The following is a 144,179-nucleotide window of genomic DNA, read 5'->3' as shown; positions in this document are numbered from 1 at the left end:
AGAACAAGTGCAGTAAAACAATGACCAATGGTCAAAAATGGGAGAGATGGGGAGAACCATTTGTCCAATCACCCTAAAATTTGCTGTAGGAGAAGTAGAGCCTCACAAATATTGAGAAAGCAATTGAGATACACAGAATACATGGATGTCTAATCTAATGATTTAACTTACTTCACTTATTTGTCATTTACTTTTTTAATTTAATTTTTTTAATTTTGAAAATTTCTTTCAAAGTTTATAAGAAGCAGGAAAAACCACTCCTGTGCATACATAATAAAAAGATGAAGTTAACTGAGCACCCTAAAATGATAAATGAAGTGCAATTAAATGTTTACCCCAATATCAGTAATAAGAATCCTCTCGTATTAGCATATTGGGGTAAGCATTTAGTTGCACATCATTTATCATTTTAGGGTGCTCATTAGTATATGAGCATTTGTAAATTAGTATATATATTAGTATATATACACACTAATTGGGTATATAAAAGTATATATATACTAATATATACTAACCCTTGCCAATTGGGTAAGAGGCACTTTTTCAAGTGGGTGCTCCCCCTGCTAAATAAAAATTTAGCAGGAGGAGAGTAAATGGCCCTCCTCACCCCAGCAGTGTCTTTTCTAGTGGCTGTCTGCTGATGTTCCTTTGCATCTTTTAGATTGTGAGCCCTTTTGGGACAGGGAGCCATTAGTTATTTGATTTTTCTCTGTAAACAGCTTTGTGAACTTTTGTTGAAAATCGGTATATAAATACTACTACTACTACTACTACTACTACTACTACTACTACTAATAATAATAATAATAATATATGCATGTGTGTATGTTTCTACAGTAATATAATCTTATAATATTAGTTTTTAAATTGAATTACTAATATTAGTAATTATATAATATTAGAAACTTATAATATTAGTTTCTAAATAATATACTATAACAAAATAAACATTTTAAATATCCCAAAAATTAAAATAACAAAACACTTTTGGTTTAAGATCTGACAAAGTGCTGACAAAGCCTAGGAATCTGGAAATTAAGTTGATCACTTTAATTTCCACACTATGTAAGCAGTCAACACTTAGGAACAGACTTGTATATTTTTCTGGCTTTCAAAATTGGACTCCAGGCACTTACTCTTTGCTATCATCTTTAAGCTCAACATTGGACAGTGGGGAAGGATGCACCCTAGCAGAAATTCAGGAGGCAGGGCTCCCCATCACTTATGAAAGTTACACCTGATGAATGCCTGCCTGATGCAATTTGCTTTCCTGTTGAATGTAATCAAAAGATACAACATTTCTGTATGCAGTGCCATTGATCCACGGGTCAACTGACAAAAGAAATTGTGACAGCTAAGAATCGCTTCCATTTGCAGACATGCTATTATAATATGATTTCTTGGGTTTGAAGAATTTTCTGTGTCATGCTTTAGCTAAATCAAAGAACTGATTCAGCTCTGGAACTTCTGGTACCACTTTCGGCTGAAGTGTGAGCAACTGGTGTCCACTGGGCAAATTTCCAGGGCTGAAAGTGCCTCAGTGTTGCTTCTTTGAGGACCATAACTGGAAGTCATAAGAAAGTACCTATGAAGCATGGGATTGATGGCACATTTTCTAGTGAATTTATGGCAAATGATTGTGGATGCTGCTCCTGTAGAATTTCTGCCCAAAAGTCATACCCAGACTGAGATCTGTTTAATAGAGATGAGAGTGACACATGAGCTAGCCAAAGCCACACTGGGCTCAGGAATCCCCTTGTTAAATGTGTTGTGTGTCCCCCAACAAATTTACTGAGAAATAAATTATCTTTGTTGTTCAGTTTTGCATTTTGTCCAGTCAATTGCCACTGTGGTTTCTAGCATTGCTATAAAGGGGGGAGGGGTTCTCTTTGAACTCCCTAAATATTTGAAGTGGCCAATAGCATGGCATAGGATCAAAGATTTTACATTGTCTCAGTTGTGCATTTTTGAAGATTACTGATTACAAGTCATTATAACCAAAGTGATTTTAATTTGTTGTCATATTTTTGAGGGTATGTGACCAGGCCAAGAACAAAATTAATGTCCTAGGATGTCTTCAGGTTTACAGTCAGAGGGGCTAGACCAGCCATTTTCAACCATTGTGCCGACCATGGCACACTGGTGTGCCACGAGTGGTCCACAGGTGTGCCACAGGAATTTGGGGGAAGGTCATTTGTTAATAGGGACTATGGGAGATGTGAGCCCCCACTGGCAGCATGGCATGCCTTGTCAGTTGTCAAAAACCTGGTGGTGTGCCTTGACCATTTTAGTGCCTTGTCGGTGTGCCATGAGATGAAAAAGGTTGAAAATCACTGGGCTAGACACTCAAGGAAAGGGGAAAGAAGGTAAAAGACAGAAGAAGTCAATCAGCTGGAAAATTCCAGAATGAAGAGACCAGAATAACAGCCACAGTTTGCTTCTTCTCACATTAAAGTAGATTATAATCTCCACATCCAGAACTTTGTAATAAAAGTGTGAAAAAATGACATGTATGATATTCCAGCAACTAACTACTGTTAACATACTGCGTAACATAAGCCTGAATTTCTGAATAAAACAACAAATGAACAATGAAATACTAAGCAGGCTAGGCATAACCTTACAAATTCATAGAGTGTGCTGCCATCTTGAAGTACAAGATTTTCCCCTTTAAAGGGAAATTTGCATTCTAATTCGTATGATGAATATTTGTGAAGTTTATCAGACTAATCTCTAGTCAATGTTAATTAAAACATCTCCTCTTACTTGTCTTACTGAAAGGGAATGAGAAAAGAAAGGATAAAGAGAACTGTAGGGGGTGAAAAAAACCTGTGAAAAGAACAGAATGATGGAACCAGTGATGGACAAACAAAGCATAAGATCAGGACAACCTATTAAAGTTCTCAGACTTGCAGCTGGCAGGCAGGACATTCAGATAGTGATTCCTCCACAACAGTTTTTGCAATCATTAGATCATGTAATAAAATCAGTCACAGTATCCAGTGATCCATTACTCAGATCTCTCCAGATGATCCAGTTGCACAGTCATTGCAAGATTTACAGTACAATAAATGTGCTAACCATGTCTACTCAAAAGTAAGTCCTGTTTTGCTTAGTGGGGCTTACTCCCAAGAAAGTGTGTGTATAGGATTGCAGCCTTAATTGCATTAATTCATCTACTGCAGTGTTTCTCAACCAGTGGAAGGGGGACCACCAATGGTATTTGAGGTGGTTTCTGGTGGTAGTCAGAGGACATCTGGTACCCAGCAGCAAGACCACAAACACGACGCAACACACAGAGGTAGGATGCTCGGCTTGGAGGGCAGAGCTCAAGTTTTTCTATGATCAAAAAGAACTCTCCCATCCACCCTGAGCCTCTTACTGGTGTTTGTTGCATCTCATCTGGTCTCCCAACCCAGAAGTAATTGCCAATGACATGATCACCAGTTATTTTCTGTGGTACTTCAAATAGGTGGACCATGCAAAGCGGTAGGACAAACTTTGAGAAACACTAATAGAGGGTGCCTTGTGGATCTAGTGTGCCATTTTCTGTTTAGTTCTGTTATGAGCCCCCTTTGACATTTGTCATAGTTACAACTCCCATGTGATTCATATTAGGAAAAGAAGTCTGTGGGTGTAAAGTAAGCAGAGCCATAAAGCGGAAGATATTTTTCCAATTGTGCCCACCAGCCCCTGCTAGTTTGCTGCCAACAATAAAACAGGAGCAAAGAGAGTAAAACGCATTCAAAGAGAAACACTTTACTTACAGTTTAAAGCATGTGTGATAGTACAGGTCCTCAACTTTGGAACAAGGAATTGTTCCAGAGATCAGAGAGAGAGAGAGAGAGAGAGAGAGAGAGAGAGAGAGAGAGAGAGAGAGAGAGAGAGAGAGATTTCTCCAGAGATCAAGAGGACAAGAATAAAACATCTCCCTCCTTCTTAGTTTTTGCCTCCTGGACAATACATAGTCCCCTAGTGTTCTGCAGATGGAATTGTACTTGCTTTCCTTTCAGCATCTCTTAAAGAATTGTGAGTACATGGAACCATTTGATAAATGGCCACTAAAGTTACATATAATTGTACAAGTGGAATGAAACAGCAACGGCTCTCCTATTCTCATGGGCAACACTCCAGACAGTAGCAAATATATGAAGAAACAATCCTTGAGAGCTCCAGTTGGGAATAGCCCATCTATTAGGCTGACTGAGGGCCCAGTCCTGAACAGTGTGCACTGGCTTAACACCTGCATGCAGTGTTGCAAACATGCTGTAAGGCATGCTTGCAACACTTACCATCCAGCCAGTGTGGGCGCTGGCTTGGCATGAGCCTGCACTGAGCTAGCTGCATTGCTAGGTAGAGGATGGGCTACCACCACCCGGAGCTCTGGGCAAGCACTAGGTAGTGGAGAGTTGAGTGGGGGTATGGGGAGAGGCATTTCAGGACAGGGGGAAGGTAGGGTGAGGGAGGAACCAGACAGGAGGGGATGGGACTTGAGACTTGTCCCTCTAGGCCCAACATGGGACTACTTTACACTGCGCTGGATAAATAGCTGGTGCAGAGTCAAGTAGTTCCATTGTGGGGCCGCTTCCCCTACTCAGGGGAAGCTGATGAATGTCCCCTTCCCCCAGGGAGGTGTTGGGAGCCGCCCGCTGATTCTCGACATCCATAGGTTGCAGAGGCAGCCATTTTGGCACTGCTGCAGTTTTGGGCATCGGGAAGCTCAGGATTGGGCTGTGACAAGGCACACCATGCTGTTGGCAGGTGGCTCACATCCCCCAATGGCCCTACTAACAAATGACCCTTCACACAGCACATTAATGTGCCATGACACAGTAGTTGAAAATCACTGCCCTGATGAGTGTGTTATAGGACTGCAGTCTTAATGCAATCTTATCAATCAGAAAACTACATTTTACTCCAGTCTCAGTATCTCAATTGCTGGTAAGGCCTTCCAAGCCAACCTATCTTGGGGGGACCTGGGAAACTATAGGCCGGTCACCCGGGAAACTATAGGCCGGTCAGCCTAACATCCATACCGGGTAAGATGGTGGAATGCCTCATCAAAGATAGGATCTCAAAACACATAGATGAACAGGCCTTGCTGAGGGAGAGTCAGCATGGCTTCTGTAAGGGTAAGTCTTGCCTCACAAACCTTATAGAATTCTTTGAAAAGGTCAATAGGCATGTGGATTTGGGAGAACCCGTGGACATTATATATCTGGACTTTCAGAAGGCGTTTGACACGGTCCCTCACCAAAGGCTACTGAAAAAACTCCACAGTCAGGGAATTAGATGACAGGTCCTCTCATGGATTGAGAACTGGTTGGAGGCCAGGAAGCAGAGAGTGGGTGTCAATGGGCAATTTTCACAATGGAGAGAGGTGAAAAGCGGTGTGCCCCAAGGATCTGTCCTGGGACCGGTGCTTTTCATCCTCTTCATAAATGACCTGGAGACAGGGTTGAGCAGTGAAGTGGCTAAGTTTGCAGATGACACCAAACTTTTCCGAGGGGTGAAGACCAGAAGTGATTGTGAGGATCAGAAGATCTCCAGAAGGATCTCTCCAGACTGGCAGAATGGGCAGCAAAATGGCAGATGCGCTTCAATGTCACTAAGTGTAAAGTCATGCACATTGGGGCAAAAAATCAAAACTTTAGATATAGGCTGATGGGTTCTGAGCTGTCTGTGACAGAACAGGAGAGAGATCTTGGGGTGGTGGTGGACAGGTCGATGAAAGTGTCGACCCAATGTGTGGCGGCAGTGAAGAAGGCCAATTCTATGCTTGGGATAATTAGGAAGGGTATTGAGAACAAAACGGCTAGTATTATAATGCCGTTGTACAAATCTATGGTAAGGCCACACCTGGAGTATTGTGTCCAGTTCTGGTCGCCGCATCTCAAAAAAGACATAGTGGAAATGGAAAAGATGCAAAAGAGAGCGACTAAGATGATTACGGGGCTGGGGCACCTTCCTTATGAGGAAAGGCTATGACGTTTGGGCCTCTTCAGCCTAGAAAAGAGACGCCTGAGGGGGGACATGATTGAGACATACAAAATTATGCAGGGGATGGACAGAGTGGATAGGGAGATGCTCTTTACACTCTCACATAATACCAGAACCAGGGGACATCCACTAAAATTGAGTGTTGGACGGGTTAGGACAGACAAAAGAAAATATTTCTTTACTCAGCGTGTGGTCGGTCTGTGGAACTCCTTGCCACAGGATGTGGTGCTGGCGTCTAGCCTAGACGCCTTTAAAAGGGGATTGGACAAGTTTCTGGAGGAAAAATCCATTATGGGGTACAAGCCATGATGTGTATGCGCAACCTCCTGATTTTAGAAGTGGGTTATGTCAGAATGCCAGATGCAAGGGAGGGCACCAGGATGAGGTCTCTTGTTATCTGGTGTGCTCCCTGGGGCATTTGGTGGGCCGCTGTGAGATACAGGAAGCTGGACTAGATGGGCCTATGGCCTGATCCAGTGGGGCTGTTCTTATGTTCTTATCGCAACAATTCCTACTCTTGTTGGAAATCTAAGCTGCCACTTAACACCTCCAGACAGAGAGGAGAACTAGGGGTGAGTGGAGCATCCATGCTGCTGGAACAGGTGTCTGTTCTCAGGTAGCAGCTGTCTGGCAGGCATATCTGCCACAGAACTGCCACCCCTCCTCCATGTTCCAGTAGCCAATCGAGCTCCAGGACAAGCTCCAGTACTCATAGCACAGTGCTGCTGGCCATCACTCCCACACTACAGATTCCAAGCAGCATGCAAGAACGTGTATATGCCAAAGCCCATTTAGAAAAAGAAAAAAAGGGGGGGAAGTCTGTTTTTGATCATTTGCAGAGGAAGCTCGTAATCAGCAGCACAAATATAATTTGAGGGAGGGAGTTCACCCCTTATGAGTTTCACGTAGGAGACAAAGCCAATCAATGCGTCTTGTGTGTGTACATTTTGTGAACACCCCAGCAAGATTCATAACATTGTGGGAAATTTGCTGGCTTATTTTTTTTAACAAGGAGCCAAACTCTATAGACTTTTGCAGGGTGTTTGTGTATTTAAATGAGTGTTTCAAGAAGTCAAGCCAAATTGGTGTGCCTTCTTTGTTAGTCTAGTTTGGAGATTAGGATTCATCAATATGCTGTGCAATTTCAGATTCACAAATGTTTTCCTGTCATATGTTCACAGAACAATTTATTTTGAAGCAGCTTAGGGGAAAGCAAGTGAGCATAAACTCGGCAGTGCAGGACGCATCCGTTGCTTGTTTTTTTCACACTCATACTTGAATAAATAACCCCAAAACAAAATAATTTTATAGAAAAAATATTGCCATTTTCTGATGAGTTCATTGATGTTAAACTCATCTGCATCATCTGTGAGCTGCGGTTCAGGGAAGACTGAGGCCTGCTTAAACCCCTGTAAAAATCCATAAATTATGCCTGTGGTTTATACTCTGAGCCAAACTATGTATAACATTCAGCCTTTCGTTAACTGATAGGTTTAATACAGAAAGCATTCCTTTGTTTTAAAACAGCAGCTGCAGGGGGGCAGTGGTGTATTTAGAGTATGGCAGGCAATGAAAATGCTCTGGGCACCACTTGAAGGGGGGCACCACTGAAAACAATAGTAGAAAAACAATTCAGGCAGGCAGGGTAAGCTCCCTCCCTATATACAATGATCCCAGGCCACACTGTGCTCTCTGAGGCTACATTTGTACATCAGTGGTTTAACTTCCAGCTGGCTTCCAGTGTTGTCCATCCATTAATGCTCAACAGAATGTATCATTTGGCCCTATGTTCTTTGATGGCTACTCCGAGTTTCAAATCGCTGAAAGCCTCAATGCTGTACTTTTGAATGTAGCCTTGTTTCTAAAACCCAAGAACACCATCAGCCCTCAATTTTTCCTTCTTCTGTGCCTCTGCACTGTGCCTCCCATACTGTGAGCAATAACGTGAAGCATTAGTAGTAGTAACAGTGGATCAACTGTGAAGTAGCAGAGTGTGTGATAATGGAGAGCAAACTCTTTTCCTGGAAAAAAATGGTGGGTGTCATTTTTAAGAAGCCAGTGTGGTTTAACCGTGCATGCTAACAGCTTGATCCATAACCCTGTTGAACAAGCCCTTGGATTTAAACTGCATTCACCAAGAAGTGTCTTGGTATATGTTGAGGGGCATGGTGAGTATGTTTTCAGATAATGACATATTGCATCTCTTACACAGATGGAAGAAATGACCAGGCAATAAGGCCTGTAAAATACAGAAATATAAGAAGTACCTCCATGTATGCTACACTCATTTAAATATTATTTTTATCCCACCGCTTCTACACTCGCGATGGCTTGCAAACCATTAAAATACACTAAAATACCATGACAATAAAATCCAATTAAAATAAGTCATTAATCTGGGAGAGTACATACTTGCCTGGGGGAAAATGTATCATGATCTGGATAATTCTTTTTTTCCCCTTTTATTTTCAATTTCATGTTTTTCTCTTTCTGATATATTTAATGAGGGCTCTTATTTGTCTCCTGTTTATGTGTTTATGTTGTAATTTATTTGAGATCTGGGATTTCTCTGAAATGAAAATGGGGGGAAAACAAAATGTTTTTTAAAAGAAAACATATTGCATCTGTCTCATTCTACAGTTGGGGCAGTTTGTGAACTTCTTGTATCTCTAGGTTCAAAAACAGAAAGAGTGTACTGTATAGAAGAGAGTTGGGTGAGCCAGAAATGTAATTACTGATAAAGAGAAGTGGGTAAAGTCTTTCTAAACCAAGATTAAGGCTAAAGATGGCAGTGGAGGAAAAAAAAATGTACAGGTGATGCCTTGTTCCAGAACCCCTAGTGCTGCAGTTTTCAAATTCTCAGGGAGTTTGAAAGCTGCAGTAAGTCTTTGCAGGGGTGGGGAGAGAGGCAGCAGGGGCAGGGAGGAGGCAGCGGTGCGATCCCCAGGATCACACTGCTTAGGGGGGTTGCGCTGGCTTGGGTACATTTGCCCAAGCCTCCTGCAAGCTCCTGGGGGTGCGGGGAGCCCTGCATGACCTTCAGTAGGGTTCCCCAAGTCAGGGAAGCAGAGTGCAATCGCTCCACTCTCATTTTCCCTGACCTGGGAAGCCCTGCAGGTGCTCACACAGGGCTCCCCACAGCCAGGGACGGCACCCCAGTCCCTGTAGCCCCATCAGAAGGGAAAGTGGAGCAATTGCGCTCCACTTCCGGTTTAGCGGAGTGGGGTGCAATCGCTCTGCTTTCACTTTCCCTGACATGGGGAGCCCTGCCGAAGGTCGTGAAGGGCTTGCCACACCCCCGGGAGGCTGCAAGTGTACCCAAGACCCTGTAGCCTCCCTGAGCAGCACAATCCTGGGGATCGCGCCGCTACCTCCTCCCTGCCTCCTGGCTGCCCCTGCCCCTTAAGGGGAAAGGGACTGGGACCTTCAGGCTGTGATGTCGTGACACCCCAGTTTGAATACCACTGCCCTGGTGGATTAAAAAAAACAACCAGTGGATACCAAATCAGTGGAAAAATAACTTTAAAGTCCCACTTCCACTTTTCTTGCTCCTCCATTGTCACCCCAGAGTGCATCAGTATAGATACTATACTATACTCAGCCACTAGATGGGGTGAATAATGGAATGAAATTATAATTATTTAACAGCGTGAAGGTAGGAAATCCGATTTTGGGTCTTTTTTTCCTTATTACAAGGCATTTAAAGGTGGACAAGGTGGACCTTGGTATCAATGGTAAGTCAAATCAGTGGATACTGAGATTCCACCTGTATATGGAATCAGAGGTTTCCATCTTATCTCCTTCCACATCCCTACTGAACTGGTACAAACTTTTCCCCTCCATAATGTGAACTAATTACACTTGTATGTTGAATATGCCTCAAAATCTAGAACACAACTTATTTCCCAAATAGTAACTATTTGGTTGGTAAACTGGCAGCTTTGGTACCAATCTTCAATACAATCCTATGCACGTCTGCTGAGAAGTGAGTCTCACTGTATTTAGTGGGGCTTGTTCCCAGAAGGGTATGCAGAGGGTTGTAGTCTTAACTCATTTTTAAGCATTTTTAAGTCACTTGCCTAGGAGTAAGCCTCATTGAACATCCTGCCTTTTATTCCCAAGTAGACATACAGTGCCTAGGATTGCACTTTAACATATTTTTTAAATTCTGGAAATTACAGGATTTGGTAACTCCTGTTGCATGATATATAGAAAAGATGGCACTAAAAATAAAAATGTGTTCTAAGCTGCAAAGGAATGTCTGTAGTTAGCCATCCATAGACTTCTGGCAACGTTAATCCAAAGCAGTGGTTGGCTGGCTTGTGCCACTTGCTCCTATTCCACGATGACTGATTCATTAACGTCTCCATGCCTTCATAATTTTTGACAGTTTGCCTGTTTCCACCTGAAGAATGGTAATGCAGATATCATGCCAGCCTGATGAGGGGTCCAATTTGGAACCTGTTTTCAGTGCCCGGAGAAGCCAGTGGGACATTTTGATGTGCTCCATTGGCCCATCGCCTTTGAACTGACACCTGCACACTGAACAGTTGTTTATGGGACTGGAGGGGTATAAACACCAGGCCTGACTCAACTCCTGTCAGCAGGCAGCAGAAGTTCACAATAGTAAGGAGAAGAGGAGAGCAGGAGAGATGTTCTGCTCTGCCATCAAGAAGAGGATCCAACAGACGGTGTTGCTTTGGTGCTGATCTCATTTAATTTCATTGTTCCAACTGTAAGTTCCCCTGGACAACTTTCTGAATAGAAATGCCTTCATAAATACCTTACAAATACTGTATGATAAGAAGAGGGCCTCTAACATGCAGAGTGTTTTCCTGCCATGCTGAGAAGCCACAACTAGCTCTTGTGCTTCCAGACTGTTAGCTTTAGCTTGAAACTTCTAGGAATGTTTAAAGCCTACCACCTTTAAAAAAAAAAAAATAAATTATGATTCACATTAGAATCTTGCCCCCCTCTAACAAGGGTTTCTGGTCAGCATTTTCCTTTAGTTCCAGGGACATGAAAGACATTCATTGTGAGGTTTGTGGACAACTTGACTATGAACATGTAGGTTTGCCTCCATCACTGGCCCTGTTTCTGTGCCTTTGAACAGCATCTTGATCCATAGAAGTGTAGGGCTGAAGGTCTTCCAAGCCTGGAGAAAGACACTCTATCCTGCTTCATTTCTGTGCATGGAGCAAGCCAAGAGTAAAAGCTGGCAATCTTGCTGATGAAAAGCTTGATGGTGAGTCCAGGCCTGCCTCTTGCACTCTGTGCTGGGACAGTAGTCTGGGTCCACAAGCAAGAGGGAAGGTGAAAAGCAAATATAATGAAGACAAGAAATGACCATTGACATCCTAGTAGTTCCACCAGCTTAGGTGAAACTGACAAAGCTATTGGTTGGTTGGCTGGCAACCTTCAGTCTTGAAAGACTATGGTATAAGCCTACAGCACCCGGTATTCCCAGGTGGTCTCCCATCCAAGTACTAAATTGATCTGCTCAGAAGTTCACATACATTGTACAATTGGTGATGGTGGTAGAAGTGACAGTAGTAGTAATAATAATAATAACAAACCAGTTTCCTTAGAAATCATCTGTGAGACGGAGGGTCTGTAAGCACTTTATGGGAGCATTTTTACAACAAGAAGATCAAGAGTGAACCTCCTGGGTTTTTTTCTTCTTCTTTATTTCAAAGACAAAGCTCAGCTAATGGAGACTCATATGCTTTCTGGGAATCCAGCATGCCTGGAACTGCCTCTATCCTAGCAAACTCGGCAGGGCAACAAAGATCTGTGTGTGTGTGTGTGTGTGTGTGTGTGTGAGAGAGAGAGAGAGAGAGAGAGAGAGAGAAGGTGTGGAGAGGACAGGAAAAAAAACCCTCTCCAGTGGCTCATTAATTCTGCACCATTCTGATCAGAGCTTTCCCTTGCTCTGTTAAGGTTATTCATGTTCAGGTAGCTCTTCTCTTCCCTCTCCCTTTGGAAAAAAAAAAAATTAAATCTCTCTCCCCCCCACCTCAGAATGTTATATTATTAATTGCCAATTTGCATATGTGTGCAGCTGCTGTTTTGGCATCCGATTAGCTTGCTGGAGGTATCGTGGAGCATTTGGCAGCTTTCCTCTTTGGAGGAAAAAAGAAAAAAAGAAAAAGAAAAAGCAAGAGAACGAAGAAGGCGGCCTCCCCTAACTACAGAACAGCTGATAGTCTATCAGCCATAGACCCTGATGGCGTGAATTACAATTACACTACTTTTCACACTAAATCTGGGTGATAGCTACTTGGAAAGAAGTTTCATCTTTTTTTTTTTTTGTACCACAAACTGGAGAGGGAAAAAAGAGAGAATTACATGGTCATGCTGTGCTTTTAAAGGCAGTTTGGGTCACTTTTGTCTATTTAACACCTAATTCCGAGGAGTCTATAGGCATCTGGGAGATGTGAATGGCGCCTAACGATGATTTAGCTGTTGAGGGGGGATTTTTTTTTTCTTATATCTACTGTAGATAATCTACCTCAAATTACATTTATTAACAAGGCGACCGGAAAGTGTTAGTATTGTGAGATATTTCATTGATTCAGTAATTTGTGGGGATGTTTAGTTGTCTCCAGAATCATTGGAAGAGGTAGCTTATTTATTTTATTATCATCATCATCATCATCATCACTATTAATTAGCCATTTTCAAAATCCATTGAATGCAAGAGACTATAAGCCAGCAGCTAATGACAGGGCATTGGAGACCTGAGGTTCAATCCTTTCCATGTTTACACAGAAGTAGGTCTCAGGGTGTGTCATAGGAGTGACTGCTAAGTATCCATAGGACTGCAGACCTAGAAAAAGCCATTTGAGGCCGTAATTAAAAATTGGGTATGTCAGCCCCAGTCCTGACCTTATTTAACTGAAAGTAACAACTGAGTCCTATGTATGTTTACTAGGCAGTAAGCCCTGCAAGCTTTATAGCCATAGGACTGCAGCTTAAATTTCACTAGCCCATTTTGTCCAGCTAAAGTTATACACTACAGCAGTGTTTCTCAAACTGTGGGTTGGGACCCACTAGGTGGGCTGCAAGCTAATTTCAGGTGGGTCCCCATTAATTTCAATATTTTATTTTTAATATAGTAGACTTGGTACTACCATAGTATATGACTACATTTGGAGAAATGTTACAGATCAGTACTTTTTAACAGGCCACTATGTACAGTATATACTTTTAACAATGATGGGACTTACTCCTGAGTACATGTGGGTAGGATTGCAGCCTAGGATTGTGAAAATTTTTGTTGCTTGATGATGTCACTTCCAGTCATGACATCACTTCCAGTGGGTCCTGATTCTCCTTCTAAAAAGTGCCAGTGCTAAAAGTTTGAGAACCACTGTACTACTGAGCCTCACTGATGTCACTGGGAAACTTCAGAGAATGTTCATCTCTTCCATTGAAATTAATGGGACCTTAAGGTGCTGCTGCTGTGACAGATTGTATCCATTTATCTGAATTCCCATTGCAGTCTTGAAATGTCTGACTGGATGGTCTTAGCCCATTTAAGAGCCCTCAGCCTGATCTAGCTCACAATGTTCTTGTGCAAATAAGTCCTCATCTGCCCTGAACCGCTTGTAGAAAACCCAGGAATGCAATTGATGCTAGATCAGTTTTGCTCAGTACTTGCTTGGCTGCAACCCCATTGCAGTGATTGGAAGGGAATAGATTCCAGTGAAGTTAGTGAGCCTGCCTTTTGAGTAAATTTGTCCAGGGTCGCAATTTTAGGCTAGAGAACCAGAATGCAACCTGTAGGTATCCACGACAGGTATCCTGTCTACCTGGAGTGACTGGAAACTTCACTCCTCTTGTGAGAGGATTTCAGAACAGTGGGGGGGGGGATTAGAGGTGTGAAACTAGCTGTAGCTGTAAGGCAGGCAGCCCAGTCCACAACTCCCTGGCAACCCCATCCGTGCACACTGAATCCGGATAACAGGTGCTTTCAGTTCAATCAGGCTGACTTCCTAAACATCACCAGTTAGTACATTGAAAATCTCAGCCTCCATTTGAAGTACTGGACTGGGAATGTCATTCCAGAGCTTTCAGTTGTGACCTCAGGAGCAGATACGTCACACAGACTGTATGTGGTTAGGATAATATACAGCCAGATCCTATGGCTGAGTACTCGGAAGTAAGTCCCATTATAGTCAATGGGGATTACTCCTGGGTAAGTGTGGATGGGATGGCAGCCACAATGGATTTGTCAGTATTAAATATTTCATATGCAGAGAAGTTGTGTGTGCGCGTGTGTGTGTGATCTCCTTCTCACACCCACCTCTTTATGTGTCTCTCACGCTTTCAATGCTGTCTAGGACAGAGCCCAATCCTATGCCTGACTACTCAGAATAAGTTCCATTCTAGTCAGTGGCTCTTACTCCTGGGTAAGTGTGGCTAGGATGGCTTTGTCAGTATTAAATATTTCATGTGTGTGCGTGAGAGAGAGAGCGCGCGCAGGCACCCCTCCCTTTGTGCGCCTCTCTGCTGCTCCAGGCTGGGTCCTGGCGCAGCCACTGGGAGCAGCCTCCTCTCCTCTCCTCTCCTCGCCTCGCGAGCTTCCTCCCCCCCCCCCCCCCGGCCTTGATTGATCGCCCGTCGAGCTGCATTTGGTGTAAAGAGAAACTTCACAGCTTTATTGGCTCCCGGAAGACAAAACAAACAGAGGCCGCCACGCGCGCGGCGCGCCAACACCCAGCCGTCCCGGGGCTGCCGCTGCTCGCTCAGCCCTGCCCGGCGGTCCGCGCGCCAGCCCAGCCGAGCAGCAGCGCCCCGGGAGCGGGCCCCGGCCCTGCTGCCTGCAGCTGGCTGGCTCCCTCCCTCGGGGCTCAGGGATCCCGCTTCGCGCCACCCAGGCAAGCGCGCTGGGCTGCCCCTTCGCCGGCGCTCCCGCTCCTGGGTGGGCGGCAGGCAGAAGGAGCCCCCCGGACGGGTCGCTTCGGGCGGCTTCCCACCTCGAATAATCGCGAATCGGGCTGCAACCCTACCCACACTCTCCTGGGAGTAAGTCCCACTGACTATAATGGGACTTACTTCTGAGTAGACTTGGGTTCTCAGGCTGCAATCCTATCCACACTTACCTGGGAGTAAGCACTATTGCCCATAATGGGACTTAATTCTAAGGAGACGTGCATACAGGGGGGCTTAGTCATGGTGCCCAAGCTTACAACACAAGCCTGGCTGAGTCCGTCTACTCAGAAGTCAGTCCCGTTGTGTTCAGTGAGGCTTACTCCCAGGAAAGCGTGCACAGGATGGAAGCCTTAACTAGCTCTGGAAGAGCTGCTCCTTCAAGTCATTCAGGTGGCAGCCTCAGAAACAAAAAGGACTGGCATGGAAGGATCCCATCCCAGTTCCGCCTTCCTTCCAGGTCACACTCAGGACCACCAAGGTGGATAAGTGCTCTCTGGGAGACCGAAGGGGGCGAGTACTGAGCACAGCCTAGTGAAGCACTTCTCAAACTTTTAGCCCAGGGGCCCTCTTTTTAGAATGTGAATCTGTCAGGACGCACCAGAAGTGATGTCATGACCTGAAGTGACATCATCAAGCAGGAAATTTTTTTTTTTAACAACCCTAGGCTCCAATCCTAACCACACTTACCCAGGAGTAAATCCCATTTACTATCATTGTTAAAAGCATATATATATATATAAAGTACATATCCTATAGATAGATAGATAGATTTGTACTTGTATATACAAGTACAAATCTATAATGTTTTCCCAAATGTAATCACATACCATGGCAGCATCAAACCTGGCATATTAAAAAAAATACTGAAGTGAATGGGAACCCACCTGAAATTGGCTCGCGACCCTCCCAGTGGATCCAGACCCACAGTTTGAGAAACACTAATGGTTAGAGAGTGTTGAACAGGTCTGGTGGTGGGAGGGAAGGAGGGGGATCCTGGTAGGAGGCCTGGACTCCAGCCCTGGAGCTCCTGTGAGCAGGCCCATAGCCAGGATTCTAGAGGTGGGTGGGCGGGCAACTATTTTTTCAGGGTGGGCAGATATCTATACTGGTGTGCAAAATGAAAGGATAAGTATGGAGAAACATCAAAGACCCGTAACTCACCCAAATTTCATGAAGAGGAAATATTTGGGGGGGGGGGTGTTGAAAGAGGAATTCATTATCTGTAAAGCTATGCAACAATAATTTGCATACAATAAATTCATCTCTGTATGCAACATAAAATGTATTTGTCTACATAGAAATAACATGCAACATATTTCATTTTGCACTCCAGCACAATACACAGGCTCGCATCCCTGCAAAAGTAAAACACGCCACTGTGATACAGGTAGTATTTATTTGTACTGAAAGCCTTTCATTTGCCGATGACACATTGCTGATGCATTGATACTAAAATAAAATTTATTTACGTAAAAGCAAGAGGAATGATATGCAAGTCAAATACAGTAACACCATTAAAATATTAATTAATTAAACATTAAAATATTAGTTTTTTACAATATTCATTACTTTTAAAAAGCAAAGTACAGAAGATTTCAATTTATTGAATCTGCCTAGTAGAGCTGAATTCTCCTATCTTTCTGAGAGTTGAAACTCCTTAGAACCAGGGAGTGAAGCCATTGTGTGTATTTGGGAGGGAGGGCATGAGTACTACCTTCAGAGCCTAGGTCAACCAGACAGGTAGACCTGGGCTCCTGATTGAGCTTACTGCCTTTGTGGCTGTTTGCTGGGTGGGTAGACCCGGGCTCCTGCCTGAACTTGGAGCCCAGGTCTACCTGCTTGGGTAGACCTGGGGTCCTGATTGAGCTTATAGCCTAGCTATTTGCTGGGCAGGTAGACCTAGGCTCCCATTTTAGCCAACTCCTTGGCGCCCATGCAGTGGGCATTTCCCTGGCACCCAATTTTGCTCTCCATCCCAGTGGGTGCCATTCCCTACTGACAGGACAGTTTGGAGGATGGGCATGCACCCATGGTCCCCCAGGACCCTGTTTTACTCACTCTACACACCTGCTGTCTCTCTCCCCCCCCCCAGCCCTGCCAGAAGCACCAAGCCCTCTTCCCTCCTGTGCATGAGAAAAATGTTTCAAAAAGGGCTTCAACTCACCCCCAATTGACACCAAACCAGAGCACAGCAGGCAGCAGCCTCCAGGACCCTACACTAGGCATGCTTGCTCCCATGCAAAAAATGGAGAGCACTAGAATGAACATTTTTCAGCAGGTTCCTTCCTTCCTGCCTCTCCCATGTCATGTAACTATCAGGGGATCACTATGGTTGGCCCCTAAGCAGGGTTATTGACAGCAGCCTGAGTTGATTGGAGGAGGCTGTCTGTGGGGAGGGACTGAGCTCTCAGGGAACACAAGCTACAATGGAGGACATTCAATCATGTTTGGAGGACAACGGGCTGAAAAAGAGGACAGGTTTGGGAAAAATGCTAGGGGAGGCTGCAGAGACTGGGATGCACTCACCAGTCCCTGCAGCAGCCATCCTGGGGTGCGGGGAGCCCTGCTTGAGCGTCTGCAGGGCTCCCCAGCCTTCCAAAAGTGAAAGCAGAGTGATCACACTCCACTTCCGGTTTTGTGGAGGTGGCGTGCGATCGCTCCACTTTCACTTCTGACAAAATGGGGAGCCCTGCAGATGCTTGGGCAGGGCTCCCTGCACCCCAGGATGGCTGCTGCAGGGACTGGTGAGTGCATCCCAGTCCCTGCAGCCCCCCTGAGCGGTGCAATCCTGGGGATCACAATCCTGCCTCCTCCCTGCCTCCCCCTGCCCCCACCTCTTAAGGGGAAAGAGGCCAGGGCCTTCAGGTTGGGGCGTCATGATGCCCCAGTTTGAAAACCACTGATGTAAGGGGTTTCCTTAGCTCAGGGCTGCACTGTAGCTGCATGTATGCTAGAAAGTTGGATAGGATTGGCTCTTAGGTTGCATTCCTATCCTTACTCCCTGGGATTAAGCCAGATAAGTAGACATGCATAGGATTGGGCTCTTGCAGCCCACCAATGCTGCAATCCTAGCCACGCTTACTTGGGAGTAAGACCCATTGACTATAAATGGGACTTACCTCTGAGTAGACAGGCATAGGATTGGACTATAAGTGGGACTAGTGTTGCAGCAGCCTTAATATAGCTTCTTTCCACTGGTGAAGGGTAGCTGCTCCTTCTCTTCCCCTCCCCCTCACATCCAGTCAATCTGCAGCACAGCATGAAGAAAGAAAGTCTAATTCAGCTCAGTGGTGGGACTTACTTGGGATTGGGCAGCCTGGGCATGTCAAGTGGGTTTGTGTTTTGGCTAACAAAGAAAACCCTCCAAAGCATGGCATTGCCCTCCAAAGAGTAGGCAGCAGGCCTTAGAATAAAAGTGCTTCATTAAAAATCTGCACCATCTGAAAGTATCATAGGTGTTTTATTTTTAATTGAAAGCCCTATTTCCTGAAGTCAATTGACCTCTAGGAGGTCAATCTACAAGTGATATAATAGCAGCCTAATGCCATTCCAATGGAGGTCCACTGGTGGGCAGGAATCTAGAGTGCCTACTGAAGAAGGGCCCAATCCTATCCAACTTTCCAGTAGTGATGCAGTTGCACCAACAGAGCACCTGCTGCATTCTGGGGGAGGGGGCAATCCTAAAGGTAGAGGAAGGAAGATTCCCTTACATCAGGGCAGCATCAACACTGGAAAGTTGGATAGGATTGGGCCCTAAGTCATACAAAAAGAAAGCTCTGCCCCCATAAATGACTGGGGTTTGATCCCAGTTTTCGTCAGTGAAACCAGACAGAGTGGCCAGGCTGACCCTTAGCATTCTTGCTCTTGGAGGGTGTATTGGAATTGCAGAAGACATTGCTGAGGAGATAGGGTGTGGTGTCCACAGTGCCCCTTGCTCTAAGTAAATGCAGGGTTAAAGCCCAGGTGGTAGCTGGAGGTGTGCTGCACAGCTGCAGCCACTAGAGGCTAAAGTGAACCTGGGAGCATATAAACAGAACCTGGAGGAACTAGTGGTGTGGGTTGTAGAAGGAGTGCAGGTTGGAGAGGAGACTGACTTGGCTTATTGACTTTGGAGTTGGACTGTGACTTGGAGTATTGACTTTTCATCCTTCCAAATGAAATACAACTTCCAAGGTCTCTCTGACTGGCCTGCCTGCCTGCCTGCCCCCTGGAGTCAGCAGGGCCTTGCCCTCCTCAGTATTGTGGATGAGAAGAAACTCAGCCTTAGAAGAACCCTTTGACTGAAAGCTTGGAAAAAGAAATGATGGCCGATGAAGGGGGGGGGAGGATGGACTGACCTTCCCCTTCTTCTGCTGAGTTTCAGGCGCGCCAGGAGGTTCATAGAGCAGAATCTGAGCATCTCTGGGTTCCCAAGATGCCAACTGAGTTTTGCAGAGGTGTCGATAGGAATGAAACAGTGTTGTCGCCTCCTCATCTCCTCTCCCCCCCCCCCCAGCATCGATGAGTGGAGAAAGGATGAAGGGACACATTGCCTTCTGTAGGATTTCCTCGCCTGGTCCTGAAAGTGCTTCTCTCTCCTGGAGGGCCACCTGAATGTCTGGACTAGTCATGCAGTGGGAATTCTTCCTAGAGACAGATAGCAGGCCCAGGCACTACATGCCTTCCAGGGAACAGGCCCCATGGGACTTACTTCTGAGTAGGCACCCCTGGGATTGCACCATTACTCCACTCAAGACAGTGATCTGAAGGGAGGGGACGGTCTTCTGCTCACATCCTTGGAGGGAGATCTCATTGGGAACAGACAATTGGCTTGCTTCCGACTGGACAGGGTGAGGCTTGGGCTTTGTGCAGTCCTTCCTCTGCAGCTCAGTGAGACTTCCTTGCCGTGTAAACAACACTGGTGGGGCATCCACTCGTGGGTCTTCAGATTCCTTTTCCCTCTGTGTGTGTGGCCAAGAGCCTCTCCTGATGCCTCTCGCCCAGCGCAGGCACGAATGCAGAGGGCTGAGGAAAACCAAGCGGAAAGATTTCCGAGCCATGCCTTGTGTCTGGGCTGGCTGAAGAGAAGGCAGACCGTGCCCCAGAGATGGGCCCCTGCACTGCTCCCTGACAAGCTTGCAGAGAAAATATCCTGCAAAGCAACAAACCCGAATTATTTCATCGTGAACATCATCCAGTCGGGGGGCAGGGCAGGGAAAGGGAGGATGAGTCCCCCAGGGGTTTTAGAGTGTGTGTGTGTGTGTGTGTGTGTGTGTGTGTGTGTGTGTGTGTGTGTGTGTTTCAGTCCTGGGACAACTTGCCCCGAAATCTAGTCTCATTCGATCCGTGTCTCCACCTGTGCTTGTAGTGCTATTGGTGACTTTGGCTTGGTGTGTCAAAAGGTGGGGTGGGGTGGTGGTACCCTGGATCTACTTGAGGGTGACCAGCTACAACGGAGGGCAGAGTGCCTATACCTATACCTATACACTATACTAGTTGTAGTGTATAGAAGAGAGAATTTGGGCAGGTGCCCAAATATGGAAGGGTTTGAAAATGGGAGAATTAGAACAGACAAAAGAAAATATTTCTTTACTCAGCGTATGGTTGGTCTGTGGAACTCCTTGCCACAGGATATGGTGACGGCATCTGGCCTGGATGCCTTTAAAAGGGGATTGGACAAGTTTCTGGAGGAAAAATCCATTACAGGTTACAAGCTATGATGTGTATGTGCAACCTCCTGATTTTAGAAATGGGCCATGTCAGATGCAAGGGAGGGCACCAGGATGAGGTCTCTTGTTATCAGGTGTGCTCCCTGGGGCATTTGGTGGGCTGCTGTGAGATACAGGAAGCTGGACTAGATGGGCCTATGGCCTGATCCAGTGGGGCTGTTCTTATGTTCTTATGAAAAGCTGCACCAGCCAAAACTTCCTCTTCTGTACAGTGGTTTAATGTATAAGCACTCTGCCCCCATCTGGTAACCCTAAATAAAGGGCCATTGAGCAGAACAGCAACACGCTTGTTATCGTTGATCTGAATTCAGTAGGGTGGCCAGAAACAAAGCAGGAGGGCAGAAGGTCTGGTCTAGAGGGCAGAACCTCTGTTAGCCCGAAGATAATAGCAGAAGTTCGCCAGTTCGAGGACACCGGCAGCTCCCTGAACGGAGCTTGTTGGTTCTTGAAAGAGAGAACCTCTATGATTGTAGAAATCCCCTTCAGGGATTTAGAAACGCCTGCTTAAGTCAGGTGACCAGAAAGGTGGTATATAAATACCTAGTTATTGTTATTATTATGCCTTTAACGATGGTGTTGCAGAAGGAATTTGGGCAGGTGCAGCTTTTTAAACCCTTCCATGTTGAGCTGCATGTTGAGCGAGCCCAAACTCGCTCTGCTACACCATCGTTAAAGGCATAGGCACTCCATGTATCCAGTCACCCTCTCTACATGAGAATAATGCATTGACTAGGTATTTCACATAGATGGTGACTGTGCGTTAGATGTATGGCAATCTGCTTCTAACATTAGTTAAATAAGGGGGGGGGGAGAGAAGCAGGCCTGTTGCCTTGGTGGTCAATTTGGTGGTGACCTTCTTAAAAAATAACTCCTTGGGGGAATACTGTGCACACTTACCTGGAAGTAAGTAGTTCCACTGAACACATGGGGCCTTACTTCCGAGTAAACGTACCTAGGCTTGAGGATCGGGACATCTTCACAGGACGGGAGCGGCAGCCTGTGTAGGTGATTGAAAGGTTCCCCACGTGCTTGCAGATCCGTGTGCCTGAGACCCCTTTAGAAAAGCCACGAATTGGGGCTCGAGGGAAAAGATGCAGAGAGATGCAGGATGCACTCAAGTCAACCCTGAAGCGCTGGACGTCGAGACTGGCTGTGATCCTATCCACACTTACCTAGGAGTGAGTCTCATTGACTACAATGGAACTTACTTATGAGTAGACATGCATAGGTTTGGGCTCTCTGGGCTCCGCTTCCGTCCTCCTGGAGCTGCCTCTTCGCAGCAGTTGCAGGCTGGGGACCCGCGAGTGGAAGCCGAGGCTCCGCGCCGCGTGGGCACAGGGCTGGCTGCTGATTCCCCCCGCCCTTGCACTTTGACATGTCGTGGGTGGCACGCGCCCAGCGTTCCCGGGGAACTTGGACCTGGCTTCCGACGCCCTCACCCTACTGTCCAGAGTTATGTGTGGGGGGCAGAGTCTTCCCACCAGCACTGCAGCCACTTGAAATGGGCAAGGGCTGGCAGACGCAGGCGCTCGGCTCCACCTGGGAACCTCTTCCCTTCGGAAAGGAGCGTTCTCACCCTCCCCCCCCCCGCCGGCTCAACCAGTTGCAGGTCAGATCTGTCCCCTCCCCAGGATGCCTCCAGGAAGGAGAAATTCAGAGCAAAACGTGGCTGTCGTGCTGCTGCCTTCCTGCAGAGACCCCAGCGCAGACTGAATGTGTGTGTGGGTGAGAGAACAGGACCTAAGGCCGGTTTCCAGGAAGTGGTCTGTCTGGGTGATCTACGCTCTCTACTACAGTGCAGTGTGACTGTGACAATACTGAGGACAGCTTCGCTCCACAGTAAATCGCCTACTTAAGCCATTTCTGCTCAACGTTGCATATACGCAACACGGATCAAATGTGGGCCGGACAGCAATGGGTTAACCCATTGTGTATATATTTGGTCCCTGTTGCATATATGCAACGCTGGGTAGAAACTTAAGAGGAAAGCAGTTCGAGAGGCAGGGGAGATCCTGCGCTCTTGTGACTTGGAAAATGTTTGGTCCACCGGGGAAACGCTGACCAGGGTTGGATCGAGGCTGCAGTCTGATGCACACTTACCAGGGAGCAAACACCCCCCCCCCACACACACACACATACAGGCACACACACTTCAACAGGTCGGCGTAAGCGTGGACTGGGTTGCGCTGCTGAAACCCTTAGATCAGACCAAGAGGTGACAGAGGTGTGAGTAGACTGGCAGCATCCCGGCCAATGAACTGCCCAGGATAGAGGCCTTCCCTTTCTGTCTCACGGGATAAACTGTGATGCCTTTCTATGCCTAACCGTGAAGGAAGTTCCCCAGGATGTGGTGATGGCACCTGGCCTGGATGCCTTTAAAAGGGAATTGGACCGATTTCTGGAGGAAAAGTCCATCACAGATTGCAGGCGTGTTGGCTGTGTGCAACCTCCTGATTGTAGAGGCAGGCTGTCTCTGAATGCCGGCTGCGAGGGAGGGCACCAGGACGCAGGTCTCCTGTTGTCCTGTGTGCTTCCTGAGCCACCTGGCGGGCCACTGTGGGATGCGGGCTCTTGGCCTGAGCCAGCCGGGCCCTTCTTATGTTCTTAAATGTAGGCTCACCGCTTGACGGGGGAACGAACAGCCTCCCTGCTTTGCCAGGCCCAGAGAGCAGGACCAAGAAGCGACCTTACGTTTAGAGCCAGGCCATTTTGGGGGTGGCCCAACAAAGTCTGATTTGATGGGACTTCTCGCGTTTGGTCAGTTTCTTCCGGGGAGAAAAGGAGCTGCATGGAGGCCTTTGGGGCGGAGGCCTATTTGCAGGCGCTCCACGATCCGCCCGAACTTTCCTCCTGGGGCTCCATGCACTGGTGAGCTGTCCGGCGGCTCCGCGGCAACTGCCTGGGCTCCAGACAGGGCGAGCGGCTTCTCCCCACACCCGTTGTCCGCACAGCCTCGGGGTCCACCATCTCGCTATAGCCCCGCGCTGCTCCTTGCCCGTCCAATTACGGTCTGGGTGCCTAATTAGCGAGCGTGTTCTCCACCACTGAGACTGTTTATCAATTAGGCGCCGCCTAAATACCTTCCTGGAGGTCCAAAGGTGAGGAAGGGAGCAGCTGGGCGAGATCCTTCAGCAGGGAAACTCCTCCGGCCCCATCCAACAACTGGCCCCGCTAGGAGGCTCTGGTGCTGGGCTCCCTTGCAACAGCAGCTCCCCACACGTGAATCCCCACCCACCTCGTCAAGATTCCCCTTTTTGGGTGCACTCGGAATGCATCCGCATCAAAGTTTGGACCTCCTTGGCCCACCACCAAGTAGTCACTGACGGGCCGCAATTTCTCTGGGACCAACAGGACAACTCATACACGTGTTCCTGTGGGGAGGGGGTGGACTGGTGTGATTCCACCAATTATGGATGCAATTTATGGTAGGCAACAGTCGTGTTCGTTTTGTGGTAGTCGTCACATTCCCGTGGCTTTCAGTGGGGCAGGATTACACCGAGGGTAGACACCTTCCTCTGCTTTACACACCTTCCTCTGCTTTACGCATGGCAAGCCAACAGATGAAGCTTTTCCTGGATCACTTGGAGCCCAATCCTATGCATGCCTACTTAGAAGTAAATCCCATGGGGCTTACTCCTTGGTAAGTGTGTATAGGATTGCAGCCTTAGTCAGTGACGGGAAAAGGGTTCACCTGTTGGATTTCGCACGTGACAGGAAAGGAGAGATGGCTTTACTAGCAACGGACTGAACGTGTTGACGATCCGAGTTAAAGATCCTCAACCAGCTTGTGAAATTGCATGGGCACCTCGCAGGACGGCGGCGCTTTTCGAAGGACTCCAGTGGGGAGGCACTGCTTCACCTGCCTCCCCACCCACCGCACGTCCCCCCACTCCCAGCTTTCACAAGGTGGTTGTGTCAATTTCACAAGGTGGTAGAGACTGCCAACAGAATATAACTTTGGAGGAGGGGCGCAGTCCAGTAAAATGAGGCTGGTCTGGATCGTAGAGACTTGGAAGACCACAGGCGCTGCTGGGGGGGCAGGAGGCACGTCAGTAGTGGAGCATTTGGCCACGCTTCCTTTCCTGCGGCAGCCGAATCCTGTTGTCCCCGAAGGGGCTCCTGGGGCATCCGCTTTTCAGAGCTAGCGAGGAGGGAGCGCTTCGAGGGGAAGCCGCACTTCCTTGACCTCTCTGGATTTCAGGGGGAGCGACTGGAACACGCGTTTAAAAGCCATTTCTGCCCAACGTTGCGTATACGCAACAGGGATCAAATGAGTACACCTGTGGGCTGGGCAAAAATGGGTTAAGTCTGCAATCTTCTCTCCCCCGGAACTCTCTGGGGCTTGCTTCTGAGTAAAAAACCCTTGACTGGCTGAATCGTGTTTGGCTGACGGGTATCCTTGGGACCAGGGTTTAATTTCCAGGCAATTATTTGCAGAAAGCCGCCTGGGGGTGTCCACCTACCAGCTCCGCCTTGGGGCAGGCCTGGGAGAACAGGCCTTCCCGATGCTCGCCTTTTTGCCACCGCTGCGCTTGTGACTTCTCCACCATCAGTCACCCCAGGCCGCGGTGGAGTCAGGACTTCGTTTCTCTTCTTGGGCTGCTTTCTTCGTCTCGCACCTGGGAAGGGAAACCAGCCAGAACGGAACAAGAGAGCTGATTAAGGAAAACTTGGGTCTGGAAGGGCAAAAGCAGGTCTCGTGAGGAGTCAGTCTTTGCCAGTGGCCCAGCTGGCAACCAGAAAGTGGGGGATCTTTTGGTCATGCTGAGCTTTCCAGCTCCCCCTTCCCTCCCTGCCCTTTGAAGGACAGATCTATGTTGGACAGAGCCAGCCTGCTATTTTGGGAAATCCCACTGTAGCCCCAGACAGCTTTCGCCACACAAATCAGAGCCACTTGGCGATCCACTGCCCGGACAGGCTTTAGGAACATCTTGGCCTCTCCAGCTACAGCTATCGTTGGATGTTCAAGAGGCCCCGCTATGTACGTGCAGATTCTTCCACCAGGGCGGAAAAAGGGACCTGTCAGCTAGCAGGGATGAGGGGATCGATATATGTGGCAGGGACAGGTGGAGGCAGGGGAGACAGTGCCTCCCCACCAGAGTCCTTCGAAAAGCACCGCTGTCGTGTGAGGAGCCCAAGCACCCACAACCCACGCGCTCCGTGTTTGGGCATCTCACACGACGGCAGCGTTTTTCAAAGGACTCCCGTGGGAGGCACTGCCTCTCCGGCATCCGGCATCCGGTGGATGGCACGTATCAGGGACGTGCCATCCACCGCACGTCCCTGATACGTGGAGCCACTGGAGCCACTCTCACAGCCCAAGCCTGCGCATATCTACTCAGAAGTAAGTCCCATTAGAATCAATGGGGCTCACTTCCAGGAAAGTATGGATAGGATTGGGCTGTCGGGTCCTCCAGCGGCATCATCGCAAAAACAGTGCGAGCAAAAAGAGGCGGGGTGTCTGGTCAGTCAGTTGGTCAGGGACCGTCTCTCCTTCCACTAAGGAGCAGCGCCGAATGAGGCTGCAATCCTATCCACACTTACCTGGGGATAAGCCCCATTGACTATAAGGGGACTTACTTGTGAGTAGCTATGCCTAGGCTTGGGTCTGAGGCATCTTTCCAACCCGGATGCCCAAAGCCCAGCCAATCTCCATAGCCCAGGACGAGCCCCGGATCCTTTCGAGGCTCTTCCCCCTCCCCACGGCTCGATCCAGACCGCGCACCGACGTGAACGAGCCGCCTCCTGTTCGCAACCGGAGAGCGCGCAGGTTACCTCTCCCCGCCACACCACGCGTGATAGCACCACGGCGACCAGGGGAGGCAGCTGAAACTGACACGTAGCACTGAAACACCCACATACGCGCACGCTCGCTTATTTTGGGATTCTGCTGGGTCAGAAAGCTGCAGTCTCCCGAAACCCCTCACCATCTGCAGCAGAAAGAACTCTTAGGAGAGCTCCTAAAATATCCTCGCACGTAGAAGGCTGAGGACCACAATGAACCGTCCCTCTCGGGAAGCGAGCTGGTCGAAGAAAGCGAAGTGGAAGCCCAAGCCCATGCCTGACTGCTCGGAAGTGAGTCCCATTATGTCAGTGGCAGTGACACTTACTCCCAGGAAAGTGTGCGTAGGATTGCAGTCTGAGAGCCCAATCCTATACCTGTCTACTCAGGAAGTAAGTCCCATTATATCAATAGCATTTACTCCCAGGAAAGTGTGCATAGGATTGCAGTCTGAGAGCCCAATCCTATGCCTGACTACTCCGAAGTAAGTTCCATTAAATCAATGGCACTTACTCCCAAGAAAGTGAGCATAGGGATTGCAGCCTGAGAGCCCAATCCTATGCATGTCTACTCAGAAGTAAGTCCCATTATAGCCAATGGGGCTTACTCCCAGGTAAGTGTGGATTGGATGGTAGCCTGAACTGGCGACGAAGGTGACATTGACATGAAGCGCCATGGGCATGGAGGTGATCTTTGGGGGGAGTGGTGGTTCCTTCTGGCTCGGGGTATCTCCTGCCCTTTGGCAGCCCAGAGTCAACCCGGGGGCTGGGAGCCCGTCGGAAGGCTCCTCGATATCATCGTTCAGCAGCACAGGCGACTCCTTCATGAGGCATCTTCACCCAACATCAATATGTTGTTCTCTTCTCGTTACAAAAAACATGCAGTTTGTGTAAATCTGTAATAAATAATATTTTAATGTTCCAGGGAAGTGTATAGTAATCAAAATCTTTAGGGGCAGGATGGAATGGAAACTGAGAAGGATTTGACAGTAAACAAGCCAGCGCTCATTCCTCTGCCTCGCACTGCTCATCAGAGGCGGCACCGGGGCTTCAAGATGCTACGTGTGCTGCTAAAGACTCCATCCTGGAGGAGATGCGGCCGGGGCCCAGAGCCAAGCTGGGTCCGGGATGATGAGGGACCCATCGAGAGGGGGAGAGGGAGTGCCACTGCTTTGGTTATTTTCTTTTGTGCTGGGGTGTAACCTGAGCACACTTACAAGCAAGTCCGACTGAGCTCAATGGGAATTGCTTCTGAGTCAACGAAGCTCTTACTGCGCTCATGTTAGTCTTGGGAGGGCTTAGGGGTCTAGGGAGCGCCAGAAAACCCTACCCCTTGCTTGGTCCTCCCTGTTCTGCTTGAGGCTTCTTCAAGGAACTTCTACGATTTCCATAGAGTTGGACTGAGTGGACTCGGAGTCTGAGCTTCGGTTGTACATTGAATATGGACCATGACTGGCCGCCAAGTGATGTCGGTTTTTAGGCCTCGGCATCTCTATGGGGAAAGCTGTGAGCTTTCCCTTTCCCAGAATGCTACCCTGGAAAGGTCCTCTTGGCTAGTTTTTGATCTGGGAATAGGATCCACTGCTTAATCCATCAGGGCTCTCAAGAAAGTCAGGGCCACGATGCTTTTGAAACTCTGATCTCATTTCCAGAATGTGAAGGAGATGGGGTGGGTTAGGCTTATTCATAGAGAGAGCACTTTATCTGATGCGCCAGGTTTCGGCCCTGACATTGGAAAATGGTTCCAAGTCTCAAATAAGAAGGGGGGGAATAAACCACCACCAATCCCATCATCAATAGAAAGAACCAAATGACCTGGAGCTCTAGTCAGTGTGGTTCTCAAACGTTTAACAACGGGACCCAGTTTTTAGAATGAGAATCTGTCAGGACCCACCAGAAGTGATGTCATGACCAGAAGTGACATCATCAAGCAAGAAAATTTTCAACAATCCCAGGTTGCAAACCTACCCACACTTACCCCGGAGTAAGTTCGATTGAATATCATCGTTAAAAGCATATACATAGTAGCCTGCTAAAAGCACAGATCTGTAACATGTCCCCAAGTGCAGTCACATGCCATGATCGCATCAAGTCTAATACACTAAAAATAAAATATTGAAATGTATGAAGTCCCACCTGAAATTGGCTCGTTACCCACCTAGTGGGTCCCGACCCACAGTTTGAGAAACACTGTCTAGATGAAAAAGCCTGCAGCCCACAAAACATCCCTCTTGATAGCAGTCACTTACGACGTGTGGTTGGAGGAGGAGAACTTACAAGGGATCTCTGATGCGTTGGAACATCATACATTCCTTCTTGTAGTAAAAAGTTTATCGGGGAACACTCCCCAGAAATGTACATGATCTACAACCCTGCTTTGTTCCATATTTTTCTGAAAACGAATCCGGAGCAACATCTTGACACGTAGGCTGCAATCTTAAACATACTTACTACTAGGGTGTAAGCCTTATGGAACTCAATGGGACTCAGATCTGATTGACAGTGCAATTCTATACATATTTACTTAGAAGTAAGTCCTATTATGTTCAGTGGGGCTGACTCACAGGAAGCGAGTATAGGATTGTAACCTAGACGTGCTTGGATGGCACCGCATGCATTCATTAAAGGGGACGGATTGGCTAGCCTGGACCTCTAAGTGGTTACTTGGGTTGTAAATCGGTTTCGGCTAGAACTTCAACGAAACGATTGGCGTTCATTACGGTTTGATGTTGGTTGATGCTGGACTCTGTAGTGAAGCGGTTTCGGGGCTCTGCTGACTGGCAAGCAGAACACAAGCAGGGGGGAATTCATACAAGTCAGCAACACTCCCTGTGCGTGCTTACCAGGGAGTAAGCCGCCCTTCAGGCAGCGGGGACTTCCAGGAACACGCGTAGGACGGGCCAGATGAGGCTAAAACGTCACTGGATGAAGCTGCAGGCCAAGGAAGGAGGAGGGTCTCAAGGGGCAGCAGCAGCAGCAGCCTCTCTCCTCTGAGTTGCCATCGCTTGGTCTGAAGCTGCAGGCCCAAGGCTGTTTTCCTGGGAGAAAGTCCCATGGAACACAATGGGACTTACTTCTTAGTAGACCCACACTTAGGATTGCGCTGGTAAGTAGCCCAGTCCTATGCGTGTCTACTCGGAAGTCAGTCTCCTACTGGGCCCTGCTCTCAGGAAAGTGTGGCTAGGGTTGCAGCCTGAGTGCCCAATCCTAGGCACGTCTACTCTGAAGTAAGCCGCATAGCAGTCAACGGGGCTTACTCGCAGGTTAAGTAAGGACAGGGTTGCAGCCTAAGCCCTGCTGAGACACCCCTCCCCTCGCGTGCCTGCAGGGCTCTCTGCAGGTAGAGAGCGCGGTTCCGCCCCACGGCTGTGCCCGCCAGCACGGGAGTCCAGGAAGGAAAGAGCCGCCAGCGGCCCCGGCCAGCCCCGCAGCCCTTGTTCTAGCGAGCTCCCCCCGGAGGAGGCAGGCTGCGCCGGGTCTGGGGAAGCGCGCGCCTGTGCGTGCGGGGGGGGGGGGGAGCGGCAGCGAGCCGGCTCGCCATGCGGCGCGGGGAAGGGAAGGGAAGGCGGCCGGGCTGATTAGCATGCAGCAGGCGCGCTCGCGAGCCGGGCTGCATTGTCTTAACACCTCCCCTCTCCTCCGCGCCAATCTGTCACCGTTCAGCAGGCGAACGCGCTGCCTCGAACGCGGCTGCCTCAAATGAGACGGATAATTAGCTGCCCCGCACGAATGGCGCACTCTTCTCACCCCTGATTGCTATCACCTTCTTGCTCCTGGCAGTTTTGACACCTCGTAATCAGCCTGCTGCTTTCCCCTTCCCTTCCTGCCTGCCTTCGGATTTCCACCCCCCCCAACCCAACCTCCGCCCCTCGCCGCAGCCCCTCTCCCTCCAGGCTCCGGGAAAAATTATGATTTAAATCAAGACGGATGGAGTCTCCTCTGCTGCTGCCCCCTTGCAGTGGCAGGCAGTGCGGCGGGGGGCAGGCAACGCAATGGCAATGGGTGGCGTGAGGGTGGCACGCAAAGGGTGGCCTGAGGCAGAGGAAGCGAGCAAAAGGCGCCCTAAGGGCTGGGGCGGGAGGAGACTCGGCCTGTGGCGTTGGGGCTGGTTGGTTCTCCCGGGCTCGACGGAGAGCAAGGTGGCCTGAGCAGAGGAGCCTTCTTCAGCGCGCCCCCTTTTGCTTACTGGGGAGCGCTGCAAGGACAGAGGGAGACACACACACCCCGCAGTGCCGCCCCTGAGTTTGTCATCCAGGCTGGCGGGCTTCGCGGGCGCAGGGAGAGCCGCTCTGGCTGAGCGTGGCAAGCAGCAGAGCCTCCAGAAAAGGACAGAGCGGAGACCTCGAATTAATGCGCTCGCATTTCCCTTCGCAAATCGCACCCCCCGGCTGAGCGAGCCGAATCTGTCACCAGAGTGTTTCCCTCGCGCGCCTCTAACGAGCAGTGACAGGCTAATTACGGGAGCGACGCGCAGCTGTCGAGGCAGGCGCAGAACTGGAGGGAAAAGGTGTGTGTGTGAGAGAGCTCTCTCTCTCTCACACACACACACAGAGGCACCTCTGAGGAATACAAATCCATGCACAGGGCCACCACTTGAGGGGGGGGCTCAGCTAGACAGCCCCTCCTCTCCCACTGGAAGCTGCCCTGGCCTGGGATTCAACTGCACTGTGCTTGCAGCCCCACCATGGTGAAAACACTTCTGCCCCCACTCCCAACACCTGGGCAAAAGCAAGAGAAACGTTTTTTTCCCTGCCTCCACCACTTTACAGAATAATTTCTGTCCCTGTTGCACTTGGTCTCCTCTGCTGAGCAAAGGTGGCCTGTTCCTACTTTCTGAGCTTCCCTCCCCACACAGAAGACAGCAGATGTCCCCTCTGGCAGCAGCAGCTTTTTCTAGAGGGGGAAAAAAAGTTGCATGGCCTGGATGCTGCTCAGGGGGGTGCATTTGCTTCTCACCAGCAGAGGCAAGCATCGCACAGTCATCCATACAAACAACATGGAGTTCATTGCTAAAAAGAAAAAAAAAATACCAATGTGAAATTCTGCATGGAAGAAATACCTGCAGACCAACCTGCTAAGTGTGGTGTTCTGTTTAAAAATGCCTAGGAGCTTATGGTTTCGTTTGGGGTTTTTTTTTGGGGGGGGGGGTGTGTGGAATAGTGTCACTAAGGGGGAGATAGAGAAAAAGCAGAGCAATTAGTGTTGTCAGCCCCCTTATTTTTCATACAGCTGACCACAGGCATGGCAAACAGGTTGAAAGATGAATGGAAGATTCTAGAAACACAGATGAACTTGTCCAGGCCAACTCTAAAACACATGACATTTTAAAAAATCATATTCTTTATTCTACTGTCCATATGTATCACATTTTATAACTTCAGGGATGGCTATTTTCAAGATTTCCTTCTCTTTCAAAAATACTATCTCTAAGAAGTCAAACTAAAATCTACCAGGAGGACCAAGTGCATAAGTTGTAAACAAAATGCACAAATTCAGTTATGCTATACTTGCATTTATAAAAACACAAGAAAAGCTCTGCTGGACCAGGCCAAAGGCCCCTTCTAGTCCAGCATCCTGTTTCCCATAGTGATATCTTGGATGCCTCTGGTAAGCCCACAAGCAGGAGAGAAAGCCATACTTACCTCCCAGCATTGCTCCTCTGCAATTGGAATTCAAGGGCATACTATCACAGACCCTAGAGGTAGCACATAGTTATTGCTAGACCTGTCCTCCATGAATGTGTCCAATACCCTTTTGAAAGCATCCAAACTAGTGGCCATCACATCCTGGGAGACTGAAAGACAAATTCAGTGCGGTGTGAAGAACCCCGTCCTTTCATATGTCCTAAATCGCCCACCAGTTTCACTAGTTGAGGGTGAAAAGCCTCTCACTGTTCACCTTCTCCATATCATGCATAAAATTATAAATCTCAACTACATTCCCCATCACCATTTTTCCCCCAAGGTAAAAAGCCACCAATAATGTAGGTTTTCCTCTCAAGGAAGGTGTTTCAGCCCTCTGAGCATTTGCCCTCTTTTGCACTTGATTCCAGCTTTACAATATCTTTCTTGAGGTAACCAGAACTGTACACAAATATGGCTAAACCATAGATTTGTATAGGGTATTATAATATTAGTTGACTTATTCTCAACTTTTTCCCAATGACTCCAGGATGGACTTTGCCTGCCTACCACTGGGCCAACATTTTCACTGAGATATCCACCACAACCCCAAGATCTCTTTCCTGGTTTGTTACGGACATCTCAGACCCTGTCATTATATTTATGAAGTTGGGATTTTTTGCTCCAAAGTGAATCCTTTACATTTATTGACACTGAACTCTGCCACTTAGTTGCCCATTTAACCGGTTCGAAGAAATTCTTTTTGGAGCACTTAAAGAAGTACTCTGAACAATCTGCTTTGGTTTATACCACCCTGAATAGTTTGGTATCATCTGAAAACTTGGCCATCTTGCTTCAGATCATTTATGAACAAGTTAAAAAGAACCAAAACTTTATAAAATGCTTGGCATGATAAGTTTTATTACAGTAAAAACCAAACACACATTCTGGGTCACACCACAGACAAACCCTGCATACTAGTTTGTTATAGCGCGCAGGCAGTTAACAGCTTGTCAGAGACAGATGAAAGGTTGCAACCAAAGTTGTAGAGAAATGTTTGGTATAGCCAAATGAGTTAGAATTATGCAAGGCATTCTCCCTCCCCCCAAGGGTTGTAAAATGGGTATTTTATGTAGATACTAGAAATTTGGGGAAAAAAATTAAGCTTAATGTGAACAAGATATGTCAAAAGCTTAAGGCACAATCCTAACCATCTTTCCAGCACTGACCTAGCCACAATGCAGCCTCAAGGTAAGGTAAAGAACATGCCCTTACCTTGAGGAGCTCCCCTTAACTGCCTCCCCACTTCAGGATGCAGTGCACACAACATTGGCACAGCTATGTCAGTGCTGGAAAGTTGGTTAGGATTGCACCTTGACTACTATACCCTAGCCCAGATAATCCTGCTTCAATTAAAGGTACCTGAAATTTATAATTTTTTTTGGTCCCAGGTAAGTTCAGATACTTGCAAAATTCTCAGTATTAACACCTTACTTTACCAACACTGAAAACTGAACTGTTAAAAACTATCAAACCCTCCATGCACACAAAAATACAATATAGCAAAATGTTTGTGTAGTTATGATGCTGTCTGAAAAATCCTATAACGTTAAAGATCTTAATTGCATATTAGCTTCTCTGCTTGTAAAGTTACAGCATTTTTGGTGGGACATATGAGGTTTCTGGGAGGTGACAAGTAGTCAGGGAAGAACCATTATCTTTTTTTTTTTTTTTTTTAATGGGGTCCAGCCATATTGGCAGAAACAGTGGGAATCTGCATCTGGGGCCACAAGTGGTTATGCGTGACTAGTCTGCAGTTAGATATGGATCAGGGCCTTCCTCTATTCATATTCCTTGAGGCTGTAAAATTTCTTTCCATTTCTCCCCTATTGAGCAGTTCAGGAATGGCAACAGTTCCTGCCTGCTTGACTTGGAACAAAGAAGTTGAGGCTCCAAAGACAGAAATTAGTGCAGGCTTTCGGCCTCTTTTACATAGGGTAAAGCTGAAAATAAAGAGGTGGACTTGGAGTTGGTAAAGGAATTGGTGGGGAAGTTCAAGAGGGTTGACTGGGCCACTATGGACTTAGGAAATGAAGGTCATACATACTAATTATCCTAGCATCCTTCATTTTCCTTTAGAGGCCCAAAGAGATAAGTATTGCATACATTAATGCTACTATCACTGACTGATATTCAGCAGGATAATTACCAAATATACTAGGAAGAAGGCCTCCATTCATTCCTGTGCATGAATTGCCCCCTCCACAAGTGCATGAGGTTGCTACAGTTAACAAAATCCTCACAGGTCAGAAGCCTGACTTGTACATATAGCAGAACACAAATTATGGGGTGGGTCACAAATGATGGGTTGAAATCTAGGCATCTTTTCTACTTACCTGTCCCAAGTGATCCCTGTTTTGGGGTTGTGAGGATAAAGGTCACTCACAAATGCTATGATACTTAGAGTTTTATATTTTTAGGCAATTATTTAAATACTGGACATAAGTAATCTAAGGACTGTTTCATACCAAATAAACAAACATTCCTGCACATAAGCAACTTCACTGAGTTGCAGACTGCACAATTCACACCACATGTGCACATCTCTATTTTATTGTGCATTCATAAGGCAAGTGCAACCCTGGTTTTACATTACATGTAATTGCAGTGAGACAAATATATGAATATGCATAAGAATCTACATTTTGTGAGAAATACCTCTGAAGGCGCAATTCTAACCAACTTTCCAGCACTGGCATAGCTGTGCCAGTGGGACATGTGTTGCATCCTGCAGTTGGGGGGCAGTCATGGAGGCCTCTTCAAGGTAGGGCAATGTCTGCTCTTTTACCTCGGAGTTGCATTGCCCTTATGTCAGTGCTGGAAAATTGGTTAGGACTGCGGCCTAAGATAAATATCTTTACAAAACAGTTTAGCCAAGCAAAGATATTACTCTTATGCCTTTCTAGAAACAACTCCTTCATTTATCAAAGTATTAGGATTTTTCTAATGATGGTTCAAGTTCAATGTTTACAGAATGAATAGCACAACACCACAGTTCAAACTGAAACTTTCATAATGGGATCAAACACCACCACCCAGGTTTTAGTTTTACTACTATTTTACTATCTCCATTTTAGATAAAAGTGGTGAGATTATTTAAGGGTTCAATCCTATCCAACTTTCCCACACTGATGCAGACATGCCAGTGGGATATGTGCTGCATCTTGCAGTGGAGGGCAGTCATGGAGACCTCCTCAAGGTGAGGGAACAATTGTTCCCTTACCTTGGGGCTGTATTGCAGCTGCATTAGGGCTGGAAAGTTGGATAGGATTGGGCCCAAAGTCGTCATTTGTATGAGTAATTTATGTTCCCTAATCCTGAATTAAAAACAAGGAAAACTGACAAAAAATCTAGTCTACATAACTTTTTTTATTCTTAATGTTGGCTAAAAACAATGTGATGTGAGCCACAGCTAAAACATCTGTAAAAATATTCCTTACTCTCCCATCATGTTTAGATGCATCTACCACAGCTGCAAGTCCATTAGATGTTGCACTAGCAGCCCATGGGCTTGTTAATACTACCTATGAATGGGATATAAATGCATTTAAATGTAATGGGGTCTGTATGGAATATTTATATGGGAAAGTGCTTTGACTATAACCCCATCAAGTTCGTATATATGATGAGTTAAGCATAGAAATAGGACTTGTTTCCAAGTAAATGCATTCATAATTAGGGTACAAGTCATCTAACGTTACAATTAATGGTAAATGTTTTTTGTTTTTTTTTTAAAAAAAATTCAGGATCTCAGAGAACAAAAGTTATTTAGAAAAAAAGGCACAATGGCACTAGAATAACCACTTAACTGCAGGATAACTTCCATATGCAAAAAAGGAGGGCAAATCCTTCAGATGTTCAGACTGGATGGTCATAACCTGCATCCCTCCACTATCCATTTTTAAGATGAACATGTTGATAGGACAGGGCTGAATGCAGGCTGCACATCATTTCATTTCAACAACTTTAATCAAGCTAATGACAGGGCTACAGAGCTCTGAATAGATTTAGTCTAGTACAAACACCATCTTAATTGTGAAAGTTACTATATGAACTGAACTCAAAGTACAGCAGCCCCAGAGATTCAATTTAGATGAAATTTCTCTGTGTTCCAGTTACACTAAGACTTCAAGTTGAAGTGTGAATTCAGATGCCTCAGAAAGTCTTCCCTGGATGTAAGAGATGGTGGGAAAACTTTCTGACAGAATTCACATATTCCGGGCTGATCGAGTTCTGAGTCTGTAGAAGGAAGTGCCAATAAGTCATTGTCATTGTCTTGAGTGTGATATGGTTTCCAAAGTGGCTGGAAAAGCAGAAAAAAAGACGTTAGTACATGGTATAAGCTGAAGGCGACTTTTGATTGAAGAACATTGTTTTACTTTTTAGTTGAAATGCAAAAATAAAAAATAAAAACTCAAATATTTACAAGCTTCTATTCTAGAAGAGCTTGATTTATCAGTGAAAGCATTTCTTCGTTATTCAACTTTGATAAATATGTGGAAATAAAATAGTACACAAAAGTTTTTAGTCAAATGTCATTCCCATTTAAATAATAAATGGAATACAGTTTACAATATCTCAAAAATAAAGCAAATGTTAATTTAGTAAATAAACACAAGACAATACATTTTGATTCATAAAATCACTATAGGATAAATGCATTTTAAAGTACACATATAATAAAAAATTAATACTGACTATATTAATTATATTAATATTATTATACAAGTACTATATGATCACATAGGACAAGTGAGGGGGGAAAGCATTTCTTCCACTTCCAAACAACTTCAATTTGAAAGCTTTGTCTGCTACATATCATAGTTTATATACTACACACATTGTGTCATTCTTAATGTCCCAGAACCACAAGGATTCTGAAGCACAGTAGTTCATTTAAAAGAATAAAAAAAAGAAAATGCAAGCACAATTTCTCTTGGGCGTCAATTCTTTGTCTAAACAATATTTAGTATTTGTCACAAGGCCTTCGCAGATTTCTACGGCGGCACTTTTACTGTGGTCAGCCATCAATCCTTGCAGAACACAGGCTAATTAGGTGTAATTACATCAAGTTCTAACAAACAGGCTACTTTTTGTTGGTGCAAATTGCTTCAGAAACCTGTCTAGGCACTGATGCGTGTTTTAAATATCACCATGGAAGTGTGCTTTTAATTACTTATTTGCAACTCCACCTTGATTTAAACTGGCAGTTTTAATAACTGTAATAGGAGGCATGATTAGATGGCCACAATATTCATACTAGTCTTATAATATTTGATCAAGCACACACCAGCCAGAGCGCCATATATCGAAGATCTTTTACTCACTGGGATTTGTGCTTGATTTGATTCGTGAAAACTTTGGGGCTATACTGAACAGTGTCCCTGTCCAACAAAGCAGATATTCAGGATTCAGTTTTAAACAAGGAAGGAGCTAACCTGATGTGATAGCTTTATTTTGGATTTCTGCTGAAGGCTGCATTTTTACTCGGTTTTAAAAAATGATTATTTTCAAGGATATTATTACAGCATCAACCAATAAGTTATCTGTGGCTTAACTGACTAAATTAAACCTCTTTCCCTACTTTCAACATTTCAAAGTTGGGAAATTTTTGTGAAGTACTGAAGTGTGAAAAAACCAACACCATAATAAGAAAACCTTAGAGTCATGCACCAAAACCTACTTTAAAAGAAAGCATGCTTTTCATTTGCTGCCCCATTGATTAAAGTTTTCCCTCATTTAATGAACCAATGCTGTAGTTGATTTTTCTGATGGCTGTTCTAAATATTATTTTATGTTTTTAAGAAAACTGATGACTTGATTACCAGTTGTGCACAAAATTGAGAGGCCTAGTGGACAGAACAGTTGGTTAAAACAAAAAAAACCCCAAACAATAAATGTAAATAGGCAATGACTCATATAGACTGAAGTATTGTTGATTCTACAAGCATGCATTTAAAGCATACATGTGCAAGATTGGCCATCCTTCAATGCTTAAAAAAAATTAAATTAAATAGGTGCTCTATTTGCTGGATCAGATCCTCAGACAACACAAAATGCACAGATGCGTCAGAATCTCAATCATTTCGTTTAGTACATTCTTGTTTTCAGTATTACAGTTTTTAATCCAGGTGTTTAGGAAACTGCAATGTACTAAGGAAGCAGGATTGAGTTTTTATATTTAGTGTGTGCAAGAAGAGCTAAATTTATTACAGCAACTGAGAGCCACAGCTCTAACAACTAACGGCTGCCAATTACACTGCATTTAAGTTTCCCCTCCTCATCTTTATCTGTTATCACATGTACTAAATACATGATAGAAAGTCCTTGTCAGGTGTGGTGTGGGGGAGGAGAGAAGGAGACATCAGGCCTGTAAGGCAGTGCTATCAGGATGCCTGCAATGGTGAATTCTGAGAACAAGGACCCAGGTGTTTTAACAGCATGGCTTCCCACTGCCCATTTTGTTACCATGCAAGCAAGATGGCGAACTGCTATCTTAACTCATCTTGATATGGTTCTTAAAGGCAGTGAAACATCATCTTCTCATTGATCACCTTGCAAACCAGATCCCTGCAAAGGTTTCAGGCCAGCTCTAAAGTGTATGAAGGCATGTGGTTACCAACAGAGAACTATCTGAGCATTCACTGCAGTTCTCCCAGGAATGTGGTAGCATTCTTTCCCAACATGCTGTAGGAATCAAGATAATTATTTTCAGAGAAATTAATTTTCTGGTTTTTCTATTGCTGTTGCAAAGGACTATTAGGCATGCATTTCAGTGATGAAATTTTTGAATTGAAATGAATTGAATTGTATTGGGATTTTGATCCCTTAAAAATGACCCTCAAAGAAAAACATATGCAAACAAACATTCAGAGGGAACAGAGATAACATATTTAAGCAAATACTTAAGCTGTATATTTAATAGATTCTAAAGTAACATTGGCTTCTTATGCCTAAATTTCTGGATATGATGCACAATTTTAATCAAAGGCCTTATGTTCTATATTCCTTCAAGGATACACTGAGAAAATATTGAAACCATTTCTTATTGTCAGTCATTTTCCTAAACACTTAAATTTCAAGACTTCTGGCTATTGCTGAGTTATAGTACTGGCCACTCACATTTAAAATTGATATCCTAAACGTATTATTTTTCAGAAATATCTGTTTAGGCTCATGCCCTGTGCATTGTGGCAGTTCAACACCAATTCTCCTGCATTTCTTAAGCTGCATACTTCTCCATCAACCTGCAATCACATACCAGCTGTTTCACATGCTTTAATATACACAATGCAGGGTGCCATCTATTGAGAAATGAATACACAGGCTAACTAGTTAAAAGAACAAGCAGGAGACATAATGGAGAAAAAGGGAAAGGAACAAGTAATAGAATGAATGCTTTACAACTCCACAGGAACCTTACTAGTAACAGAAGAAATAGTTTAATTTGCTGTATTCAGCCCAGCTGAGAATTTGATATGATGAACAACAAAAACTGGCTTGAAAAAGTTGCTAGAAATCAAATAATTCATTGAAAAAAGAAAAGCTGTATACAGCTAACAAACAGAATGTGGTATAAATGAATAATCAATTATATATTATAAATGTGGCAGTCATTATGGTTATTTTAGAATAAAATGAAATCATGGAATGCCTCAAATGTTTGGGCACATGGGCCTAAAATATTAAAGTATTACAGTGTGAACTTGAATAAAAAATATGTTCCACATTACATTTTTAATAATTTGCAGTGACTATAATTTACAATGATTACATTACACATAGCATGATCAAGAAACTTAAAATTGGTATATGCTTGCCCACCATGTTGCAAACAATTAAAGAGTCAACTTAAATGAAGTCAGTGCTACTGTAAGTACTTTGTAGACTCCAGTACAGCTCTTAAGGAAATGCATTTAAAGAAATAGGTGGGGTTAAAAGGGGGCAAAACTATTTTAATACAGATAACATAGATCACCTCTCCTCTAAGGCAAACTGGTTCAAAAATAAAATATTAAACAATTTTAGAACAATGGCTGCCAACAGAATCTCAGACAGAGGAAGAAAAAGGGTAATTAAAGACAGAAGGTCAATCTGCCAATAGCATGATGAGATTGACTCCCATCCTGAAATAGGACGGCAGCAACATGGCCCCTGTTCAAAGAAGCAGCCATACCATGAAGTAGCACAGGAAGAGAGAGAGGGAGCACACCAGAGAAGGAGGCAAAGGGGTAGGAAAGCAAAATGATAATGGAAAGCAGCCACTGCAAAAATCTGTAAGGTTTGAGTAAACCAACATGAAGCCATGCATACCACCACCCCCCAACCACATAAACTTTTTCTTGAAATATCTAATATGGAAGATTCAGGACATGCTAAAAACTTCTGACTACATACAGTGAGGACTAGTTTTGAAGGTATGAAGTACTATTATTGTAACCTAGACGAATGTGTTCTGCATGCACAAAATCAATAAATATCTGGGAAGTATGATACACATCAAGGAAATCAAAGCAGTACTGTATAAATTACACATATTTAAAATTCCTCTGCAGACTATCATCCTGATTCAGAGGCTCTTTTCTAGGCATAGGGGCTCTGATGTAGACCCTCCCAAGTGTGTAAGGGCTTCTTCATTTGCTGCAATTTTTCAGCTAACTCTGTGCATGCACCTCCAACTGTGCACATACAGTTGACCTAACCCTGCAAAGAACAGGGAAGCCTGGATTGGCTAGAAGTGATATGCATGCATCAGAGAGCATATGGAGATTTGAACAGGGTCTTCTGTAAGATGCACAAGAACAGAAAAACAAAATGTTCTTTCAGTCTCTCAAATATTTTCCTAAGTCCACAAAAGTAAACTTTTTGTGTAAATTGTGCAACCTGATTTTAAAACATGCAGCAGCAGCAAATACAGGCTCAGAACGGGGCATCCTGGTTGCTGTGTCACAGTAAGAGCAGAAATCACGATGTTATGGTGGTGACATAATGACATTAGGCAATTGCAGTAATGCTAATGTTTTGAATGAAGTTAGCAGAAAGTGGAGATCATAAATTTTACACTGGGCAAATATTAGGTTAAATAAGTTCAACTATATGCTCTATTTTTTTCAGCTTACAGAATAATCATGTATAAATACAAAATTAATGTAAAAAAACCCAGTTACCTGCTGAGGAGCTCCAACAGTTCTCTCATTAGCTTCTGAAGATGGAAAGTTTATTTCAGGGACATTTTGCTTCGGGAACATAGTGGTTCCAAAGTTGTATAAGAAATGTGACTTAAAACATGGAGCTTTTTCCAGAGGGCTCTGTACGAGTGTGTTTGAGTGGGCTGAGGGTTTAGTTTTGCTAGCAGGAGACAGGTTATGCAGAGGTGATGCAATAGAGTCAGCACCATGCTCATCAAACAAGTTACATGACACCTCACTGAAGTTCACAGCCTGGTCTCCTGGCTCTCTATTAAACTGCTGATTCTGAAGTAAGTTTTCAGTCAACACAGTGCATGGGATCGGCGAAGTATCTGGCGCGCTCTGCAAGAAAGCAGAGTCATTGTCGGTAGGTGGGAACTTGACATTCAGTTTAGAAAGTGATTCTACAGAGTTCTCTTCCTCATCCTGGCCGACTCCTCTTGGTGTAATAGATGGGAAATGTGAAACATCTCTGCTTGGATCCTTCTTGACCCAAGGATTACCAAGATCATCTGCTTGCTCATCAGTGCACTGGATGGGCTTGGAGAATGGAATTTCTGTAAAAGTAGACACAGAGGAAAGGGTTAAAGAGTATCTAAGAGATTAGTTCAGCGCAAAATCCAGCAATAATTCCACGTTCCTCTTTGTATTTGGCTAGGATACTGGCAGACTTTCAGTTTGGTACCAAGACTCCTTCATGCGTATTTTTATAGGAGTCTTATGCCAGTGCTTTCTAAATACAGGGGGGAATGGACTCATTAACCCCTCTAGTTAAGAATAACTTGCTAAATCTCTTGTTGGGAACCAGAAATTGGCACTACTAATATACCTTGTGCCTCAATGTCTCTCTCCAATAGCAGTCCCTCTAACAATAAGTCCTCCAAACTTCTATAAAACATTTTTTTCAGGGATGTCGTAGGTCTCTCATCACTTAAGACTGCATAATATACATATCAATACATCAAATATTTCATTTTATCTGGAATGCTTTTTTCAGGTATAGGCAGGATCTACAGATACAGGGCCCCCTGAACTACATATAACCACACTTGTTATCACTGTTTGATTTCAGCTAGATCTGGGTTAAGACATAAATCACCGAGTCTCAGTTCTTGTTACATTCTTCAGTGATGTCATCCAACTCAGGAGAGACAATGAAGTATCAATGGCTGTGGGCCAACAAGTGACTTTTTTTTCCAAAGGAAGTCATCTTAAATGCAGGCTGTTGTATGCCAAAAGTCAAATATGGGACGATAGCAGTGCACAGCCATAACTGGTTCTGCACCCACTAGCCTCTTCCTATGGAAGCAATGCACAAGGAAACAGTTGTATACACTGTCACCAAGTTGCTAGTTTTCAAAGTTGCTTGTCACTATCTTGGTACCAGCATTTAGGTGCAGCTATTTTAAGGTTACAGAACAGTAATACGAATAGGTTTTTATTATGAGCAAAATCAGTAGTAGTCCTAGATTGCAAACTTCCCAGGCATCTGGTTGGTCACTGATGGAATGGTGGGTTAGATGGGCCTTTGATCTAGCACAGACAATTCTTACACAATGGTAGACATTGGTCATAAAGAAAACCTTTGAAAGCATTCGTGACAAGACATGAAATAGAAATTACCTCTAAAACAAAATGTACTAATTTCTCACAACACAGGTGATTCTGGCATTATTGTACAATGTCCCAATGAAACAATAAGTGCTCCAGGTCAGAAGCACGGTGGCAAAGGGTCTACTTTGAATGCTGAAGGTAGGAGGGTTTATCCTGGGCATCTCCAGGAAGGTCTGGAAAAGTCCTGCCCAAAACCCTGGAGAACTGCGGTCAGTCAGCATAGACAATCCTGAGCCAGACAGATCAGCAGTCTGACTCAGTATAAGGCAATTTCTTATGCTCCTTCCGGAGTTCCTATGCCACTCTCACTACCTTCAGTGGTGAAATGGAATGTACAAGTTTATAATGTATTGGTTTGGGAGCTGGACTTAGACTTGGAAGATCCAGATTCAAATTCCTGTTCAGCCAAGAAGCTTCCTGGGTGGCCTTGGGCCAGTCACTATCTCTCAGCCTCACCAACCTCACAGGGTTATCGCAAGGATAAAAGGAGAGAAGGAACTATGTACACCACCCTGAGTTCCTTGGAGGAAGGGCAATATAAACATGTGAAAATATACATACATACATTTCAAGATTTCTATGCCATCTTTTCATTTCTACATAAAGAAGCCCAAGTGGTATATAGTAGAAAACCAACACAGGCTGGGGATTTTGCCCACAGCATTATGTCTCAGGATACCTCAGGTCAGTAATGCATTTACAAAGTAGATCACACACACACACACAAAACACTTGGACAGTACCCATGTCCTTTGGTTCCCATACAATGAGTAACACCCTACCTTCAACTCTTAACAGATTTTTGCTTCTAGCAAAATAACTATGAGTAGCTTCATATATCATTATTTTCCCTTTCATGAAGATAACCTCTATTTAGAAAAAGTCATGTTCAACATTCACAAGTGAAGGATGGTAAGAGAGTTTACTTTGTTGCAGGTCAGGAAAGACAAAGCAAGAAGCAGCTTCCCAATCCATGCACATTCACAAAAAGATGAACAGTCGCATCATGCTTCACAAGTGACGGTGTACAACTTTTTTCTTCTCCCTGTACACAGGGTCATTGCTGGGTAGGATGTCATGTGTGAAGCATCCCTTATAGAGCATCACTTGATGAAACATAAAGAGCTAGGGCAGGTTCTAAACAGCTTGGAAAATGCATGCTATGTACAGTATATTAAAAAATAAAGCACAGCTTTGAGCTTAAAGAGCTGGATCACAATAAGAGCTGCAGGAAAGCGATACCAGTTACAGGTTCTCTCCGTAGGTTAAATTTACTCAGCTGGTCCGTCTGTGCTTTTGCTAGTGCGCGTATTCGATGAAATTCTTCCTTCATTTCCCAGAACACAGTTTCAAGTTCGTCCCTGAAAATGAATCAGTGTAAAATATCAATCGTCTCTATTTTGTTGTCTCTAAACAGCCACTCAGCAAGCACAGCCATACATTGGCACTATCTATGCAAGGCCAAGGGCCGGAACAGACAGGAGAATCATGATCTGATCTCCCAACCTAATTCCCTTCTCCCACCCACATAGTTTCTCTAGACTAAATCTGCCAATACTATTCACTCCACAGGGAGAGGGGAAATAAAGATATGACACAGATGCTTGATTTTTTCCCCCCAGCAGGACTAATAGTAGAGGAAAGTACTAAAAAAAATTCTCCTCCAGTGCCACTGTTTGGATCAAAAAACAAAAGCCAAATTCCCCACCCCCCGCTGCTTTGTATTTTTTTTTTAAAAGAACATTTGGAAATCTGTCTCATAATTACAGCAGTGAGAGTGCTCCTATTGTGTACTTTTTACATGTTGCATACAAGAGAAAATCCTGTGAGATGCAGCTTCATTTCTTGACACAGTGCTACGACTGGAACCATTAATCACCACATTTGATGCAATTCTCCCTTCTGTGGAATTTCTAAAAGCTAAAAAGCCCCCATTGCATTCGAAACAGGAAACAAAAATAAAAGGCATTTAGGGAGGAACATTTGTGTTTCACAGACTGATCTCAAGCAACTAGCCAAATTTGCAAGGCAGGAGGGAGACAGCAAATTGCGAGGAAGCTTAATCCCTGAATGGGTGTTGGACCTTAGTACAGGAGGTGGTACCAGATGCACCAAGCTTCGTTTTGTCTTTTTCCGCCATAGCAAAAGTTCCACCTTGAAAAGTACTCATCCTGCTCAGATCCCAATATCCTTCCTATCTCAGGGCTCTAGGAAACAAATGGGCCAAAACAACTTCTAGCAGGATTAATTTGATCTGTGCAATAATGGGATGAATGAGCTCTTCATGTGTATAGAGTCACTGATGCTCCATTCTGGTGGTGTCTTCCTTTTCTGAGCTTACTTAATGCAGCAAGAAGGAATGCCAGCGCTGCAGCAGGGTCCTTAACATCCACTGCAGCCTCTCATTTAGCTTAACTTGTTGCTGCATAAAGTGTCTCTAGGTATACCCTATTCATTCTCTAGCTGGGGATAGGAAGGAAGAGGACATAGGAGGAGAAAGGGGGCACAAACCTGGCTTTTAAAACTAGACCAATTACAGAAAAGACGAAACAGGTTAAAAAAGGTCACATACCTTTCAAAGGGAGCTGCGGCAAAGGCCCCTGGAGATAATTCCTGCCTAGGCGAAGCATGTTTTTCACTCCTTACCTTCAAAAGATTGGAAATATGAAAAAATAATAATAAGCTTGCACTGCAGCAGCCTAATAAACTTATCCAAATGAAATTAACAGATTAATATAATAACAACTTGTCAAAGACATTATTTTCACACACACACACACACACCCCACACTTTTTAAACATATACGCTGTTTACACAAATCAACTATAAGTTATTTTTGTTTGGAAAAAGTATTGGAAATCTAACATACTACATTCTAATTTATCTTAATGAGGAACAAGACACCCTAATATTTAGATAGTTGCGTATTCAGACAATTGAGGAGTGCTCCGCACTTCAGTACAGAGCTTAAATAGGAGATAAAGGGAATTTGAAATAAAGATCAGGAGGCTCCAATACTAAATATTCCCCTTTGTTTCATTAAAAGAGGTTTTCAGATAAATGTACTATTATTTTATAGCACAATTCTATGCACGTTTCCGCAGTGGTAATTTCCATTGAATTCAAAGGGATTTACTTCCATATAAGTAAACTGAAAATTGCAGTCTTTATCTCTTTTCATACAATACTTAAACCTTGATATTCTCCAGTATTTTACATTAATTTTCTTCAAAGCACCATAGGGACAGAACTAATATTGACTGTCCTATATATTTATTGTATGGTGCAGATCATAGTTTTCTTGCTGAAACGAATAAGAGGCCACCAGCCAAAACTCGAGTACATTCTTCAATAAACTGAGTTAGGCCTGATACAATGTGTTCTATCAGGTATTAAGAGAAGTTATTATATTTGACTACCACCTTGTGGATTACCCCAGTATTACATGGGCGTTTATTCAGAGCTTTTAACTAAGAAGCAAAGTTGTTGCAATAATTCATCTTTCAAATAGCTTTCAGAATCTGCAAGGGTGTCTTTACAAATGAAATCAGTATGGTCTCTTAACCAAAAACATGGATACAAACGCGAAGCAGATTGTGTGTTAGCTTTACAAAATATTTTAATACAAAACAGGAGAAAACATATAAAATCATTTATAATTACATGTAATGAAAGAAAATGTAAGTGCAAAGATGTTTCAACTGCATTTAGTTTATAGCTTAAATTAATGTTTACTGTATAAGCAAGATTAAGTATGTTCTAAGTTACAGTGGGTATACAACTGATATAAGCAATATGAAAACTAGGCTTATCTGTGAAGATTTGGCTCCTCCTTCAACATTCTTACCTCTTTTTCATAGCTTGGTACTGGCATAAAATTTACTATTTCTTTCAGATGCCTTATTTCATCTTCTTTGACGGCAATAATGGACTCATATTTCTTTTCCTTTATATTGCTTGCTTCTTCTGTTTGTCTTAATTTTACACTTGCATTCTCCAATTGTTCCTTAAAAATGAAACACACAGGCACACAGCACAGTTGGTAAATTCTCAGACTCGGAGGAATATCATTACAAAATAAACTGTTATAAGCTAAATTAAGTCTTTGCAATCTAAATGAAATCAGCCTTGTACACACTACCATCAGTTTAGGCTGAAATAATTAAAAACCATTTACTGCTACATGCAGCTATGTCTCCTTGTGGACAATTATTCAAAACAATTGTGTGTTATTTTGAATACATAAAATAGCTACACCAGTGATATGCACATTAGTGCTTAAAAATGTGGGAGATGTTGTCTTATTCCATTTATATACTCGGTTCACTAATATTAATTAGTTTCAGCATGTGTTAGAATCAAGATAAAGTACATTTAAAGAAGGTGACAATAGTCTTCAAGGATCATATTTCTGGAACACTTAGAATGTAGCTATTTAGCACTTAATGACTTAGGATTTTGCAAGATTCCAGTTACAAAGCTTCAAAAGATAAGAAATTAAAGCGTTTAAAAGTCTGCTTTCCGCTACATTGTTAAGCTATTAATTTCTTGTGCATGATGACAGTTGGTATAGAAGGGGAAAAAATCTCAGCAAGGAAAAAAAGAGAAAAACACAAAGTTAGAGAAGCAGCAGGAAAACTTCCTTTCTTGAAAGCCATGAGGACCAAATACCCCAGTTCTGATGGAGGTGTGACTTTGTGAATTTATTAAAAAGTAAACAGAATCAAGAGTGACTACTGTATATTTAGTCATTGTGTGGGATAAAGTACAATATTCTTCCATTCTTTCCAGTGGGAAAGAATCACAGACAATGCACAGTAAAAATGAGGGGAAAGAGAGATAATGAAAGCATATGGAAAGCTAAAGCCCATCTCCAAAATGCTACATAGCTAACAAAAAAGAGAAATATATTTGGGTCTAGTAAGATATGTCTGTTTATATCCAGTGATAGGCAAATGCCTGAAATAAATTTGTTATTGCTCACATTTTGCAAAAAGAGATTAAAAAACTATAAAGTAAAATAGGAAGCTGGGTCATAACTTTCAGCACAGCATTGCTCACTGGAAGTTCCTATTGGGAACAGAAGGAAAGCTGTACTTATACAAGAACGCTTTCCATTTTCACAACTTGCTTTTCCTTCCTGCAAGAAGCTTCTAATGATGAAGCAGTACCCCACTAAAGATCCAACCCAATGTATCTTATTAACATTTGGGAGGGCGGGGAGTCCTCTGTCACTTTCTGAGACAATAAAGCTTCATCTGTCCATAATACACACCCATTCTCATTTGGCAATCATTTGGCAAGAGACTCCATTAATTTCAACAGAGTTTCCAGAAGGGAAATTGGATTGTGGAGTACACTGAAATTCCACCCACTGACTTCCTGAAGTTCTGCTCAGTCACTTTCTGGTCCTGATTGCTGATGCCATCAAAGTTCAAAAAACCCTGGCTTGAAAAACAAATTTACATTAGCTCACAATCTATGACTTTTCGGAGCTGAGCTCACTTCCCCTAAAATGGTATTTTGCTTGCAATTTAAATAGAGAGTATCACACGTTTGTGCCAATGCAATTTGTATTTCTTAGACAAGATCCCCCAAAAGATAGCTGCTGAGCTGGCACATATTTGTGAGTTGCTGAAATTGACTTTTAGAAGATGGCAGTAGTTTACGGCCCTCTTGATTCAAGCAGTCAAACTAGCCAGGAATGTGTATGAACAACAGACCTACCCTGTACAATGTACACAGAAGAACACTGCATCATGGCCACACCATGCGTGCCTCCCTTTCTAGTTTCTGTGGTTCTTTTCCTATGTTAGCTTTGTGGTGTTGGAACTGCTGCGGCAGAGTTTCTTCCTATGCCACAAAGGTGACAACAAACCCTCCAGCCATATGAAAAGATCAACATGCTGGTGCTCCTCCTAGCCTGGCCACTGAGACTAGGCAGATGCCAGAAGGCGCTTCAGCACTGCAACTCCAACATCCCAAAGGTTATTGAGAAGGGGGCTTATCTCCTCCAAACACTGCCCACGTGTCCAAATTTACCCTCCAACTACAGGTGGTATCCTATGTATGTGTAAAGAGGTAGTATATAGCCACAACCTCCTTCCAAGAACAGAAGGAAGGTGGAGCTCATTTCAAAGGGTTTTTCCAGATGCACAATTCTCTTTTTTCAATAGAAGGGGTTTGCAGCCATGGGATGCCTGGTTAGGATACAATCGTACAAGGGTTGGAAACTTGCTTTAAAAAAGAAGAAGCTAGGAGTCAAAGGATGCTCCGTTTCATGAAAGATGCTGGATTTTACAGTCGTAGACTAAAAGACCAAAGATACACAAACAGGCTTTCTGGAACTACAAAACACTAGCATGAAGCAGATGTAAAACTCAAGGAAGTCTATTTACATTGGGTTTTTGTGGTGTGGTTGATACAAATGTTTTAGAAGGAACAAGCCTTGTTTCCACTCCTGAAACAAAGTAGTACATTCTGATCAGATTTTAACAGCTCTATCTGGGAGCCAAGAAAGTTCAAAAAGAAGCAAGAAAGCAAATGACATTAAAAATGTGAAAGATGCTCAGACGATGACATACTTTTAAGGAATTAACTGAAAGGTCTTACAGTGTAATAAAACGAAACTTTTCCCCCTGTTCAGAAAAAAAAAGATGATGGAGAGTGATATTTTGGTAAGTCTTTCTTACCACAGATTTCACATGGTCAACTGAAGGAAGGTCATATGAAACTAGAAAAGATTCAAACGCTGATGGAAATTAGGAAAAGTGTGAAAAAGGAACTATTACAAAAAGTTCAAAGTGAATAAAGTTGACCACTTTATCTTACCCAGTCAGAAACAACTCCAGATTTCAGGGGGCCCTTGGCAAAGTACCCTCAATGGCACCCCTTCTGCCTCAGGTTTGTGGTGAAATTCACCTTGACAGAGGCAAAAATCAGAATGGCTCTCTTGGTTCAAGTGTTACTTTTCCACCACTACGCAAAGATTAGGAGCACAGAGGGACTCCCAAGGCCCAGCAATGGGTTGTCAGTTGGCTAACAAAGCTGAACCTCCAACACTAGCTGTGTAACCAGTTACATCCTTTCCCATGACTTTCACTTTTCCAGTTCCACCATCCCAAAGGTCCCCTGCTACCTGTAAGAGCATCCATGCCTCTCATTTATGCCTGAAACTGCCTCTGAGAACACTACATGATGCTGTAGCTTCCTCCCTTCAAATTCCTCCTCAAAACGTATTTTTTAAAATGACTAAGAGCCCAATCCCTGGCTCGGCGCACCAACTCATCCCTGGCACGCACTATCACAAGTGTGCCGTAAGGCACGTTTGCAGACCCTACTGCTGGGCAAGTGCCAGTGTTTTCCCAGTGGGTACCCAGCCTCACGCGGGCCGTGGAGCAGCAGAGGTATGCAGGGGCATGGGGGGAGGAGGCGTTCCAGGGAGGGGGAGGTGGGCGGAGGGGGCATTATGCGGAGGTGGGAAGAGGGCAGGGGGAGGTGTGCCAGGGGAGGGAGGCAGGCGGGACTGGTGGAGCTCCCATGTTGGGCTTGCTGCCCTACATGGAGGCTCTTGATTCACCGCTGACCTTTTCATTGGCGGTGAATCGAGTAGTCCCATTGCACAGCTACTCTCTTTACCAGGGGGAAGGGGACGAAAGTCCCCTTCTCCCGAGGAGCCACTGGCAGCTGCCCAAAGCGGGCAGGATGTGGCGGCAGCCATTTTCAGCGCCACCGCAGCCGCGCGTCCTAGGCAGCTCAGGATTGGTGTGTGATTCTGGCACAACACCTCAGTCCTCATCCACCTCATTACTAAGCTTAAGTACATACAACTGAACTGTTCACATCTTTCTGCAACTCCTATACTGTGGATTTCTCAAGGTACAGGCCAGTCTTTCTATCACTTAAATGCAACATGCAATAATAGGGCTATATAAGCAAAATGTACTCTTAAGGGCAAAGCAATATTAAGCATTAATGGTGGATATATGGAGAGAGAGAGAGAGAGAGAGAGAGAGAGAGAGAGAGAGAGAGAGAGAGAGAGAGAGAGAAAGAAAGAAAGAAAGAAAGAAAGAAAGAAAGAAAGAAAGAAAGAGGGCTAGTGAGCATTTATTACAGCACTGCTTGTTTTGCAACTGTGATTTTACCAAGTGTACCCTTGACAGAGAGCTTCAACCAATCCTATCTCAGCTTTCTGACAAGTGTGATGCACATGTTACTAAACACTGTTTAGTTGTATTCATATTTTCTAGTGCTGGGGTGTCAAACATAAGGCAAGCGGACCAAACGTGGTCCTCAAAAGCTCTTTAGCTGGCTTTTGGGCTCTCCCAGCTCCACCATCAGCTGCTGAGCTGTGATGAGGTGTCACTGCTGAAAAAGTAGCCTGCATGAAAATTCGTTTATCTCGTATCTTGGAAATATCGATATTTGCGTGTTTTCTGTCATTTGTAGCTAATGAATGCCTAAGTGAGAAAAAATGCTTGATCATGAGCTGCTTATTGACATTACGTCCTGCTTAACAACATCGCTTCTAGCCCTCAGCAGGCACCATGAATGCTATTCGGCCTACTGTATGAAATGAATTTGACACACCTGTTCTAGTGCATTCCTACAAGAGTAACATGTGGATAGATCCTGGGACTGCAATTCTATGTACATGAATCTGGGCTTAAGTTCTGGGAATTGCTTCTAAGTAAACACGCATGTGATTGGGCTTTAACACAATATTGTCAGGCTCTGACACCATGCCAAAGTCGGTGTGCTTAGTGGGATCAGTGGAATGGCTACAAATACAGTCATTTAAAATAAAAATCTTTTTTTTTCCTTCTAAACTCTGAAGGTCATATTTTAAGATCCTGGAGGCACTGCTTTGTGTCTTCTGAAATGTAGTGCAAGTGGATTTTTAAAATCTATGTGTTGACCAGGACAGAACTTTTCAACAAGTAGCACTAATACTTTGGAACTTCAGTCCAGGTAAAGTTCTCTGCCACCTCTTCTAATGCCAGGCAAAGCCATTTTATTTCAGAGTGGTTTTGGAGCTCTCCAATTTTCAGGTTTTCCTTCTGGTTATTTTGTTGAAGTTTGCTTCTGTGACGTTTACTGCATGCTTATTGGTTTGTTTACTGTTGCTTAATTAAGGAGTTTGGTTATAACTTTTTCCTCCCTGTTTTTATTTGATCTTTGGTAACTGTCTTGTGAACCCTTGGTCTGAAAGGCAAGATATAAATATTTGCAATAAAAATAAATACTGAAATTAGTAGGGCTTATTTACAAGTACCTGTAGTAATAATTATTTTATGTACATTATCTTCTCTTTACTGCAGATGGGAGGTCAGTGAAACTAAGAAGCAGCTTACCTAAGGCCAGCTTCTGATATGTTTCAGTAACTATGCTATCAAAGTGTTAGCCGGACATCTGTGTGCCACTGTAATTAAAATCATAATTTTTGGGCAGCATTCTAATCTAATATCCTTTTCTATTTAAGCACTACAAAAGAAATTATGATTACGCTGTTAAGCATCAGAGGATGAGATTTTGTTTTGTTTTTCAATTTTCAAATTTCTGAAGCAGTAATTGCAAAAGCACGAGAGAAAAGAGACTTGCTCTCAAATTAGATTCTATAACATAATTATCAACTGCCACTAATTCAACAAAATAGGTCTATTTTTCAAATTAACACATATGATTAAAATTTGCTTAGTTGACAGAAATAGTGTTCCTAGTTCATTTTCCACAACAAAATCTAAAATAAATTTGCAGAGGCTAATCTGATATTAGATATAAATAACCATCTGCGACCCTATTTGAACCCAAGTAGGTAGGTGCCCAATCCATATGGGAATGGCAAAATGCAACAAGAGAGAGCGTGGACTATAATGAAAAGGCACATAAATTCCACTGCTGACACTAACCAGGTCTGAACTCTATATTGCATCCAGAGTAAAGTTTCCAGGAATGGAAGTGCCCTCCAACAACAGAAGGAGCATTCCAGTTACGCAAAAGGTTCTTATCATGAGCAGAAGAGGCCCAGAGGAGCTACAATTACCCCTGCTAATTGGGCAAGAGGCACTTTTTCAAATGGGTGCTCCTCTTTTTAGCAAGGGGAGAGTAACTGGCCCACCTCACCCCAGCAGTGTCTTTTCTAGTGGCTGACTGCTGGTGTTCTTTTTGCATCTTTTTAGATTGTGAGCCTTTTTGGGACAGGGGCCATTAGTTGTTTGATTTTTCTCTGTAAACTGCTTTGTGAACTTTTAGTTGAAAAGTGGTATATAAATACTGTTAATAATAATAATACAATTCACAGAAGATTTACTCAGGATACTACCTTTGGTCTAGATGAGACACTGCCTTGGAATCATAGGAGATGTTCCAAAATCTTAAGAGCCTCACAAGCCTAAAAAGACTGTCAAGCAATTTTTTTTTCAAATAAAAAGCAAATAAAAATACAAATAAAAGCAATAGGTAAAAAGCATACTTTGTTTTTAGATAATAAATGCATTGCTGTACTATGTGCTATCTTACAAGAGGCAATCTCTTGTAAGAGCGCAAGAGAATGAAGAATATTGGTTTTAAGAAAGTTAGCCTTCTACATCTTTAATATACAGGGCTCCCCCTGTATCTGCTAACAGCGAATGTGGGTGGGTCCCTTCGAGTGCCCCTCAAGAGCCCCCCCCCGCTCTCTGGAGGTGAGGGGAGCTGTGCACCTCTCACCTCCAGAGGGTCTTCTGAGCTCCACAAAGGCTGCACGTGTCCACCTGTGGTCCCTACAGGCCTCTGAAAGGTCATTTCACCCAAAAAGTTGGTTTTTTCATAAAATCAGAAGTGATGTTTTTATGTCTTTAAAAGGCATTACAAGGGCTGGGAAAAGCAAAACACGGAAAAGTTTTTCGGAAAAAAAACAGAAGTGACTAAAAAGAAGTGACTTTTTTAGCCTAAATGGCTACTCTGAGGCATGTGGCCTCTGCTGGGCTCAGAAGACCCTCCAGGGGTTATGGAAGCACAGGTTCTCTCACCTCCAGAGGGTGGGGGGCACCCCCTATATCTGCGGTTTCAGATAGCTGCGGGGAGGGATGTTTCTGGAACAAAACCCCTGTGGACACCAGGAATGCCTATACACTCATACCTTCCATAGCACTTTCCTGTTCTTTCCTGCATGTTTCAATGCATCGCTCACTGCCTCAGAATGACTGACAGTCATTCTATCCAAGGTGAGCAGTGTTTTCTGGGTCAATCTTTATCCATTTCCTGTCTACTCAATCAATAACGTCTCAGATACCACTGTTTTATGCAGTGCTTGACTCTCAGAGAAAGTGTCCTTAATGGTATTTAAGGTACTGCTGAGAGGTAGAGAGAGAGAGAGAGAGAGAGAGAGAGAGAGAGAGAGAGAGAGAAATCTACTGCCTGATAAATCTGGGCACCTTTTAATTTACCAAAAATTTTTTTAATCAATTTGATTAAACACCATAGCTCTCTTAGCCAAATTAAATCAATTAATGAAAACTGGAATCAGGTTGATCACCACAGGATAACAAAGATCATGATAATAAAGATCATGGTACCTTGCAAAACAAATTATGACTAGTATCGCAAAGTCTACTTTCTCCACAACAATGAACATTGGAGGCAAGGTTACACCTCTTGTTAAGAGGAGGACTAAATAGGGTGGGGAGGGGGCCAAATTCCACATCACATTCCTTGGTGAACTTAGTGATGCCCAGTCTATAACACTGGGATGCCTGTGTACTGGCCAGTCATATCTTATGAAGCAACTATAAATTCATGTTTTTACCAATAATCATTGTCAAAGCTTTTTTCTTATGATTAGTATAAGTTTTCCCATGTGTTAGAGGTAACAAATAATTGGTTTAAATATTTGATAAAATATTTTTGATTGACAAATGCTGAATCCCAACTACTCTAAATTTATTTTCATCTGCAAGCACTGCTGGAATCATACCGACCCAATGCGGAAAAAAGGTGTGTAGATACAAATGTCATTTCTTGTGGGAACAGAGTGCTACATCCTCCAAAAATTTAAAAGCATGAGCATGGGTCTATATCAGGGGTGTCAAACTTGTTTCATACAGCAGGTCAAATAGCATTCATGATGCCTGCTGAGGGCCAGAAGTGACATAATTAAGCAGAACGTGATGTCACTCAATAGATAATGGCCAGAAATAAGACTTTGTTCTCTCACAGGAACTCATTAGCTGCAAATGACAAAAGAGAAAATACGTAAATCTTGATAATATTTTCAAGTTATGAGAGAGCCCAATTATCATGCAGGTTGTGCTTTCAATAGCACCACTTCTGCCAAGGCGTTTATTTGCACCTCAGCAGCTGAAAGGGGCTCTGTAAGCCATTCTGGAAGTCCCATTACTTACCAAAGTATTTAATTAATGGATTATGAAATCCAGTAATTTATACATAATCATCACCAACTTTTTTACATTGTCAGAAGCTCCCTATACCTTGTAACAACAATCATACCTTTAAAAGTTTCTCTCTTTGTAATGCCGATTTCAACTTTTCATGAAGCTGATCAACATTCAAGTTTAACAAGGTACCATTTCTTCTTGTTTCACTGTCTTCCAGTACAGGAACTTGATCATGTGCATTAACTGTAAAATAAAGAGTCCTTTTGAGCGCTGTTGCTTTTTGACTGAAAATTACAAAACAAATATGAACAACCTAAAACACATCATAATGTTGTTTTATTTATGGAATTCAGTATTAACAGCCTGATCTATAGTCTAGAGTTCAACATCCTGCTTGGTAAACTGTTACCACAAAGCACAAATATTTACATATTAATTTTCCTGAATAAAAGCCTCCTCTATTGATGTTTTACAAGAAGGTCCATAAAAACGTATATAAATGTTTTAATAGCTGCTGTTAAGAATAGATTTGGGAAACAGCATGGAATCTATTGAAGCTGATGCTCCACTGAACAATGACAAACATAGCGAAATTTCAACAACTACACTGCTTAAAACAATAAAGGGAACACTTAAACAACACATCCGAGACCTGAATGAACGAAATATGCCTATTAAATACTTTGTTCCTGACATAGTTGAATGTGCTGACAACAAAATCACACAACAATCATCAATGGAAATCACATTTATGAACCCATGGAGGACTGGGTTTGGTGTCATACTCAAAATTGAAGTGGAAAAACACACTACAGGCTGATCCAACTTCGATGTAATGTCCATAAAGCAAGTCAAAATGAGGCTCAGTAGTGTGTGTGGCCTCCATGTGCCTGTATGACCGCCCTACAATGCCTGGGCATGCTCCTGATGAGGTGGCGGATAGTCTCCTGAGGGATCGCCTCCCAGACCTGGACTAAAGCATCCGCCAACTCCTGGACAGTCTGTGGTGCAACGTGGTGCTGGTGGATGGAGCGTGACATGATGTCCCAGATGTGCTCAATTGGATTCAGGTCTGGGGAACGGGCGGGCCAGTCCATAGCATCAATGCCTTCATCTTGCAGGAACTGCTGACACACTCCAGCCACATGAGGTCTAGCATTGTCCTGCATTAGGAGGAAACCAGGGCCAACCACGCCAGCATATGGTCTCACAAGGGGTCTGAGGATCTCATCTCGGTACCTAATGACAGTCAGGCTACCTCTGGTGAGCACATGGAGGGCTGTGCGGCCCCCCAAAGAAATGCCACCCCACAGCATTACTGACCCACTGCCAAACCGATCATGCTGGAGGATGTTGCAGGCAGCAGAACATTCTCCCTGCCGTCTCCAGACTCTGTCACGTCTGTCACATGTGCTCAGTGTGAACCTGCTTTCATCTGTGAAGAACACAGGGTGCCAGTGGCGAGGTTGCCAATCTTGGTGTTCTCTGGCAAATGCCAAACGTCCTGCACGGTGTCAGCACAACCCCCACCAGCACAACCCCCACCTGTGGACGTCGGGTCCTCATACCACCCTCATGGAGTCTGTTTCTGACCGTTTGAGCAGACACATGCACATTTGTGGCCTGCTGGAGGTCATTTTGCAGGGCTCTGGCAGTGCTCCTCCTGTTCCTCCTGGCACGAAGGTGGAGGCAGAGGTCCTGATGCTGGGTTGTTGCCCTCCTACGGCCTCCTCCACGTCTCCTGGTGTACTGGCCTGTCTCCTGGTAGCACCTCCATGCTCTGGACACTACACTGACAGACACAGCAAACCTTCTTGCCACAGCTCGCATTGATGTGCCATCCTGGATGAGCTGCACTACCTGAGCCACTTGTGTGGGTTGCAGACTCCGCCTCATGCTGCCACTAGAGTGACAGCACCGCCAGCATTCAAAGGTCACCCAAACATCAGCCAGAAAGCATAGGGACTGCGAAGTGGTCTGTGGTCACCACCTGCAGAACCACTCCCTTATTGGGGGTGTCTTGTTACTTGCCTATGATTTCCACCTGTTGTCTACTCCATTTGTGCAACAGCATGTGAACTTGATTGCCAATCGGTGTGGCTTCCTAGGTGGACAGTTTGATTTCACAGAAGTGTGATTGACTTGGAGTGACATTGTGTTGTTTAAGTGTTCCCTTTATTGTTTTGAGCAGCGTATATGACTCCATCTAGCAGAGAGTCTATATGAATCTCTTATTCACTCACATGTACTCTCTGCCCTTCCATTCAAAACTCTGAGAAACATCTGTTTGATACCAATTTCTGTGGGCGGCTCTGCAAGTTACAAGAAGTTACCTTGATTCCCAGATTATTAAAATAATTTAGATACTGAGAAGCCCAATGTGAACTTCTGTGTGGATTCAGTTCTCATAGATAGTGAAGCTTGAAAGTGGCATTCAGTAACGTGAAAAGTAAGTAAGAAGCTATGACAGTCAAGGAAGGAGCAATTCCAGCTGGTAATGCTCTCCGAACCAAAGACAGTGCATGGAACTTTGTTCCAAGGATTATTTCACTGGAACTTTCTTCCACAATGTTATTTCTGCCCCAGATGCAGTTAATCTCTATAGGAAAACACACGTGCCCTGGAGCATAACCCTGAAATACAGTGCAGTTGTTTTCCCCCTCAAATAGACCGGGAAGTAGTTTCAGAAAACTGGTGCCACTTAAAGTGAACAAAATTCAATTGAAGTGAATACACAAGCACGTGGGACTCATTACAGTACAGAATCTATTTATGTCACACTCATGCCATCTAGTAAATCAACCATACCATGCAATTTGAATGTTTTTGTCTTTTGCATATCCTTGTACCCCAGATCATTCTTTCTTCTTTCCTCACTTCCAGCGAGGAATTTTCTTCCTTGTTTTTAGCCTCTTCCACTTCCTTGTCCTCTTTTTATAAAGCCCCTTTCTCCCCCACCGCAACCAGCATTCTCAGGAAGCAAGAACCCAGGAAGATATAAAGTAGATGCAACTTGTCCCTACGCCCCCCCCCCCCCCAAAAAAAAGCTGGCTGTGAAAACAAGCAGAGAAATCAATCATCTCAAACAGTAGTCCTAAATTGGAAAGAGGGCTCCCAAGTCAGAAACTATGACTCTGAGGGAGGTTTGAGGTCTGGCAATTCTCAATTAAGCACAGTGTGAGTGAGTTAGAAAGCCCAGAAGACACAGCAAAATCAGGATCTCTTTTCTCAATGGCACACTTGGGTCTCTGTCTCTCCCATTTGCCCAGAGAGTTCTGAACTTTTGCAAACATGGTGGCACCTTAGCTGCTAAGCACCACAAGTGTCTTCTCCCAGCCAAAGAGCCTCACTTATACTCTTGACAGAGACAAACTTGGGACAAGATTAATACACAAACTCCCAAATTGTATTTAACTACTATTCTATTTATTTTGAATACTTATAGCTCACTTTACAATTTAAACTTTTTAAGCTGCATCCAAAGAAGCTAACAACAGTAGCAAAAATAATTAGCACATAATACACGAACCCACAATGACAAAATTATAATAGCAGGAGCTAAAGTCTAAAAATATGGCTGCAAGCACAAAAGTAGTCTCAGGTAAGAGAGCAATAAAAATAGTTTTCCACTAAGTTACTATTTAATAAATACTATCTATAAACTATCTGGCAAACGGAAAAGTCTTAACCTGTTGCCTAAAATTTTATGAGGATGGCATGCAAATCACTTTAGGAAGGAAGGTCATCCCACAAATGAGATGTCAACCACCAAAACAGTCTTGTCCTCAGCCACCTCTTACGAAGGAGATGAGGTACTTGGTATTTTCCTTCACACCAGCTATCCAATCACTGCCAGTTTCAAAACTTTACATTTTTTAAACTTTTTTTGTTGGACAAATAATGTACCCAGCAAAGTTCAAAGATCTTTTGATGTATGTGTGTAGGTGAAACTGTTTTACATTGTAAAGCCTTTATGGGACAGTCATTTTGATGCCTGGATGAAAGATTAGGCTCCATCCTTACAATGGACTGCCAACAATCACAGTCACCCTCTAGTACCAGGTTGCTAAGGGCCCTGGGATAAAGCTCTGCACTCGTCTCCCCATGGTGCTCCTTGACAGGGCATTAGGTACTACCACCAATACTGAGGCTTCAGGGGTCAGCCTGTTCAGATAGGTCTTCTGATGAGCATTGAACCTTCAGCCAGTGCCCAAACTAGAAAATCCACACTGTCACTCCTGTTTCTCTCCCCATGTAACCCTCAACTCTAGGTTGGCAACTGGGAGGCCAGTTTGTGGAAATCAGGTGGTCTGATTCAGCAGTGGAGTCTCCATGTACTTTTAGGTCAGTGGCTGGTCATTCTGTCCTGAACACAATCTGGAAAGAGTAAGAGGCATCTAAAACCAACTAAAACCAAGGAGACAAGCAATGTGGTCCGAAGCATGTTCACCAGAAGTCTAGCTGAGCTCAACAGGTCTTACTTCCAAATATATGTATGAGGGTTTGCTGCCTTAAACACTGGTTAAGCAACTGGGTATTTACACTCGTTGCTACTGGACTAATGCTACAATCTTCAGACTTTAAAACTATATGCGGTAATGAATTAACTGAAAATTATTATTATTATTATTATTATTATTATTATTATTATTATTAACAACAGTATATACTGCTTTTCAACTAAAAGTTCACAAAGCGGTTTACAGAGAAAAATCAAATAACTAATGGCTCCCTGTCCCAAAAGGGCTCACAATCTAAAAAGATGCAAATGAATACCAGCAGACAGCCACTAGAACAGACAGTGCTGGGGTGAGGTGGGCCAGTTACTCTCCCTCTGCTAAAAAAAGGAGCACCCACTTGAAAAAGTGCTTCTTACCCAATTAGCAGGGCTAATTGTTGCAGGGCTAATTGTTGAAAAAAATTGTTTCTGCATTACAATTCAAGATTGAAGTCACAGGCTGTGATCCCTATATTAGCTAACAGCTAATTTGCATGAGTTTTTCCTTCTTCCTTTGCTTGCAGCACAAAAACTCACAGCATTGAATTCAAGTACACTTCTTAATTTGGGAAGAGGAACTTGGAAAAAAAAAAGCACAACCAAAAGTCCCATATAGATTATAATTGCAGTATAATCTTCAGCAGATGCATGTTGAACCGCCCACCCCACACACACGTTTGTAATTCAGTGTTCTGAAAATCTAGGGAAACTTTGCAGATCATTATAATTTTTAAATACATGAAGTGTCCATACCTCTGTTAGCACTCAAAGAAGTCAACTGTGAATTGCGTTTTGTAACCATATTCGTTAGAAGTGTGATTTGTTTCTGTTGTTCACGTATTTGCTTTTCATAGCTGTCTGTCTGTAAAGATAATACAAATAAGAATCAGGGTTTTATCTTAATAAAAGGTGTCACCTAGAACAGGTACAGAGTTAACAGCTATGCTTATTGCATGAAAATTCAACTACCAACCAGCATGTCCAACAGCCTAGCCCATGTCAACAGTGGGACAGCCATTTCCAGAAGTGTTCATGAAACTTGCCTCCCAATTATGCATTGTGTACTTATTCCACCATCCAAGGAGCTCAAGGGAGCATACATGCTTTTGTCCCCAGTGCAATTCTTATTCTTACAGTAAAGTATGTTAGGCTAAATAGTGGTGATTGGTCAAGGTCACCTGGTAAGCTTCATGGTTTCTTGGTCTTATATTCTGTTACATCACCTCTCTCTCTTTCAGCAGACAAGCAGTGGAATTAATCTTTACTAAGAGGAATTTGTCAAGGAAGTGAAAGTGGCAGGAATCTTGGACAAAAGAGATCACACCTGCTTGGAATTCTTGATATCAAAGGAAAGCCAAGGACAGTCAGCTATATACCCTGGATTTCAAGAAAGCCAATTTAAATGGGCTCAGAGAACAAGGCAAATCCCATGACTAGAACTGTGAAACGACAAAATGTCCAAAAGGATGGGATTTTTTGACTATCTAAGGAATAGTAGCCCTGATCTAAGGAATAGTAAGTTATACCTGCATCTGTAGAAAAAAAAGCCAGGAAGGGTAGGGCACAGAATGAGCTGAGGCTGGCGAGAGATGCCAAAGACAACAAAAATGATTTTTTTTGGCTACGTCTAAAAGAAGAGGGAAGTCAAGGAAGTGGTAGGCCTGCTACATGGAGAATAAGAGGAAGTGGTGACAGATGAAAAACGGATCTGCTCAATTCTTATTTTTCATCTGTCTCTCACAAGGGAAAGGTTGCCCAACCTGATAGTTGCTGTAATGATGAACTGGGTGCACCATGATTCAACATAGTTAAAGAGATTGTAAAGGGGTGATTAAGGGAACGCCTAGTTACTTGATCTCATTTAAAGTCCCCAGGAAGATCAGATGAATTATACCCCAGGGTACTGAAGGAGCTGGAGAAAGTGATTTCAGATCCACTCTCTGTACTCTTTGAGAACTCCTGGAGAATGGGGGAAAGCCTGAAGATTGGAGATATGCAAACATTGTCCCTATCTTTAAGAAAGGGAAAAAGGAAGATCTGAGAAACTACAGAAACAGTCAGCCTGACATCAATTCATAGGGAAGATCTGGCAACAGCTTATTAAGTGGAGCGTCTGAGATTACTTAGAAAATAATGGTGAGATCTCAAAGGGTCAGCCTGGATTTGTCAAGCATAAAATTGTGCTAGATGAATCTCATCTTCTTTTTTGATAGAGTGACTAGTCTAATAGACCATGGGTATGCGGTGGACATAGTATACCTAGATTTTAGCAAAGCATTAGACAAGGTCTCCCATGATTTCCTGGTGGATAAAATGGTAAAATATGAACTTGGTGACACTACTATAAGGTTGGTCTAACTACTGTTAGATTGAATAAGTGCACTCTATTTAATTAGTACTTTAAGGCCCCAGTCCTATCCAATTTTCCAGTGCTGGTGCTGCTGTGCCAATGGGGTGTGCACTGCATTCTGTGGTGGGGAGGCAATCAGAGAGGCCTCCTCAAGGTATGGGAACATTTGTTCCCTTACTTTGGGGCTGCACTGAGGCTGCACCAGTGCTAGAAAGCTGGATAGGATTGGGGCCTTATAGAGTGCTATTAAAAAGGCTCTACTTCTACCTGAAGGGAAGTATCAAGTGGCATGTCACACAGTTCTGTTTTTGGGCCATGTGCTACTCAATGATTTTATAAATGACCCAGATGATGAGTTGGTGGGAATGCTTATCAAATATGTGGATGACAGAAAGCTGGTGAGGGGTGGGTGGGAGACAGCTAACAGCCAGGAAGACCAAATCAGGATTCAAAAGGAACTTAACAAGCTCCACCAGTGGACCCATAATGTAGGTCTTCACTTCACAATGGGCTCACAATGCAATGAAATCACTTTATGATTGTGGCAAAGCAAGGCTCATGATACAATAGGTGAGGGGTGACCAAACTTGCTTAACTTAAGAACCACATGTGATAAACCAGATATTTGAGAGCTGCAATATTTCAGCAGCATTTAAATTCTAAAATATATTTATTCACCATGAACATTAAACTTATGTTTTAATCCAGTGGACTCTCAGTTTATAAAATAATTTTAAACCTGAGAGTTTCTTATTTACATTTTATATTAATTGTGATGGAAAAAGGAGCTCACCCAACATATTTCTGCAAGTCACACATTTTATGTCAAAGAGCACCATGTGGCTTGCAACCCATGGTTTGGCCACCCTTGTATTAGGTTATTTACTGTACGATGAGCTTATTATTGCTGCCAACAGAATCTTGAGTGACAGATAAGCCAATCAATGACTGGAAGCATTTAGTAGCATCTCAGTCAATAGCAGCATATTTATCATCATGCCTCTGTGTGTTTCTCCTGTGTATGAAGGAGAGATGGGAAGATAGGTAACATGAATGTAAGGCTTTGCAGGAGCTCTCAGTTTTTGTTAACACTGTGGCTGTGGACATGTTGAGGGAAGGACTGAGGAGGGAAATCTAAATCTTTGATGGATCTCTTAGCTCACAGCAGTGTGTTTAAAATAAGAATGGCTTCAGAGGATTACAGTAAATACCTTTAAAATAACTTCTTCGATAATGAAATAGCTTAGTTTTGTGGTGGAAGTTGAGGTCTTGGAACGAATTATCAAAGTATCAGTGGTGTAACCTGGGGGCAGGGGGTCACTTAACCCTGGGCAGCACGTCTGGGGGGATGACACCCCCAGGCAGCATGCCTGGGGAGAATGCTGTCCCCACAGCCATGTTGCTTCCCCACCGGTCTCGCCTGCTGCCTCCCTCTGTGTGGCCTCTTTGATCCTCCAAATGCCTCCTGCCTCCCTACATGTGCATCTGCTCCAGCCCTCCAAAGGTCTCTGAAAGGGAGTCAGTGGGTGGGACGAGGGGAGGCAGCCCGGTCAGTTGGGGGGGCAGTTTACGGTTGTCATCCTGGGCAGCACTGAGGACAAGATCGCCACTGCAAAGCATAATGTATTATGGATTTATGTTACAATATTTTCACATACAGTTGTGTCTTTGGAATGGTTTATGGAGGGTTCATGTACTAACAAGATAAGGTTCAACAGAGACAAATGTTAAGTGTCCCAAGTAGGAACAAAAAAACAGGCACAAGATGGGGAAAACCTCCAAGATGCTATTCCAACTCTAATATTCTAAGGGCTCCAGCATTAATGAGACATCTTACGGATGTTATGAAGTCCAATTAATGCCAAGTAAATATTTGAATTCTTCTGCATAGTCAAATTAGACATAAAGGTAACTGGATAATAGCAAATCTATCATTTTCTCAGTCATTCCCATTCTTCAGAGTCCTGAAAATCAGCTAAAAGAAAAAAAAGAATTTTTTTTTCAGATCATAAGACCATAGGAAGCTCTTATACCTAATCAGACCATTGGTCCATCTAGGTCAGAACTGTCAACAGGGTTTCAGATAGGAATTTTCCTTTGTCCTTCTTGGAGATGATGGGCACTTAAGATCTTCTGTATGTAAAGCATCTGATCTATTACTAAGCCTCAACATATACTGCTAAAACATGAGCAAATCTACCTAACCAGACTCAAAGAAAAGCACTAGGCAAACACTGTCCCACAAACCCATTAAAACACCAAGAGGTCAGTGTACTTCAGCAACTAAAGTGGCCTCAAAAAGCAGAGGGGAAACAAAATAATCAAAACTCAAATTGAAAATAGACAACAGCAATGTCTTGTCAACACTTCTGTACAGAGCACAGGCATGACAGCTAAAACAGATAGAAGAGAAGATGCTTTTGACAGCCAGTGTGCACAAATGATTCTCTTAGAGTCAGATGGCAGCAACAAGTTACTGACTAGAAGAGATACTTGACAATCAAATATCCATCTGTAACAAGTACCATCTGGCCTAGATGACTCTGGTTTCTACGCATGACACAATTCAGATTTTCAGAGACTAGCAAAACAAGTGACCAACCACATACAGGTAGACACTCCAATAAACAGTTAAGGCCACAGAGCAAAAGGTGGTAGCAAAATGAATCAGAGCAAAAGTTAACTTGCAAGAGCCACATGGATTTCTTTATTGCTCTGGACTCAAAATGTGATTGCCAAGTAGATTAGAAATAGGCATTTTAAATGGAAACTCAGAAATAAACCAGCTGCCTGATTGTTTGTGTTGAATAAAGATCACCTATAGGTGGCTAGGCAGGAAAGGTTTTGTAAGCTGGAAAAAGCTTGTCTCTTTTCTCCATTCATGCCACCCATGTGCCACAAATGACATGCATTCTGAAGCCCGCAGAGGCCACGGGCAGACGCACACAGCCTCTGCGGGCTTCAGAAAGCCCTTTGGAGGTGACCAGAGCAGAGCCCCAGTACCCTTTAAAGTTTCAGGGGCTGAATGTACAGATTAAACCGCGGATTGACTTCCGACGGGCAGACTTCCCCCAAATGAGGAGGCTGGTTAGAAGGAGGTTGAAAGGGAGGGTAAAAAGAGTCCAATCTCTCCAGAGTGCATGGAGGCTGCTTAAAACAACAGTAATAGAGGCCCAGCAGAGGTGTATACCGCAAAGAAAGAAGGGTTCCACTAAATCCAGGAGAGTGCCCGCATGGCTAACCAGCCAAGTTAGAGAGGCTGTGAAGGGCAAGGAAGCTTCCTTCCGTAAATGGAAGTCTTGCCCTAATGAGGAGAGTAAAAAGGATCATAAACTGTGGCAAAAGAAATGTAAGAAGGTGATACGGGAGGCCAAGCGAGACTATGAGGAACGCATGGCCAGCAACATTAAGGAGAATAATAAAAGCTTCTTCAAATATGTTAGAAGCAGGAAACCCGCCAGAGAAGCGGTTGGCCTTCTGGATGGTGAGGGAGGGGAAGGGGAGATAAAAGGAGACTTAGAGAGGGCAGATAAATTAAATGAGTTCTTTGCATCTGTCTTCACGGCAGAAGACCTCGGGCAGATACCGCTGCCCGAACGGCCCCTCCTGACTGAGGAGTTAAGTCAGATAGAGGTTAAAAGAGAAGATGTTTCAGACCTCATTGATAAATTAAAGATCAATAAATCACCGGGCCCTGATGGCATCCACCCAAGAGTTATTAAGGAATTGAAGAATGAAGTTGCAGATCTCTTGACTAAGGTATGCAACTTGTCCCTCAAAACGGCCACGGTGCCAGAAGATTGGAGGATAGCAAATGTCACGCCTATTTTTAAAAAGGGAAAGAGGGGGGACCCGGGAAACTATAGGCCGGTCAGCCTAACATCTATACCGGGTAAGATGGTGGAATGCCTCATCAAAGATAGGATCTCAAAACACATAGATGAACAGGCCTTGCTGAGGGAGAGTCAGCATGGCTTCTGTAAGGGTAAGTCTTGCCTCACGAACCTTACAGAATTCTTTGAAAAGGTCAATAGGCATGTGGATTTGGGAGAACCCGTGGACATTATATATCTGGACTTTCAGAAGGCGTTTGACACGGTCCCTCACCAAAGGCTACTGAAAAAACTCCACAGTCAGGGAATTAGATGACAGGTCCTCTCATGGATTGAGAACTGGTTGGAGGCCAGGAAGCAGAGAGTGGGTGTCAATGGGCAATTTTCACAATGGAGAGAGGCGAAAAGCGGTGTGCTCCAAGGATCTGTCCTGGGTCCGGTGCTTTTCAACCTCTTCATAAATGACCTGGAGACAGGGTTGAGCAGTGAAGTGGCTAAGTTTGCAGACGACACCAAACTTTTCCGAGGGGTGAAGACCAGAAGTGATTGTGAGGAGCTCTAGAAGAATCTCTCCAGACTGGCAGAATGGGCAGCAAAATGGCAGATGCACTTCAATGTCAGTATGTGTAAAGTCATGCACATTGGGGCAAAAAATCAAAACTTTAGATATAGGCTGATGGGTTCTGAGCTATCTGTGACAGATCAGGAGAGAGATCTTGGGGTGGTGGTGGACAGGTCGATGAAAGTGTCGACCCAATGTGCGGCGGCAGTGAAGAAGGCCAATTCTATGCTTGGGATCATTAGGAAGGGTATTGAGAACAAAACGGCTAGTATTATAATGACGTTGTACAAATCTATGGTAAGGCCACACCTGGAGTATTGTGTCCAGTTCTGGTCGCCGCATCTCAAAAAAGACATAGTGGAAATGGAAAAGGTGCAAAAGAGAGCGACTAAGATGATTACAGGGCTGCGGCACCTTCCTTATGAGGAAAGGCTACGGCGTTTGGGCCTCTTCAGCCTAGAAAAGAGACGCCTGAGGGGGGACATGAATTGAGACATACAAAATTATGCAGGGGGTGGACAGAGTGGATAGGGAGATGCTCTTTACATTCTCACATAATACCAGAACCAGGGAACATCCACTAAAATTGAGTGTTGGGCGGGTTAGAACAGACAAAAGAAAATATTTCTTTACTCAGCGTGTGGTCGGTCTGTGGAACTCCTTGCCACAGGATGTGGTGCTGGCGTCTAGCCTAGACGCCTTTAAAAGGGGATTGGACAAGTTTCTGGAGGAAAAATCCATTATGGGGTACAAGCCATGATGTTTATGCGCAACCTCCTAATTTTAGAAATGGGTTATGTCAGAATGCCAGATGCAAGGGAGGGCACCAGGATGAGGTCTCTTGTTATCTGGGGTGCTCCCTGGGGCATTTGGTGGGCCGCTGTGAGATACAGGAAGCTGAACTAGATGGGCCTATGGCCTGATCCAGTGGGGCTGTTCTTATGTTCTTATGGATTTGCTTATCTGTGGTTTTTGGTATCCGTGGGGATCTAAGAACAGATCCTTCACAGATTCAGAGGCCTCACCTGTACAGTGTTTGAGTGTAAAGCATTTATGCAGTGCTTTTTCCTGTCCCTGGGTTCAAAGATTAGTTCAACCACAGGTACTGGGCCAGTTTAACAAATTACTTGCCACACAGAGACTGCTTCAAACTGATGACCGCCAATATCATATGGCTTATTAGAGTGCAGCAGGTCACTATGTAGTCTGGCTGATTTACTGAACAACATTGGTACTCGAAAAAATCTTTGTTCTGTAGCTTGGCCACAATACTGAGAAAACATTCAATTGGGCTAATCCAAGCACCATGTGGCCTATGTGATGAGAGCCTCGACTTCCATGATACAGCAGGATGCAATTTTAATTAAGGCAGAGCCTAGTAAAGACCACAGCCCTAGATCAGCTATACCAGTGGTTCTCAGGCTTTTAAGCATGGAACCCACTTTTTAAAATGACAATCTGTCCAGAACCCACTGGAAGTGATGTCATTAACCTGGAAGTGATGTAATGGCCGGAAGTGATATCAAGCAGGAAATGACATCTTTGTGATGCCAGTGCCAGAAGTGATGTCATCAAGTAGGAAGTGATATCACTGTTCTCACCTAGGAACTCAAACTGCAAGGGACAAGAGAGAATATTCCAACTAAGAGGACCAGAGCGGTTAATTTAATTCAAACTTGAGAGAGCATCGTGAGTCCTAAAAAAAAGTGCACACAGAGAATAACAGCAGTTCTCCCATGTACCCTTATGCAGCTGCATAAGCACATGCTCAGAATCTATGGAGGACAGCCATGTGTGCAGGGAACTCTTCCAGAGACAACAGTGCCTCTGACATGACAGGCAGGGGACACGGGGTGACGGAGAGAGGAAGAAGTGTTGCTGAAAGAAAATAGAATGTAGGGTGTGGGGACAGGGGGATGGAAATGGCTGGAGGGAACTTTCAACCCCTCCTCCTATTCCAAGACCCCATTCCCTCTGCTAACTGGGTAAGTCCCAAGTCCCTATCCACTCCAACTAACTTTTATTTTAAAACTTTTTAAGAGGCACTTTTTCAAGTGGGTGCTCCTCTTTTATTTAGCAGGGAAAGAGTAATCTGCCCCCCTCACTTCAGCATTGTCTTTTCTTGTGGCTATCTGCTGGTGTTCATTTGCAACTTTTTAGATTGTGAGCCCTTTTGGGAGAGGGAGCCATTCCTTATTTGATTTTTCTCTGTAAACTGCTTTGTAAACTTCTTGTTAAAAAGTGGCATATAAATACTGTTAATAATAATTCCCACTACCATTCACTTAATAACCCCCCAATAGCACCCCCAATACTAATCATTCCACACATTTGCAGTAAGAAGTATAACCTGATGAACTGCTTGTGCCTTCCATTTATGGTCCCTTATGGTTATGGTAAAATTTACACTTGGAAACTGAAATCACTTCTAAGTTGTCACTGATCTCAAAAGGACAGTTAAAAAAAGGGGAGAGTGGCAGGAGGAAGAAGAGAATAAACCTCCCAAGGAAATCCTGCCAGGGCATTTATTTCTCCTTCTATTTTTTTACATCTGTGTTACATAATATTTGTTGATGCCATTTTTTATTGCAAGATTCCCATACTATCCTGCTCATCCCGCCCAGCCACTGAGGTTATATTTTTCTAATGATGTGTAAAGAGATGTGGATGTTAGAAGAAGGGGGGAGGGAGAGAGAAACAATGTCTTTGGAAAATAATTTTGTTTCTGTTACTAAAATAAAGCTGGAAGCAGATAATAAAAGGAAAATGGCACAATATGAGAGCCAATAGTCACTTTACACAAGAAAATGTATCTCTTCCTTTTCTCCAGCTTTCTCTCTTGCATGAGTTTCCATTTTGTGGTGAGGAGGAATGATAGAAAGAGAAAAAGACAGAGACCAGGAAAGAATACCTTGCCTCTTCTTTTCTTGCTTTTATTTTTAAGGAGGGGTGCATTTTAATGCATCATTCATGATATCTGTGTGCTTATTTAATTGTTGGCAGGAAAATTGCCTCCACATACCTGTTGCTGCCTAGCTCAGAGCTGCATGCGCCCCACACTACTGGCTGCCGTAATGGATCAAGAGCCAAATCCTAAGCAACTGTACTCAGAAATAAGTCCTATTATAGTCAATGGGGCTTACTTCCAGGAAAGTGTGGATAGGATTGTAGCCTTTGAGAGTGGCAGTCTCTCACTGAACCCAGTCCTAGGCATGTCTACTCAGAAGTATATCCATTATAGTCGATGGGACTTACTCCCAGGAAAGTGTGGCTAGGATTGCAGCCTGAGAGCCCAAGCCTATGCATGTCTACTCAGAAGTAAGTCCCCTTATAGTCAATGGGGCTTACTCCCAGGAAAGTGCGGATAGGACTATAGCCCAACTCATCCCTTTCTAAATTCTTACCCCTCCCCCCCAAAAAAGTAAGAGCAGCTACTGAACGGGGTGGGAAGCAATGAGTGAGGCAAACCCCAAACTCATTCGAGCTCCCAGTCAGGCAGCTCCAGGTGCTTTGGGGTGGCGGTTCTCCTGCTTCTCCCTCCCCCCTTCCTTCCCTCCTCAAACCATTTCGGAGCCTTCTTCTCTCAGAAGGTGGAAGAAGCTCCCAGCACTTTGGGTCAGCAGCCCCCTGCCTCTGCCACTCTCCGTCCTCTTGCTCGCAAGCCACTCTGCAGCCTCCCTTTCAGGCAGTGCTCCTGGTGCTTGGGGGGGGCCACCCCCTACCTTTCCCTCCCTGCCTGCCTGCCGTTCTTCCCCTCTCCCCACAAGCCGCTCCGGAGCCTTCCTTCTTACGGCTCCTGGTGTCTTGAGGCGGCAATCACCCCACCTCTGCTGCTCTCACGCCCTCTACCCGCAAACCGCTTGGAACCCTTTTCACAGGCAGCGGCAGCGCCAATGCCCGTTGTGGGAAGCTTCCAAGATGGTGGCACCCACGCAGTTGCCAGCTTCCAAGATGGCAGCGTACTGCTTTTTGCAACCCACCAGACATCGGATTGCGACCCACCAAGTGGGTCGCGACCCACCGTTTGAGAAACACTGAGCTATACAATTGGTTTCACATGTGGGGCAAACAGCAGATGAAGAGACTCACTGGCCTCCCTGGGTTAGCAAAAGAGTTTAAATTGTGAGCAAGTGGCATTTAATGCTTAAAAATCATGCTTAGCATTTATGTGGAGTATTTCAAGCATTCAAAGTGCTTCATATACACAATTTCATACTCCTCACAACAGTAAGGTAATTTCTCCCCGCAACATGTAGAAGGCTTTAGGTGGAGAGAATAATGACCTCCCCATGGCCATCTAGTGAGCTCGTAACAGGTCTAAGGTAAAATTGCAGCCTTTCTGATTTACAAGCTCATATCCTAAGATACAGTGCTATACCCATTTAATTATTTTAAAAATATGTATCCCACCTATCTGGAAACAAACCAAGCAGTTGACTTACAACCTACTCTATCTACAGTATCTATATTTAAAAATTAATAAAATTACAACACATAAGTGAAAACAGCCAAGTAACAAAAAACAGCTGAGGAGACCACCAGTATCAAATAAATGAAGACCTGCTGGCATAGGAAGGCCTTCAATTGACAGCAAAACACATGGAGAGAAGATTCTAACCACAACTCAGTTCCATTGCTTACTCTCCTTTAGTTCTCCATGTGTAAAGAAATGGGAACCACAATGACCTACTGTACATGGTTTTAGGTGATGAATAACACTCTGTATGTGCACTGCAATTATTAATTTTTTCTTAGATAAACAAGGGCCCACAGAGCAGTTTGGAGTACCAACCAGTTTGAGGCTTTGTTCCATGGAAGGCTCAGCCAATCATAGCTCAAATGTCACCCTTTTGCATCACAACTGTCAAAAAGGTCATATCCTCAAGTACATAACACTTCACACTTCTCTCTTTCTCTGCTTTGGACACAGAATACATCCAGAAAGACATTGTCACACTTGTTAGCCGTTAAGGGTTTTTCATACAAATGCAGCAAATGATAATCTCTGAGGATTTATGGAAGTGATGCTGAGGAATCAGTACCATAAGTTTGAAAATGTCTCTTGGGATCTTAATAAAAGACGAATCCATGTTTTGTCATCTTGTTGCTGCTGTTATTTATATAAGGTCCAATTGAAATCACTTGATTCCAACCACCCAGAAATCAAGTGGCTTCTTGGTCAAAAATACAACAAATAAAATTGGTCTGAACACCTTATTTTCAATAATAAAAACTGAGGCTTCAGAAAAAAAATTACTGGTTCTGAATACTATTGTATCTTTTACATTTTTCTGTGGGAACCTGTTTATTAGGATAAAAATGCTTTTTTTTTTTTAAACATATAAAAATAAAGAGCCAACCTGCCTTTTCTTTAGGTATACTAAGATTTTTAAAAAACAACTTCAGTGCTTGCCTGCCAGTTCAGTTCCAAATAGCATAATTTATCCAAAGTTAAGGTCTTCAGCTGATGTTTCTGGAACTTCCATGCTTTTAATGCCATTTATTGCAATGGGAAACACAAAAGTACCTCACAGCCCCAGCACTTGCATGTAACACAAATAACGTTTCCCTCTGAAATTACATGCCAGTTATATATAACAAAGAAGTGGGGTGATTTCAAGGAACTGATTACATACCTTTAACTTTAGTTCTTTCACAGCAGAGTCTTTATCCATACATGCCTGCCGGAAGGCTTCATAGGCCTTATTAAGCTGCTGCTCTGCAATATTTTTATCCATACTTCCCAGCAATGTCTCATCACTGAAGAGATCTACAACAGATCTGGTCAAATTACTGAAAGAAAAGGGGAGAAGAAAAAGCATTTGTTGCTATACAGCAGTTTTGCCACTCCTTTCAGCTACATCAGAGCCCAATCCTATGCCTGTCTACTCAGAAGTAAGTTTCATTATAGTCAATGGAGTTTACTCCCAGGTAAGTGTGGATAGGATTGGGCTCTCAGGTAGCTATTATATTCCACATTTCCACAATTTAGATTTTCAAAGTGGTTTACAAACATGTTTGAACAAGTTGTTTACAGTCTCATCAGGAGCGGGCTTCTAGGTACAGATCATCCACCCCAGAACAAATCAGTGAACTTCCATTCTACATCTGAAGTTGAACATGAAAGGTAGTAGCAGTTAGAATCCTCACAACAGCATTGTTGATGGAACCGTCCTCCTCTCTCGCTAATGTCAGCAATGGTTCTGGTTGTCTTGGCTCAGAAACAAGCCCTTCCTGCCCCCCCCATCAAAAAAAATCTGGGAATAGAGCAAACAACACTGTGTAACAAAATGTGAACACTTTCATGTTTATCTGAATATTTTTATGTTTATTAATTTTGGTGCAAGGATTTTTGAAAATGCTGCTGTTTTTGGCATGGCATCAATAGTTTAGCCATACTTGAGGCTATGCAGTTGTATTATACAACTAATGTTACAACGCATTCGGCCAGTGATTTTCAACCTTTTTCATTTCATGGCACACTGGCAAGGCACACCATCAGTTTTTGGACAACTGACAAGGCACACTGTGCTGTCACATCCCCCAATGGCCCTACTAATAAATGACCCTCTCTCAAAATCCGGCGACACACCTGGGGATCATTCATGGCACACCAGTGTGCCACGGCACAATGGTTGAAAATGGCTGCATTAGGCGACAGGATAGATGCAAACACAAAATTTAAGATAACTAAAAATATTTTGAGGATACAAAAAAAAAATAAGGTTGCCAATGGAATCAGTGCCTCTGAATTGTATAAGAAACATTAAAAATTCAACACTATGTGTAATGTTTAGGTCAAAACTACTCCACACACTTCTTCCCATAGCCTAAACTGCTTTGATCTGTGAAGGAGCATTATATTGGCTCCACATGTAGTACTCTACACTAGTACTTTAACAGCGCAATGCTAACCTGCGCTGGAACAGTTAGGAACAATCCTAACCTGCGCTGCAACAGCCGACAGGCCTGTACTCTATCCAGCATGAGTTTCAGGCTGCAAGTTGCTCAGCTTGGGGCAAGGGGAAACACTTTCCTTATCCCAGGGAGACCTGCTGCAGCTCCAAAAGGTCTACTTAGATTTGTGCTACCTAAAGAGGTGGAGCAGAACCAAGCAGCTTGGAGTTGCTCTATGCTGCCCGGGAATGGCGTCAGGATCCAGCATAACTGCTGGGTCTGGCCCCACCTCCCGCTCTCCCATCCCCTCCCTGTCCCAAATCACCTCTTCCCTGCCCTCCCCATGCCCCCCAACCCCCGCACTGCCTGAGCTCTGCTGGCATTGACTTCTGTAGGCCAGTGCACATCCCTGCGCCAGCCCAGCTGACACCCAAGGAGGTACAAATGTGCTTTACAGCATGTCTGCAACCCTCCCAGGCTGGTGCAAGGAACTGCTGGCCTTGGGTGCAGTTAGGCTTGCTATCCTGTATGTGTAGGAGTAGGCCCTACTGATCCCTATGTAGGATATGTAGGAGTAGGCCCTACATATCCCATCTAAGTAGATATGAACAGGATTATGCTGCAAGAATTGTTGCTAGTCCAGAATAACAGTGCAGAGCCTTACTACCTGCAAGGAATTGAGATATACATTGAAAGGAACAGCCAAAGCAATGTCAGGTTGAGCATATAAACCGACTTTCTCCATCTCTAGTCCTTCACAGGTGTTGGTTCTTTAAGAAAAAGTGAAGACAAGGGGGTAGAGTTACAGCCTGATATTGCCAAGACTATCAGCTGTACCTCTAGTTCTTTGTCATTCTTCTGTTCTCTTGAAAAGCTATGTCTGGGAGAAGTGGCAAAGAAAAATCAGTCCCTGAGCTCAAGTCTCTAATGCGCAGAGAAGATGAGCAGAGAAATCAGAACCTACTAGGGGGTTCCCAAGAAGGGACCAGGAGAAAAAGGACTGAGTCCAGTGCCAATATCTCTTTGAGCATGCCCTTATTACTCAGTTTGATTAGAACTAGCCTTCTCTGAACAGTCAACTATGGGTTCATTACATTAATGCAAGGGTCAGCAAACCCTGGCCCGGCGGCTATTTGTGGCCCTCAGGGACTCCCAATCCGACCCGCAGGGAGCCCCGTCTCCAATGAGCCTCTGGCCTGTTGGAGAACGTTGGACCCTGCGCTGGCCACGACTACTGGTCACGACCGCAGGCCAAATTAGAGTAAAGCCTTTTATAGTCTCCATTTGTTTTTGGTTTTTTTTGGCTTTTCCCTGGGCATTATTTTAACCCCCCCAGTGCCTCTGAACAACTTATGACTCCATGTGTTTTTGGCTTGGTCTATATGTTTTCACTGAGCAAGAGGTGTGCATGCCAAACAGTTCATAGTTTTCATGTGGTTCTACATGCCTGTATTATAGTTCTCATGTATATTATAAATAAGCTCAGTAAAATTAATTCATCTAAATTCCACCTCTAATATATTCATTTATGTAAATTTATTCAAATTTGAAATGTAAATTATTTTTTCCTGGTCCCCACCACAGTGTCAGAGAGATGATGTGGCCCTCCTGCCAAAATGTTTGTCCACCCCTGCATTAAAGTACTGGCTAAGGGTCTAATCTCATCCAACTTTCCAGTGCCAGTGCAGCCGTGCTGTGCATCCTGCTGTGGGGGCCCAGTCACGGAGGCTTTCCAAGACGAGATAATGTTTGTTCCCTTACCTACGGACAGCACTGGTGCTGGAAAGCTGGATAGGATTGGGCCCTAAACTGATCAAAGCAGGCAATCCATGTAACAACCTAAATACAAAATCCTATACAGTATTAGCATGTTCGGTAAGTATTCAAGCACCCACTAAAATTTGTCAAAAATACAACGTAACTGTTATTGATGGCAACTGTACTGGAAGCGACTATTAAAGAACATTCCTTGTTGCCTGTTTTAGACTAAAACTTCGCACAATTCTTCCTATCCACAGATTCATGTGAGTTGCAAAAACCAAAAACCAATTATCTTTCCTCAGATCTGATACCAAACAAACAAGAACAGCTTCCAGAACATAATTAATTAAACGTGACAAATTTCTAATTTAAACAGAGTCAACTTTGGCACTAGCAGTCTTTTGCTTTTCTATTTATCATCAAGGGAAACCATTATTATTATTTAGGGAACATTTAACAAACTTCTATAAGCTAACGCCGCTCATCTCCTTTGGAGGCATACACCCTCACTGCAGCTGAGATGGTGTGATTTCTAAAGGTTACCAAGATCAGAATCTGTGCTACCCAAGAGATTTATTATTTTATTTATTTTGGTTATTTTTAGCCCACTTTTCAACCCTGTCAGATTTCTAAAATGGAATGATTTTCATAATGCAAGTAAAATTACAGGCAGAAAGACAGAATGAATTTAAGAGCTGTCATTAAAGCACTAAGTAAAATATTAGTCACAAAAAATCAGTCTGCAAAGGAAGGTCATAATGGCCCACTTTAAAAAGGGCAAATTATTGGATCTGTTACACAGGGCACTGGAGCGGATTCTACAATTTTATCCAGAAGCGTCTCAAGCTGTTTGGCTATGGTGCACTGAACTATTAAGAATGGAAGACTAATACTGGTCTACAGTGTCCCATATCAAAGGATCAAGTGAAGGTTCTCCCACTTCCCAAAGAGAAGTTTTGATACTGCCACCTTCAGACCAGATAGATTTACAGTATATCATCCTTCAATGAAGCTAACATAACAAGCCAGGCAGTCCTGGTTTGCCAAAACCAGTCAGAAATGGTACAGGTCAAGCAGGCAAGTCAGAGCACAAACAGAACCAAAGATCTCGTCCATATAGTCAGAAGTCAATATTACTATTAAGAATATTTACACGCAGCTTTTCAACAAAAAGTAGTTCACAAAGCAAATCAACAAATGGTTCCCGGTCCCCCCAAAGGGCTCACAATCTAAAAGAGATGCGGAAGAGACACCAGCAGCTGTCACTGGAAAGGATGCCTTGCTAGAATGAAAAGGGTAAATTGCTCTCACCCCTGCTAAATAAAAGAGAATCCCACTTTAAAAGGTACCTGTTTGCCCAGTTAGCAGGGGTTGCTAGTACTCGCAAGCCATCCAACAAAACCTTAGTGTAAGGTGTAAGACCTATACACCTAGGCTACAGATTCTGACATATGGGAGGAACCAAGGGCAACATGGAACCTGGAGGTCTGACCTGTAGGAGAGGAACTAGCATTAACCACAAGTTCACAGACAGCCCATCCTTTGATATCACAAATGGCAACACATCATAACTGAAGTACAGCATGCTTTCCCTCCCTAGAGTCATATGTTCTCCTTTTCTTTTTTAAAAATTTCTCCCTATTGTAAGTAAGTTAAGTATGTGTAACCAAAACAATAACCTGTTCATCCCTGGCCTCCATCCCCTCCCCCTTTATCTCCCTTGTGTCACTATCTAGACTGCAAACCCTGGGGCAGGGATCTGCCTTTCCACCCTCTATAAAGTACCATGCACATTGATAGTGCTAATGAATGAATAAATAAAACAGAATACATTTAGAATAGAATAGCAGAATAGCAGAGAGATTATTTCTCATAAAATTAACAGGAATAAAAACAGTTAGTAGACTTATAAAAGGCTTGTAAACATTCACCAAGTTGCTTGTGGCATACAAAAACAGCCACAAGGCAACCAACTTTAGAAAAGGGTTTTTATTCTCCTTTCAAACCACAAGCTGCATAGTAACACATGGGGAAGGAGCAGCTAAAATAATGTTGAGCTTGTAAAGTTTAGACTTCTTTTAATGCTCGACTTTTAACTGTGTTACTTCTGTGCACTCCATGCACCGATATTTAAATCTATTGCCTGATGCGTCTCTCAATGGTTCAATTTTAACTATGCATCATCATCATTGTGTTTTTTTCTGTTGTTTTTTTTTAATATTATGATGGTTTACATGCAGCTCTTTGATTATGTATACATCCTTGAGTAAAACACAAAGGCAGGGTAATACCCAAATATTTGTCTTGTACTAAATTCCTAAATTGCATCCCCTCCAGCATCAGGGCCAGGTCACCAAGGGTTTAGGTTACTGCCCAAGATCAGAATTTCTCTAAGCCAGTGGTTCCCAAACCTTTAAGCACTGGGACCCACTTCTTAAAACAACATTCCATTGGGTCCCATCTAGTTTTATGAGACCATAAACATTTTCTTTATTTTACCAGCTGCTCAAGCCCATCTTTATTATTCCACCTTTTGGAGTGTTTGTTGAGCTCCACATTCATCAGATTGGGACCATTCTGGTAGCCTTATGTTCTCCTGAGGCACATTTGCCTACTCACGAGTAAACACGCATGTGTGGCTCAGTTTCACTTTCCATAGGGTTCAATATATTTTCCATGTTAGTTATCGGTTTAGGACCCACCAAAATATTCAGGTTCTGACCCCCAGTTTGGGAACCAGTACTCTAAGCTGTTTCTGCCAATTTAAGCTCCTGCACCTTAAGAGAAACAGAGGGCAGGCTGCTTTCACTCCTCATAAGGAGCATGTGGCACTGAAATAAAATAGAATGTACCAACAAAAAACAAAAAGAGCCACACAGGCAGAAAGGAATTTACTTCGATCTGAAGCTGCAGACTGTGGTTGGCTATTATTTTTAGCCACTGCATTTGTATCTTGCCTTTTTTCCAAGCCACTCACGGCAGCAGCCATAAGGATATTCCATTTTATCCTTACAACAACATTCTGTGGTAAAAATTGGGTTGATTTGCAAAAAGCAACTCACTAAATTTTATGGAAGCGAAATCTCTCCTGTAGAATGCTAAACCACATTACACTATATGGTTACTGCATATAGAGCAGCCAAAACGAACCTTCCCTTGAGGTTTGAGTTCTGAACCCTCAAAACTTTGCTAGGCACCTTTCTCTCAATTTTCCCATCAATTTCTCCTGTTATGAGGTTCATGGTTTCCATACACTGGATAAATCCAACCAGTTAAACAGGGAATGTTTATGAAGTTATTTACCATATGCATGCAACAAGTTTTGCCATGGTATTATCTTTTTGCAAACTTTGAGGCTTCAAACAACACAGGATCCAGATGTAACAGAGTTTGGAAAATTCTTCAAAAGAGGATCCACATATGGGCAGGGGAATACAAATCTTATTTTTGATATGTATTTTGGAACTGATTTCCAAGATGCGTCTCAAAGCAAAAACATGGGAGAAAAAAACAACATGTTGAAACACAGCTGCGAACAAATATAAATGATAAATGATTTCTTGGACAGGATCCTGAACACAGGCTCCAAAAACCTGGCTGTTATCCACCAGGCCACATATTATGAACTTATACAGTTAATGGCTCTATGGCTAAACTGCTATCTATGAAATAGGAATAAGAACATGGTCTTTCTAGCAAATGCACTGCAAGGTGTACATGTCCCTCTGGTACAGAATGCCACAAGAGTGGTCTGAGGACAGAAATAGATGTTCTGCATCTTTCACTAATTACTTGCTAATGAGGTTGCGAGATAAGACAAACAGCTAGGACTACGACTTGAATATGAAGTACGCTCATCAATGAAAACTTAAAGATTTATTTTCAGAAGAATAACAAAGCAAAATACACAAATGTGCTCATCTTGCAAATCACTATTCATTATTTTCCCTTGAAAGAGTACTCATTCTAAGCACTCATACTTAAAGAAAGCCATGCCTGATCCAGAAAAACAACATCATACTCCATGGGTGCAACACAACAACCTAAACAACTGACAGGTATTTAACGGTACCCCAAAACTCATTCTCACACTGCAAGTCAAGTATGGGCACCAGAGAAAAAACCGAGTATGACAGAAGCTCCTTGTGATCAGGAAATTCTTCAACACAAGGTCCCTTGAAACGAATTGAAGTTGTATAAAAGACCTACCAGCAAGAGCCTTTTCAGACTTCCCATCCATTTCAAGGGGCTTTGATTGAGGAATTTACAGTGGACTGTGTACACTAAAGCTTTTCATACACTAGGCCATTGCTTATTGTTGCACGGAAGTTCCTAAGATCATACATAACATTTTTAGGGTATCTGAATTTGCAGCCATGGATTTTTTCTAGTTCCCCTTGAAGAACAGCATTCTAAATATCAATTAATATAAGCTTTGTGACTTTTTCTACAGCCCGATCCTATCCAGCACTGGTGCAGCAGTTCTGCTTGGCCCACAGTGTATCCAGCACTGGGAAGGAGCAGGATGGAGTTCTCCTCAAAGTAAGGGGACATTTGTCCCTTTTCCTTGGGTAAAGGCTTAGCCTATGCAATGGGCCAACTCAGATCTGCACCTGCCAAATGGCTGGTACAAGTCCCAAAAGTGCTGTGTCAGGCTTTCAGGCCTGGGAAGTTGGATAGGATATGGCGGTAGCCACTGCTGTCATTCTCGCCCTCTCCTGGACCTGATCTTCCCCCTCCCTGCCCAGTCCATATTCCAGAGTTTCTAACTGCTCTGGCGGGTACTGGTCTCCAACTGCCACCAAAAGGCAGCCACCATGAGCTTGTGTGCTGCCAAGATGTGCCTTGGCATTTGTGGCCTAGTACATTTGTGGCAGTGTGCACACTCGTCCTTCCAGTAGAAGGTGGATTAGGATTGCACCATTAGTTAAGGAAATGAACAGTCCTGTAACTCTTTCAACTTTAAGAGCATAGTTTTAAAAAGGGAAGTGTGTTTCTTGTATACGTACATAAAATGCTTTGCAACTACTTTTATACCCTTTTTGCATTACCCTACAGATACCTACATAAAAACAGTGTTATGACTGACTAGAACATGCCTGGACTTGGACATATCTGTCTTTCCAGCCCCAAGTTATAGGAAAATAATATATACCACAGAGTTCCCCAGAGGTGCATAAACAATATTCAGGCTATGAAATTATATTCTTATTTTCAATACACTGATCAACAAGACATTGGACCTTATGAACATACTTATGACACTCCTTAAAACATTCCATTTAGAGACCATTCTAAGACTGTTGCAAGAAGTCACATTTTTTGCAACACAACACAAAGCTAACAAAACATCTGTTGAACAACTCTGCATTTTTTTAAGTAATAAAATGTTGCAAAACCTTTAAAAATGCACCCGCAGAGATAGGAAAAGTGATTCTGAACCACACCAGCTTTCCATGCTTTAACTGAGCTTTAAGGGCGCAATTCTAATCTGTGCAGGAACAAGCAAGCCAGGAGGCTTGCGCTGTTTCCAGTGCAGGATAGTGGCCACAAGCGGCTCAGCCAGAGGCAAGGGGAAACATTTCCCCTTACCTCCAGGTAAGGGCTGCTGGCCCCTATGGGTCTCCTTGGACTGCCACCAACTCTTGAAGTGGCACAAGTCCAAGGAGAGCGGAGCGGCTTGAAGCTGCTCCGTTCTCCCTGGGAATGGGGGTTGGGATCCGGCTTAACTGCTGGATCCCAGCCCCACCTCCCGCTCCCCGCCCAGGAGGACTTGCGCAGGCCCAAGTCAAGGGCAGGATTGTGCCCTAATTCTCATAAGAGAGAGTGATTGCCCTCCTGTCACAATGGCAGAAGAAACTGTGCCTGCTAGAAATAGAATTACTCCAGTTGTCTTAAAAGAACAGAGTTTATACTTGATTTGGCAACTCAGCTGTGTCTAGCCATTTCTGAAGCAATTTTTGCTTCAATTAATAACAGATTATTACTATGATGGACCTAGAACAAAAACTGGGAACTGTACAAAGCTGATCAAAAAGAAGCCCTGTTCAATTTAATTCATGATAATGGCTGAAATTCAGTGGTTCACTGAAGTGGAAACTTATCAGAAACTGGAAGAATGAAAAGTGGAATTAATACAGTTCTACTAATACAAGGGGACAGAAAAGAAAAATACTCTCAGGTAAAAAAAAAGTATGGTAACCTGAATGCTGTAACAATCACTCTTAATAACAGGAAATTTTCCTCTTTTGTTCAGCTTTTCCTTCTCAGTTCTGGTAAGTGTTAAATGTTTTTATTTATGCTTTTTAAAAAATGATCTGTTTTTTAATCTTTTGTAATATATTTGTTGTGATTTTATGAATTCTGTAAGCCACTTTGGGCACCCCAGTAATCAGGGGAAAAGATAAATACATAAATAAGCATATAGCAAGCTGTATTGGAATCACGGAAGATCTGGCGAGGAGGTAGGATGTGGTGTCAACAGTGGCCCCTTTAAGGGTAAGGCCTGGGTATCCAGCAGAGTGTGCTGCACAGCTGCAGCCACTTGAAGGTAACAGGCATTTTATGCCATCAGGCATAAAAGCACCTGGTGAAGGGAGAGCTTGGTGTGGGCAGCAGAAGGGGGAAAGCTTGAGCAAGGATAGGCTGGATTAATGGACTTTGGAAGCTGCTGGAGACACTAAGACTGGTGTTTGGCTGCTGTGCCCAATACCTGCTGAGGATCAAGGGGCTGCTGTAGTGGTGGGAGGCTGCTAGCAGGAAGGAGGACCTCTGTAGGTTAAACAGGCGAGCTAACCTGGTGGTGGGGTCCAGCAGTACTGCAGGGCAGAACCAGGGTCATTTCTGAGGAAAGAAGGGGAGTTAATTAGCTTAAAGTGGGTGTAATTCTCCAGGCAGAGCTTGGCCTTGGAATCTGGCAGGACACAAGCCAGTATAGTACAGTGGTTAGAGCAGCAATTTTCAGCCTTTTTCATTTCATGGCACACTGACAAGCTGCTAAAACTGTCAAGGCACACATCTCATTTTTTGACAATGGACAAGGCACACTGTGCTGTCTGTAGGGAAGTCACATCCCCAATGGCACTACTACCTTGGGTGACTAACCTCTTCCACCCCCTCCCCTTGTGCATCCTACTGCTTATGAGAACTGAAGTTCTCATAGAACTTCAAAGTTGTAAAACTTTAGTTCATTAGGGAATATAGCTCTGCTTATATGTTCTCCTTGAGGACCATAGCAACTTGATAGAATTTAACCCAGTACTAAAATAGGAGTATAGATTGAGTACTGCATATCCAGGATGCTTGGAACTGGAAGTGTCCCAGATTTTTCTGGATTTTGGAATACTGAATGCAAACAATGAACCAACTGTTGGCATGGTCTGTGCTGTCCAGTGTGGATTAGGTCCCAGCTTGCCCTTTCTTGTCACCCCCTGTAAGACTGCCAGCTCAGCTATGCCTTCTGTGCAGCCAGAGGCCAGGGGGTTGCAGTGTGGCCAGTGTCCTAGTGCTCCATGCTATGCTGTCAGGTATGCAAAAGGCCCCAGCATGCATTGCACTATGCCAGCTGGTTCCCAGTTAACAATTTTTTAAAAAAAGATCATGTTAGCACTCAAAAAAAATTGCAGTTTTTTGGAATACTTCAGATTTTGGAATTCCAGATGGGAAGTGACCCACTTATACAAGTATGTTTCTTTAAAAAAATCTCATGTTTCTCAGTTTCTTTTGCTGATCTCATCAACGTGCTACTCACATAAAGTGTCTCTCCCATCATTTCTTTTATCTTTTTGCACTTTTCAACAACCACAGCAGATAGCAAAGCAAATCACAAAAAATAAAAATAAAAATTGAAGGGTCTCTTCAGTAGTAGTTTACTACGATGACCCAAGCACCTGGCAAGCCTACCTTCTGAATCTTAATGTGGAGGGATAGATGTGATTACACATCAGGAAGAAAAAGTCACTTAGCTGGCATGCTGCAGCACATGTTGGGAAGGTAGAGTTTTGCCACTGAAGACATGTTTAGGGGACAAGCTAGCAAACCAATCTAGGTCCAGACTTGAGGATAAAATTCCACCTTAACAAAGTTACAATCCATTATAATTAAATATTAAATGCCACTTTAACATTTTCCTATTTCATCACTTAGGAAATCCCAGTATAGGGGAGGTCTGCCATGTTTTTTGAAATCAAAGAAGTGCAAGTTCTATCACTACTGTGAAAAATTCCAACTGATGCGCCAGTGCTTTTCAGCTAGGCATATTCAGCTTCAGTTGTCTGTGGCTCTTGAAGGAAATACAATATACGCAATATAAAAGGACAACTGAATAGGAAGTGTAAAGACAAATCACTTTTACTTTTCTTACTCATCACATCATGCATGGGGAGGAAGAAGCTATGGCATATTTTGTCTGCATGGTGCTGTGCCTTTCAGTTGTTAACCATTTTTTTCCCCACAGTACTTGGATATTTTCTGACACTAGGTTTTTTTTTATCATTAGGTTCAGATCATATGGTCTCCTTATTTAAAGAAACAAATCTGTGCTTTGAACTGTGCAACCGGATCCCACCTGTCTACTCAGAAGTCCCACCAAATTCAATGGAACTTACTCTGAAGGAATAACCTGTCAACAAAACAGATTAAAGCTTGGACCCTCTACTCAAGTCTAAAAAGTTCTGCCTTTTTGTAAGTGATATCATTTTCCTTGATTAAAAAAAATTGAGATAAAACTATTCAACTAACAATGTAATCCTAACCTGTGCTGGAACAGGCAGGCCAACTGGCCATCACTGTATCCAGTGTAGGTTAGGTGCGAGCTGGGGCACAACTAGGAGGAACGCCCCAGTCAGCCCTATGGGGCTACTTGGATTTGTGCTAGCAATGCTGTGAGGACGACTGGACGGACAATGGGGGTTAGGATCCAGCCTAAGTGCCGGATCCTGGTCACACCCCACTCTCCTGGGATCAGTCTGCCCACTGGCCTGTCCTCTCCCCAGGATGTGAATAGTTTTTAATGAAGCAGACAATGTCATTTTTTAAGTCTGTTAAACTGAGATCTATTAAACCAGGGGTGTCAAACTTGTTTCATACAGAGGGCCAAAGTTAGCATTCAGGACTCCAGCTGAGGGCTGGAAGTGATGTCATGAAGCAGAAAGTGACATCATTAAGCAGCTAATGGCCAGAAATCAGACCTTGTTCTCATATAGAAACTCATGAACTGCAAATGACAGAAGAGAAAGTATGCAAATCTTGATCATATTTCAAGATTTGGGAAAGCCCAATTTTCATGTGGGCTGCCATTTCAGCTGTAACACCTCAGCAGCTGAGAGCCTGAGGGCCAGATAAAAAGCCTCCAGGGGCTGCATCCAGCCCTGGGGCCTTATGTTTGACACCCCTGTATAAAACCAAGAGTTCACTGTAAAAAAACAGTGTAAAAAACCCAGATTCCCTTCAAGGGTACTGTTTTCCCGACCCCTGCTTGTGCATGCATACTCCACCAACATAATTTTTAAAAGATCTCTGCAGACATACTAAGCTAGAGGTCTGATCTCAGCTCTTGACAAAAACTGTCTATCACAGGATCACAGACATCCAGCCTAATTCCAGGCACCTATTCAGCAAGACTCACTTGCAACTGATGATGCACATGATTGCAAACTTAGTTGGGGGGGGGGGAACAACACTGGACAGCCAAGTGGGCGGAGAACAGCAAGTTTTAGAAATGTGTGTTTTTGGTTTTTGAACTTTGAGGGTGTAAAATGGGGGGAGGGGCCATACTGCATCTCACTACCAGAAAGCTGCCCACTGACAAAGAGGACTAAGGGCCCAGTCCTATCCAACTTTCCAGCTCCAGTGTAGTCACAACGCTACTCCGTGGTAAGGGATGACATGTTCCCAGACCTTGAGAAGGCGGCAGTGACTGCCCCTCTACCACGGGCTGCAGCGCAAACCTCACTGGCCCAACTGGCCCAGCACTGGAAAAGTGGATGGGGCTGGGCCTTGGGCCGGCCTGCGCCAGCATCCTCCCAGATGAGATTCTGAGAGCCCAAGTCCAGGTTCTGCAGGAAAGGAAGAGGCCTGCAAGGGCTGCGGTGGAGTCCACGAGGAAGGCAAGTCCTGCCACTGCCCAGCAGCCCTGGGAATGGAACCCTCACCTGGCCTCAGCTGGGAGCGAGCCCAGGCCCGGTCCCCCCCCAGCAGAGTCTTCCAAGGCTTCTCCCCGAGGACGCGCCCAGGGCAGGGGCGGCAGAGACTCCGCTGCAGGCTCTGAGGGCCGGGCACCGGCTCCTCTGCCAGGCGCTCGCAGAGGGGAAGAGGAAGTCCTCCCACGCCGGCCCTCCTGCCGGGGCTTTCTGAGCGCGTCCACGGACGAGCGCCGCCCCTCTTCCCAAGCCTCTGGCGGCGCTCCCGCTCCCCAGGCGCTGCCGCCCCTCCGAGGAAGAGCGCGGGCAGCCGGGCTGCGAAGGGGCTGCGCGTGAGGAGCGGGTCGGCTCGGGGGCTCCGCGGCGGGGGCGCGCCACTCGCAGGAGGGAGCAAACTTACCGGCGCGCTCTCGCAGCTGCCGTGCGAGCCGCGAACCCGCCTCCACTTCCTGCCGCGTCCCTCTCGCCATGTGACTGGCCGCGGGGCGCCCGAGCCCACTTGCCCCGCTGGGCCCTTCGCGGCCTCCGCCCGGCCTCCTTCCTCCTCCTCCGGGCGGCAGGGCGGGCCCAGCCCCGCCAGACACGGGGAAGCCGCGGCTGCCTGCGCGGCCATTCCGTGAGCGCTTTGTCCTCGCCCCAGGCCGCCTCCTTGGAACGGCCCCTTCTTTGTCCTGGGGGCATCCCCAGAAAAGGTGACCTGGCCCGTCCCGTCCCGGCCAGCTTTCCGGCGCTGATGCAGCTGTGCCAGCTGGGCACGTGCTGCGTCTTGGCAGGCGGCAGTCACAGAGGCCTCCTCAAGAGAAGGCAACACTTGTTCCTTGACCTCAGGGCTGCAGGGGGCATTGGATCGGCCCCCCCCACCAGTGGCAGGGGTGGCTGCGGCTGCCACCGCTCCTTTTCTGGGCAAGGGTTGGCCCTGGTGAGCCCTCCTGAGGTGCTGGGACCTTGACCTGGAGTTGCCCAGCAGCGCTTATCCCACTGGCTCTGCTCCTACCACACATCACAGGCTCCAGGCACTACTTTTGTAATATTCTGCTGCATCATGGGCATGTTTCGAATGCAGGACACACTGCTTTGATTTCTGGGGCCAAAATCATTTCTGGTCCCTTTATTCTGTTCCTGCAGTTACTGTGTTTATTGCCTTGGTTATATTCTGTATAGAATATATAGAATATAACCAAGGCAATAAACACAGTAATTGCACTAAACTAGAATATACAAGAGTACTGTAAGAGTACTAAAATTGCTGGACCAGGCATCAGTCTATCTTGGGTGTCAAACTCATTTCATACAGTGGGCCAAATAACATGTGTGCTGAGGGCCAGAAGCGATGTCATTAAGCAAGAAGTGATATCATTAAGCAGGTGATGACCTTTTTTCTCACTTAAGAACTCATCAGCTGCAAATGGCAGAACAGAAAACACACAAATCTTGATCATATTTTCAAGAGTAACCCCTGCTAACTGGGTAAGAGGCACACTTTCAAGTGGGTGCTCCTCTTTATAGCAGGGGGAGAGTAACTAGCCCACCTTACCCCAGCAGTGTCTAGTGACCACTGGTGTTCTTTTACATCTTTTTAGATTGTGAGCCCTTTTGGGACAGGGAGCCACTAGTTGTTTGATTTTTCTCTGTAAACTGCTTTGTGAACTTTTAGTTGAAAAGCGGTATATAAATACTGTTAATAATAATAATAATAATAAGAGCACAGTTATTCTGTGGGTTACCCTTTCAGCAGTGATGTATCAGCACAGCTCAGCAGCTGAGAGACGCTGAGGGCCCAATCCTATCCAACTTTCTAGCACTGGTGCAACCGCAATGCAGCCCTGAGGTAAGGGAACAAATGTTCCAATACCTTGAGGAGGTCTCTGTGAGTTCCTCCCTACCGCAGGATGCAGAGTATACCCCAATGGCACAGTTGCACCAGCACTGCAAAATTGGATAGGATTGGGCCCTCATGGTGGTGCTGGGAGAGTTTGAGAGCTACATAAAGAGCTCCTGTGGGCCATATTCAGTCTACAGGCCTTAACACCCCTGGTCTATCTGGTCCAGAATTCTGTTTATAGAACATCAGTCAGCAAGACACCTTGGGAAGTTCTCAGGCTGCATACAAAAACAAAGCCATTCCCCTGATTTTTGCCAACAGCTGGTACGGTTGGTTCATCATTTGATGACTACAACAGGATGATGGTTTACATCCATGAATGAGCTATTGGAAATCTAACACCCCCAAGGAAAATTTCCACATCACCTTCAGCCATTTCTGCCCAACGCATATACGCAACAGGGATGTACACCTGTAGGCTGGGCAGAAATGGGTCAAGCATGATTGCATGTAGTCAGTTCATACATTCAGATGCCAGTGTACACTATGTAGAGAAATAGATATATGTGCATGTGTGAACTAGGTGAGGCATTGCATTTAGCTATCATGAGCAACAGCCATGGCTATTTTTAATATTCTTCATCAAGGTTATATCCAAACAATTTGAAGCTTGGCCCTGGCTTGTCTGAGTAATACTCATCTAGTTGAACTATAGAGACTACAGAATTTGCCAGCATTTTCATTATTACAGTATTTCTTTTAACTGTTCATATAACTTGCTGAGTTACAATATTTGGCTTCTAAAAATATTTGAGAACAAACAAAAAAATCTGGCAGTGATTTTTTTCTCCAGACCTGTGAAGCATAGATGCTGTTTTATAGAGAGAAGGGAAAGGAGGAATGGGATACATGAGTTAGGCCCAAATCCTATGCAATTTTCCAGCACTGGTACAGCCATGTCAATGAGGTATGCACTGCATCCTACAGTAGAACAGTCATAGAGGCCTCCTCCAGCTAAAGGAACATTTGTTCTCTTTCCTCAGGGCTGCATTGCGGTTGCACTGGCACTGGAAAGTTGGATAGGATTGGGCCCTTAGGCTGCAATTCTATGCACACTTTCCTGGGAGTATTCAACCCTATTGAGCACAAACAGAGCTTACTTCTAAGTATAAATAGGTAGGCTTGTGCTGTCAATGTATAGAATGAATATACTGTACTGCACAGAGCAGAGATAACTGAAATAGGGAGCTGCTTCCTTCCTTCCTGCCCTTGTGGTATGCCACACTGAAATTGTTTACTGGCCTTGATTTCCTTCATTGCCATATTCTCAGCTCCTGGGTCCCAGTGATTCTAGTGTTGGATAAAGAATTAAAATTCTCTGTGATTTTATATTCTTTTCTGCAGTTCCTCATCTGAAAAGTGGGAGTTAATAATCGTGATTGAAGAACATGAGAGCAAACATGTTAGAGTTATAAGATGCTTTATACACATTAGCGATAGCTAATTATAAGTAACCAGAAAATTACCATTTGGATAGAAGCATGTTTTCCAATCTAAGCATGCAAGCCACAGTTTTTGCAGACAGGCAACAAGGGAATTGCACCATTCCCACCATAGAGAAACTCCTCCCCTGCCAAAGGTTAGGTTTTTAGCCTACTTCTAAGCAGTATGTAAAAAGGAAGCATTACGGCCTTTGCAAATGCCTTGGCCTTGGCCTTTGTGTGCCTTATGGCCTTTGCAAATGTACATTTTTGAAGTGGCTACAATTGCTGGGCATTGTACAAAAATTAAACATAATACACTGACTAGTATCAGGATGAAGCTAGTGTCACATCAGTCTCCCCATGCTTATCCCCTGCCTGCTTGTCATGTGACAAGCATTATACCAGATCAAAATGAATAATTATAATCAGCATTTAGGGCATTCTGAGTTGCAAAGTGCTCACACCCATTATCTCAGTAATCTTTATAACACTCCCAAAAGGTAGGGAGCAGTATTGTTATCCTCATATTTAAGAGTGTGGGGACAGGAAAGCAGAGGGGGGAACAGGAGAAGTTTGCTTAGAGCTACTCACTTGAGTTCTTGTCCAAGGTGAAATTTGAATCAGATACTTTCTAGCTGACAGCACACCCATGTACCACAACCCTGCACCTGTTTCCATTCAGAAACTTTTGGAACTAATCAAAAGTTAATGTCTGGTCCCTTCTTATAAGAACTAATGCTGCAGTTCTACACATACTTTTTGGGAGTAAGTCCCATTGAATTCACTGAATTAACCATCTCTATGTTCCTCTGTCTTGATAAGAAGCACTTTGACAGTGCTTTTGGTTGGATGCACACTTTTTAACAGCATGTTATCACAAAAATCTGGTTTGGGCCTAACAACGATTAAAAACAATTAAAAGTACATAACCTTGGCTGGACTGAGTTCTTGTACAAGGACATTGGATTATGTAATTTTCCAAAACTCCCATAACCTTTTGCTAGTATACTAAACACTGCGACGAATGAGAGAAATGTTTTGCTGGTATGCCATACCTGTCTGTTCCTGCCCAGATTCACCAATGTAATTACATGGCAATGCAAGATAATTAAAATGGTTTTACTTAGGAGATTATTAGAAGGACAGGTCTCTAGCTAGTATCTTACAGTCAAACAGTGGGCATGATCTAGTGGGAAGGCTGGCTTGTGCAAGCCCCTTTGAAATGAATGGGAGCAACATAAATCCATGGTGCTTCATTGAGCCTGCTTTTTTTACTGACAGCGTAACAATGAAGCATAAATGTTTTGTAGATTAGTATAGGCACAATTAAACCACCATAAAACATCTATTATCTAAAGTATATCCACAAAGCTATACATTATCATGTATAACAATGACCATGTCGTGCTAATACATGAATAAACTTGAGTGCTTATAGACCAAGCAAACATTTAAGAAGTTCATACTGCAGACAGAAGATACCAAGTTACCCTGGAGGAGGAGAAAGAAGTGAGATGTGACCATAAAAATTGATTTGACAAAAAATAGTACAACCTCAGGAACAGAGAATGTATTCATGTGTCAACCTGTTAAAATACTAATACAAATGACACTGTATTTGTTGCATTCTTGTCAATGTGTTATGTAACCCTAAGCATGTTTACTCAGATGTAAAGCTACTGAATTCAATGGGATTTACTCCCTAGAAACCATGTTTTGGACTGCAACATTATATTTTCATAGCTAAGAAACCAAATGTAAAGAGTCCTGGACAAGCCCAGTTGTAATTCTTTTAGCAGAAGAACCTGAATTTAGAGTAAATCTGTCATAAAGATATAATTACATCCTTTCTTTTGAGACTTGATATAAGGAGCATAGTCCAGATTTCTCAAGATATTTAAGCTACGCAGCATATTCTTTGCTAACAGTTTATACAAAAAAAGTATTTTGATTACCTTGTAAATGATCTCCGGATGGACCTTTTTATTCTGTTTCCATTCCAAATAGTAATATAGATAATTTTCAGAGAATCAGGAAGCTTCTCAGAAGGATCTTAAAAGTACAGCTCAGTCAGTATCCTGTACGGGTTATGACTGACGTTAGCTGGGAACTTCCACTGAGAAATCCCCCACTTCAGAACTTCCTTGTATGCAGCAGCAGGCAGCCAATCATTATGAAACGTGCTCTCTGTTAACCTGAGTGTAAAGTGAAAACAAGTCATCAACCACCTTTTGGAATCCAGAATTATGAAAACAATCCCATGCACTTCTGTAAGATCACTTGCAACTACTACATAGGCCTAGTGCACAAAAAGGTGAAGAGACGGTGTGATCTGCAATTAGCTGCCACATAGTGCAGCACTTTGTACAACCCTCTTTAGTCTACCATCCGAATAGCTAGATGGCTGTGCAAGCATTCAGATATTTCTTGCATATTATGTTTTCATACATTCAAGTCCAAACTTGTACACAAGGTTGTGTGTATTTGGAAAGCAGGACTCCCACCTTACTTTCCTGATGCAAGAATGAAAAAAACAAACTGGTATCATTCCTGCATTTGGAAGTGTGGCCTTCATGTATGAAAACACATTGTGGGAGTAGGCACAAGTTTCTGTGGGAAATATACAGGGAATCTGAATACATATAAACTTGGAATAATTTGAGGCTTTTGTAATTGGTTCTACTCTGGCCTTTTTGAGCTCATCAGTACACAGAGCAACAAATGCAGTTACTACACATGTTACAGACATAGTTCCACTGGAAAGACTTCTATTAAGTTTTCCCTGTGCTTGGGTCATAATACATTGTTTTGGGAAATTTTATTTTATTTTTTTTCCCAACTAGTGGTTTGGAATACTGCCTAGATTACAAGGGTGTCAAACATAAGGCCCATGGGCCTGATAAGAATTGTAAAAGCTCCATATCCTGCTTTTGGAATAATTGGGCTTGTGATCATTGAGCCACAAAGTGACATCTCACAGTACAACTCTAGGTTGTAATAGGAGCCATGGCCAACTTATCTCTTTCCTGAACGCTTTCCACATGCGCTGCCTCCAGTGCATTCTCGGCATCACCTGGCAGGACAAAGTTCCTAACAACACAGTCCTGGAACGTGCTGGAATCCCTAGCATGTATGCACTGCTGAAACAGAGACGCCTGCGTTGGCTCAGTCATGTCGTGAGAACGGATCCCAAAGGATCTCCTCTATGGAGAACTCATGCAAGGAAAGCGCCCTACAGGTAGACCACAGCTGCAATACAAAGACATCTGCAAGAGGGATCTGAAGGCCTTAGGGATGGACCTCAACAAGTGGGAAACCCTGGCCTCTGAGCGGTCCGCTTGGAGGCAGGCTGTGCAGCGTGGCCTTTCCCAGTTTGAAGAGACACTTTGCCAGCAGTCTGAGGCAAAGAGGCAAAGAAGGAAGGCCCATAGCCAGGGAGACAGACCATGGACACACTACACTTGCTCCCAGTGTGGAAGGGATTGTCACTTCTGAATTGGCCTTTTCAGCCACACTAGACGCTGTGCCAGAACCACCTTTCAGAGCGCGATACCATAGTCTTTCGAGACTGAAGGTTGCCAATACATGTTTTCTTATATTCCTCCTACTTGCTGGAGCCTGCCAAAGGGAATGCAGGCAAGGTGTGCCAATTGCTGATAGAAGTGATGCTTCTAAGGAAGTCAGTAACTTAGGGCCAGGGTGTGGTGACTGAGGGAGGCAGCTTTAGAGGATGAGTACTGGTCAAAGGAGGATCGGAGCATGTGGGTGGTGTTGTCATGTTAGTGAAGTCAGACTGGCCAGTGCCCATTTTAAGATGACAGTGGTAATGCTTAGGTTGTTAACTGCTCCTCACAGTAAGGAAAAAAAATGAGATGGAAGACTGCTTGGCAGAAGACGCACTGCTGAAAGGGTGACCCGTGTGATAATTGGGCTCTCCCATATCTTGAAAATATCAAGATTTACATATTTTTTGTCATTTGCAACTTATGAGTTCCTAGGTGAGAACAAAGTGCTTATTTCTGGTAAGCACCAGTTTAATTATGTCACTTCCTGCTTAATGACATTATTTTGGGCCCTCAGCAGGCATCCTAGATGCTAACTTTGGGCCTCTGGATGAAATGAGTATGGCATCACTGGTCTAGAACATGGTTGCTTGAGTGCTCCAAGCATTAATTGGATAGTGCTTGGGTCATCACTGATGATGAGTTACATACAGCCCTTCCATTCTATAACAGATTGTAACACGGACACTAGTGCCCGCCCTGCAGATTCACCTGGGAGCTGAAATGGCCTAGTATCTAGGCAAAGGGTGTGGGAAACAAGCATCAGTTTTACGTTCTACAGCAAATCTTCATATTTAGCCATGAGGTATTAGCTGGACTTGACGTGAGCCTTCTCCAGACTTTGCCTTTAGTCATTTTCCTCTTTGGTGGACTGAGTGCACTGCAGAAGCATACTTTATCCAACCATTTTAAAAGGAAAAACAACAGCACAACTTTTCTTTCTCTCTTTTTCTCAAAAACACACAACACACACAAATCTCCACATGCGTGACAATTGCAAATCACACTTCATGCAGTACATATTACTGCACTCCATGAGTCCCTGCTTTGAGATAATGAGTCAGCTCTGAAGTCAACTCTGCCCATGAGTTTCCTGTGTTCTGAAGTCAGTCAAATCTGTCACTGCAGAATGGTATTTCTTGAAACTGAATGTATGATGTGCAATCAGAGAACCCTGTTGTGAGAGGGCACCTTGGTGTTGAAAACCGTTTCCCTGAGTCTCTGTCTGTCTTGTATTTGAGTAGGACCAGAGGGCAAACTCCAAATGTCATGTAGATTCTACAGTTGAAAGTGAACAGTCCCACCGTGTCTGGAAGCTGAAAGGATACTTAGGGAGGGGGTGAGTGGGTAGGACTGGCTGATTCAGCCTCTCAGCTTTTAAATAACTTCTAGATTAGCCCTTATTGGCTAGGTACCTACACCTAGAAGCTTCACTAGGGTTTGCATCATCCAGTGCGAGAACTCATTGCATCACCTCATGATGGACCTCCTCCCATAAGAGACCATACAGAATAAACTATATCTTACACACAACCTACATGTAGTGGCATCACTAGGGTTGGTGTTGTCCCATTAACTTTACTTATTTAAGTATATAACGGTACAGGCAGCCCAACAAATCAGTAACTAATAAAAAACCAGTGGCCAATTTGATGACACTCAGAATAAGAGTTCTAGTATTAGTTCTTATACATGGAAATGAGAGCTGACTCATATTAACACCGCATTGGTTCCCTGCTGTGTCATAATAACACCTCATTGGTTCTCAGAACAATCAGTCTCATTGGTAAGTTTTGAGTTAAAAAAAATTTTTTTGTTACATAAGGCAGTTGTGTTTTCCTTTTCTTGTTATTTATCCATAACATTTGATAGAATAAGATATTTAAAGGTGGTTTATTTCATTGCATTTTGCATGAAATTCCACATCAAATGTTCTATAACAAGATTTCACAATTTCGGCCAATAGTGGTGTCACCCCCCCCCCCCAACTGTGTCATCCAGTGCGGTCTGCACTCTACACACTGCCTCAGCAATGCCACTACTCACACTATCATATTGATAGACCTGACAGTTCATGTAGACATGATCAGGGCCTTGGAGAGGGGGTAATTTGTACCCAGGCCCAGGATCAAAAAGGGGACCCAGAAATTTCCTGGGGTCTTACATTTTCCTATCTACTCAAACTGCATGGGATGCTGGGGACACTACCACGAGCGTGCAGCTGTAGCTACTGCAGCTACTGGCAAGCCATATATGCTGGGTCAAAGAATGCATACATGATGCTCCTTAACACAGTATCAAATCTGGGAGGAAAAGGGACTGTTACAGCAGCTCTTTGGCTTGTGGATCTGCCTACCATGAAGGAATGTATAGGAGCTCAGAGACACAGCTGCAAGACTACAGCTGCTGCAGAAGCAAGTTTTGGTACACACCGGACACTTTCCATTCTAGTGTGAGCTTAAATATGATGATGCTAATTTTTTGCATAATTTTCTATATTTAAAAGATTTTAGAGAGACTTAGGAGTGTGTTTGGTTTTCTGTATTACTGTATCTAGTGGCCAATGTCACATGGGTGCATAGATCTGGGCTCCAAAGACTTATCCAGTTGACTCCAACCTCCCTGCATCCTGTTTTGCCCCTCCCTACCCCCATTCTGCTCTCCAGTCACCATCCTCCCCCACTCTGTTTCACTCCTCCCCCTTTGCAAAGGGGCCCTTTGAAACTTTGTACCCCCTGATAAAATTCCTCTCAGTGGCTCTGGATCTGATCATGATGTTTTTTATTAAAAGTCCTCTGTACCACTTTTCTTCCTCAAAGAAGATTAGGCAATCAAAGTGATGTACAACATAACAATACAAACAGCATCAGAAGCATCAACAAAACTGGAAGGGCAGTAAAGCAGCTATAAGTCACAACAGAGAACAATACAATAAAGCAGCATTTCTCAAAGTGTGCTCCTAGGAACCCTGGGGTTCCTTGAGACCCCTTCAGGGGTTCCAAGAGCACACCAAAAGTGGCTATCCTCTACCTGGTGCTGTGTCATTCCACACATGAGCCAACATTCTGGGGCTCCCAGAGACATCATGCATGTGCTGTCAAGGCTCCTTGAGACTCCGTTTAAGAGTGAAAAGAGCTCAAGACACTGAATAGTTTGAGAACCATTGCAATAAAGGAACCAGGGCCCTCAAGAACATAAGAACAGCCCCACTGGATCAGGCTATTGGGCCATCTAGTCCAGCTTCCTGTATCTCACAGCGGCCTACCAAATGCCCCAGGGAGCACACCTGATAACAAGAGACCTGCATCCTGGTACCCTCCTTTCCATCTGACTGCCCATTTCTAAAATCAGGAGGTTGCACATACGCATCATGGCTTGTAACCCGTAATGGATTTTTCCTCCAGAAACTTGTCCAATCCCCTTTTAAAGGCATCCAGGCCAGATGCCATCACCACATCCTGTGGCAAGGAGTTCCACAGACCAATCATACGCTGAGTAAATAAATATTTTCTTTTGTCTGTCCTAACCCTCCCAACACTCAATTTTAGTGGATGTCCCCTGGTTCTGGTGTTATGTGAGAGTGTAAAGAGCATCTCTCTATCCACTTTATCCTTCCCATGCATAATTTTGTATGTCTCAATCATGTCCCCCCTCAGGTGTCTCTTTTCTAGGCTGAAGAGGCCCAAACGCCATAGCCTTTCCTCATAAGGAAGGTGCTCCAGCCCAGCAATCATCTTAGTTGCCCTCTTTTGCACCTTTTCCATTTCCACTATATCCTTTTTGAGATGCGGCGACCAGAACTGGACACAATATTCCAGGTGTGACCTTACCATAGATTTGTACAACGGCATTATAATATTAGCCGTTTTGTTCTCAATACCTTTTCTAGTGATCCCAAGCATAGAATTGGCCTTCTTCACTGCCACCATGCATTGGGTTGACACTTTCATCGACCTGTCCACCACCACCCGAAGATCTCTCTCCTGATCTGTCACAGACAGCTCAGAACCCATCAGCCTATATGTGAAGTTTTGATTTTTTTGCCCCAGTGTGCATGACTTTACACTTACTTAAAGCCCAGCAAAAGAGGGTAGTCTTTATCACCCTCTTGACCAGGGGTGTGAAACTCATTTCATAGAGTGGGCTGAGTAGCATTCATGATGTCTGCTGAGGGCCAGAAGTGATGTCATTAAGCAGGAAGTGACATCATTAAACAGGTGATTTCCAAAAATAAGTACTTTCATCTACCACTACACATGTATACATGCACATTCTTGGTCCTGGGTCTGCCCAACCCCAGTCCATATTTAAAACAAACTGGGAGACTTTATACTCAGGAGGTCAAAATGCAATATATGGCTGTTTGGGATAGTTAACCGGATAGCTGAGCAAACAATGTCAAACAGCCCAATCCCAGCTAATCCCCAGCATGATTTTGAGGAAAGAGAACATTTGTTACCTTGTGCTGGGATAAGACCACACTGCCCACTGGGTCTACTCAGACATGCACCAGCTATGTAACTGTGCAAGACCTAGTGGACCCAGGAAGGCTGATCAAGGTCGGGAAGCGGGATAGGATAGCTGCCACTGATACTGTCCCCTTCTTGGCTTCAATCTGTTCTTCTCCCAACCCCAATCTTTTCCCTGTTCCTTCCTGTTCTCTTCCCTTTAGCCTGAGCACACCATGTAATGGAAGAGATGGAGCAGTAATTAAGAACAAAGCATATTTCACATTATTTTTTTGAATAAAATTTCAATAAACACACCAGAAGAGCACCAAAAAGTTCACATATACAATATTTGGATTTATTAGACATTTTTGGTGGCATTTTGAAGGCAGATGAAACTTGCTCTTTATATTGCTGGGTATAGAACAAGGTCCTCCTTTGGAATTGTTGAAACATGGAAAATCTGTTTCTTCGAGATTTTTGAGTGGTTACTGCTTTTTTCTGTCTATTTGATTGCAACCGGATCATCGGGCTTACTGGCAATTGTTTAAATTGGCAGGCAGCCCAATGCTACAATTCTTCTGAGGATTTAGGGTCTGCAAAATAGCAACATTTGGCTCTTTAGTGGTGGATCGTCAGGATAAGGTCTTTTTTTCTACCCTGCCCCTGGTGATTCTGCGGTATGACAAGAGTCAACCCACTGAAACAGCTAGGGCCTTCCCACCTTTTGTCCTACTCTGATCTCTATAATGAGCTAAAAGTGGCCTCTTGGTGATGCTTCCAAGGTGCCTTCTAGGAACCATGAAAGCATATAGAGTGGGCCATTCTTGATAGTTGCTCCTCCCTGGTTTCCCCCTTCCTCTGTAACCATCCAAGGATGGGTTCTGGAAGCATTTAAGAGCATAACTCTGTGTTAGAGAGAAAACAAAAAAGTTATAAACTAAGAGACAGGTTAAATGGTTTCTGCATTTGGAAAAGCAATGCAAATGGACAAACTGCGTTTGCAAGAAAGTATGTTAGAATTTCAAATGGCTTTCTTCAGATCCCAGATTCAAACACACAAATAGTGCAAGAGAAGCTTTTAAGCATGTTTGTGATGCCTGCTTTTCAGCACATAGCTATTGATGCTTTGAGACTGTAGACTATAGGAGCTTGAATTTTTGAAGTCCAATACAGTAAGGCCATTTATGGTCTGCATTACTGTAGTGATGGGGACAGCGTGGTAAGGACATGGTATGGCAATAAATTTTGAAGTGCAGAAATTTGACATGACACTCCAATAGCCATGCCCCATTGAGTCTATACAACAACAACAACAATCAACTTCACCTTTCTTCATTAAGGTGTTCTCCTGTCACTTATTTCTATTTTAAAAGTTATTATGTTATCTTTAAATATACCACCCTTTTTATTCCAAACTCTTGCAATAGTTTAAAACACATGTATACAAACTTGAAAAATGGAATTAAAGAAAATCTAGATAAATATAAAAGACATATTAGAGTGTTAGGTTAGGGCCCAATCCTATCTAATTTTCCACTGCTGGCGCAGTTGTACTAGTGGAGTGTGCGCTGCATCCTGTGGTGGAGGGGCAGTCACTGGGGCCTTCTCAAGTTATGGGAACCTGTGTTCCCTTACCATGGGACTGCACTGTGGCTACACCAGAGCTGGAAAGTTGTATAGGATTGGGCCCTTAGGCATGTTTCCTCAGAAGTAAGTTCCACTGTACTCAGTAAGAATTACTCCCAGGTAAAGTTGCATACAATTGTAGTTTTCATGTAACATGAGTTACATACTGCCTCTCAGGCAGTCTTTTGGAATATGATGACCTAGATATGAACATATGCCCCTAGGCCAGTGCTATTCAAACTGGGGCATTGTGACAGCCCAGCCTGAGTGCCCTGGTCTCTGCCCCCTTAAGGGACGAGGGCAGCCTAGAGGCGGGGGGAAGGCAGCAGCGCGATTCCCAGGATCGCACCGCTCAGGGGCTTGGGTGCACTTACCCAAGCCTCCTGCAGCCTCCCTGGGTTACGGCGAGCCCGGTGTGACTTCTGGCAGGGCTCCCCGCAGCAGGGAAAGTGGATGCGCGATCGTACTCCACTTCCGCTTTAGCGGGGGCGGGGTGCGATCAATCGCGCCATCGCGCCGCTGCCTTCCCCCCACCCCCGCTGCCTCCTCCCCGCACCCCTGCAAAGACTTACTGGCTCTCAAACTCTCCCAGAGGAGAGAGCATTGCGTAGGGCATTGCGAGAACCATTGCGAGAAGCATTGCGAGAACCATTGCGTAGGGCAGTGGTTCTCAGAGTTTGAGAACCATTGCCCTACGCAATTTTCTCAGTTTACTTTCTGCTGAGCCTGATGCTTTCTTTGAAAAAGGTTTCAAAGGTTGCTTATAAGCACTTCTGATGATGATACCACTACTCCTACTATAGGAGAAGTTGTAGAGCTGAGCTTCCTTCTGAGTACACCCTTGCTTATATTGTCTTATTAAAAGTGACTCAATGAGAAAACCAGATGATTTACTGGTATTGTGATGATTTACAAGTTTACCATCTATCTTTAGCCTTCAGTGGTGAATAATTCCATCATTGCACCTATCACTATAAGATACAGGGACTGCGCTGAGCCCTGCTACACCAAATAGCAGAATAGAGACCACTGGGGTGGCAAAATCCAAACAATGAGACACAAAACATCAAACTAGTTGCTACCCATATTTACTACTAAACCTTTTCTGTTCCCATTTCCGGTGTAAAGCAGTCATAAGAGAAGATGCCATCTGGACAAGCCCTTTGTAAAAAGGTAAAAAGAAAATCACACACATGGGTGTGTGTTCGCACACACACACACCCCACGGTTTGCCTGGCACAAGTTCAATCTCTTTTGCTCACCAGCTGCTAAGTCATTTTCCTCTTTCTTGCTGCCTCCTTCAAGTGAAAACACACCTGTTCTTCCAACTCTGTACCCATTTGCTGTTGGCTGCCAATACAAACAAGAGATGCAAGATCATTTTTTTTTTTGCCTGCAACATGCAGAATGGATGAATTATTTGACAATTTCTGATTTTGTTACACTTTAAAAGTAATGTAGATTGTACTGGGGGCAGCTAAAGTGTCTGTAACTTGCATTCTCTTGAGCCACTGAAAGGATCCCACACTGAGAACAGCTAAGAAAGAATTCTCTCTCTGCTCTTATGGTTCTAATGCTAGGATCCCAGAGTTTGGAGCAGGAAAAGAACTGGGCTATGGCAAGAAAGAACATAGTCCTTTAAGGAACACAGAGTGAACAAGATCAATGGACTGTTATTATCAGTTGCTCTGACAGTTGCTCTGACAGTTGCTGAGAGCCTGTGGTTCTCACCTCTAGTCCTTTGAAAATGCCCACCATACAAAACATGGACAAAATGTTAGGAAACAAAAATCTTCATAGACCATGACCAATAAGCCCAAGTGTTTCTTACTACAGCACTCTTATGGTTCTGTGTGAAATGGTTCAGCTGTTTGCAATCTCTGGGAATGCACAAAGGTGAAACATGAATGAAGATGCTGAGCCAATTTCCCCATCTTTGTCAGTTATCATCTCATTAAGGCTCCAATCCTCGGTGCAAACTTAGAAATAAATCTTAGTGAAACTTGTTGTAAGTGTTTACTGTAAGTTTAACGCCACTGTTAACAGTAATTGAGTCTCTCTCCTGGGTCTCTTTCCCTGTAGCAGTGACCTATCAGTCACAGTGACAGCTGAGGAGAGCCATTGAGAGAGGGCAGTTGCTGAAGATCAGTTGAGAAGAACAGTTGCTGAAGAACAGTTGAGGAGAACAATTGAGGGGAGGTGGAGAACAGGCAGTTGAGGAGAGCAGTTGAGGAGAGCTGATGCAAAGGAAGATTAGTTACCTCAGGAAGAGATTTTAGGAAGTTTTAGGGAAGGTAGTTAAGACTGTTGGAACTTGCTGTTCTGTTTAATTGGTTGATAAAATAAATTATATTCACACCATTTACACAGTCTCTGGTATTACAAGCGGATGCACCTGACATCCAAGTAAAGGTACTTTGGTGACAGGCTACACATTGTCAGTGCTCACAAAGAATGGAAAACTAAACATATACAGTAGTGCTTTCTGAGCATGCAAAAGTACTTGATACATGCTACCTTGAAGTTCTCCTTACTCCCAGTTAAGTGTGTATACAATTGCAGGCACAGTCCTATGAATGTCTACTCAGAAGTAAGTTCTGTTGTGTTCAGTGGGGCTTACTCCCAAGAAAGTGTGCATTGGATTGCAACTTTAGCCACTATACACAATTCCAGCTTATATAGATGCAATTACCATATATATACTTACTAATCAATTCAATGATGCAACTTATTATTAACTAAAACTGGAGTCATCTTTTATCTTTGCATCTGGAAAACATATCTTTTCAGGTACAAGGATGGCCATAGGCACAGGCCTTTGCAGTTCAGGGATATTCCAGGCTCCCTCCATGAGTTTTCAGCTTTTATTTAAAACAGAATAAAGTCCCAATCTTATCCTTGAGCTATGCCACCATATCTGCACGTATGCCTGTGCAATGACAGCTCTGTTGACATAGAAGTCCACCCACCAATGGACACAGCTATGAGACACTGATGTCACAGTGATGATGTGCTGCCATCAGGAAGCTGCTCCATGGATAACAGGCTCTGTGACATTGGTGGGCATTTGAATACAATTGGACCGTCACTTGTCAATATTAAGGAAAAGCATGCAGGCGGTATGCAACATGCAGGCTGCCAAACGGCTTGGGCTGCCAAGTGGCTCCACCCATAGAGGAATGGGAACTACCCACTGCCCATCCCTGAGATCAACTGTGAAGTCCTTCATATACATCTTACACATCTAGGTGTTTTTGACAGCGATATGCAAGAAGGGCTTTTCTACTATGGCACCCAGATTATAAGAACATAAGAAGCACCCCGCTGGATCAGGCCAAAGGCCCATCTAGTGAAGCTTCCTGTATCTCACAGTGGCCCACCAAGTGTTTCAGTGTGAATAGGATTGCAGCCTAAAAGATTTTAAACCACTTTTCCAAAACTCAAGGCGGTGTACAGATTAATATAATAAAACATGAAGTAAATAAAACATAAAAATAACAAGTATAAAACAAAAGCAATTATCAACAATACAAGAATTTTAAAAAAATACAATAGGAATAAAACCTCTAATCTAATACAATAGGAATAAATCTAATACAATAGGAATAAAATTGTATGCAAACTACAGAATGCAATATGCAATAAAACCATAGCAGCATAAAAGCAGCACAAAGTAACTAATGACCAAAGCCTATCAGCTGTTTATGTCTCTGCAATGAGCATTCCAGTGGCTTTATGGCTTTGTTAAACAGCTTTATGGCTATCACAAATGTGACAATGTCAATGAGTACAGACTGTAAGTGAGCAGTCAGGACTGTGCAATGATGGGCATCATACATCCATTGCTAACAGTAAGACCGTGAAGGGGTTGGGAGGGAGGCTAGGAGGGGTGGAACAGAGTGGAGTGGATAGAATGGGTAGGCGACAGAGGCAGGTAGGAAGGTGGATCAGGCCCAGGAAGGGGGCAGGCTTGGCAACAGCAGAATCTGCCAAATCCTAACTCCCTTCCCAGGCCCAATCTGCCTTCATTAGTTAATACAGACCTGCACAATGACCCCTAGTCAAGGAACTGCACTCTGGCCTGATTTCCTAACAGCCTGAGCAAGGCTGAGGGGGTAGTGGCCCTAGTGTCACTGGGAGACTGACTTGGGGGTTGGGTGAGGGGATGGGATTGCCCCCCACCTCAGAAAACACATTCTAGGCATTACTTCATTTTTTTGGACTTAACTATATGCACAGTTGCCAAAAAGCTTGCTTGGAAATGACTGAATCCCACTGAGTAAATGGGGTTTGACAACCAATACAGGAAAACATCTTAAAACACCCATAAGTATAGTTTTTAAAAACAAAGATGTTAGGCTGCAATCTTACACACAGTTACCTGGACATAAGCTCCTTTGAACCCAGTGTGACTTACTTCTGGGTAAATATGTTTCAATGCTCTATCAATTCATATTCTATTCTGTTCAATGGCAAAACTTTGAATTCAGAGACTGCTGCCAAAGCCTTGCTTGTGTTTCACTGTATAGCTTTGAAACCACTGGATGTTCTATTACTCAGTCTTGATCTGCATGTAAAGGCTTGGGCATGTTTTTTCCCCATATTCCTAACTTTAGACTCACCATCATTTAAAAGCTTTAGTTGGATTGCAAAAACAGATGCGAGTCAAGCTTCTGGCAGGTCACAATCTTGTCTGATGTGCTAAGTTTGTCCTGGTGGAACAAATATTGTCCAAGACCTGTCCTCAAGGCACCTTTGTCTGAACGTAGATTCAATATTCCTGCTTTCTGAATGTGGTGATTCTGAACATGGACGACTTATCCATAGAGTTGGCTGATTGTGAATAGTTGGATGTGACACTTTTCAAGGACCTCCCAGGCTTTTAGGGTGCAGCAGATGTGACATAAATTACATCTCCTCTTACAGGGTCTTGCTTGCATGATAAACTGTCATATTCTCTTGTTACATGTGCCTTTACTGTTTTCTATTCTCATGTGTGATCTGTTTGTTGCTTTGCTCAGGTTTTGGGGGGGGGGGCAATGCCTGCATTCAGTCCTTCTCAAACAAATGATTCCCTCTGCCAAAGATGATGGCACCAACCAACCTTAGGAACCAATCCAGCATGGATAACTGTTCATGCAGCTCTGAGTGATGGATATAAGGTTTTATGTATGGGACATTAACCTTATGAGAATCTGTGAGCGGAAGCCTGCATCTCTCTGCAGCTCACTCTTGCTGGATAGGTGCAAGCATCTCTTACCCATATTTACCCTTTAATAATGTATATCTCCCTAGCTTTGCTCATATAGTGTGATTATTCTGGTAGTTTGATGACCCCTTTCCAATATATCTCAAGTGCCTACATTACAACGGAGAGGGGCTTTTTTTTGGGTTGTTGTTTGTTCATTTCATTTGAGTCTTTTTTTAAAAGTTCCAATCTGTATTCCTCCCATCTGGTTAGTCCAGCACTCTTCTTAATTAGTAAAATGCCATCCTGTCAGATTCTCTCCTGCCAGGAAAGTCATTCAGTTACCAGATCACTTTTTCACCTCCATCATATATCTGAACATTTAAAAACTGCAACGCATCACAGTCTCCTCTAGCAGGAAAAAAACAAAACAAAATCAGTGGCAGAAATGCTAATTAAGAAGAGTTTTACATAAGACTTAACTATGAAACAGTTCTTGGAGTGTATGCCCACAAGTGTAATAAAGTATATACCTGCACTCCTTTTCAATTAACCTTAGTTTATCTGGCAGGGGGAAAGCAACCAACAGAAATAACTTGTTCACTTTCTCTCTTTCTCTTTTCTCTATCCTCATTCTAGACACACTGTGTATATGACATGTGGCTCATCATAATAGTTGGCGAATAACTAAAGAAATAAAAATGTCTTTATAGCTATTATTCTTTAATGTTGCTTTAAGCCTGTTCTTCTCTTAAAGAGCCACTTTAAGAGAACATGTTGGCGATTAAATCAGAAGCCTTATGTTGAATGTATCAGTTATATTACAAAAACATAATTATTTTGCTTCCATCTACCAATTACACCAAATGGAATGCCAACCATTTTCAAATTACTGGATGAGAGAAGTTTATTTATTCATAAACTGAAGAAACAAAAAATTCAGCCAGTCAAACAGCCCAGCATATTGGAAAAACAAAACACTTTCTTAAAAAAAAAAAGAGTGCCTATTAATTTTATAATAAAATGATAACACCATGGCAAACATATGGGGGCATATGGGGGATAGTCAATTGATCTATAAACAATTCACACAAAACAGGAAACCATGTGTAAAGCAAGAAATGAACTGGGACTGTTTCTTTTAACCACTATTGCCTCTCCTATGTAACAGTAAATGATGGAGATCTCATAGTGCCATTTTTGACCTTTCTAAAAGAGCTCATCATATCAGTGAACAAAGACAATCCATCCAGTGGTCAGGAATTATTGACCTCTGCTGAAAATGTAGACCATATATAAAAATGTGCTCCTGACCATAGTTTAGGGATGGCTTTGATATCATTATACATTATTGTACTTCTACTCACACATTGATTTCTAAATTATACAACTTCCCCATTTTTGAACACTTTAGAGATCCCAGGGGATCTGTTCATGTTTTGTTCATATATCCAACATCACTATTATCATTAGCAAACATGTAAGATATGAAAAGAAAAATGTACGTACAGTACACCTACAGTAGAGTACTCTATATTGTGTGGTCCCATTGGCTAAACAATGGTGGCAGAAATGTTCAAGAATGCTGGGAATGAGTGCTAATGCCATCTATTGTGCAGTGGTTGAGCTTATGACTGTTGCTCTGAACAAGCAGTAGAAATACAGCCAGGCATTGTATCTCTGAAAATTCATCAGATGGATTTCTAAAGTACAGGAGCTTCTGCATCCTGTAGTTTCTGGATTGTGTAGTGAACCGGGGTCAGGATAGAGTCAGAAATTAGAAGCCAAAGAACAAACCAAGATTGAGGCCCAATGAAAAAGGATGAGAGCTAGGAGTCATCTTTTATAGCTCTTCCTGCCGAGATGGGGTCAATTGTCAATTTGCACAGGCGGGTCCAGTCCAGATCCTTACTGCCCATAACGATGCTACCAGCATGCTGTACTTCACCGTGGCGCACCGCAGCAGAACAGCAGCGCAGCGCAGCAGAACATACAGCCAAGGGGTCCTGATTCTAGTCTTGGTGGCCCGCACAGTATTTCAGAATGCAACAGGGATCCCCCACAGACCTCAGATAATAATAATAATTATTACAAATATTTATATACTGCTTTCCAACAAAATAGTTGCTCGCAAAGAGGTTGATATACCAAAATAAATCAATAAATCATTTCCTTGCAATTTGCATTTGCATGCACACCTGGATGAATAGCTGTTTAGCAAAGCGTACCTTCCACTCCACTGGCCTTGCTGTTGTCACTTCTGATTTCCTTGATAGCGCTACACCCACATTTATAGCAGCAGCTAATGTTTTTAAGCTTAGCAGTTTGTCCCTCCGCATCCCCACCCCCCAAGAAACACCAACTGCCACTGAGGAGGAAAGGGAAGAGGAGAAAAAGAAATTGTGTCTTTAACCAAATGCAAGCTGTCTTGAGGGCTTCTTAGGAGGTGGCATACAATTCACGAATAAACGGAAATAATGGACAGAGCTATAGCAAGCTGCACATGGACTGACTGACATTCTCTCCTCTCAGCCCCTAGCTCTGTTGGAAGCCTAGTGTGAACAAGTAAGTGTTTACACACATTGCTGCTTTATGTGGATTGCACATTTTAGAAGATACTGGTTATCAAGCTTAGCAGCTGCTTAATTTGCAGAACCAATGTGCAAGCTAGAAATATAAGTTTTGCTCAAGCAGCAGCAAATGTGGCCTGAAGCATGTGTGTGCTGGGGTGAAGGGAAGACCATCTGCGCTCTCCAACAGTGGCAAAAAGCAAGCACGACCGGACAGGTGCAGACACAGCACACCAGCAAAATATTTCATGCACATTTATCACTGAGCTCGGAGTATCACTGTAACATTATAGGGATTCCAGGAAACATGTACTGTACTGTAATCTGTCTTCACTATTATCCCCTTGGCCTCTCTAAGTGGTGCCTCTGTTGTGAGTGTGATTATGCTGTACAGGGCAGAGGGTTAGAATCACCATGCACTACTATTTAAGTCAAGATGCCGCAAGACATGGCACAATATGAAGCTAAGCTCAAACAGGAACATGAGTACTGTATGGTCCAAAATATGCAACTGAGAAATATTGCAATGCAAACATCCTGGTTTATATTTTGCCATCTTTCTGGACGGCATGTTTTCTGCTTATATATTTGCAATACAGTGAGTAAGGCATGCATGTATGGAGAATAAAATATGCATCAGGGACTCTGAAAAATACCACACAAACCATAGAAGTATGCGTTCAAAATAATTTATTTGTTCTGCTGTGTTTTTTTTATTCAGGTCAGGAGTAAGGGAGTGCCTAAAATCTTCCTTTGCAAGTAGCAAAAGTACACCTTTAAATTACATATGGTGATACCTTATTGCAGGGCTGCATAATTTGCAACCCATCAAGCTGCATGTGGACTGCTGGCAAACAGCCATCTATGATGGCCCACTGGGGTGTTGATACACCTCCTGTTTTGCTGCCTGCCTGCAGTGAAAAAAACACAGGGATGTTGTCATGCACTGAGCAGGCCTCATGGTTTGTAGGCTGTGTTCAGGCTAGTGGTCCACAAGGTGTGCAGGCCTGCCTTTTGTTCGCTGACAAATAGCAAGAACAACAAATCTCCTGCCTACTGTGCCTCACCAACAATCAGAATTCTGTTTTCTAAACAGAAAATGGGAGTGATTTGTGGGGGATTAGAGAAGATTCCGGATCTGTCAAGGAGAGAAATTTCTCATTTTTCTGGCAGGGAAAACCACCAAACGAAACCAGGGAACATGGCGTTGGCTTTGCGGTCAGAAATACCCTGCTGAAATCCATCATCCCACCTACTGTGGGAAGTGAAAGAATTTTGTCCCTGCAGCTCCAGTCATCAGCAGGACCTATCACTCTCATCAGTGCTTATGCACCGACTCTGTCGTCTCCAGCAGAAGCCAAAGACAAATTCTATGATGACCTGGCCACCACTGTCAAGAAAATCCCTGTAAAAGAGCCATTGTTCATCCTCGGCGATTTCAATGCTAGAGTTGGTGCTGATAACAGTTCATGGCCCACTTGCTTAGGTCAGTTTGGCACTGGGAGGATGAACGAAAATGGCCAACGCCTGCTAGAGTTTTGCTGTCATCACGGTCTCTGTGTCAGCAACACATTCTTCAACACAAAGCCCCAACATAGAGTCTCTTGGAGACATCCAAGATCAAAGCACTGGCACCAGCTCGACCTGATCCTCACCAGACGCTCCAGCCTTCCCAGCATCAAGATCACACGCAGTTATCATGGTGCTGCCTGCGACACTGACCACTCCCTGGTGTGCAGCAGAGTGAAACTGCAAACAAAGCGACTGTATCACACGAAAAAGGAAGGAAGACCTCGCATTGATACCAGCAAGACCCGGGATCAGAGAAAAGTGGAGGAATTTGCACAAGCGCTTGAGGAATCTCTTCCAGGCCCGGCCGACGCAAACGCATCCAGCAGATGGGAACATTTCAAGAATACCGTTTACAACACCGCCTTGTCCATATTCGGCAAGAAGACCAACAAGGCGGCAGACTGGTTTGAAGCCCACTCTGAGGAGTTGACACCAGTCATTGAGGAAAAGAGGAGAGCTCAAGCAGCATACAAGGTCTGTCCCAGTGAGCGCAACCTGCAGGTCCTCCGAACTGCTCGCAGCAAAGTCCAACAGACTGCCAGGAGATGTGCTAACGACTACTGGCTCCAGCTCTGTTCCGAGATACAGATAGCAGCTGACACGGGCAACATCAAGGGGATGTATGATGGTATCAAGCAGGCCCTAGGTCCAACACAGAAGAAAATTGCCCCTCTGAAGTCTGCCACAGGCGAGGTCATCCAGGATCGGGCGCAGCAGATGGAACGCTGGGTGCAGCACTACTCTGAGCTATATTCCAGAGAAAATGTAGTCACCGAAGAAGCACTGAACAACATTGAGTGCCTGCCTGTGCTGGAAGAGCTTGACAGTGAACCAACCCTAGAAGAACTTCACGTGGCCCTGGACTCCCTTGCCTTTGGCAAGGCACCTGGAAAAGACAGCATCCCTGCTGAAGTCCTAAAATGCTGCAAAGAGATCATCGTCACTGAGCTGCATGAAATCCTCTGTCTCTGCTGGAGAGAAGGTGGAGTACCTCAAGACATGAGGGATGCAAACATCATCACGCTGTACAAGAACAAAGGTGACAGGGGTGACTGCAACAACTACCGCGGCATCTCTCTCCTTAGCGTTGTAGGAAAGCTGTTTGCCCGAGTTGTACTAAAGAGGCTCCAGGTACTTGCAGAGAGCGTCTATCCAGAATCGCAGTGTGGATTCCGAGCCAACAGGTCCACCACTGATATGGTATTCTCCCTTAGACAACTGCAGGAGAAATGCAGGGAACAACGACAGCCACTCTTTATAGCCTTCATAGATCTCACAAAGGCTTTCGACCTGGTCAGCAGAGACGGCCTCTTCAAGATTCTCCCCAAGATTGGATGTCCACCCAGGCTCCTCAGCATCATCAGATCCTTCCACAAGGACATGAAGGGCACTGTTGTCTTCGATGGCTCCACATCAGACCCTTTTGACATCCGAAGCGGAGTGAAGCAGGGCTGTGTTCTTGCACCAACCTTGTTTGGGATTTTCTTCGCTGTCCTGCTGAAGCAGGCCTTTGGAACTGCAACAGAAGGCATCTATCTCCGGACCAGATCAGACGGAAAGCTCTTCAACCTCTCCAGACTGAGAGCAAAATCCAAAGTCCAGCTGAAATGTCTGCGTGACTTCCTCTTTGCCGACGATGCAGCTGTCACTACCCACTCTGCCAAAGATCTCCAGCAGCTCATGGATCGTTTTAGCATGGCCTGCCAAGATTTTGGACTGACAATCAGCCTGAAGAAAACACAGGTCATGGTTCAGGATGTGGACTCACCTCCCTGCATTACAATCTCTGAGCATGAACTGGAGGTTGTCCATGACTTTGTGTACCTTGGCTCAACGATCTCCGACACTCATTCTCTCGATGCCGAGCTAAACAGGCGCATCGGTAAAGCAGCTACCACGTTTTCCAGACTCACAAAGAGAGTCTGGTCCAACAAGAAGCTGACGGAACATACCAAGATCCAGGTCTACAGAGCTTGCGTCCTGAGTACACTTCTGTACTGCAGCGAGTCATGGACTCTTCGCCCACAACAGGAGAGGAAACTGAGCGCTTTCCACATGCGCTGCCTCCGATGCATCCTCGGCATCACCTGGCAGGACAAAGTTCCAAACAACACAGTCCTGGAACGTGCTGGAATCCCTAGCATGTATTCACTGCTGAAACAGAGACGCCTGCGTTGGCTTGGTCATGTCGTGAGAATGGATGATGGCCGGATCCCAAAGGATCTCCTCTATGGAGAACTCGTGCAAGGAAAGCGCCCTACAGGTAGACCACAGCTGCGATACAAGGACATCTGCAAGAGGGATCTGAAGGCCTTAGGGATGGACCTCAACAAGTGGGAAACCCTGGCCTCTGAGCGGCCCGCTTGGAGGCAGGCTGTGCAGCATGGCCTTTCCCAGTTTGAAGAGACACTTTGCCAACAGTCTGAGGCTAAGAGGCAAAGAAGGAAGGCCCATAGCCAGGGAGACAGACCAGGGACAGACTGCACTTGCTCCCGGTGTGGAAGGGATTGTCACTCCCGGATTGGCCTTTTCAGCCACACTAGACGCTGTGCCAGAACCACCTTTCAGAGCGCGATACCATAGTCTTTCGAGACTGAAGGTTGCCAATACATATAGAGAAAATAAAAGTCATGATTGGTGTTTCATTGTAATTACTTCCCCCAAATAGTGCACAGGAGCTCATTTTGACTTTTTCTCCCCCACATCTTTGCTTCTGAACTAGATTTCTGAAATCTACTTATTTAGCATTGTGCCATAAAGTCATGTTGAGCCCAAGCCTATGCCTTACTCAGAAGCAAGTCCTATTATAATCAATAGGGCTTACTCCCAGGAAAGTGTGGATAGGATTGCAGCTGTTATGCATAGCGTCCACTGATGGCGCAAAGAATTCTCATAAACTTCGGTCCAAAACAAACATGCAAAAACCCACATGGAAATCAACATTTCCCACAGATGTAGTACACTTTTGGATACCCCAAACCATGTGGCATTTCCTGTCCCTAAACTTCCCCTCCCCCATTGAATAAGTATCCTTTTCACTTCTTAATTTATGAATTCCAAATCTTCCACGTGGGTTATGACCATATGGCTGGAAAACACGCATGGTTGTCCAATATCGATAAGTTTTGAGTCCTTGGAAGAGGTGAGATGACACGACTAGACTTTGTTCTGGGGGAACCTTTTCTTTGCCAGATCTCATCCTCCCCTTGTCTTCAGTCTTAAAGGGCAGCTGTCTCCTCCCTCTTACTTGTGGAGAGTAGAAGAGAATGACACAAAAGCAGATTTTGCTTGATCTTTGGCTCTGTGAAATTGAAATTGCAGCAGAAAGGAGAGGGGAGGAGATGAGTACCCTCATCCCTTCCTTTGGGACAGCTAAGAGAAAGCCACTGATAATAATGGAGCCCCTCTTATCTGTACTTTAATGCCATGGGCACTGCCTCCCTCTTGCTGTACTGCCATCCTATACCCACTTTCCTGGGAGTAAGTCCCATTGAAGACAATGAAACATGAGTAAGCATGCATAATATTGTGACACTGAATGCATTGTGTGGAGAGGTGCCTCTCTCTCAGGGTGACCAGAAACAATGGACAGAGTGCTTATACCTTTAACCATTGTATAGAAGAGGGAATCTTGGTAGATGCAGCTTTTTAAACCCTTCCAGGTTGAGCTGCACCTGCCAAAAATCCCTCTTCTATACAATGGTTAAAGATATAGGGACTTTTTCCTCCATTGTATCTGGTCAAACTGCTCTCTCTGCTGAGGAGAAAAAGGTACAATGGGTGCCTTGGAGTGCTAAAAAGAGCGTATCTATCAGCAGTGGTTGGGGAGGATGTTATTATCTTATCAGTTCACCCACCCTCCCATGCCACTCAGCACAAAGGTGGCTGCTGCTGTCCCGATCTTCTTCTCATTCACTCTTAGTGGCCCCAAAAGGAAGGGATGGAGGCTTTTCCTTTTCTTCAACTCTTCTCCCCCATCCAGTGATGGGTGGCACCATTTTCCCCCAGGCAGGAAGAGGTGCCTCCACTAGTGTTCCCAGAGGGGGGGGGGGACACTAGATTTTGCAGGACGCCTCTGTGTTGCTCTCACCGCCCAGAATGGCTCTGATGGTAAGGGAGAGGGGCAGCTTACAGGATGTGTTAAAGCACCCTGCAAAACCAAGCACTGGGAACACTACTGGGTTCCTCTCCCTGTAACACATCCAATGACACAATCCTATGTATGCCTACTGCAAAGTAAGTCCCAAAGGCAGGGCGCAAAGGAGAGTAAGACAGTTGAGGAAGATGCTGACAGCTCATCTGTATGTCCCTCCAGCGCCTTGTGGCGCTGTGTACCCATCTCTTTATACATTCTTGTTACACAGAAACATTTTTTCAGCTTTATTGATTCTGGATGTGACATGTGGGGTTGCTGCTTTGGTGACTGTTCCCATGTGGCTACTTTGGGGTGCACTTGACTTGCTCCAAAGCAAGCACCAAGGAGTGTCAGCCTTTGCTGTACCCTCTGTGCAGCTGTGGGGCAGGGGAAGCCAGAAATCATGCTCCAGTCCTGCATATGAGTCCAAGTCATATCGAGGAACTTGTCTGGCTACTGAGGACTGAATGCTTGGTGCATGCTGACACAGTAAACAAACACAGTCCGATCTAATGTAAATTCCCATGCAGTGATGCAGCAGTGCCAGCATAGGCTACTTACTCTTCATCCCGTGGGTTTAGGTGGGGCTGCTGGAGGTCTTGCATTTGTCCTGTTGCCCCAGCGTAAGCCTCAGCAGCCACAACAGGTCAATTCAGACCTGCGCCAGTAATATTGCATATGCCAGCACCCCACCAATTCTACCCCCTTCCAAGCCTGACCTGCTCCCGTTGTCAGCCCGTTTCATTCTCCCCCAATCCTGTTCAACCTCCTCCTGCCTCCTTTCACCCCTGTGACTTACCTGCTCCAGCAGGCCTCCTAACAACCGCCAGCACCAACAGGCAGGCTCTGGTCTTCCCGTGAGTGCGCCTGGGCCTTGCACTGTTGCAAAGCATGTTATGGCACTTTTGTGACAGCACACGCTGGCAGAAATTAGAATGTTGCTGACTGTAATAAGAAGCATGCAGATCTTGCTGTGCTGCCCTAACCAAACATGTCATTTGCATGACCAGGAGGTGTACTGCCCTCAGAATGGCAAACTCTCATTGGGGAAACTCCCACCAATTTCAGTGGGTAAGTGTTGCTGGGTACATGCAGGCACAGGAAGTCTGCTGAAAGATTATTGACAGAGCAGGAAGGGACTCTGTGGCTTTTTCCATGAAGAAGCCCTGGGATTGGAGTGAACAGGTCCAGCCTATTTAGACACTGATTTTTTATACACAAACTTGACTCAACACGAATGGCCCCTGCAAATGAGAAGGAATGTGCTAATCCTTGGAGAAGGGGAAAATGCACCCCTTTAACATCAGGTTAAAAAACTGAACAGTCCTTTAACAGTAGCCTCCTTAATGAGAGAGAAAGAGGGCAGCTGGCTGACAATCCATCAATCCTTCTCTTTCCAGCGGACCCTGAGCACATGAAAGAAAGGTGATCGCTTTGCATTGGTGACGGGAGGGGCTGAGTGAAGGGCCTTTCCTTCTAAGTGCTTGGAAGACAACTGATTGATGGATTGTCTTCTTAATGACTCTTATCTTACATCACAAAGGTCAGCAAGGCTGTTTTTAAATCACCAGAGCAAAGAAACCTTGTTTTTTACATAGATTTGCTAAGGTGTGTTTTTTGCCATCCACATGAATGCTTGGAACAGAACCCACAAGAATAATGAAGCTCAACCTGTAGTTACAAATTCCATGTGGGTTGAAACTCATGGATGTGCTCACAGAACAAAATATTCTGTAGTCCACATCTTGAGCCTTATCTCCCACAGAGCTTACCAGTCCCCTTCTTGGGCTGAACCACTGTCTCCATCCTACACCATGTCTTTTCACAAATGCTTGCACACACCAGACCAGGATCAGGTGTCTCTAAACAATGGCCCATGGGCCACATAGGATACTCCAACACATTTTGACTGGCCTGCTGGGCCCAGTGCAATTATGTGAACACACCCCCACCTCCTCTTTCCTTTTCTTCTCTTCTCTGTCTTGTTGTCTTATGTGCTCCCTGGGGCATTTGGTGGGCCACTATGAGATACAGGAACCTGGACCTGATGGGTCTATGGCCTGATCCAGCGGGGCTATTCTTACGTTCTTATGTTCCCATCGCACCCATCACCATACATTTTCATTCTTCTGCTGGATGAAGCAACTGCTGTGCAGGGATGCTCTACTGAGAGGTCAGCTGAGAAAGAGAGAGAGAGAAAGAAAGAACAAGTAGCCCCACAGCTGCATATATTTTGGAAATGCTCTTATGCATATATTATTATCTATAACTGATCCATTCTGGTCTGCTGTTACTGCAAGGTAGAGTGATATGGCCCTTGCAGCTGATAATATGCACAAAAGGCTCCATCATCAAGGATTTGTTGGATGTAAACTTACATTGTCCCAAATCGGCAGGGTGTTGATTGGTGCAGCATATATACATATTTGAACACCTGGGCTGGAAGCACCCATAAAGTATCAAAGTGTGTGTGTGTGTGTGTGTGTGTGTGTGTGTGTGTGTGTGTGTGTGTGAAAGAGAAAGCAAATTTGTGACAGAGGAGGAAAGGGGTATCAACAAAAATGGACCAAGTGTGGAATGCCTCTGATAACACAGGCCAACACACATTTTGCTTCCTTAAATGTTACACCAATTCCTGGGTATATTTGGGGTGCCAATTCCAAAAATGGCATCCATTTTGCCCTATCACGTCTAGTTTTGGAGACACAGCACAGCCTCTTTAGTGAATGGTTCAAGCAGTTTCCTCATGAGGAAGCCTATACCATGGCTTCCTCACGAGGAAGCTGCTTGAACCATTCGCTATACTATATCTCCAAAACTAGATGTGATAGGGCAAAACGGATGCCATTTTTGGAATTGGCACCCCAAATTCATATCAAAGTACCATAAAGTTCAGGGAAAACTTTTCTGACCCTCAATTTTGTAGGCTTGTGTAATTTTTAACTAATCTTTTATACAACTTATGCAATTTAAGGCACAATCCTTGAGTCACTGCAGTGAGTGCTGCTCCAGTGCTTGCCATTACAAAAATGCCATAAAGCACAGAAGGGCGCAATCCTAACCCCTTATGTCAGAGATTTCCAGCACTGAAATAAAGGCAATGCAGCTCTGAGGTCAGGGAACAAACATTCCCCGACTTTGAGGAGGCCTCCGTGAGTGGCACCCAACTGCAGGATGCAGCACAGGTCCCATTGGTACCACTATGCCAACTGACATAAGGGGTTAGGATTGTGCCCGAAGTTGCTGGCACTGGCACAAAGACCTGCACAGGCCCACACGCACCAACTCAAGGAGCAGCATGAAAACCGAACCTTGTCCACATACCTCTTTCCTCGAATCCTGCATTCTGCATGGAACACGAGGCACCAGGTGAAGGAACTGGAAGCACTAATGCCAGCTCTGCACATTATGTGAGCTCTGACAGTGTTTGGTTCCAACACTTACTGAATCAGTTCATCCTCTGTAAACCGCTTTGTGAACTTTTAGTTGAAAAGCGGTATATAAATACTGTTAATAATTAATAAGTAATATTGAACCTTCAGATTTCTTTATGGATGAGAAACATAAACATGAGAGGCTGGCGAGGAAAACTTTTCAATAGTTGCTGGAGACATGAGCAGCAGCAGCTCTTATGGCCATGTATAAGGAGCACCCAGCTGACAATGGTGAGCAAGCAGTGATGGGAGAGGAAGCCATTTTGTCCCACACAGGTACTGCCATGCTGTGCCTGCACAAAAGCGGCCAGAACCAGCAGGAATTCATGTCATCATCCCACACAGAACTGCTTTTGTCTCTGCCTGCTATTCCTTGCCCTCAATGCTCACTTTCCTATCTCAGGAATCAAACTGGGGATCATCTTTTAAAAGCACCAAGCTGCTGAGAGATATCAAATCATGCCGTAATCAAATGGGTCCTGTCTATTTTAAGAAAAGTTTAATTAGAACAAACAGGCCTTCCAGATAAATATAAGCTTTTTGGGATGCAGCAACATCCATCGCTATATCTCCTCTCCCCCATATGCCAGCTTGGTAGTGGGTGATCCTGGTATAATTATTGCAAGAACTATTTTTTACCCAGCCCCTGGCTGTTGTGCGCACGTGCAGCACTAAGCAAAACAGGGCTAACATTAGACAATAGAAAGTCTTTGAGAACAATGAGTCAACTACTTCTGAAGAACAGGGACACTGGAGGCGAGGCTAAGAGGGGGCATTGTGAAACTTCAACTTGTTTCAAATATTGCATCAGATTATTGCTTGGGCCTGGCCGTTTGGAACATCTCACCAATGCGATAACATCTTTACTGACTTCCACTGTGCTTCCAGGATCAATGCGAAGAGCTGCTTTTCATTAACAGAGCCCTATGTCACAATTTGGACTGGAGTATCTGAGGGTCAAGCCATACATTACGTTAAACAAACAGCTGGGTTCATGGTTCTAGGAAAGAAAATTTGTTTCTGGGTAGATTTACACATTACAAGTATCCGAGTTAAGACTGTAACATTTAGGAGAGGAGATTTAACTCTTTGCCTTTGTCTCAGGCCAAATGAGATCCCCCGTGATTACTTTTTGCCCTGAGATGGAAGCTGCCAAAGCATTTGTTTCTTAAGAGTCCTGCCCCCCCAAAAGTACACACAGACTTTTTTCAATGTACCTAAATTTACAGGATTGTTCCCAAATAGAACAGGATATTAAGGCCGAATTCTTAAAAAATAGGGCACTTCTAGCTACCAGCGGCCTATTTCAGGTGGAAGTTTGCTAACCGAACTTTGCAGATCACTCCAGAGGCTCTCACAGAGCCCGGGGAGACCACATAAGACTCACTGAAGTCAGTGGAACTATTCATGGATATCCATGTGCATAACTGTATCTTTGTATTAAAGGCCCACTACATTTGGAGATCAAACATTCATACCGCCAAGGAACGCTGGTTGCACAGGCCAGAGCAGTGGTTCCCAAGCTGTGAGCAGTGGCTCCCCAAGGAGCTGCTGAAACTAGCTAGTGGAGATGTGGAATCCTCACAAAAACCCTGCCACCCTGTACAATGTATAGGATTGTAACCCTAATAGGGAGCCATGGTCAATGCCCAGTTGGTCAAGGTAGCTGCCAGTCAAAACGTTTGGGAACCACTGGGCTAGAGATATACAATCATTGATGGCATTACACCCAGACCAAGCCTGCGACCGAGAGAAACGGCGACTCCGATCCAAAATAGCGGACACCGCCACCAAACAGGACAAACGCTGAAGAAGAAGGAGGGGGAGGAGGCATTATTTTCACAGGCACTGCACTAAGGTTGCAATTTGAGAAACCTTTCACTTCAAGGGTTCTTAGAACTGACTGTAAGCACCTGCATTAGGGCTGCAATCTAAACACAGTTTTTAGGGGGTAAGTTCCACTGACTACAGTGGAGTTTACTTCTGCGTAAACATGCCTTGGATTGTGCTGTTCAATCAGCATATCATACCAAACATCATAGCTTCCTTTTCTGTTTTTAAAACCTGAGGATGATAGAATACACACAATCCTCTGGTGAAGCCATATCCGCTTAGTAATAGTGAACAGCAAAATTTTAAAAAGTAATTGCACTGCATGGAACAGAATATAAAAGCACTAGAAGGATTTGAAGTGCTGTCAGACTGAAAAGGTATTTTGGGATATCTGTGGGATTGTCATAGTCTCTATCTCCATGCTTCTTTTTTATCTTAGGCAGGGACTGTAATTGCATGATTCATGAAATATATAGACATCTGGGCTTACTGTATATTTTTGAATGCTTGAAGACAGTATAGAAAGTTTAATTTTCAATGATTTTTTTAAAAATAGAGCAGAATGTTACAGATGGTGTTCCCTGATTGCTCATAATATCAAATATAGGTTCTCATGTTTGCATAATAATCAGAAGTAGCCCAGTGGATTTAAGTATAAATGTCCATATGGATAGACTTTGTCCATTAGCAGTACAAATATTGTGTGAGATAAAGTGCCAGGCTAGGTATCCATTTAGGTTTTATACCCACCTAGACAGATCTCCTCTCCTCCCTGTTCATAATTAATCAGATCACTACTCATTCAAGTGCTAATGCAGCACTTCCCAAACTCCTACAAGGGAATTGGGAGCACTGTAAGTTGTTTCGAGGGAGGGGGGAAGGTAGCAATGAGATCTGCGGCTGCTACTGGGGACAGAAGGTGGGTTTTCTACTTCCCTGCAGCCAGTGCTGCAATCTGGGGGGGGGGGTCCAGGGAGCCCTCCATAGGGTTCCTTGTGCCTGCCAAAGTGTAAAATAAAGGGGGGGGAAGGTACTTTTCGGTTTTCGCAACAAAACTGGAAGTGCCCCTTTCCCCTTTTTTTCCTACAGTTTTGCAGGCATGGAGAGCCCTGATGAAGGCAGTAAACCCCACCCCCGGCAGCAGTGCAATCTTGGGGATTGTGTTGCTACCTTCCCCCTCTCCCTGCCCCTTAAAGAGGCATTGGTCAGTGCTTTCCAGGCTGGTGGGTTGTGACCCACCATTTGCGAACCACAGTCCTGATGACAAGCAGTCGTATAATTTAAACAACTTTTGCTTGTATTGTAATATCTTTAAATAAGATTACTACTACTGTAATGTTTTGATTCAGATTAAATAATTGTTGCTTCATTTTATTAAGCACTGCTGGCCAAGGGTGTGTATCTGGCATCTTAAAATCAAGTTGCTACTCCACTGTTTTTGAAACCACCCTTACCAGATCAAGCCAATGGTCTGTCCCGCCCAGCATACTGTGACAGTGGCCTATCACCACAGTGCCTTATGGGAAATGTCTGCATCTCAAAGGGTGGAAAATAAAATATAATAGGAAATGGTGGGTATATGGTTCAGATTGTCAAAAAATGTGAGTCAATGTCTCCATTACTTGGGTCGCAAACCTGAAATGGGAGTAAGCCCTATTGGACACAATGGAACTTACTTCTGAGTAGATGTGTGCTTTTACTGTGCACGCCTATACATTTCTACTCAGAAGTAAATCCCATTGAATTCAGTTGGGGTTATGCCCAGGTAAGTGTGCACAGGATTGTAGGTGCCAAATTCATAATCCTGAGAAGTTGACAGCAGATGCAATTTCCACCCATTTGTGCATGGGATTGACAAGATGGAGGAACTACTAATCATAGAAAGTGACTCCTTGCAGATCATGAAAGTTTTACACCTAATGTTTTCTGGGAAGTTACCATTTCTTAACTATACAGATTCCACAAGTCATAGATTCCACATGACCTGAGGAATCATTCAGAGTGATTTTTCTCTGTCTGTGAAATGCTTATCCATCAGTGTTGGTTGCTGCAGTTCTTTGAGTGGGTCTCCAAGGGACTCGTGTCTGCACATATGAAGTGATACTGCTTTTTATCTAATTTGCCTGACCAAGTGTTATGTTTTCCTTTGTGTATTTGAACATGGTTTAATGAGCCTTTGTAATACATTAGGAACAAAAATGGCCTATCTTTTCATATCATGTTTGTACATCATGAAGAATAAAATTAAATGAACCAAAACAAAGATAAAGAAAATGGTGCTTGTACACAAAAGCATATTGTCACATTGTCATAGAACAAAAGAACAGCCCCGCTGGATCAGGCCATAGGCCCATCTAGTCCAGCTTCCTGTATGTCACAGTGGCCCACCAAATGCCTCAGGAAGTACACAAGACAACAAGAGACCTGCATCCTGGTGCCATCCCTTGCATTTGGCATTCTGAGACAAACCACTTCTAAAATCAGGAGCTTGCACATACACATCATGTCTTGCAACCTGTGTTGAACTTTTCCTCCAGAAATTTGTCCAATCCCCTTTTAAAGGCATCTAGGCCAGATGACATCACCACTTCCTGTGGCAAGGAGTTCCACAGACTAACTACACGCTGAGTAAAGAAATCCAGGAGATTCAAACATTTGAACCCCAGCTTCAGAATGAAGTGCTATTGAGGAACACCGACCAGCATCACAGAGGGTTGGCCCAGACAAGACCTTGAACCCGACTTCCAAATGTGTGCTGAAGAGTCTGGGTATGCACATCTTTGCATCTGGCACCCTGGAGTGTTGGTGCCCCATTGCATGGGGGTGGTGGTTTGCCAAAATGCATCCTGAAGGGCAATAAGATGACAGTATGCTGGGAGGGGCAGAACCATGCATGTCCATGGTCTTTATGAGTTTAGAAAAGTGATTCTGCTTATTGGCCTAACCTTTATGTTGGCAACCTTCAGTCTTGAAAGACTCTGGTGGTCGCGCTCTGAATGGCCGAACCAGCCCAGAACAAATCTATCTTGTATACTGTGGTGCTACTGTAGGTAGAGCATGATCCTCTTCATGCTCTGTGTCAATTCTAACTTGTTTCCCACCAGTTTTTTCTTCTTGGTCCTTTTGCCAGTTCTAAATATTCTCCTAAAGTAGTGCCAAACTGTGTATTATCAGCTCGTTCTAATCCAACAGTCCTTATGGACTTCCAGCTGCATAGAGGTATTTTGAAAATGGTATTTCTTTTGCATCTCTCTGTTATTGTTTATGTTGCTTTCTTTTCTGGTTCCAAATATTGAATTGTGTGGTAGATTTATTTACTAAACAATGCCGGTTTTCAATATTGAGTTCATGCTGATGAAAAGTGTATCCTTTTTCAAAGTACAAAAATAGGGAGCTGGAAGTTTTCTTAATGTTATTTCTGAGAGTTCTGTGTAGGAAAGATACCCCAGAAAATTTCCTACACCGCTACTGCACACCCTGGTGTTGTGTTGACTATGCTAGCTTAAACCCTGAAAGGTTTGAAAGATCCAAACCTTGACTTGTGCCAGTGCAGGGGGTGGGGGGAGGGCATTCCAGGGGTGGAGAGGGGGCATATCTGGGATGGGGAGGGTGGAACAAGAGGGCCCAGGAGGGGATGGGATTGGCAGTGACAGCACACACCATATCCTAACCCCCACTGTATAGACTTGTACACCAAAGTAAACAAGGTACTACTCAAACTCAACACAAGAAGTGCCTCTATCTGTGGCACAGATGTTTAGGACATCTAAACATCCAATGGCCCAAGTTGGAAAACAGCCATTGAAAGCATATTTGTGGATTTCAGTGAGCACTGAAAGCACTGAAATATTTCCCCAAACAGACAAGGTTGCAATAAGCAGGACTGCATACTTTGACAAAAGCCCAACACCAAATACCATGCCACACTGAATCACTCTCACAAATGACAGTGAAATCACAGATGAAACCAAGGAGGAGCTCACTGCTAACTGACCTGAGATGCAGAGACAGAACAGGCAGAGTAAAGCGACAGAGATCAGGCACTCAATTCATGTGAACAAGGGAACATCATTCCAGAGGCTATCCTACACTGCCAAGGGACAGAATAAATCTAATCCTTCATCCTGGGAGGACATCTCTAAGTTAGCTGACAGTGAAGAAAAAAATAGAAAAGGAAAGAGGCAGCAGAAGAGAGGCAATTACTTCACAAGATCAATACTTGAACTCTTACCAAAACAGTAGGAAGCCAATGAACCTAGTGGCTTAGCACAAATGAAGTTGAGAAGGGCTGTGGGCAGAGCAGTAGATTGCAAGCTACATCTGTACAGTTACAGTGTGTGTGGTATGTGAATTCCCACTAGTAGGAGCTGTCGTCTATTCAATTCATAGTTTAAAGGCTCATAGGTTGCTCTCTCCTACTTCGATTAGACTGCTCATTAACCTTTTCTCCTGTGCTGTTGTTTTATGCCTCCTTGCCAAAGAGCCATGGCCAATTACTTCTTTTGTTTCATTTTTTAAGTACAGTACTATATAAGAAAAAGCTGTGCGTAACCAAGCTCTGCTGTGAATGACTTTGTCAATAGCAATGTTAACATGCATTTGATTGATGTTCATTTTAAAAAGGACTTCTTAGAGAGACTCCAAGATCCCTTTTTTATTGAGAGGCAGTGCAGTCACAGTGGTCTGGTGATCATTGTGTTGGATTCTGGCCTGGAAGGCCTGGTCCAAATTCCCAGTCAACCATGAACCTCGCTGGAGTGACCTTGGACCAATGACTCTCTCTGTACCTAATTCACAGGATGGTTACGAGGATAAAATAATAGGGAAGAAAATCTTGCAAACTGTTCTGAACTTCTTGGAAGAAGGGTAAGATAAAAATGTAATGGAATCTTTATTTTCCTAGTAATGAGATGCTTACCGAATGACAAAGATAAGTAGCCCTAGAAAGAGGTGGCTGTTGGGTCTGTGAGCATATGGTGGTTGCTTACCTCTGTATGTTCTTCAAAACCTGTTTTATATGACAGCTTTTGTCTGCAGGAAGACATGAATGCACAAAGACTTGAAACGAGAGTGGGGACAGATGTAAGGACGAGTGACAGAACAAAAGCAATGATGCCTCCTCAAAGCAGCAATATTCCCCCTTGCAGTTCCTGGTGGGAGGGCATTTTAAGGGCTTCTCTCCCTTGAAGGTTGGAGACGCCCCAAACACAGTTTACCATTCCTTCCTTCCTGCTTTTCAACAGTACCTTCATCCATGATGGTAAAACATTTTCTGGTGAAGGGAGAGGACAGAGAGAATTGCAGAACTGTGGATCTTTTATTATAGATTCCAACAGAGGTATGTGAGATCCCACCCACCAAAAAAACATGCTGGCCTCATTTTAGCTTGCAGCCTGTACTATGTAATCTATGACTGGTTTCCCAAGCGGTTCAGCTGCCCCTATCACATGTAGGGTTGCCAGTTTGCCAAAAATGATGCTTTTCCTCCAGCTTTTTTCTTCTTTTTTTCTCAGGACAATGAATGATAAAGGTGAATCTCAGGCCATTTTGGGGTCACCACTGAATTCTGACCCTTCTATGTGCTCCACTTCTTCAGTATGGAAAGCCACTCCACAATCTGATTTGTTCTCCATTTTCCAGTGGTTCATCTTGTGACATCACCGTGCCTCACTTCAAAAATCTCGGGTTTTTGGATGCATCCAAAATGGTAAGTACCCAAGTCACTGGCCCCAGAAGGGGTGTAGTGTTGATGCGATGCGCATCATCAAAGGGCACTGTGGTCATGGAAGCACCACCATAAAGTATGCCACTTTTAGGCTGCGACCAAGTTGTTTGAATCTGGCTGAGTAGCAGCTATTTGCTCGGCTATACAAAGAGCCTTCCCCTTCCCACAATGATAAGGAGCTTTAAGGAAAGCTCCAGCACAGGGAAAGCACAGCAGGGTGGGAGGGGAACTAGTACTATGAATAGAACTTTTCATCAGCTTTTCGTGAGTGGTATATCTGGTCTTTCTGTTTCCCAGTACTACTGTAGTTAAAACAGAAGTGGGTGAAGAAGAAGATGTTTCTTTCCCATTTGCCAGCATTAGCTGTGTGCAATAAACTGAAGTATTTGCTTTTATGCATTAAGTCTCAAATGCTAATGTTTAATAGAAATAATCATATTTATGAGGCAACAAAGGAGCTAGGCTGACATTTCTACAGCTTCGGCAAGTTAAAACAAGAGCTTGATCTTGAAGCTTGAATCACATGCATAATCTGTCCTCACGTGGAGAGTGTCATGGGAGGAAAAAAATCTAAAATTCAAGATGTGAGAAGTATAGAAATGCCTATTAAAAATTTTAAGTTAGCAGACTAAAGTACTATGAACATACAACATATGGCATTCTCTCCTCACTCATCTGGCATTTGCCATAATCAGCTTCTAAATTTTTCTCTTTCCTCTTCAGATTCAGCAAGCTCAGCTTTTGTTTTCATTTTCATAATAGCCCTAAATAAATCAGGGGCACAATTCACCATAAAGCTGAAATGAACAAAAAGGATGCACTTGGCCAATAAGCTGAGGATCAAGGCTCATTGTTCCTTTAACCTGCCTGAAGCCTGACCAAATCCCTCAGTGTAACTTGGACAGATGTGAAGCTTCTTTAGAAATCCAGTCCTGTTTGGGCTCTGCACCTTTACTGCTTTATGGGAGCGTTCTAGACCCTCTCCAAAAAATCTTCTCGGAGGTTTTCCATGGATTGCAAGATCCGAACATCAGAAGGCAGTTACCACAAAGGGTCAAACAGTGCAGTCTATGACATGAGGCCATGCTTCTCCCCATCAGGCTATGCAATCCACTAAGCCAGTATTTATTGTTTGACATATTATTTTCAGGAAAACTTTTGATGCAGTTGCGGATCTCATAAACTTACAGCCCAATCCTACCTAAACCCCTGCGCAGCAATTCAGCACCACCGCATCCACTGCATCCCATGGGAGAGCTTTGAATGCTGGAGGTCTCCTTAAGGTAAGATAAGCCCCAGAAGGGCCATGTGTCAACTCTGACCTGACCCTGTCCTGCTGTGGTGAGATTCTGAACATGAACAAGTCCCTTTCTGTGTTGTGGTCCTTGGAAAGGAAGGGAAACTGTGTGGTGAAATTTTCATGAACAAACTGGACAAGTGTAAGACAAATTATGGACGGCTTTTTAAGTAGGTGTTTATATTCTGCTCCTTTCTTAGAGACAAGAGGATTTAAAGCACATCAAGGTATCAGTCCTAAACACACTTACTAGGGAGCAGATACCTGTCATGAAAGTGGGGGAACTTCTAGCAACCACCCACTGATCCAGGGCAGTGATGCCTAGTGCCAAGCGCTCACTCCCTTCCCATCCCCCACTCTTCCAGTTGGTTTAATGTGCAGCTTGGTGGGACAAGACTTGGTAGATCCAGTCAGCTGCCACCAGCCCAAGAGCTCTGGTTCCCAGAGGGGTTCCCTGGGCCAAACCCCTTCCCAAGACTGCTACTCAGAGTTGCTAAAATGCCCTCATTCTGACAGTAATACCTACAGAGCGGGGAGGCTGACAAATCCACTGGACCCAGAACACAGCAGAGGTTTTAAGCTAAAAGGTTTTATTAACAGATGCGAAAACACAATGCAGACAGGCTTGGTTCCTCACAGATAACTTCCCCTGAATGGCGCTGGCTCTGCAGGGAAGCCTCACATGTGCAGGCCCTGCTGGACTAGGCTGAGAGCCAGGGTCACCACTCTGCCTAACTTGAGCTGAGGGGACCAAAAACTCCCAAGATCTGGTGGGAGAGGACAGACAAACACAAACCGAACCTGACGCTCTGTCCTGGCTGATACTTGGTCCCTGTCTATGTCCCTGGGGCTCTCCCCAGCAGCCTTCCATCTGCTCAAGACAGGGAGAGCGGCCTCTCCCTGTCTTGCCCTGTCAGGAAGTGCACAAGAGAATGAAAATCTCTTCAGGCCTGGTGATCTTTTCTCTGGCCCTACCTCCCCGGCTCTCTACTTGGCTGGTTCCCCTTGGAACCTGAAGCCCTCAGAATTGGAGGAAACTGCCTCCACAATGACCGCAATTGTTTCGTCACAATCCCATTGAATTCAGTGGAGCGTACTTTTGAATCAGCATGCTTAGGATTGCATTTCAAAGGTTTATTAAGCCAAAATGACTTTTGTATGAACATAGATGCATTTTCATGTGAAGGCATTTTGTTTCTAGCCCTGTGTTCACTGATTATTGCAAAAGTCATTTGGAAGCATACCATCCTTTGTTCAAAGTCCTGATGACCTAAATAAAATATTTCAAATATCCCCATTCTTCCAGGATTGTAGAGATCTGGTAACAATTGATGCAAGTTGGGAAAAGAGAAAGAAATTTTAAAAAGGAATGCCTATCTCAGTACATGTGCGCGCCACTTAATGACAGGTACACATTCTCCAATCCTCGCTGTTATGAGATTAGGTTGTTAAGTGAACATTCCACCCAATCTAGTGCCTTTGTTGGGTAAACAGACACTCCCTGCCAGACACTCGCTGGTTGCACAGGCTACTGGAGACGAATTGCCTCTTCTCTGCATTAAGAGCCTCTTTGTTCTGTAAACAGACACTCTTCTGCAGCTATGGGTGACCTGATTGCCTCATTTAGAACCTCTTTATTGTGCTTTGACCACTGTCATACGTTGTTATGCGATCCATTGTTAAGCGGCACACACCTGTATTTTGTTGTGCAATATTATTAGGAGATAATTACATATTACATGCAAACTATACACTGGTGTTATTTTTTAAAAAGTGAAAAGCCACATCAGTAGAGGAAATTTAGAACAGACAAGCAGTAGGGAAAGATTGTTTCACCTCTTCCCTCGCCGCTATTTGCTTCAAACTGACCTCTCAGCAGCTTCCTTCCCAAATGTTCAAAAGGGTGTTGACCCTTTCGTCCCCCACTGCTTCTCTTCTCTAACCCCCCCAACAGCTTTTCATCTAAAAAAAATGGACTGGGAGCTCAGTGATGCGCATTTGCGTATATTGTGTCATTACAGCCAGAGTATATGCAGCACTTAAAAATCTTAGTAATTGACACTGTTTAGCTGTTTAGATAAACGTTGGAAATGTGAGCGGATTCCCTTTTCAATCACAGCTACAATGATATTCAGCAGTAACAGATAATAATATGTGTCTTCAGCATGCCAATGAACATGGCAGCTTTAGATGCAGTGGGATCTGTTATGTGATTTTTCTCATCTATTTCTCTCAAGTCCATAAATGTACTTGACCTCTCTATTTTACTTACCAGATGGCAGCATCAACTACTTTTTGCCTACTTTTTTCTAAATTCATGCATCTCAAACTGCTTTTTTGATGATCTTATGGCCCCAACTAGTAATTTATCATCATTGAACAGATTTACAGAATTTACATGGAAAATGCTCTTTTCCACTCTCTCTCCAAAACAAATGGAAATATTTTCTTCTGCTAAAACTGACTCCCACACCTTATGGTGATGATTCTCTTATCTCCACTTTACAATTCTATAGTCACAGAGTTTGAGTGGAGTTAATAGGCTCATACCACAACTTATTTGGACTGTAGAAAACTGATCAAGGCCCAAATCATAACTAACTTTCCGACACTGACATAGCTGTGCCAATGGGGCATGTGCTGCATCTTGCAGTTGGGTGGCACTCACGGAGGCCTCCTCAAGGCTAGGGAATGTTTGTTCCCTTACCTTGAAGCTGCATTGCCCTTACCTCAATGCTGGAAAGTTGGTTAGGATTATGCCCCAAGTTGTAGAACTTTCATTGTGCTAAGTTTGATCTGGTTCTTATAACTTTAGAAAAACTATTGTTTGGGATAAAGAGGTGGTTCTAACCTTTGTCTATCCCTTTATGGAAAGTCTGTTGTATTTCAAATGACACAGTGCTACCTGTTGATGAATGCTGTGAACTTTGGATCACTGTAGGTTGGTTTATATTCATTTCTTTTAAAAATGACATTCATTAATACTATTTATATGAAGCTAAATTATACTGAAACCCAACCAAAGGCACACAAAATTGTAGCTAAATACAGAGTATTATAAATCAGATATAACAATCTCAAGGGCTATGCACACGAATTTTAGTATTTATGGAGGACTTTTCAAAACTGAATCTGCTGGGAAATTATGAACATTTTCATTCAGGATTTGTTAGCTTTAAAGTAACACCATCATCATAACTGATAAACCACTTATCAGCTTATGTTCACAAGGTAATGTATATAATAAAAATAGAAAAAAAAGATCAAATGAAAACAACATCCACAAGTATTACACATAGTAAACTTACAGAAAAAAATGAACAAAGCAATAAATAAATTTCTAAATCCCTGATGGAAAATCTTTAACTGTTTCTATGCTTGGGATCATTAGAAAAGGTATTGAGGACAAAACAGCTAATATTATAATGCCATTGTACAAATCGATGGTAAGGTTACACCTGGAGTATTGTGTCCAGTTCTGGTCGCTGCATCTCAAAAAGGACATAGTGGAAATGGAAAAGGTGCAAAAGGGAGCGACTAAGATGATTACTGGGCTGGGGCACCTTCCTTATGAGGAAAGGCTATGGTGTTTGGGCCTCTTCAGCCTAGAAAAGATTGAGACATACAAAACTATGCATGGGAAGGATAAAGTGGATAGAGAGATGCTCTTTACACTCTCACATAACACCAGAACCAGGGGACATCCACTAAAATTGAGTGTTGGGAGGGTTAGGACAGACAAAAGAAAATATTTCTTTACTTGGTGTGTGGTTGGTCTGTGGAACTCCTTGCCTCAGGATGCGGTGACGGCATCTGGCCTGGATGCCTTTAAAAGGGGATTGGACAAATTTCTGGAGGAAAAATCCATTATGGGTTACAAGCCATGATGTGTATGCGCAACCTCCTGATTTTAGAAATGGGCTATGTCAGAATGCCAGATGCAAGGGAGGGCACCAGGAAGAGGTCTCTTGTTATCTGGTGTGCTCCCTGGGGCATTTGGTGGGCCACTGTTGAGATACAGGAAACTGGACTAGATGGGCCTATGGCCTGATTCAGTGGGGCTGTTCTTATGTTCTTAAGATGATAAATGTCCTCTGTTCAATCTTTGATCATACTTTGGCCAAGTATGCAAGGAGAACACTGATAGCGCAATCCTATGCTAGGATTATAGTGACAGATCTTGTGGTGGGAGGCAGCCATTCTGCTGTTTGGCAGGCTACAGCTGCCAGCACAATTGCCTAGAAGCTATGCATGGGTGACAGCTGCCCGCTGAAACTCCACCTGCCTGTTGAACCTCCACCACCCTCAGTTGCTGCTTATAAGGTGGCAGTGGAGGTGGTTTGGAGAAAGATAGTGGGCAGTATGGGATGGGAAGCCAGTTTGGCTGAGGGTGGTTCAGAGGTGGGAGAGGGAGTACCTAGATGGCAGCAACAGATCCTATTCCCCCTTCCCAGCCCAGACCTGCCCTCCCAGGAGTCTCCTTGTACTTATACCAGCAAAAGAGCTGGTGTAGGTCCAAAAAGACCCATTGGAGGCCAGGCAGCCTATGAGGATTTAAATAAAAAAGACTTTTGTTTACCTCTCCTACATCTGGTAGCCACGCTCCCCACAACATGCAGCACACATCCTATCAGCACTACTATGGATTGGTGGGGGATAGGATTAGACTGTAACAGTGCAATCCTATACATTTCCACTCAGAAGTAAATCTCATTGTATTTTGTGGGACTTAGAGAGCAATCCAAAGCACTTGTTGGGCGGGCGCAAGTCCCTTGTGCCATCCCGGGAGGGGGGTAGGACTAGCCTCCAGCACTTAGGCCACATCCTACCCCCCCCCCCCAAGCAGCCCAGCATTACACGGGGCTGCTCAGATCTGTGCCAGTGATTTAGCTGGTGCAGATCCAAGTAGCCCATTGAGTGGCATTAGTCAGGGTAAGGGGAAATAAATCCCCTTACTCCCAGTTGTGTGGCAGCCACCTCCAACTCTGTGCTGGATACAGCACAGGGCAGCCTGCCTGCCTGTTCCAGTCCAGGATAGGATTGGGCTGTTAGTTCCAAGTAAATGTGTTTGGGATTGTAGCCTTAATTAAGTACCTATAGCACTCTTGTGCTGAGATCCCAGCAGCCACTGATTGAAGACCCTTGCCCCTGAGATCTGTAAGAGAAGGAACTATTCTAGGTGTAATTTTTTGGTGTGGTTTCAGCAAATGTCAGATTGTGAAGCCTTTCACTTTCCACTATTACCCTGTCTGCATATTAAGACAACATGTCCTCAGTTTACACCAGCAAACATTTAACATCAAGTCTGAGTTACTGGGTATGATGCAATGAGATACAAAACAAGCTATGGATATATATAAGTCTGCCTTTTACTGATGGTCCATCTAGATAAGATTAGTAAAGTCTACAGTATTTGGCAGTGGCTATCCACTGGCAGTCTTACCTGAAATGCCAGGAATTGAACCTTCTGCATGCAAAGCAGCTGCTCTGCTACTGAGCTAAGACCCCATCCCTCACTGAGCTCTGCCCTCTGTAGCCTCTGCTTGAAAAACCCATTTTCTTCATCAAAATTCCTTGACTTCCCCAAGGGCCAAATTCATGTGGAGCAGTTCCTGTCCTGAAATAACATATATATTTACAAATGGAAGATCACATGGATGTGTCCCCAGATACAAGTCTGGGGACACATTCATTTAGCAAAGATTGTTGACTGCATATTCAACTGTGCACAGCTCACCTACATATAAAACGATTAAACTGCATATATAAGATTGTTAACAGCAGCACTGTGTTGCCTACGATGGAATCTATCAGTAAACAGCCTATATCTCCTGTTTCATCATACCATGTCTTGACCACACTGCTCTTCAAACTGACTAACTATATGTCTTCCTACGAAAAGAGCATCAACACATTTTCAGCCTTAATGATCTCCACTTTCGATTGCAAAAGTGATAGAATCAAACAGCTCTCATGCTTTCACACTTAAGTTGCAATGTGGGTCAAACTGATTTTGTGTACTGCAAACTGACGCCAAAGTGCCACAGAGTGTTTACTATGCACTTCTTCCATGTGTTTCCTTCTCTTCACTTCAATAAGTGACGTTGACCTGGTGTGGCCCCTGGCTAGGAGAAATCCCACTGAAATAAGTCCATTGAACTTGGCCCAGACACTGTTCAAGCCGATGTCAGCAACACATGGTTTGAGGCCTGTGATGCACCTTAGACTATCTGGCACCTGAACTCTTTGTGGGCCATTTAAGGATTTTTTTCCTCTCACTTGCTTCTCATAGACTATCAGGTGGCAAACACTGCAGAGCAAAGAATTGTCCTTCTCTCATAACATGCAGCATCAGGTTTGGCCTTTCTTTTAGGGTTTTCACTACTCAGTAGCACTTGCAGTTACAGGTGAGTCCTCTTTATCCATGGATTCAGTATCCATTGATTTACCTCACCATGGATGCTGAACCCCCAGATGGCCCCCCTCTGCAGACATCCTAGACGCAAACTGGAACCTTGTTCTGGTCATGTCTGGGAGGATTTCTGAGCCTCAAAGAGGCTGCGCACTGTGGCACACAGCCTTTCTGAGGCTCAGAATGCTGCCCAGAGTCTTTTTTTTGACGACTTCCAGGAGACCAGAAGTCATCAAAAAATGCTCTGAGTGGGTTTCTGAGTGGAGCCTCTCTGAGGCTCAAAATGACACCCAGAACATTTTTTGACAACTTCTGTTTTCACCAAATACTGGAAGTCATCAAAAAATGCTCCAGGTGGCTCCATGGTCTCTCCAAGGCTCAAAAAAACCCCTGGAGCATTTTTCTGAGCATTTTTCTTCAGGGAAACTGAAAACTACCAGTAAACTGGAAGTTGTCAAAAAAGCTCTGGGTGGCATTCTGAGCCTTGGAGAGGCTGCGTGTGGTCTCTCTGAGGCTCAGAACAGCTCTGGATATGACTGGAGCAAGGCTCCAGTCATGTTCAGAGCAAAGGTGGGCTCCAAAAATCACAGATTTCAATATCCATGGCTTTCGGAATCTGGGAATGGATCCCTCGTGGATTCAGAGGCACCACCTGCACTGTCACTTTGTCATTCATTCTGTTACTGTCTTAGCATGCCATTTGACATGTGTTTTGAGCACCTGAGGAGAAATGTGGTTTTGGAACAAGAAAAGTGATTCTTTCTTATGTAGCAGGAAATAAACAGTTTGTTAAATAGAACCTGATGCAGTTCAGCAGGTAGCAATAATTATTTTCTGTGTAGCCTACTGTGAACTTACTGACTTGTAAGCTACATGTTTTGAAAGATCTTTCTAGGTGCTGAAATCTAGGACTTGAACAGTAATGGCATCCATGAATCTGCCATGTGAATACAGGATGCTATAATGACTTGGGCAGCGGGTCTCAAACTTCCCATCCTGTTACCTACCTTCAGCACAGTTCAGCAACCCAGAAGTTTTGGTAGTGAGCTGAAATGATGACATGATCACATCACTGCCAAAACCTCCAGCTGCCAAGCATTTGCAACTTTTTTTTTTTCACAAATAGCCTGCTGCTGGAGTCTCTATGTGGCAGTCTTCCACCCTCACTGGGCCTCATCTTGTTGTGTTCTCACTAAAGTGTGTTTTTGTCAGTGAGAGCATGACACAATGAAGCCCAGAGAACGCTGAAGACTGCAATGCATGTAAGAAAAAGCAAATGCTCAGGAACTGGGAGTTTTAGCAGGGCAGCAAGCAGAGTTTTGTGACTCACCTGAAATAGGGTTTTGATTCATTTGTGGGTCCCATTTGAGAAGTATGAGAAATGATGAACCGGGGCAGTAGTTTCCAAACTGTGGGTCCGGATCCCACCAGTAGGTCATGACTCAATTTTTTGTGATTAGTGAAACTGACAGGGCAGATTAGGCTATTTGTATCGAGAGTTAAACAAGCTGCTACTTGGGGGGAGAGCACTGCTGCCCAATCACCATGATAGCCAGACCCCTTGTCATTTACAAATCAGGCAGCAGCATCTAGGGGGCCTCTAAAAAGCTTAGGAAACACTGGATTAGGGAATGAAATTTCCTCTGTGCATTTCTCTTATGATAATTCAATTACTGTGTATGCTTCTAGGCTAAAAGCCTGTTTGATTAGGCATAGGTACCTTGGCGGCCACATTTTAGGCAAACATGATCTCTTCCAGTTTGAGTGCAAGGGAAAGTCTTCTTTGCAACAGAAACGGAGTATATATGCTACCAAATGGTTGGACCTTATGTCAGTCACAAAGCCCCTTCCATCTCTTCCCAAAACAGATATTTCAAGGGTAAAAGTAAAAGGTTAAAAATCTTAAAAACAATGAAAATAAAAATCAAAACCAAAGGCCACAGGGAAGTTTCACACACTGGTTTGAACTAATCACCCAATTTTAGGGCTATGGGTCTATAATGTTAGGCTGCCCCAGCTCAGTAAGTCTGGTATGCCCTCCCCCCTTCCCTGCTCTCTGCCTTCATAGTTAGAAACTGAAAGAATCCAGCAGCTTGAAACAGTCATCCACTGTGAGGCCAAAATTAAATCTTAACCCCAGAAATCCAAGAACATGGCTTAGTTTTCCAAAGATATGGTCACAAATCTTTTGTTACTTGTTGACTTGACTGAAGGTGATACTTGTTACCTGAAGGAGGTCCACTACAAGATCTTCACACTAAGTTCATTTTGTACAAATGAAACACATTTTTATTTCTACAGTCTGCATGAAACCTTATCTGACAGGCAGCCAGAACAAAATAAGAACAAGCCACAGAGTCTGGGCACCAAACACTTTGAATACTGGAACAACTTGATGAAGGAAGCGGTAAGATCACATTCCTCCTGGAGCAAATAAGGGTCTGTCAGAGATTATTTAAGGCCCCAATCTTAACTAACTTCCCCAGATCCAATGCAGCCATGCCAGTGGGGTGCACACTGCATCCTGCGGTTGAGGGGGACAGTCTTGGAGGCCTCCTCAAGATAAGCCTCCAACTTCCCCAATAGGTCTTCTCAGATCTAAGCCAGCTATTCTGGTGGTGTAAATCCAAGGAGAGTAAGAGAGAGGAAAAGGAGAAGGAATGGAGATAGGATCCTAGCACATAGCAGTGCAGCTGGAAATCACCCATTCCATTCCTGTTCCTCTTTGTGCCCCACACCCAGAAAACCTCCTGTTCTTCTCCTCCCTGCTCCATTCCTCCCATAGCCTGCCCCCTGCACTAGCTTACCTGTACTCTTGCAGGAAGCCAGTAGTGACACTGGGCCACAACACCAACACCATTTACTGAGGTGGTTCCAAAATGGCTGCCAGCAGTGCACTAAGCATATCACCATATGACCATTTACAACAGAGCTGTGTTCAGCTGTTGTAAACGTGGCATTTGGACTGGGCTGTAACGGTAACAAATCCTTCAAGGGCAGGGACTTGGACAGAATCATTCTTGAAGATCTAATTATGATTTGTCCAGTTTCTCTAGAGGTTAAAGAAATTGCCTCTGCTTTAAGATTATCAGGATGACATTGTACTTCAAAAGCCCCATTCAGCCAGGATATGTGATAAGTTGATATGTTAACCCAGAACCAAGTCTTCTGCTTAGCCCTCCTGACAACAAACAGCAGAACATTAATACCCTGAGGGCTGTTTCCAGGGCAAGCAGGAACTTACTGGATGGAAGATGAACCAGAAGGAAGAGTGATAAAATACCCCAGCCAAGTCACCTTCCCCATAAAGGTAAAATGACAATAGCTGTAATACCACCATAGATTTTACATGCATTTCAAGTTTGAAAATTTGGTTTGCAATGAAAATGCAAAACATCATAACTAGGTTGTACATTTGGTTTTCATCCTTTGTCTCTCCCGGGTAAACACCTTAGAAGTGACACAAAGACCACAGCCCAACACTGAGTTAAGCACTCTTGAATTTGTTGATTTTAGTGAGCATGTATGTGTAATTATTTGAGAGACCACCTTCTTCCGTATAATCCGCTTCGTTCTCTAAGGTCATCAGAAGGGGCCCTGTTGGTTGTGCCATCATTGAGAGTGGTGAAGGGAATGGCGGCCAGAAACAGGGCCTTTTTGGTGGTGGCACCTGCACTATGGAATTCCCTCCCCTTTGAATTGAGAGCAGCTTCCTCATTATTAACGTTCTGGCGGGGCCTGAAGACTTTTTTATTCAGGAAAGCCTTCGAGGCACTATAAGGGCTGTTTTTATAAATTATAAATTATGTCTTTTACTGCGAGCTTTCAATCTGCTGCTATGTATTTTATCTTGTTTTAATTGTTTTTAAGTGTTTTGTATTTTTAATGTTTATCTGTTGCCTTGCATTTTAACTTGATTGTTAGCCACCTTGGGTGCCCTTCAGGAAGAAAGGAGGAATACAAATCTAATAAATAAATAAACAAATAATTCTGTGTTCATTTGTGGCAAATGAGCTTCTGTATGATGTCTGAAAATGCTTTTATTTGAAATCAGCTCAGTTAAATTCTATGGAACATACTTTCAGGAGAACGTGTTTAGAACTGAGGGTGAAGAGTTCTTTCCCTCGTTCATCTACACATGCATCTCCATAGCTCGGAATATATAATGAAACACCCGTGCAAGCCTTTGAAGGAGGGATGAAGGATTCCTTGATTGTATCAAATGCTAACTGATTTTGACAGATCGATAATCATTTCTAAGGACCTTTTTCATTAAGTCCCATTATAATTATTACACTGCAAGTGTTTTGAGCACCTCGGCAAGAACGTGACAAAATATTAGCTTTTTCAAACTAATAACACTTCTGAAGCTGCGACCCAAATAGCGCACGAAAAAGAGAGTGAACTGTGTTGCAAAGGATGATGTTAATTTTTCCATAAGGGTAAAAACTGCTAGTTCTTTAACTTAATGCTTAATTAAGCCAGCCTTCCTTCTAACACTGATATAACATTTGCTGCTAGAAATACTAATTTAAGCATTTTCTTCTCATTAATCAAGATATCCAGATAGCTATCCAGGATGCTTGACAAATACTGTTAGCTACATAACTCCTTTGTGCATGTGTGTGGATAGAAGAATATGAAAATAACACCTGGAAAAACTACCAGATGTCCTGAATTGTAATTCCATTCCTATGGACGTGCAGGGTTGCATTGGCACAGAAACATCTTGGGCAGCCCAATCCTAACTTGCGCTGGAACAAGCAGACTGGTGGGCCTGTGCTGTATCCAGCGCAAATTTCAGGCAGCCTTAGGCTCAGCCAGGGGCAAAGGGAAACTTTCCCCCTTACCCCGGGGAGAGCCACTGCAGTTCCAATGGGGCTGCTCGGATCTGCACCACCTCAGGAGGTGGCACGAATCCAAGAAGCCCAGGACTGCCAGGGAATGGGGTTAGGATCTGGCATAACTGCTGGATCCTGGCCCCACCTCCCACTCCCCGCCCGCCCTCCCCTTGCCCTAAAACACCTCCCTCCTGCCTCCTCCTTGCCCTCTCCAGGCCCCCCCAGACGCCTGCGTCAGCCGAGCTCAGCTGTCACAAACCTGGTGTCCGCGGAGCTTGCGTTCCCCTGGAGTTGTGCAAAAGTGCTTGACAGCACTTTTGCAATGCTCCCGGGCTAGTGCAAGGGACTTGTGTTGGCCTAGGGTGCAGTTTGGATTACGTCCTTCATCATGTATATGAAGCCCCTGGTCTACAAGAGTTTATGTCACAAGGCATTTGTGAATTTCTATGGTGCATGTCTCACGTGGGGCCCAATTCTAACAGACCTCTGTGCTATTAGAACTCATATTCCAGCGATTCAGCAGCTTTTCTGGCACTGTAAAATGTGACATGCTGTGATACACAACCTGGCCACCGCTGGAAACTGTGAGCCACTGTGGCCATGTGACAACAGCAATCCCAGATGCCCTGCTGCTGGTAAATTGGCACAAGGGGTGGGCAGTGGGTGGAGGATAAGCGGAACAGAGCAGGGAGGGGGAAGAATAGGTCAGGGACCAGGGCTGAGAACAAGTGTGTCAAGGCCGGAATGGAGGTGGTTATCATCAGCAGCAGCTCCATCAATGTCCAATCCCATTCCTAGCCTTGATACAACTCCCCCAGTCCACTTGGAGTTGCACCAGCCAAAGAGCTGGCACAGGTCCAAGTAGACCTACTGAAGAAGCGGAAGCTTACCCTGAGATAGGGGAACAAATATTATCTTACCTTGAGGAGGCCTTTAGGTCTGCCCCCCCCCTTACAGGATACAACATGTGCTTTATTGTGCATTGTGCTACATTGGCTGGGGGATTTAAGTTAGGATTAGTCTGTTTGGCACACAAACTACCAAAACTAGCTGCCAAAACTAGTCAATGCATGGTTGCATTGGAAGTAGCCATGTCTTGTCATCTGCTCCTCTTTCCCTCAGAATTTTGAATAATGTGAACTGCTGTCTAGTGCCAGGCCATGTCATTTTACTGCTTGGAGTAGAGTAAATGGCATCCCTCCTGCCTTTCACTTTTATCTTTTAAAAAACAAATTACACCACCAATTCTGCTCTGTTAGAGAAGAGAAGAAAAGCAAGGTGGTGCCATTGTGTTTCGTCCCTCCCACGATGGGCCATTTCTAGAGGAGGTGCTGGGTGACCTGCTCTCCTGCCCCTGAAATCTGCAACCTGAGGTAGCCTGCTTCACTCTGCCAGCCCTGTTATCATGATATAATATTATCATATCACATATCATGTGATATGTTATCATTAAACATATCATGTATGTTTCCCAGTCTTGCAAGTGGTCAACAATGAAGCAGAGTGGGAAGAGAGAAACAGTGTGAAGGCCTCATGTCACACATTTTTTATATGAAGATTTTAATGACTATTTTTGTTTTTCATGTCTATTGTGAGCCTCTCTGGTAGCACCTGTGAGAGCAAAAGGACAGGATTAAAATCTTTTTAAATAAAAAAAATGGATTTATTAAATGTTACTAGGAGAAAGGGGGGGAGAGAGAGAGAGCGCGCGCGCAAGCAGATGAGATGTAAGACCAGTGATTTGACTGGTGGTCCACATGTCAGCTTTCGCATGTAGTCCTGGCATGACTTGCATGGATATAGTTACAGTTACAGTGATATTGTCCTTGGCAAGTGAGGTAAGTTCAATTCAGTTGCAAACAGCAAAAATGTGTTAATGCAACACAGTGCATACAGCTGACCAATGTCACTCTCTCCAAAAGGCAATTATAATATGTATCTCCAGATGTTTATTCTTGTTTATTAAAAAAATTATATCCTGCTCTTCATCACCCAAAATGGGAGCACCCAGAGTGGCTATCAATCACTTAAATCAAACCAGAATTAAAACATCAGTAACAAGCAACCCACAAAACAGAGCAGCAAATTAAATAGCAACCAACACTACAAAAGAGCAACAGATTAAAACACCTGCCTGAAATGGTGAGTCCGTAGGCATGGTGTGTGGAGAGTGGCAGGGAGTTCCACAGGGTGTATGACACCATTAAAAAGGCTTTCCCGCATGTATCCACCAACTGGAGTTCAAAAGAAAAATAGAGTTTCATTAGGTGATCTCAGCAACTTACCCCCTTTGTCCTATAAACAACCCTGTGCAATGAATCTCTTACTACTTTAGACTGCAAGTGGGATAGAAAGTTTGAATATTGCCACACATTAAAAAAAATTAGCATGTCAGACAGGGAAAGGTTCTAACTTCATCTTATCTGTGATGTGCTACTTTTGTATGTGCAGGGATCTGTTTCATTTTTAAATGGAGGGAACTATGCACCATCATATAAGGCTTCTGATTGTGAATATAATAACAGTATTAGACATAATATTATTATCGTTTCTGCTCTCCTCTCTTTCACATATAAAAGGACAAGAAAAATATGATGCCTTTGTTCTGCGTGGGGATCATATTGTCCATATCATTAAAATCCTGCTTGAAACAGTTTTCTGCACTTGTTTCAGTGTGCTGGTGTGAGGTAATACTCAGAAAAATGTATCTTAGCTTAGCCTGTTAATGCTACGCACTGTATTGCATATATGGTACATCACTTTTCAGGAAGGCATAACTTTTTAACTGATTGATCAAAATGAAACAAATCACCATACCAGTTACTATTATTTCTGATTTAGTGCAGTGTTTCAGTGAAACCCACAAGTCACCCAGTTTTAGCAAAATCAAGGCATTCATGTAGTCGTCTGAAAACGTAATGAAATAATCACAATCACCAAGGCAGCCAAGCCTTATTATTCAAATACTGTACTTATTTGGTGGAAACAAAATAAGAACACAGTTATGTGCCGCCTATAGAAAATTATCTCTTAAATACTTACGAATATTTAGGATAGTAATGACTTTGAAATCAAGTGTAAATGGTTTTGAAGTCAAGAATAATTTTATCATCTCATTCCCACAGGTGTAGATCACTATAATCCCATCCTTGACTGATCCATGAGTTGATCACATATCCCACCTGGCTGTAGAGCTGATGCAGCATAGCACTTACACATATGAATGTGAACCGGGAAGCTTGTAGTTCAGATCTCACCTCAGTCATGAAACGGCTGTGAGAAAGCCATCTTTATGGATGGAATGTGCTGTGCCAACGGGTATATGAAAAACAATTGGATTCAGTTTTGAGAGGCTTGATGGCTCAGATAATTATGCACAACTAATTAATTCAAAATCTGTTTATCAACAGTAATCTGTAGCTTCAGCATTTTGTCCCAATGGCATTAACAAAGGCTTATCACCTGCCTGCTTGTTGAGATTTGTCTCAAAAGCAAATTAATACAAAGTATATATATATCGATAGCAAGCTCACTCAATTCCCACATCTAACGCTTCCAAGAGCTTGCAAGAACTTTGAGTGTCTGTAACCAATTAGTTTTTCCAGCTTAAACTTTAAACACTTCTGGGTGATGATGAGATATGCTGAAAACATCAGCATTTCCTACATTCAGTTGTCTGTAATTTATGACAGACATTTGATATTATAAAGTCACTAATTACTGGAGACTTACAGCCAAAGCTATATCATATTAGTTAACTGAATATATGCACCTTATCCTATTTAAATAACAGTGGCATTCTGAGCCCATAGTTCAACCACATAGTTGCCAAGTTTTCAAAGCTACCTTTCCATCACTGACTTTCCTGCCAACAGCCTACACCACTAAATCCTTTGTGAGGTTTTCCCCCCTTATTCTTTGCCCTTCGTCTCCTGCCAATGGAACACAACTTTCCTGTCCTTAGGCCCTTTGTGAGATTTTCCTTTATCCTTCATCTCTCCTTTTCTCTGTTCTGTGCCTCATTTAACTTCCAGCTCTAAGAAAGAAACAAGCACAGCTTGAATCTGACCAATTTTAGCGATATTATAACCCCCTGTAGTCTTCTAAAGACAGAACTAAATGGGCTGGCAGGAAAGCTGGATGGGGACAGGCCCCCTCTTTTCCTCCTGTAATTCAAGTATTGGGGCCAAACTAGGAACATTTGACCTTGCATTTAAAAAAAAAAAATTTGCTTTGAAATAGCAACTCTTCGGAGTGAATGAGAGAGAGAGAGAGATCAGGACCAGGACCATGCATTGAAGGAGAGGGTTTTAACCCTTTCTTCCTGAATTGTGGTGGAAAGGATTTAAAAAATCCATTCAGCCACGTTGCAATCCCAATCATGATCAGCCCCCAGCTGGTATTTTGGAACAGAAATCAGAAATGCAAGAGCAAACAATATCATGTATATCTAACATGGTCTTTAGATCTCTTTTCTTCACCAGTCTTCTCTTCTCAGCAGTCCTTAGTTCACTGGCAATGCTGGAGGCAAATGGTCCTACTCCACAGTCTCGTAGGTTAAGATGTTCCCAGAAGAGATGGTTGCTTTCATCTGTAACACATGGCCTGGCTTTCACAAGGGGCTGTTTGCTCTGCATTCACCTCTGGGGGCGGGAAGAAGTGATAGAATGTGCTGCAATGTGGTATTGTTGCACCTGTACTAGCAGGGGGCAGTGAGGCTAGCTAGCTAAAGGTATGGGAAATAGGTGTTCTCCCTTTTATATTCTCAGATTTGGTTGCCCAGAGTGCTATTCTTAGGCTTTCCTTCCTCTCTCTCTCCCCTCCCCTTCACCTTTCAAATGTGTATACCTGTGGGCTGGGCAGAAATGGGTTCATAAGAGCCACATACAATCAACTTCAGATGTCTGAGAACCAGAGAGATGTTTGAGAGTTTCAATCTTTAGGAAGCATTTAAATTCTTAAATATATTTACTCACCATGAACAATAAACTTCCGTTTTAATTCAGTGGATTCTCAACTCATACCCAGTAAATAATTATAAAGATTAAAAATTTCACATTTACCTGTTATACTAATTGTGATACAAAAAGAAGTTCAGCCAGCATATTTCCGCAGGCCTTACATTATATGTCAAAAAGCCACATGTGGCTCGTGAGACCAAGTCTGGCCACCCGGTATAAACGCCACATACTTTCCCGGGGGGAGAATGAGTTCACTGTGAGTGAAGTCATAGAGACTGGATGTGGCAATTTATTTACCACATGCTAAAATCTTCCCTACTCATAGGAGAGAAAAGCAGAGAAACCACAACAGAGGTGCAGCAAAGAGAACTGATCATGGAAGAGTTAAATTCCTCCAAGTTTTCTGATTAATTTTGTATCATTTTAAGAGATTGTTAAATGTCAAAAAGTGGGTCCCCCCCCTCCCAGCTATCAGTCTAAAATTGAACATACTGTGAGACATAAGGTAGCAGGTGTCTTGGCTCCAAACTATCAAGTCTGTGGGCATTCTGTTATAACAGGTGCTCCAAAAATTTGAACAGATTTTAACAAGAGCTGTATGGGCTTTTTAATTAGCCTGGTTACTCAGCATGTGTAAGAAAGCACTAGGTATATGCTTAAAAACATCACAGTGTCTTACAGCAAAAAAAGGGGGCACACACACCCTCACATGCCCACAATGATTCTTTTGGTGTTTCTTTTCTTCTTTTTGATGTGGAAAATCTGATCCTTCCTTTACAAAGACACCTTTATGGCAAGAAATTCCTCTGTCTGAGATACAAAAATTGGCATTTAAAAACTCGGACGTACTTGACTGCACCAGGGTAGTGTATTTGCTGGGTAGAACAATGAAAGAATGAACAATAGCAAATTCTCTTCCTATTTTTGAGGTGAAACTTCCATTTCTGCACTTTGCCTCATACCTTGTCATAATGCACACAGGCAGAAGAGTGAGGAAAGATTTTGAGCTCTCAGAGAAAGGAGACTTGGTGCTCCCTTTGAATTAAATGTTCTGGTGCGAGAGGTTTTGCTTTTGTACAGCGTATAACTGGGAACACATTCCCTGCTGTAGAATCTAAATTTGTCTCAAAATTAATGTTAGAATTCAGTATCTTTAAAAGAACAAAGCAAATTACATTCAAAAGAGGGCAGTAAGGTTGAAATTCGTGACTGGCTTTTATCCAGGAGAAAATCTGTGATCTGTTCTTATTAATTTGAAATGTTATTTTCTCTTTAACCGATTTCTCAGATTTTGCCCTGGGGTGTTTATATGTGGAAGTGTCATGCTATTTCACGTTCAGTTACATATCCCAAGGTTCCTTTCTCCAGAGTAAAATTTTTCAGGAGGAAGAACTCTTGCCTCAGAGAAAGGAATCCTTAGGACACAATCTGTTAAATGTAATTGTCACTTAGCCTGTATAGTTTCTTGTTTTGGCCACAGTCACAACATCCAGATGATCTGAGAAATTTTACTTCATAAGTGTTTCAAGTCACAGATAGCTCTTCAATTCTCAGACACAGAAAACAAAGTAAGGCCAGTGGTCATGGGTTCTATGTAATTATTTGCATGACAACCCAAAAATGTTTAGTGACATTTATGATGACTTCAGACATTCACATACTGAATTAAAATCTATGTAATATGAAGCATCCTACCATACAATCAGATACATTTACAGAACACGTGTCTCTAGTAATTTTTCTTAAAAGCGAAAGGTGCTGATTTTCAGCAGAGTGTTACTTACCTTTTAAGTTCATCAGTGGCGACTACCTTTTGCATTTAAGATATCTACTTAAGTTGGCTTTTGTTGGCTTGAGTGTTTTTTTAAGGAAAACACAGAAAAACATGAGTTTGACAGTGCAATAGAGTATTTTACAACTGCACATTTACTCAGAACTGTTTCACAATGGACAGTGGGGCTAACTCCCAGGTAAGTGTGGACAGGATTCAGTCTTAGTGTTGGAAAAACAGATCTTCTCCATTTGAATTTTCATTCCCTTCCTGGTAACATTAGGCATATTTAACACTTTTGCTTGTGTTATCCTGTGCTTGCCAGTGGCTGCCAATAGTGTAAAGTCAAAGCAAGGAAACATAATATCATGACATTACAATCCATTTAATTATACCTAAACAGTATGCAGATAAGAGAAGAACGCAAAGTAATGCTGCCATTTCCAGTGTAATGTCTTATTCCATTCTCCCATGCTAGCTTTGTGCACACAGAGAAGACTTCAGAAAGAATTCAACTATCAGATGCCCTGTCTGCATTATGAAATAGTACAGATAATTGGAATTACTTTATTTCTCCCTGAAAAGTTTTAGTGAAGCAGAACTTCACAAAATGTTAGCGCTGGAACGGGCCTTGGCGGTCATCTAGTTCAACTATTTTCTCAATGCAGGCAACTTCTACAGCATCCCTGACCAGTGGCTATGAAGCCTCTTTTCGAAAGTATCCAGTGGGGAAGAGTCTGCTACTGCACAAGGCAGTGCTAGACAGCTCTGACAGGAAGGAAACTCCTCCTCATGTCGAGCTAGGCAGCCCAAACCTTGCACTGTGATCCAGTAGGGCTGGTGCAGCCTCCACTGCATCCAGCATGGAACTAAAGGCTGCTGAAGGTCTCCTAGGGTTAAGGGGACTTTTGTCCCCTTTTTCCTGGTAAAGCCCCAGCAGCGTCTATGAGGCTACTTGGATCCATGCCAGCTAGCGCAAATCCAAACCATGCTGGGTTGGGGAAAAGGCTCAGGGGGGCAAATAGCCACTGTCCCCGCCCCCTCCCAGGCCTCATCCACCCTTTCCCCCCTCCCTGCCCCATATTGCCTCCCTCTGCCTCTGTTTGCACTCCCCCACCCCTCCCACTGGCCAGCAGGGTGCCTACCTGCTTGGTGGGTGCTGGCCTCCAATTGGTGCTAACAGGCTGGCCCAGGCCTGTCCTCTGACACCAGGGTTCTCTGCACAGCTGTAACGCATCTTACTGCACATTTGTGTCAGTGCGCGTGCTTGTCCCGCTGGCAGAGGCCAGCAAAGGATTGGGTCATAAATCTACATTTCTGTAACTTCAGCCCACTGGTTTTAGTTCTGCCCTCAGGAACCACAGACACTTGAAGTTGTCTGTTATATCATCCCTTAGTTTTCTCTTTACCAGATTAAACATAGTAAGTTCTTTGAACTGTTTCTCACAGGATTTGGTTTCCAGTCCCCTCACCATGTTTGTGGCCCTCTTCTGAGCCTATTCCATTAAAAAATAATTTTGCTTTTTACCCAAACTGTGAAATACAGAGTGGATGATGTGAAATGTGCAAATAGGCCAAATCACTCCTGAGTCTTTTAGAAAAGAAAGTGTTTCTGGTGTGGTAAAGTAACAATCAACCCCACTGAGCTCAACAGGACTTACTTTTGAGTAATCATGCAGAGTACTCCATTACAATTGTCTAATTTATAGAGTAGTTTTTAGCATTTTTAACCCAAATAAAATACAAAAAAGAATTGTACCTGAAGATTACATGCACATTATTCCATATTTAACAAAAGACACGAAACAAGTCAATAAGAATATAAAATAATGCTTCCAACTATACCTTTAGGTTTTCTTCCCCTTGGAATAATTTGCCTAATATTAAGAATTATTTTACTATCTTAGTTGATGACGTGCCGTTGACTGTTTATCGAGTTGGAGGGACTAATTTGAAAGATCTGCCAGAAACATTATTTTTTATACAAATATGTTGCCATTATGAACAATACTTGGAAAAACACACATTGGGGAAGTAGGAGTTAAGTCACTAATTACAGTTTATTTATCTTTCTTATATTTAGTTTGGCAGTTCTGACTATCTTTTCACTGTACAGTGTTGGAGGTCAGTTAGAATTCAGCTGATTCTGGAGTCAGATGACAATGATGTT

At 43.8% G+C, this 144,179-nt stretch overlaps 1 protein-coding gene across 3 annotated transcripts; it reads right to left on the bottom strand.

Moving 5' to 3' along the window:
- Positions 1-32,948: 32,948 nt before the first annotated feature.
- TANK (TRAF family member associated NFKB activator) lies at positions 32,949-113,806 on the bottom strand. Of its 3 annotated transcripts, XM_066612085.1 has the most exons (10): positions 113,688-113,806; positions 90,586-90,825; positions 72,164-72,320; positions 60,536-60,644; positions 55,397-55,527; positions 46,758-46,916; positions 45,482-45,555; positions 44,152-44,270; positions 41,275-41,852; positions 32,949-36,410 (listed from the first exon to the last, which is right to left on the bottom strand). In XM_066612085.1, the coding sequence occupies exons 3-10, from the start codon at positions 72,263-72,265 to the stop codon at positions 36,228-36,230; spliced, it is 1,455 nt and encodes a 484-aa protein (XP_066468182.1). In that variant the 5' UTR covers positions 72,266-72,320; positions 90,586-90,825; positions 113,688-113,806; the 3' UTR covers positions 32,949-36,227. The 3 variants fall into 3 exon arrangements, with proteins under 3 accessions (XP_066468182.1, XP_066468180.1, XP_066468181.1); XM_066612083.1 differs by lacking the exons at positions 90,586-90,825; positions 113,688-113,806 and adding an exon at positions 85,725-86,028; XM_066612084.1 differs by lacking the exons at positions 90,586-90,825; positions 113,688-113,806 and adding an exon at positions 85,337-85,496.
- Between the last annotated feature and the right edge of the window lie 30,373 nt (positions 113,807-144,179).

The sequence above is a fragment of the Tiliqua scincoides genome, chromosome 1 (assembly GCF_035046505.1).
Source record: "Tiliqua scincoides isolate rTilSci1 chromosome 1, rTilSci1.hap2, whole genome shotgun sequence".
In the NCBI taxonomy this organism is placed as follows: domain Eukaryota; kingdom Metazoa; phylum Chordata; class Lepidosauria; order Squamata; family Scincidae; genus Tiliqua; species Tiliqua scincoides.
This window is presented reverse-complemented; position numbering and strand designations above follow the sequence as displayed.

Coding starts and splice junctions, on each gene's coding strand:
- TANK (XM_066612083.1), bottom strand. CDS start 86,005: ATGCCCCCAGGACAAAGAAGGGGCCGTTCCAAGGAGGCGGCCTGGGGC. Junction 60,645..72,163: donor TGAAAGAACTAAAGTTAAAG/GTATGTAATCAG, acceptor TTATCTTTACAG/ACAGACAGCTATGAAAAGCA. Junction 45,556..46,757: donor TACCAAGCTATGAAAAAGAG/GTAAGAATGTTG, acceptor AATCTTTTGAAG/GTAAGGAGTGAAAAACATGC.